Source organism: Solanum pennellii, chromosome 12 (assembly GCF_001406875.1).
Source record: "Solanum pennellii chromosome 12, SPENNV200".
Lineage (NCBI taxonomy): Eukaryota > Viridiplantae > Streptophyta > Magnoliopsida > Solanales > Solanaceae > Solanum > Solanum pennellii.
In genome coordinates, this window is record NC_028648.1 from 82,435,415 (window position 1) to 82,538,439 (window position 103,025).

Genomic DNA, 103,025 nt, shown 5'->3' on the forward strand with positions numbered 1-103,025 from the left:
GGGGGGGGGGGGGGGGGTTTGATAATCAATTACCCTCAAGTTTCTGCTTTGACCAATTCAAATTTAATGAGAAAACAGAAAGCAAAGAAAATATAAGAGAATGACCAACCAAAAAAAAGAAATAGATGAGTCCAGTGATTAAACGAACAAGCAATTATCAGAGCTGACAACATAATGAACAATTAAAAGTCTAAAAAGAAAAAAAGAAACCAACTAATAGCTGCAATGCAACAGAGGCAACCCAAAATAAAGAGGAAACAACAATTTTCTTTACCAAATTTTTCTTTGATTCTGCAGATGTAGAAGGCAACTTCAACTTTCCAAGCAAATCCTGAATGAAGGTGCTATCATCTTTTAAGAGAGATACAACCTATATCAAAAACCAAACAGTCAAGAACTATATTAACCAGAAGAAACAACTTTTCAACTTCAGGAAGAAAATCTTACAATTGCATTGTTTGACTGGATTATGGAATTAAGGTTTGCAACTATTGCATCATCCAACACTCTAGGCAAAATGGCATCCTGAAAGTAAGCCCATATACTGTAAGTAACATTGATAGTATAAGGATGTCATCTAAAAAGTAAAAGAATATAATCACCTTCAGATAGCCAACTCGGTATGTTTGATGTATCTTCGATAGGACTATCGAATCTTTAATAGATATAGCCTAACACACCCACAAATAAATAACAGATATCAACAAATGCAAACTGAACTAACATTGACGACGTTTCAGCAAACATTCCTCAGAGGTACTATTGCAGCAGGAAGAAAAGGTGTACAAAAGAAAGTGTACCTCCTTAAAGACCACATGCTCTTTGAGAAAATTGCGATGATGAACATGAGGAGCATCTGGATCATCTGTTGACCAAAATATGAATCAGGTCGTCAGCACATTCCAAAATGAGATCAATGTCTTCAGAGTAAGAGGTTGGAGTAAGACGTTGGCCATTCAGAATATAATAATTAAACAAAGAGTTCTATTGAAATTAAAAAAAGACATTTTAACTAAAAGTTGAAAGCAATGGGATCAAAACGTACATTCAAGACACCCAATAATATCTATTATCAGCTCATCACCAAATATTTTTTCAAAGATCTGAGTGTTATTGAGCATCACTGCAAGAAACCATTTCATGCTGATTAATTAAATCCCATAAAACAAGCCAAAGCATACCCAAAAGAAAATGGTAGACAAGTAGGAAATACTAACTGATTCCTCTCACTATTTTGAAAACAATGTGAAGATTCTCGATGTTCTCCAGATCTTCGGAAATCCTAAATAAATCCATCAGCTTACGGAAAAAATCTTGCTGCAGAACAAAAGAACCCAACTCAGTACGATTCACCCATTGATCCGGAAAACAAGAAGACAAATGATTAAACAAGTAATTTTTAACATGAACAGAAATCAATAAAAACGTGAAACACAAGCCTTATTTCGCCCTTTTTGGGATAGGAGTAGGGAGGGCTCCTCTCCCTTTTTCTCGTCTTATAGATAGCGTTAGAAACTCCTCGAGAGTTCATCACTAACATGAATAGAATACTGCACTTTGAATAAGGATTTTGCACAAACAGTACAAAAGAATCTGTCATTTCCAGCTATTCTAAGACTTGTAAAAGGAAGAAGGAGATATGCAGGGAGAAAGCAGTGACTGAAGCTCTTTGAGAGTTTTGCCAGTGACAGAAAAATCTTTTACATGACCAGAGCGAGTAGTGGACTCATGTTGAGCTACCAGCTGGCCCACATTGTTTTCACTTTGACAGGAAAAGAGCCAAAGTGGCGAAAACTAGGAAGGGTGAAGAGGGGTGGGGGAAGGGCAATGGCAGCACAGAGTACTAACCAACTTATCTATAACAGATAATCAAGTTCTCAACCAGTTTTTGTTAATGTACTTGATAATTGCTTCAAAAAGGTGAAGACTGGACATCTATGTTTTCAAGATGGGTAATGAATACGACAGCAATTAATTCTGAAGCTGACATGCTAGAAGCAATTTCACAACCATCACTAATCTTCAATTTCATTGTTAGGAGGAAGACATTACTAATGCTAATTTGAGGTCATGAAATCCCTCATTTCAATGACAATTAATTGTCCAAAAAGAAATCAAGCTTATAGAACTGCAAGATCCATGAAGCTCACATCGTTCAATATTAGTTCGGTAACACGCAACTGATCAGCAATGCCACCCTCTACAACCGTCTGCAAGTCAAACAATTAAAAACATTTTCAGAAATCAGTAAACAGGATGAAAAGATTTGCACAACTCAGAAGTGTATTGCCTTCAAACACACAAGCAAACAGAGCTTTTGCTATATTATATACGCTATACCCTTTAATTTAACATGCTTTTTTTTTCGCACCCAAGGGTGTCGCCTGGTGGTCAATGAAGTGGTTGAGAACTAAGGTCTTAAATTCAAAACTCAGCAAAGACAAAAAAAAAACCACTAGGTGATTCTTCCCATTTGTCCTATCTCCTAGCCTTGGTGGCCGGAGTTACCTGGTAATTGTTGCTAGTGGGATATATCCCTTGGTATTAGTAAAGGTGCGCGAAAGCTGGCCCGGACACCACGGTTATCAAAAAAAAAGTTCAATGTTTTTTTGGTTGGTAACTTAGTATTGAGAAAGCAATCCCCACCCCCGCCCCTTTTTTTTACCCTCCCCCCCAAATTACTAAGGCACACCCTCACGTGCAACTTAGAGATTTGGTAATTATCAAGGCAATATAAGAAAAATACATTTCAACTATTTTAAGATAATAAATGTTGAAAAGGATGACAAAGATAAACCTTTAATATCAATGGAAGCGTAGAAAGCTCAACGGGGGGTAACTCCTTCAAATCACTGTTGACACTATGAAATGTCTCATCTGAAAATAGTAAAAGAAAAGAAGAAGAGAAACAAATGAGTCATGCACATAAAACCTTTTTCCAACAGGTCTGAAAAGATTAGTCAACAAAAATATCAACAGTTATTTGTAAGCACAAGAGAGCCCAATGATAGGTGTCCGAGAAGTAGGAGAGAAACTGTGTGGACCTATTTTTGTAAAAGGCAACAATTTATTTTTTCCTTGTCATCATTGTTCTAAATTTTACTCTTCTTTTCCAGAAACACTCAAGACTACACCATGTGTTATCATGTGACCCATGTCTCTCCACTGGAGGATCTCTGCTAAAGGTGGACAACAGAACATACCCTCAAACCCCCCCACCCCCCACCCCACCCTATTGTCAGTTAATTGAAAATGTCGAAAATGAAATGTGAACTTGAGAAACAGACTTAGGAACATCTCTGAAAGCTAATTTCTATATTTTGTGATTAAGGAGTACAATATCAATACATATATAGTTAAAAGTGATCCTTAATAATTAACACTTCGCCAAGAAAACAAGAATAAAGGAAGAACTCTACCAGTCAAACGACAAAATACACATAATAAATCATTACAGATTTATATATCTTAACTTCATGCATAAGCAATAAAGGAGTATATCCATATAGAAGAACACCAGTACACAAGAAAGTAGACAAGCTTATAAAAAGATATGTCTTTCTACGAATGGCACATATTTTTTATTTTCAAGTTTAAATACCGGGGAATCCATCTAGAGCACAGCCCTTGAGACAAACACAACCTTCGAAACTCGGGAGATGATGGGCACACCCCTCCGCCCTTTAAATACTAGGCCTAGTCTTGGCATAAGGCTTGATCCCGTGATATAAGCCACAATCTCCCTCAAACTTTGCCAACTGAACAAAGTCGTGCAGAGAAAATTACACTTAATCTTTTATACCAACAGCAACCTCGTGGGTTCACCAAAAGGAAATAAACAATAAACAGCTATTTCTCAAGTGTACAAAATCCCTCTCTATTCCACCAAAAGCTCTTATATTTTTCTCTCCCCATATAGTACATATAAGAGTTAGTGAAGTAACATCGCATGCCCCGAGTCTTCTCAGTTGTCTAGGACAAGTCTAGCTAAACAATACTTTTTTGAAGGAGAATTGCTATAGCATGCTATTTCTCAATGCATCCAGAGGATTGCGGTGAAGCAACCCAATATAGTCAATAACACATCTCATTTGAGTCTGCCTCAAATCATCAACAATGCGCCTTAGATAAACTAATTCTGGTTCCAGCATCAAAATTTATTCATATCATAAAAATAGCAATTTAAGTGTTTAATAATAGCAACTGAATTATTCATCAGGAAACATTCTCATGCTAAATCACGATAATTGCAATTGAGTTTTAACATTTCCTGTTTGGCTATTGAACCACATAATGCTAACCCAAGTAGATTAATCTCATTTCATTTTGATTAATTGGAGAAAAATAGAGCGAAACTTTTCAATGTACACACTCCATATATCCTCATGGGGCCAGAAATATGACTACCCCCACGTGAGTACTATATTCACAGACAAACTTTTGAAACTCAGCATCATGGAAACTCAATAATGTTCCATTTGTCAAGTGTATGGAAAGATTACTCTATAGACTCACTGTTAAGACTACTGAAGTGCATGTTCCTTTGCACGCTACATATATGGTCCCTACAAAAAAAAAAAAACAAGATGTTATCTGCTGGTGTTTCTAACAGCTTCTATAAAATCTGAGCAACCTTAAAGAAATAGATTAAGGATGGTATTATAACCAAGAAAAGAGGAGATAAAATACAAAATAAAATTCCAAAAACTTGCCATATATAGGAGCAACCAGTCGTCTCTTGAAAGCTAAGAGCTAGTTCAGTTGAATACTCCGGATCCCTCCAAGATATAATTGTATCTGAATAGAAGAATATATTTTCTCATGAAACTGTACACTAACATAACAGAAGTAATAAACCGGAAGAAAGAAGACAAAACTATGGAGCTGGAGGATACCTTCTTGCTTCCGATAGATATCATCTGCACTGATACGGTGCAGAAGCAAAGTTTCATGATCTTCTTCATCAGCTACAAGCAATCCTAGATCTTCTGATCTCTGCATTGACATCAACAATCAGATGCAATAAAAGTTAACCCCTCCCAATCAGTGCAAGTGACACGTTATTTCTCGACACAAACAAAATGGTATAAGCTGAACATCCAATATTCCACAAACACTTACCTCTATATAATCTACAGTAACATGACCCGTTCCTTGATCATCCCATTTTCCATCGTCATTCAGGCGATAGACCTTTACACGCTGTAGTGCAGATGAGACAAAGGTTAATATTACAGAATTGATGTAATACAAGAACAGAATAAAAACCAACAGCTAAGCTACACATGTTAGCAGGTAATCTGCTTAAAGTTCCTCAGCATGTAAAGAAATCATAGTTGAGAGTTGAGACACAGCGAGAAGGTTCTTCTTTCTTAGAGGTTTGTGTGTGTGAAAGGAAGGGGGGGGGAGGGGGGGTCTAATGAAATATACAGAGATAGAGCTAAAAGAATGTAGAAGAAAAATCTACATTGGTCTTCAGAAAGGCGCACAGAACAAAAGATGCTACAAACTACACAAATATTCCAATCCTTCCTGCACACCTGAATTGGAGACAATATTTGCTGGGAATGACGAAACAAACTTAGTTCCGCTCATGTAATGAATTTGCACCTTATAAAAATAAGGGGTAGCCTAACATGCCTTAATTAACTGTAGTATAGCTTTTATTTTTAAATAAAAGAGCCATCACATATCTTTTTATTTCTGCAGAGAACTGGATATGTTAATACCCAAAAAAAAAATCCTTTTGAGAAAAGGTAATTGTAGTTTAATGCCCAATCTCATATCCAACAGAATAACAGAATACAGTTACTCCCTCCACGACAAGTATCAGATGGTCAAGTTACTGGTATAAGAATAGGAAGTGCAATAACCATCTATATTTTCTAAGGACCTAACAAGGTAATATCCTACATCAGCAGCAGGTCACCTCTACTGTCATGTCGACTGATACACACCAAGAAAATTTACCATTCTAACAAACTCTACACTAAATGTGGCTCTAGATATCAATCTGTTGATCAACCAAACATGTCACAATTCCAATACAACTAGAATAAGCTATGAAGATCCACTATATCCATTGGCTCATTCCAATGCTTATTTTATTTAGAAATGTTTTTGGGTTGTAGCAGAAGTTTTTTTCAGAAGCTGAAAAGGTTTTTTTTCCTGAAGCACTTCTGAAACCTTGACCAAGCACAAATTGTAGATCTAATATAGGTCAAAGGATTTGAAAAGACTTCCCAAATGAAATTTCCAGTCACAAACTGCTATCTTTTTATGTAGTAGAGGCTTATAAATAACAAAAGCATTGAGGAAATGTAGGTTACAAAATAAAGGAAGAACAATCTGTAAAAAGACGAGGGAGCTGATAAATTCAGTAAAAGAGTATGGGCTATTCTCACTTCATCAGGAAAAAAAAAAGACAAGGATTCACCAAAAGCTTTTTTACTGCAAAAGCACTTCTTAAAATAAGTAGATTATAGAAGCATTACAAGTCTTCATTAATTCTGAGAGGTTTTAGGCATTTTGAGGGAACTTCCAATGTGTGATTATAGGATTCTTCGCCTCCTATTAATACTTTATTCGCAATAAGTAATGGAGAGTTCTCCTTCATTACCTTCAATCATCTTATTGTTAAACAACTCCTAATCGGTGGATTTGAAAGTTTATGCAAGATAAGACCTAATAATCTCTAGCAATCTTCTCCGATTTCGGCCTCTATATTTGTTCTTTGCATCTTCTACCAGATCTAATCAATTTTCATATTATTTTTTGATAAATAAATAGAGCACAATAATTCATGTCGCTGAAAATGGATCATTTCTAATATGTCCAATCTTGTATTATCGTAAACCATCTCTTCATTATACAGAAGAAAATATTATTAATGTACAAGGACAAGTACTAAGCTAATGTTGGACATTACAAAATGGGAGGCCCATGTATACAAAATACAAATACAAATCATACGACATTCATCGTGTGGACACATGGACACATTAACCCTCGGACCCCCACATTTACACCCATATGTCATTGTTGTTTCCATATAATTGTGTTGGTCTCACAACAGCTTTATAAATTTGCATAAAATGTTGTTAGGTGTCTTCTTTTTTTGAGAATGATATTCTGGTAGGCTTCTCTTGGTCGTATAGTAGTCTTGTAATAATCTTGTAATACTCATTTTTCAACCATATCTTTTCTTAATGACCGTGGTGTCCGCCTAGCTTTCACGCACCTAGACCCATTTCAAACATATTATTCTAATTCAACGTGTTACATCTTCATCTATGATCCATCCCATCATTCTTCCAGAAGACTAAACACCGCACATTTAGGTTGTTAGCATTTAGCCACAAACAATCCCAAATTATCCAATTCACGGTAATCTTCTTATCCTAAAACCCTTACACAATAAAGTGCTTCTCACAACCAAACTTCCAGCCCACTCCCTCACATGTTAAACTTCAAACAATCTATCAAAGCTATACATCTACATAAAAATCAACACTAGCTAGCCAGACTTGTTCAATTTATGCCCTCGTTTATCCCTGACATTGTCTAACCTCACAAAAGGTGGACGATGTTGAATATTGTGTGTCAATACAAACACAAAATAGCTTTGTGATCTATCACATTAAGTTCGTTTTCTTGTTCCCTCAATAACATAACAAAATCCGCAATGAGACTATACACAAATTTCAATTCTTTTTTTCCACAAAAAATCCTGGGAAATGCAAACCAACCATCAATGTCAACAACTCAGAAAGTCCCATGGTATGGGAAAACTTTCTCCTGACGCCTAACAAAAAAGTTGACTTTTAGATTCTAACATACAAATCAATAATGCAGGTCCACTTTCAGTAAGACTGATCAGTACCTAAACAACAAAACTTAGTCTAATATCAACTGCGGAGGGATGAATATTATAGATTACAAAACCCATAAGAATTCAACAGGATACAAAGCAAACATAGAAGACATAACACAAGTACCTTCTGAAATGAAACTGAACCAAAACATAAATGCTACAGTAGCACTGCAAAAAAAACCAGCAAATATGATTTTTTGAGCTAGCTACCTTTAACCAAGCCCAAGGCTTTGACATGTGTCCAAAAGTGAAATACTTTTTGGTAACGCCGTAATATATTCTGAGACAGTTTATGTATTTCTATCTCAAACGGAAAGACAACAACAAAAGCAAATTCCCCTCGGACCCACTTCATAAATACTCATACCTAGAAATCCCCTAAACCAATGACTCACAGTTCGAAATTCACTGTATAATTGGCCTTCTCCACAATAAAAGAACAAAGTAAACTCCAACTCAAAATAAAACAGGTACCAGGTCACAAGTCTCAATAAAGAAGTTCCACAATACCTCAGCAGCCAAAATGCACAATACATAATCAAATTCTACTTAAAAATCCAATTCCAGCTAGTTCGAAATTGAGACACAATCAATTCCATGATAATTGATTTCAAAGGGGGGAAAAGCTAAATCAGTGTGACTTTAGTCCTTGGGGTTACAAAGCAAAGAAACGAATTTTCGACAGCTCAAATGCAAAGACAGCGACAAAAGCAAATCCCCCTCGACCAGTGGCTCACATTCGAAATTCACTGTATAATTGCCCTGCCCCTCACCCCTCTCCCCTTCATAAGCACGTTTATCATACTTCTTACCTCAATCTTCAAACCCAAAAAAAAAAAAAGTAACCTCCAACTCAACCTACAGTTGCAAAACATATCCTGTCCCAATAAAGGAGGTTCACAATACCTTAATAGCTAACATAAAATAGTTAAACTAAAATCACATATACTCAAAATCTAGATAGTTCCGAATTGAGACGTAATCAATTCTATAATAATTAATTTCAAAGAAACAAACAAAAAATGAGCTAAATCAGTGTGAATTCAGTCCTTAGGTTATATAAAGCAAAAGCAACGATTTTTCCAACTGAAAATCAACGAAACTAACCTGCATCGGATTACTAGAGTTTGATGACTTCTCTTGAGCACCCATAGAAACTTCTACAACCCAAATTTCACACTGCCTGCTGTTTTCGGGAGAATGATTAAAATTAGGGTTTTTGAGTTGCAAAAAAAAGGGGGAAAGAGAGGAAGAGATAGAAATGAAGTATTTTAGGTTATTTTGGGTATAAACTTGGGATCAATTCAAAACCCTAACCGCCATTGATGAGTAGTGAATCTTCTCTTCTTTCTCTCTCTTCTTTCTCTCTCTTCGTTTCTTTTTCTTCTGAAGTGTTCGTGCCTGACCTGACCTTTGGGAATACAGAAGCAGTACATTTGTTGATTGTACAAATGACTTTAATGCCCTTAGATTGTGAGAAAAATATTGAAAATTGCCACTGATGAAAAATAATATAAAAAATATTTATATTGAAAAAACTAGAATATGTATAATAATAAAACGACGGGATTCGTAGAGTAATATGTGCAACCTTTTTTTAGAAGTTTTCGACTTAGAAGTTTGTTCGGCCTTCTTTTTGACTCGCCCTTTGTTTTGGGCTTAAGATACATCGCCTTGGGATTTGGTGTGCTCGTTGAGGTTTTTTCACTTTATAGTGAGAGATAGACGACTACAATATCATATTTGTTACGATTCAATCTCGTATCATGTATTGTTTGTTTTGGTTAGATGAATATCGCAAATTCGTATATTAGACAATGCTATAGCCCAAAAATGAGTGTACCTATGAACTTGTGATATGCATTATCAAGCTATGCACTTTTCATCTCTTCTTTTCACTTGAGATTCATCTAAAGTGTGATGTACATTGATTAACCTTCGATATAAGCATATTCCGATAGCAACTTTAGAACTTTTTACATACAAATTTACGATATAACTTACCTATTTGATCAAAGTGTCTTACAATTTAACAGTAATAACATATATATAGTCTCGCAAATGAAGTATGAGGAAGAAAGTGTATTTGTTGTCTTTAATAATTAAGTTCACACTTTAAGTATGAGATATTGTCATTTTGGTCTCTTCCTCATGGGCCAAAAAGATATATTTATAAAAAACAAAATATCTTATATTGCTAAGTTGATTCCTTAAACATAAAAAACATATATGGTCATCCTTAACAACTTAAAATTTGGATGATATACACATGTGAAACAAATAAGGAAAACTAATCTTAACTAACTTTGGGAACATCATAAATTCATCATTATCATAACTCAAAAAAGTAGAGAAAAATATTTTATTAGTTATACAATAATAATGTATGGTACTAACAATCATATAATAAACTACTCCTCTTTGATAGTTTTTGGAAAACAAATCTTAGTTTAGTTGATAGACACTGATGTTCTTGATTAAAGGTTGGAGTTCACCGATAGAAGCTAAGCTAGCATTTGATCATAAAATTTCATATGTACATGATAAATATTATTTGGGTAAAAATTAGGTAAAATTTCACTACGTGTTTGTCCATAGTATTTAGAAAATATATTTCACTTTTTTAGAAAAATATGACTTATATCCATAAGTTTTAAAATATCAAAACTAACCATAAATTTTGTATTACAAATCAGTTGGATCTTCGTTGTAACAAATAACCAGTAGTGTCCATGACACTAGAGCAATATGGTAGTCTGGAGTGAGTGCAACAAGCATCATTCCATACATTGGAAATAGACAAAACACATGACTTTGTTACCATGAATCGATTATTCATCATTTTTATCAACAATCATATCATCTTTTTCATGTTCACTTAATATTTCATCAATACCTTGGTATTCGCGTAAAAAATCATGTAATACAACATAAACAACTATGTACTTTCGTAAAATATAAAAGTTTGGTATAAAATATCAATTTTAAAAGATCCCAAGTAATGAGAATTGACCCAAATACTAGAAAAAACTAGTATTTAAAAATTTGGATATTTGCCAAAAAATGACAAATTGTATGGACAAACACTATTTGACAATTTTTTCCCCAAATATTATTTGGGAAATCTATGACCAAACAGGCCCTTAAGAAAGACAATTCACATATGCAAAAAAACAATTATCTTGAATAAGCAAATCCATAAACCAGATGACATTTCACAAAAGACTATACATCAAGAAATCATATAACACTAATTGGAGTCTGCTATGTGAATCCTCCAAATTGAGCCTTTTTCAATCCCTTTTCAGTCTAACTAAATAATAGTATCCCTTTTCAGTCTAACTAAATAATTGTATCATAAGACAAACTGGAGATTTCTAAATTATAATAATGAACAAGACTGAAACACAGCGACTGTACAAATGACGAATTGCTAAATAAGCATAACAACGCGTAATGGCGTAAAACTGAACTGTTCCCATTGAAAGAGTAATAGATTAATAGTCAAGACAAGGTTGCATACTCACTCTCAAGTATCCTTACAAATACCAAAACATCAAAAAACTCAAAGATTGCCTGTCATAATGAATAGCCCATTATTATAACGATTCATTTACTTCTCAGCAGATTTAACACTCTTCGGGTTGTGCTTCCTAGCATACCTCTGGTTCCTCAAAAACTTGGGATCCATCTGCATTTCAACATAAAAATAAAAAAATCACCAAACTAAAGTATAAGAACAGATCAACTTCTTCTTTGTTACTGTTTTCATAAGCAAATCCATAGTCTTGTATCGGTGGATATAGAATATCACTACACCTACTATTACTCTGTGGCAGTGATAGAACTTAGTATAACCAAGTATTTTGGTTCAAAACTGCTCATATATGGTTTAAATTTTCCCGCGATCTAATAACCTTTACACCTACATATCCAAATAGTTTGAAGTCTAGAGGAGAATCAACCAAGAAAGAGAACAGATATTTTTTTCAATCATAAGAAAATTCATGAATCTATATCAGCAGATACAAATATTTTGACACCTACTATTACTTGTGCACTGCAGTGGTAAAAAATAAAAATAAAAAGGAGAAACGATGTGTGTGGAGGGGATCATAAGCAAATCCGTCAGAGTTTATATCATCAGATACACACCTAATACTACATGTAGCAGTGGTAGAACTAAGCATGACTACATATTATATTTTAAAACTGTTCATAATATATAAAAGATCGACATTCCCCGATTTTAATAACCATAAATCCACATATAAACTAAGGAGAAAAGATAAGATTCTTATCATAAGCAAGTCCGGGATTTCAAATACCTTTGCATCTACTATGGTTGTGTGGCAGTAATATAACTAAGTATAACTACATCGTTTGATTAAGAAACTGTTCATATCATATATATGGTCGAAATAAGCCCAACTAAGTAACCTTACATCTGTGTTTTAGCTCAACAAATGCACTTTCTCTTTCATCACTACTACCATAAGCAAAATAGCAAATCCATGAATATCTATATACTATTAACATATAAGGATATCTTTACACCTACAATTACTTTGACACAGTGATAGAAACTGTCCACACATATTTTGCTTTTAGAACTGCTCATATTATATATAGAGAGTCTACATTCGCCCGATTAAGTTATCTTACATCTGCATTATATTTATACCACTAGACAGAAAAATCACCAAACTTTTGTCTTATTTTTCATCTGCATTGATAGGTTTGAGATCACCTAACTTCAGTATAACAACAAAAGCATTTTTTATTTCATCAATTCTACGTTCTCCATAAGCAAATCCATGAAATATCTTTACACCTACTATTATATTACATCGCGCCAGTGTTAGAGCTTAGAATAACAGCATATTTTGTTTCAGAAACTGTTCACACATACACATTCATCAAACTGACTAACCTTAACATAACATATCCAAATAGTTCAAAAAATCTCACAAAAATAAGCATAGAAAGGAGAAAAGTTGGGTTTTTTAACAGACCCCTTTGGTGGAACTGTGACGATGCTTCCTGGGTTTCTTGATTCCATTCCTGTGTGCTTTGTAGGACTGATTATGAGCTGTGTGATTCTTCGACTTGGCCATTTCTTCTCAAAGTAACTGCTATAACAAAAAAAAAAGCAATAATAAGGAAAAATCCGATGAAAAATCAGCTCAAAAATCTCAATTTTTTCGACGGAAGTTGGGGTACCTGTTGCCGGCGATTAGGGATTTTACCAGTGAGGAAGAAAGTGAAAGAGGAGTATGAATTAGGGTTCTTATGGGTTTGAAACCCTAAAGCTATGTGAAATGACGAAAATAGCCTTTGATTTGGTTTTGGTGTAGTATGGGCCTAGATTCTTTTGTGTAATAGTCAATTTTTTCTCTTTGTGAAGTATTTAAAAACTAACCAAAGTATTTAAAGTTTAATCGCTTTATAATCAACTTTATATTGTATTCAGGAGGTTCAAAATCAATGTATGAACACAAAAGTTATTAAAAATATCTTATATATACAATGTCTGCCACTAGGGTCGATGTTTTAAATGATATCATCATTATCTAAAGCTTTGAAGTGTTAAAAATTCAAACTCGTAGTCGTGGATATGAAGTTTGTTTAAGTAATGTAAATTCTTATCTAGATATGTTGCGGTCAATAATCATTTTTTATAGAAAAAAATAGTAATGATAAATAACCGATAACTAATAAGTTAATATCTTAATGATTCTTCATGATTTAACATGTTTTACAAACTAATGAACTTCAAAACCGAACTGAATCGACTGATACACAAACCTACGACAAACTATTAAATTAATGATCCCTCCATTCCTTCTTAACAACTATTTTGAAATAAGTATTTGATAGTATACATGACAATTAAAAAAAAATGGACGTAGTATATCCTACTTAGGTATTTTGTCGATCTGGTTATCTCTTTTATGTATATGTGTATTTCCTTCATCAGCTTTTTGGTTCTTCGTTTACTCTTGTCTCTTGCTAGAATTTGTTTCCTTTTTGTGCATCTTCGGTATGTTTTCGTAACTGAATTTGGGGGGTTTTGGTTCTTTTGCCTAAACCCACTGCAGCCAAAACAAATGAAATGCTTGTAAATTGTCCTCTTAGTCCATCTCAGTGTCAGGATTGAGAGTCCCTTCGTATTCCAGCTGCAATAAAAAAAATAAAGTTGGTAAAATATAGGTGATAAAAGCACTCAACTTTTGTATCTGATTGTATCTCACAACATAGGGAAACGGTTCAAATATACTATCGAACTTTGAGAAAAGGCTCATTTATCGATGGTATATTTGTGTTTTTTCCCCTCACAATTACCGTTGCTTTATCATGTTCCAACTTCATCCTCCTATATTGTTCTTGTGCTTGCTTTGAACGAAACATGGCTTGAACTCGCACAACAGATCTTTCAATACGCTCTTCAGCTTGTTTCCTACTGGCTTGAAAGAAATCCTCCTCCACATCATCTGGTTTGATTACTTGACTAGACTGGAGTTTAAGCCCGCGGAGACCTTTCCTCTTCAAACGCCATCGAAATAATGCCTTTTCAAGCACTCCTACTGACCAAATTATCTTCCGGTAGTGTCTTCGGACTTGGAAACCCCGGAACACAGCCTGCATTAAACCAGAAGCAGGTTCCACTAATTAAGGCTGTTGTCTACAGTAGTAGACACATATAATAACATAGTTGTTTTCCCAAGAACCTTGAAATCCAGGAGCATCATAATTCACAACAAGGAACCTTTTCAGGTTATCTGTTAGTATTCCATTATTTTCAGGAAAACAAAGATTATAGTTCACGCTTCAAATTGCGGAACATGATGGCCCGCTTCAGTTTGGTGGGCAAAGTTGAAACACACTAATAGATTTAATTTCATGCATGAGAAGGATCATGTTATCCAGTAAATTTTATGGGAAAGTCACAGAATAAAGCGGGACATACTTGAATTTTGATGGCCTGACGGCGCATGTGAAGAAACTCTTTCCTCATCTTCCAAGTTCGAAACCTATACTGTATTCGTGCAGCAGCTGCCAGCTGTTTCTGCATCTCATAGTTGCGGAAAGCATGCTGAATCTTCATTGCTGCAATTATATTACGTGCTTCCATTTCTGGATTTGAAGACTCGACTGCTTTTGTCCGCACTTTCAGAGCACGCTCCCTGAATGCAGCCTGGATACGGGCAGCTGCATCTGCAGCTGTACGATAAGCTGCTAAACTATCTTTCAGATTTAGCTCTTCCTCTGTGAAATTCCCGGGGTTTATTGATTCAGTAGTCGTCTGGAGTGAACCACTGATATTTCCAGCTAATGTCATATCCTTAAATTGTGCAACTAACGCCTTCTCAGCGAGATAAGCCCCCAAACCCTCATGACCATTTTTGGATGCAAGATCGGAAGCAGTACATCCGCCAAGGTTTTCTGAAGTGGGATCTGTGACCAAATTTGGTTTTGCTCCAGCAGATAAAAGAGTTGCAACCATTTTTTCCCTGACAGTCCAAATGCTCAACTATAAACAACCTTAACACTTGAAATGACCAAAACAATCGAAAATATATGTTACATTTTGGTACTACTTTCTTTATCGCTAGTGCGAAGAAATGGGATGAAAGTGGGTCAGATAGGGTGGTGGACAGCAGTTCAACTTCAACACAACCAAAATAGAAAAGAAAGAATTGAATGATAGATAATTGCAACATTCCAGAGCTGTAACTAAGGATACCTTCCATAATAAGCAGCCCAATGGAGAGCTGTCCATCCATATTTGTCTCGATAATCCAATGACAAACCGGACCAGGAAAACGGATATACAGCCCAAGTGTAACCTAGGATAGCACACAAATGGATCACTCCTTGACCTTGCTCGTCATGTTCTGAGATTTTACATCCTTCGACAACTCTTTCCAACAGCCATTCCTGTAGTCTGGTTTTCAAAGAGAGCTCAAACAAGCAGTCTTTTGCACGTGGGACAGAGACTTTCTTGTCTTCAATTGATTTGATCAGACAGGCCCAATCATCAATGATGTGAGAACATTTTCCAGCAAATTTTTTTGCATCTTTCAGCAAATCTTGATGTATTTTACTGGATAGGATATTAAGGCTCTTAGATGTAGAGAACAGCAGATGAGCAAGCCTCATTTGATTTCTAAATTCATCCCAATCAGATTTATTCTCCGGGGGTTCTGTCCAAACATGTACTGAAGGAGCTCGAAACTCAAAGCTCATGACTTGACTAATAGGTTTATTACCATCGAAACTTAAATAAATGTTTACCAGTCCAGGGGTTTGAGGAGAAACTATGCAACGATATACCCCAGGTTGCAGAACTTCTGCAGGAAAACAAGCATCTCCACAAACACAATGCAAGCTAGAACTTTCTAGATGTGATTGTTCTCCATGAAATTGCCCAATGACACAGATCTGTAATCATAGACAAAAGGTAAAACTGCCAGATCATAGCTCAAAATACATGTCTATCTTGACCATGGCAAAGAACTTGGCAAACTATAAGAATAATATCTAAAAGATTAAAGAGGTAAAAAAGATCACTTTAATAATTGTACATATCACACACAAAACAAGTCAATGGCCACAGTATGCTATAACCTTTTTCACCATTTTTTCCTGAAAAAGCTTACTAATCCTAAAACCCAAAATGTTATGTCAGGTCAGGTCTAACAAAGCCCTATTTTCTTCTAAAGCAAAATATATTGGACACATTTTTCTTGTTTCATTAAAAATGGAAAAAGTAACACAAACACATGAAGAGTAATTAAGCTTCCTTTTTTTCTGATATTATCACTAATTTTTCATAGAGTTTACTTAAAGCCAATATCATGACAGACAACATTTTTCTTCTTGCAAGGAGAACTGTTGTATCAACCTAGCATGTGGGTGAAGAAAGGACCTTTGTTTCTTCAGTTGAAGGAGCCCACGCAGGCAATATTTCTGTTATGTTGAATATCTGCTCACTTGCATATGATTGACCTGTTGACACTGAAGATTCGGGAGTTGGATCGTCTATGGATTCTGGAGAATCCTTGATAAGGTAGTTCATCCACCTTCCAAAGCTATCCTGAGTTTGAAGTCTATCCTGGTTCAGACTATCCAAGGAATCGCCTGTGCTCACTGTCATTACTCCGGACTCATTCTTCTCAAAACTTGAAGTCATTTGACCATCCACTGTCTGGAAGGTGATCTCATTTGAATTGTTGAATGTAGAAATTCTCTCAAGAGAAGAGGAGACACCACCCTACAAGTACACCAATATTAGTAGCCAACTAAAAGAAAGGGAAAAAAATAAGATATTACCGAACACCAATCAGTTCAAACAAAAGAAAGATAAAACCAGATGGAAGGTATTTGACAATTGCTAAGAATGGATTTAAAGCAAGAGAAACTTTGGTCCTTAAATGATTCATAGATAGCATACACAACATGATCAGATCACATATACACATGGTGTGTGAATGCATGGAATTAAAAAACAAATGAACACTGCAAGGAATAAGTGGAAGATAATCTTACTCAAGTGTCAAAATTGAAATTAAGAACACCATAACCTCAAAAATTTGTGTTCAAGAGAATAAACATATTTCCGTAAATCATACATGTGAGTTGCTAAGTCGAGGAAGACATCGTTTTACTACTCTTAGTTAGGTGTATCTTATTCCTAGTCACCACACTCATACACCAAGATGATTACTCTAGCTTCTTATAATATATAGTTGATTTTAAACTTCAATAAAACAGGAATTCTATTGGTTTTTTGGTAATAACAATAAGATGGAAGTATTTTTCATGCATGTCGGTGCAAAGCAAGATACTAAGAATTTCAATTCAAGTATCAAAATCAACTTGTCAATTTATTTGATCATAAATACATACAAGTAGTTGTACATAACTCTCTACTTCTGATTTTAAGGTAGACACTATACACTAAGTTATTTAATCTCAGATGAAGAGTATTTATTTTAGGAAATTAAGTAGAAAATCTTTTGAAGAGCTTGCTCTCTGATGAACCAAATTTCCCTAAAATGGCTCGAGGGGAAAGGTTCCTCCCTAAGATACTTTTACAACCAACAATGAAGAACTACAGAATTATCCAAATCAAAGAACACTACTTGTCTTTTCATTGATAGCATAAGATATGTGAAGATATAAATAGATCATAACAGCAAAATTGAGAAGATAAAAATGATGAGAGAAAAATGTGAGTTGGGGACAATTACACCAGTGAAGCAAGCTGCATATATCTACTCACATCGAGGCTGTAACCATTTAATTCACATAGATTGCGTTGCTCATACGACGTGTGCTGTACATATGCAGTTTTACCTCCTGCTGCAAAATTTAGGTAAATACTTAAATAAATAACTATTTATATGAACGTAAATAATAAGTAATGCCTATAAGGTGCATAATAGCATCAAGCATATACCTTGCTGGGTAGCAACCATCTTGTTGGGATCTCCAGGTGCCAACAGATCATCCCATTCAAGTGTGTTAATCTCGAGTAGTCTCTGTTCATGATTTTGGACGGTCATATCCCTGTTAGGTTCTGTCAATCAGTAGAAGACAGGACTTTAATCCAGCCAATTTTGAAAGAGCATAAAATGTTTTGAACATATTCAGAGATTGCAATTAGGTCCAAGCTCTAGTAGCATAAACAGAATAGGAGTACTATACATTTGCATATACGTGAAACAACCTATAAAAAATTTAACTCAATTTTCATGAAGAGAAACTTTTCAACGCTTTTGTTTACAGCTATGGCTTTGACTGAAGATCAATCACCCACTTTTAACATCAATAGGAGGTTCAGTTCAAGCTATCAACACTTTCATTAATATAAAATGCAAAAAGATATCATTTCTACAAAGTTGATTTGATAGTACCTAAATGTGCATGTCGGCTAGCGGAATATTGCTGATCAACAGCTGAATCAAGTTCTCCTGATAAAACCCAAGAAGCAGACAGATCAGCAGGATCAGACAATGCCGAACCAGAACTTACTGGGGCAGCTGGAGAACCCTGTGCAACTGTACTGTTGGAGGAAACCTGTGATTGTACAGTGAACATAGCCAATAACTGTTTGTATTAACGCACTGTTGGAGCAAACCTGTGATTGTACAGTGAACATAGGAAACAAACCTCTTGAGTTTCACGATAATGGACAAGGACTACGTGTTCGAGAGTCCTGTGAAGCAGAGAAATTGACAAAATCATACTTCCATGGGTACATACTTTTTTGTGTAAGTGCTATAGAAGCCATTAAGGTTTAACCAAAGAATAACAAGAAAGTCGGAAATCTTTTTGAGGACCTATGAAATAGAATTATTCATACTTGTCAAGCAGCCAGTAGCATCTTCTAACAAAGGTTGTGTTATCTTCTCCATGTGCATAGTATACGTGTATTCGTTCATCATTACCAACCTGCACTAAGAAACAGATTGAAATTCATCTTTCTGGAAGGATTCCAAACTAGCCCTCAATCAAGAAAACTTCATATAGCATTTAGAAGAGTGCACATCCTGTTTTAGTGGAGAAGAGAACAGAAAAAAACAAGGCAGAAGCAGAAATTTAAACAACAAAAGTTCAGCTTCCTTTTCAAGCTGAGGAACTTATTTCCTGAGCATCAAGAAAAGATTCACAACTCCTATGCACCAAAGTAGAATGACAACAGCAAAAATAACACCAAAAAAAGTACTAACAATAATAATAGAAAAAACAAGAACAACCAGTCTTCCAAAGATCAATCATCCAAAGATTCTGTACAAATGAAAAATCCAGGAAATGAAGTACCGAATGCACAACATCTCGTATAAGTATTGGGGTGCAATGCAGGAAGTTTACCAGTTACATACCTGACCCTATCACTTTGAGTCAAATATAAAAACGGAAGTGATTTAGCAGGAGATACAGTGGAAGTTCAAAATAAGACTGTCTAATTGGAGAACCCAGCGAAGACAAAAAACACTAAATGATATATTTCCATCTGTGTAAGTCTTAATAGGCAGAGTAGGTCTTCAAAATAAGACTATGTAGACTTATTTATAGGTAAAAACAATGAATAGATGGCTTTTGAAATGACTATATGATAAGCAAATAGAACTTCAAGGAACCCTCCTTTAACCAATATATGGTGGATCTATATATGCTATCAGAATTCAGCCATTATACGTCTAGCCTAGTCTATACAGTCATTTTAGATGTTGAGGTGAAAAGAAAATTTGTCTTTTATGCTATAAGCTTCCAACAATGTCCAACCCAATCACAAAATTCTAGTTGGTCCATGCATAGTTTCCATATATTCCATGAAGAAAGCATTCATCCAATATCGGTGCATATTGTCTAACCGCATTGAATTATGCACTAAAGAAGATAAGAATTGACAGACCACCAAAAAAAAATTCCAACATTCACTGGAAAATTTCTGAGGTTTTTCAATATATGTATGACAGCCACATAATTCTCATCCTAGCATAGGAGCTGTGATACAGGGAAAATGCAATTCAAAGGTTCAAATTTTCCTTTTTCCTATTCATTGCCTATGTTTGATCCCACTCATAATAATTTCATTATCGCCAATCAATAACTTCCTCCTATCTTATGTACTAATCATCTCTTCAGTACAGTGTCAAATTTGACGACCAGAGGGTTTGAATGATCATTTGCCTACTTAAGTTTCTGCTACGAAACACTAACGCCAAAACATGTTATAGGCTACAACCTTTACTTAGGGCAAATACTTTCAAATCAGCTATATTATAATCAAATCCATCTAGGATTTATAGCAGAAATGGAAAATAATAAGCATCTATCCATTAGAAAAACACAAAGCTGGTAACCAAACAATCATGCAAGAACAATATATTAAAGGCGGTTAAACCTCACTTTTAAGTGTTCATGAGCTTCTTTGACAGTTTTCCCATCCTTCTTCTTCTTCCAGTTATATCCATCTCTCCGGAAATTTCTGAGCATCTTACGATCAAACAACACAATTGTGCCACCTATGCATTGGAAATCAAAGAATATTAGATGAAATCCATGATACCTTCCGTGTCCTAAAAACTTTTTCTTTTCCATGAAGAATTCATGTTTGGTTTCCTTTAACAATATATGGATTTCCAGAAAAAGATTAAATCATAGCAAGATTAAAACCATAAGAATCTCTTCATGCTCAGAATAAGGTTACTTTTAGGCAAGTTTACAGGCTTGACATTGATGTTGAAATACTTGTGGTTGCAAAGTATTGCATGAATCTCATTTGGTCGGAGCCACCTCATCTTTGATTCCTCCATTATGTTGGGAATATCCAAATCTATACGAGAACCAGAGAATAACAACTGTAGTCAGCTAAGTAGATCCATAATATTAAGTCAAAGAAAATTTGTAATTACAAGCAACAGAGCAAAGAAAATCGAGGCAGTGCTGATCTCAACATAGCATTTTTTGTTGCAGTACATTATAAGCTCACATATACATTATATGCAGTAGGGCTCTTCATGGCTCCAAATTGATTAGATCACTTGTCGAATGTCAAGCTTTCCTCCCTTTTGTGGTATACCAAAAAACAACAAGTACCAATTTAATCCCATTTTATCTTCGAACTGAACATAATCTCTTCTTTTACCATTATCAAGGACGGACTTTGATGGTCTCAAATAAAGAAGACCAAATACCGAAGAAAAATATAACCTTCTAGCCCATCCCTTTTCTATCTGTGCTACTAAACAGCTAGAATTGAGATACGTCACTGGTTACAAGGTTGTTTGAACTTTATCTCGAATACAACATCTTTAATAAAGCACTCTCTTCCTATCAACTTGTTCCTAGCAATTAATCTAAGCATTAAGGTTACATGTTCTATTGTGGGAAGTCTTTTTCGTATCTAATCAGCAGTTACGCCCTAAATCAAGTAACTCAAGCAGCAGTACCTAATCATTGACCTGGTTACCTTCCTATCTAAGTTAAACTAAGATTCAAAAGGATTAAATTTGCAATACAGAAAGAAAAGGAGATAACAATAGCAATGTACAAAACAACTGTAGCAATAACACATGGAAGAAAAAGAAACTATGCTACACCTAAATTATACTATTAGAAGAAGTATGTTCCTATCTAAGTTAAAATAAGCATTTTCCTCGAAAGGATTATATTTGCAATACAGAAAGAAAAAGATATAACAAAACAAGTGTAGCAACAGATATTAATACACATTGGAGAAAAAAGAGTACCTCAATCATACAACTAGAAGTACAACAAATTACTACCTACAAACATTCTATCCTAATCATCAACCTCGCAGTGTACAAAACAAGTGTACCGATAGATATAAATACACATTGGAGGCGAAGAAACTACGCGATACCTAAACCATACTGCTAAAAGTGCGACAACATCAACAACCTACAAACATTCTGTCCTAATCATCAACCTTGCAATGTACAAAACAAGTGTAGCAATAAATATCAATATACATTGAAGAAAAAGAAACTACGCAATACCTCAACCATGCTAACATTCAACTACCTACAAACATTATATCCTAATTCTCAACCTCAATAACTTCATATCTAAGTTCTAAGCATTCTTCTCGAAAAAAATTTAGATTTGCAATAAACAGGAAGGCATATATTTTTCGCTACAGAGATAAGATAGTACCTTGCATAGTGCGGAATCCATGAATTTCACAACCTAACAGTCGTCCTGATACGCTACTTTCCATTGCAAAAACAGAACTTAAAATCGAAGCAAAATTGCGTTATTAATCAATCAAAATCAATCCACCAAACTATGTATAATTTGAAAACCGAATTGTTAGCGTTACTAAACTTGCTGAATAAACCTTTAACGTCTAATTATACATTGATTGAGCTGAAGATCGTCCATTGATATGCACATCAATGGCGTTTTTTTGCTGGTCAAATTTGTAAGCCAATAGAAATAAGCATACATTTTGCATTTTGTAACCTTCTCATTGGTCGGCCGGGTCGGGTCAGTCTATTGAGTTTCTAGTGTGGGTTGGATCGGGTCGATTGGAATTCTAACCCATAACCCATATTTTTGTTGGTGGCTGATGTGGATTTAGCGTATGCGTGTCTGTTCAGGTATCTATATTTTTTTTATAAATATAATAATACATAAACGTGTCCTTGATTTCATTTCAACTTTCAATTGGTATTTATATCATTTGATCTGGTATGCACAAGTAGACACTTGATATTAAATTGAACAAGTAAATACATATGTGTTTTACGTGACATTTTACAGATCAGTTGGCATGTAGGATGAGTACATCTCACTCAAAGTGTCATGTAAAATGTTTATGGCTATTTGTTCACGTGTACGAGCAAAACTAGATAAATGTAAGCTAATGCTACATCTGTCAATACGGCTTAAGTCTTGCCCAACTCATGACTAGATAATAGTGGAATGACACGGGACCTCGAGTCTATCCTCGCTATATTGGGCCGACAGCGTCTCGTCCCCTGCCAAAACATAGCTCTATCTCTCGTTCCTGGCCCAGCCCCTCCAATCTTGGCTCGCCGATTCAATCTTATCCACTTGCTAGTTTTGATTTTGTATTCTATTTTTTTTTTAAACTTAACATTTAAAATTTAGATATATGATGTTATTTAACGATGGAATGACGATGTGTGTTATGTATATGAACATTTATTACTTAATATATTATTTTATCACATTTGGAATTACTTAATCATGCTAAGCTTATTATGGTTTGATGTAATGTAGATTACACATTATTATTTGTTTGATTAAGAATTACGTATAGTAATTAAATGGGATCAAGATAAAGTAAATAATTGCCAAGTGGTGTAACTTGGACCACTTTGTGATATACATAAGACAATTTTGTTTCCTAATTACTCTATTAACATGGTGTTTTTGTTCATAGTCTCTGCCTAATTTCATAATCTCTCATTTTCGTCCATCCTTATCTAATTAATAGTAATAGTTAATAAAATTTAAATTTTTTGTTTTTTGTTTTCATTTCTATCCCACAGGAATATTAGAACTTGTCGCTATGATATATTAATTGACATGATCTTATACTTACAGGTAGAAATTTCATTCCACATTTAGAATTTATTAATATAATTTGTGTTTATATAGCTCGATCACTATTCATATTATGAACATATGGTAACAATAACTGAAATATACTCATAAATTCTACAATAATCCCATTCACAACCCTAATTATATGCAATTGTACATAAATTATTAGTATGAATTAAATTGACTCTGGTTGATCAAAGTGGTAAAAGGAAGCATAAGTTACTGTTTGGAGGTTACTTGAGTCCACCTTGATCTTTACAAGTAGAATTGATGTTGTTTTCTGCATTTTATTTTTGCTTATTGCTCTAAGGTCACTAGGTATCTATGTTTGCTTGTAACTTTATTTGTTTACTCTTTCAAATATAATAACGCTTTAGTATAAAATGACAAAAGTCTCATATTTAAGTTTTCTTATTACCATTATCCCTTATTAGTTTTATAAATATTCAAAATTGTTCATTTTCGCCCATCAGATTAATATATCAGCACATCAGATTAATGTATATTATGCATCAGATTAATGTATCTCGTGCATCAGATTAGTGTATCATGTATAAAATGTACATCACATTAGTGTATCACGTATAAAATGTAATATATCTTACTTAACAATAAATGTATCTCGTGTATCAGATTAATATATCAACGCTTATTTTATTGTATCAGCTTGAGGAATTTCTGTAATTATAAACTTATAAAGGATAAATGGTGATTTTACCTTAAAAGTATGTGAAATCTGTCATTTGCCCATTTTTATTTCCACCTAATAACATAGATTTGGATTATGACGAGAATGCAGAAGGGAGCATGATTGGAGTTCTGCGTGCAACAAATGGAAGGGCAATGGAATCGAAATGGATTGGTCTGGTTCCTCTACGTATAGGACACTAGAATATCGAACTGATTTATTAGTGATACGTTTGAAGTATTTGCGTATATAATCGACTATTGCCCAAAATTATATTATATGTTATGGTTATAATGTTTGTTATAATTTAAGACTTGATTATAACACATGTTTGTAGTAAACAACTCAATTTACTTTTTGTGAAGTCTGTCTTGATCAAAAAGAGAAATTTCTCAGATATTTATAAGGAAGAAGACAATGTGCTATCTTATACAAGAGAAAACATAATATTCTTACTACCCTGTTTCTAAGAATATCACAACTAGTTGGCTATAGACCATATACAAAATGTATTTTGCATATCTAAAAGCCCGAAATTATTTCTATGCATAAGTCATTATTCACTTCCCTCCTACAATTTATTCCTCATCATAATATTAAAGTTATGTAAAATTTAATTTACTATTTACTCGATATTATGTCTCTCATCTTATTATACACTAGGAAATTTGTTATATTCTTCAAATTGTTAGTCATGGTCACGAGAGGGTCTCTTTATCTAAGTTTCGATAACCTATAATTTATACAAGTCACTTTTAAATTTAGGTTTAAGATTTATTTTTAAAGAAAAAACATATTTCTCTTTCTCCCGATGATAGCTATACTAAATCACTATAAAGTGATCGACATAGGTTGTGGTGCACTGATTAGAGTGTTTCACCCTTAACTAGAAGTCTCGGGTTCGAGCCCTGAGTATGGAAGAAATTCTGTTGGAAGTGCCACCCTAAATGGGCCCTGCAGAGCGCTACTCTGACTTCGTCGGAGCTGGAATTTCGACTCCAGACACTGATTGGAAAAAACAATTATAGTGTGAAATTAGCAACGAAATGACAAATGACAATTGTCCGCAACATACTTATTATTATTGTTCATCTATCACTATAAGGAGTTTCAGATTTGAGCTATAGTGAACGAAATCCTCTTTTTTAAAACGAATTTGAATTAGAAAATTACTATGTCTAACGATCTCAAAATAAACGTCAAAAACTTTTGATCCTTATTTTTCCTTTAGATAAATCTTTAAAATCAAAATTTGTTAAACGTAAATTTTTACCAATAGGATTAACGAGGTCAAAAGTTCAAGGTCACGGAACTCTGAAAATCATTTTTTGTAAATCACATGAAAAATTTGAGAAAATGCTCAAAAACGACATCGTTTACTATCCCAAAATAACTATCGGTGACCGTTGATTTAAAAGGCGGGAGTTGATAGAAAAGGCGGGAAAAAATTTAAAAGTTAAATAAAATCCTCTACTAAAATAACCTCTAAAGTCCTTTTAAATTACACTTTCGCCACGCCTTTTCGTCTTCTTTTCCAAAACAACTATCAGCGATCGTTGATTTAAAAGGCGAGAGCTGACAGAAAAGGTGGGAAATATTTTAAAATTTAAATAAAATCCTCTACTAAAATAACCTTCAAAGTCCTTTAAATTACGCTTTCGCCACGCCTTTTCGTCTTCTTTCCTGAAACAACTATCATCGACCGGTGATTTAAAAGGCGAGAATTGACAGAAAAGACGGGAAATATTTAAAAAGTTAAATAAAATCCTCTACTAAAATAATCCCCAAAGTCCTTTAAATTACACTTTCACCACGTCTTTTCATCTTCTTCCCCAAAACAACTATCAGCGCGACCGTTAATTTAAAAAGCGGGAAATATTTTAAAATTTCAATAAAATCCTCTACTAAAATAACTTCTAATGTTCTTTAAATTATACTTTCGTCACGTCTTTTTGTTTTTTTCCCAAAATAACTATCAGCAACATTTGATTTAAACGTCGAGAGTTCATAGAAAAGGCGGGAAATATTTTAAAATAACCCCAAAGTCCCGCCCTCCCCCACCAAACCCCAAACAAGCTCCCCCAAAACTGACAGATCGGTCTTCTTCCTCAACCCCCGAACAAGCTCCCCAAAAGCTCACGGAGAATGAGATTATCGCAAACATGAAGAAAGCAAAACACTTAGAACAACTCATCAAGTCTCGTTTCGATGCTCAAGAGGAATCTTTTGAAGAACTCATCAAATATTGCGAACCTCATCCCGATGCTCAAGAGGAATTACTAAACTGCCCTTTTGTGTATGAGTACGAGGACACTCCGCAATCCTCGCCGTCGGTGGCAGTGCCGCCGCCAGAGCCCACCGGAATACTCATGTTATCTGTTCCCTCTACTGATAAAGATGGACAAAGTTCCCCTGCCGCAAACGAAGTGTTTGAAACCCCGCCGGAGCATATCAAATCCTCTCAGCTCTATTTTTCTGGCTCCGATGATCCGAAACCGAGCACTGCAGGTGTAAATCGTGGTAATACGGAGGTTATAGATTTAGGAAGTGATTCTGATGATCTAGGGTTTCCAAATCAACAGAATAATAACGGAGGTACTGAAGCTGTGAATCGTGATAATACGGAGGTTATAGATTTAGGAAGTGATTCTGATGATCTAGGGTTTCCAAATCGCCGGGATACAGGTAAGTCTGAAGAACAATTGCAGAAGAGGTATAAGGTTTCTGAGGAGGATTTCGATGTGAAGAACTCAGTTCAGAGAGTAGTGAAGAAAGAGCCAATTGTGATTAAAATTAATCAGACTCAAACTCAGGAAGTAGATATGGAGGCGAAAGAAGGTGGAATTGAAAGAAATGCAGATTCTTTTACTGTGAAAATGTCTGAGAGACACAAGGAGGAGGAAGATGGAGGAGAAATGCGCGATCATGGTGAAAGAGGTGATGGAACAAAGGATGGTATTGGTGTAAGAGGTGCGGCGAGTATGAATTTAGACGAGAATGAGAAGTTAAATGGTGCTGGTGTGAATGATGGTGGTGCTGGAAGTGATAAAGGAAAGCGTAAATTGCCATTATGGATGAAGAGAGGATCTTTGGAAGAAGTTGGAAGGAGGAAAACCACGAAAGGGACGTTTGAGGATTTAGTGGAGGGCTTCTCTATGATTTTCGGAGATGTGAGTGGTGATGATAGTAACGATAAGATTGGTGGTGATGATAGTAATGATAAAATTGGTGCTGATTTCCTCGAGACTGCCATGAGACGCGGATTGACTTTACCTCGGCCTAGATGGTGGCCACCGGAGGGATTTACTGATTGATTCATTATCCAGTGAAGTAACCATCTTTTTGAAAGCGTTACCAGTTCACACTAACTGCATATTCGATAGCTAATTGTCTGTTGATGGTTTGGATAGAAGTTGCTATAATCTTTTTGAATCTTTCTCGATCATCTAGGTTGGAGTGACACGTTCAACGTGTTGAAAGAACATTAGATGATGCTCCAAACTAGTACATTGCTATCAAGATGGTGTTATTTTTGCAATGAAATGTATAATATGTAAACTTGCTGACTTTCTGTTGATAATGTTTGATTGTTAGTGTGTCAATCATATGGATGCAGAGATGTTTGAAGTGTTTGATCACCAAAGCCTTTTCTTTTGATTGACACCTATGGAAGAAGTTATGTATTTCTTCTTTTTCTAAAATGAAAATTGTTCCTTCTTTTGTGAATTAGGTGATTCCACAAATGGGGTTTGGGGTATGGTAGAATTAGGTGATTTCTTTCTGTTTGTCTAAGTTTTGATGTTTGATACATATTATGATAGAAGATCGCGACTTTACAATAGCCAAGATGCATACGAGTTGACAAGGTTGGCCTTGAATCCTTAGGCCTTGATAAGAGAACATACTAAGAAAGCAACCCCGACCCCCCACCCTCCACCCATCCATTCATACACATCATTATTTGCCTATACGTGGCAAATCTATCAATCGATGAATGACTCACACATACTGAGAGGGTACGACTTCAAGGGGTGGACTTGACCATTATTAACGTGTAGTAGATGGCCCGACCCCGATCCCCACCCTCCACCCATCCATTCATACACATCATTATTTGCCTATATGTGGCAAATCTATTAATCAATGAATGACTCACACATACTGAGAGGGTACGACTTAAAGGGGTGGACTTGACCTTTATTAAAGTGTAGTAGATGGCCCGACCCCGACACCCCACCCTCCACCCATCCATTCATACATATCATTATTTGCCTATATGTGGCAAATCTATCAATCAATAAATGACTCACACATACCGAGAGGGTATGACTTAAAGAGGTGGACTTGACCATTATTAACGTGTAGTAGATTGGCCCGAGTGGGTAAAAAAAGGTTGGTACTTGGTAGTAACTTTTCATGTGTATATAGGATGGAAATTAGGTGGTGACTAATTAGGTAATACATAATTTTAAGCAACTTCAAGATGAGATGTGTATCTTTTATATATATATATTTTATTGCTTACTTAATATATTTTCACTTAACTAGAGGGATTGCTTAGATATTAGTCATTCATTACTTTCAATTCAAAGATAATAAGTTTAAGTCCAGAAAAGAAAAGAGAAAAAAAAAGAAGGGATACAACGTAATCTCATTTTAATATGATTTAATATCTATAATATATAAAAAGAAATCTTAAATTTTGGTTTTAGGTAAACAAAAAAACTAACATTTGTGGTTAGAAATGAAAAGATTACCAAAAAACTAAAGAAGTATATTATGAGATAAAAGAGAATGTTCTATTTTTCTTGATATAAGTTTTGAATTTAAATTACTAATTTCCCTATTGGGGTAAAAAAAATTTGGTTGATGTGTTTTGCTTGTCATTTTAATCTAAATTAATTGGATCAATAAAATACTAGAGATTTTCTAATATTGAATTATACATTTTGATTTTGAATTATATTCCTTTTTTAGTAAAATATTTATCACTAAATGAGTACTCATATCATTCAAATCTAAATTAATCAAATCAATTAGATAAAGGAGAATCTTCTATATATAACTACGATTTTGAATTAAATTTATGAATTACTCTTTTTGGTAAAATGTGTATTACTTGATGAGTTTTTGTGTCCCAATTTAAATTAATTGTCTCAATGAGAAAAAAGAAGAATCCTTCCATCATTAATTTAAAGTTTTAAATTGAAATTAATGTTGTACCTTTTCGGTGTCAATTTATATAACCAATTTTCCTTTTTAGTTGATTTTTAAAAAATAATATATTTCTATTTAGTAATAGTTTAACTTTAAACATCAATTTCATCATTAATAAAATAATTCTTCTCTCACATATTATAAACAAGAAATTTTTAAATAATTATTTCTTAGATATTATATGAAGTGAATTAAAATGAACAAAGTAATTTCCCCTTTTTATTGGGATAAAATATAACCATCCCTAGATTATAGTTGATATTTCAAAGATACACTTTAAGTAAATTTATGTTCTAAGACCTATGAATATATTTTTTATAATTTTGTACATTTTTTTATTTGCGTGATATTTAAATTTTTTTGCACACATCTTAATTACGTGAGTCATGAAATATATTATGTAGACAAAAAAAATATAAAATTATAGAAAAACGAATAAGTTTGGAATAATAAAATCATAGTTTAGTTGAGATTGTCTATGAGATATCATTAGTGCAAATCATGGCAACGCCAACCTTCTATTACGAGTTTCATCTGAACCCATTTGATTAGAAAATATTATTTTATTTATATACGATTAAAATTATTTTCTATTTATATACCGTAAAAGTTAAATCTTTTATTTTCTTATTAAAAACCCTATCTCCGCCGCTACTGACTAAAATATATATATTACTCCTACATATTTAAGATAAAAAGATAAGAGAAACAAACCTTCTATAATTAGAAGATATATTCTCTATATAAATATAAATAGTGTTGATTTCCCTGGATTTGTGTAGAGTCTCTGTTTTTTTAGAGAGAGAGAGAGAGTGTGTTTTATAGAGAGAGAAATGGCTCCGGAGAGAGATATTGATGATCTTCCCAGGAACAAGGCGAACTACACGGCGTTAACTCCGTTATCGTTTTTAGAGAGGGCGGCGACTGTATTTCCCAATCGGAAATCGTTAATTCACGGCTCCGTTGAGTACACATGGCACCAGACTTACCGGCGTTGCCGTCAATTAGCCTCTGCTTTAACTAAAAACTCCGTCACCTTTGGAAGCACGGTAAATTTTCAGATACTTTTACGTTTCATCGAGTGTTTATATCGAATCAATAGATGTATGTACGTTTATTTATACTTTTTTATTCACATAATCATTACTCCTATCTCATAATCATGAATTTTGATGATCATCAATAATTACACTTGTCTAAAATATGAAAAGACATTTTAAATTTTTTTAATACCAGATCGGTTTATTGTATTTTTTGTTAATTTTTTTTTGTTGTATGTGTGTTTTGGTCTTATTATAGTTTCGATTAGCGCACTAACAAGGTATGTGATGGAATGTTAAGTCGGTCAGTTCTTAGATTCAAATTTTTAGGTATGAAGTCACTTTTATTAGTGTTACTTACATCTCACGTGTGGCTCATTTGTGTGAATCTGAATTTAATCGAATTTTGAATTTGATTTTACTCAAACTTTATATATATCGAACATGAAAGATCAAGCGTGAAACCAAAATAAATAAATAAATAGTTTCATATGACCTTAACAGAATGAACAAGAAATTAAAATTTTACATTTCATGTTTTTGGATCTAGAGGATACTATAATAATAATAATTATTATTTTTATTGTATACACCACCTTTTATTATTTTATTTTTTTTGCAGTTTGTTTTTAACATATTAAATGAACATAGAGAAAATGCAGAAACTCCCAATTAGTTTGTTATGGACATCAATATTTCTTGTTCATTTAGTGAAATGTAATGTTGTTTGTATTCCCATGGATGATCTAGTAAGTTCTTTTGTTGTACTTGATACGAGGGCTCTCGGAAATAATATTTCTATCTTCACGAGGTAGATGCAACATTTACGTAAATTCTATTCCCATATTCCACTAATAATTTGCATCCAAAAAATTAGAATAATAAATCTAAAATAAATACATTTAGGCCTCTGATTAAAATTTAACTTTAGGCGTCCAATTATGTTGAGCCGCCTCTATATATGTTTATGCTCTACTAACTTGCTTCGGTGATAGGTTGCGGTTATTGCCCCAAATGTCCCGGCTATGTATGAAGCTCATTTTGGAATTCCAATGGCTGGAGCTGTTATAAATGCTGTGAATGTTCGTCTAAATGCGGAAACAATTGCTTTTCTTTTGGGACATTGCTCAGCTTCTATTGTCATGGTGGATCAAGAGTATTTTCCGTTGGCTGAGGAAGCGTTGAGAGTATGGGAAAGTAACAGTAAAGGAAACTTTAATGCTCCGCTGTTGATTGTTATTGCTGATAGGAACTGTGATCCAACGCCGGTTCAATATGCTCTTGAGAAAGGCGCAATTGAATATGAGAAATTCTTAGAAACTGGTGATCCAGACTTTACGTGGAAGGCACCAGAGGATGAATGGCAAACCATTGCTTTGGGATATACTTCCGGCACAACAGCTAGTCCTAAAGGAGTGGTGTTGCACCATCGTGGCGCTTATATTATGGCTATGAGTAATGCGGTGGTTTGGAGTATGCCAGAGGGAGCTGTGTATCTATGGACTCTACCATTGTTTCATTGTAATGGTTGGTGCTTCGTCTGGACACTTGCTATGGTTTGTGGGACTAACATATGTCTTAGACAGGTAATTCCTTGTTTCTTTTTCTGTCCGATTGTAACTAGAGTAACATAAACGAATACACGTGTAATTGTTTTATCTTTCACCATATCGCGTAACTCTGACATGTAGAATGGACAGGGGCAATAACATTGGGTACTATTATGAAATCTGACTTCGATTGTGTTGTTTTTAACTTCGATTATCTTGCATGTAGGTAACCGCTAAGGCTGTTTACTCAGCCATAGCGCATCTTGGTGTGACTCATTTTTCAGCTGCACCGGTGGTACTCAACACCATAGTTAACGCCCCAAAAGAGGAGACTATCCTTCCTCTGCCTCGTCTTGTGCACGTAAGCACAGCTGGTGCTTCTCCTCCTCCATCTGTACTTGCTGCAATGTCACAACGTGGCTTCCGTGTCTTACACACTTATGGCCTTTCTGAAACCTATGGTCCATCCACTCTATGCACGTGGAAGCCCGAGTGGGATTTACTTCCTCCAGACATCCAAGCACGTCTACAAGCACGCCAAGGTGTCAGGTACGTTGGTCTAGAGCATTTAGATGTTGTCAGTACAAATGACATGAAACCTGTCCCAGCAGATGGAAAAACAATAGGAGAGATCGTCTTTAGAGGTAATATTGTAATGAAAGGTTACTTGAAGAATCCGAAAGCTAACGAGGAAGCTTTTGCTGGAGGCTGGTATCATTCGGGTGATCTTGCAGTTAAACACCCAGACGGATACATAGAAATCAAAGACAGATCAAAGGACATCATCATATCTGGAGGTGAGAACATAAGTAGTGTAGAAGTCGAAAACATCCTCTACTTACATCCTGCAATACTCGAGGTCTCTGTAGTTGCAAGGCCCGACGAGCAATGGGGTGAGTCACCATGTGCATTCGTGACGTTGAAGCCTGATTTGAAGGATACAGATCAACGGAAGTTGGCTGACGATATCATCAACTTCAGTCGATCGAAAATGCCTAAATTTTGGGTTCCAAAATCAGTTGTTTTTGGACCATTGCCAAAGACTGCTACTGGGAAAATACAAAAGCATTTGTTGAGGGCAAAGGCAAAGGAAATGGGACCAATGAAGAAGAGTAGATTATAATTATAATCTAATGTGTGCAGACTCTTTCACTTTCAACGGCGCCTCGTGTTGGATTTTCTAAAATCCGACACGCATTGCTTGACATTTCGAAGAGTCTGAGCAACATAGATTTATAATGGTCCATAAATAATGTTGAAGTATATATGTTTTCTCATTATTAGTACAATTATATACTTCACTTTATCAAGAAAATAATACAATTCTACATGTTTTATCTTATATCTTTGTTTATATGAATAAACTTAGAATTATTTGTTCTTAATCATTGAATCGGTTATTATCTTGTAAGACCTACGAATCTTTAAATTAGTATCATAACTTAGTTAACGATAAGATACAAAGGGAAAAAATGATGTCTATTAGTCGGAATTAAAATTCCAAACGAAAATTTTCATATTCAATCTGAAGACTTAGATAACGATAAGACACAAAGGGAAAAAATGATGTCTACTAGTCGGAATTAAAATCCCAAATAAAAATTTTCATATTCAATCTGAATCGCCTCGAATTCATACTTCTTAATTGAAAATTGTGTCTCTTTTCTTTGCATTAAACCAATCGAACTAAAAAAATGAGTTGAATTTGTTACTATCAAAATAATATAAAGTCCAATCACGATGTTCAAATATTTGTGATTTATCTTTTAGTTCTTTGTTGTTTTTTTTAATGAAAGAATTAACCTCATCTATTTAGTGACTTAAACTAAAAATAACCTATATATATTTAGTAAATTTAAATTCATACTGTGAGCATGTTAAATAAGTAAGTGTTTTTTTTTTTCGTAATATAAACTCGAGATATATAATTACGGATATGTATTTGCAGGATTGGATAATCCTATTGTTATGTATCCTTCATTTGGATTTCTAACAAATGAAGTTGAGGCAATTAGGATAAAGCTTATCTGTTAATTATGTGGTTGGACTAATTCTACCCCTTAATTAGAGACATTAAATTTTCATATCAAAATTTGTCTCACACTCTCTTACCCACAAAGGTACATTTCATGCTGGTTAGATTTTACGTGAGAGATTATATATTGACTATGTTATTATTTTACACATATCACATTCATATACCTTCGTTCTTTTTTACTTTATGCATTTAATTATCAAAATCTAGTCGTATTAATTTAAAATTTTTATTGAACTGATTTCTCCTTGCTTATCAATAGTATTAACATTATTTTGTATAATATCACTATATAAATAAAGTTTTCAAGACCAATACATATAAATTTGACCCAAAGCTAATGGACTTTGTCAATTCAATATCATAAACGTTATACATTTATAACTTGATCGAAAATATATTATTAAAAATGAAAAAATAGAATCAAAAAGTGAGTTGTTTTTCCTTCTCATAATTATACATAGCAATTTTGGGGGCCTTATCATCTTTGGATTCTCATTTATGAGTGCCACACCTTTATTAATAATGTGTGTATATAAATGTTTCTGTCCCAAATAAGTTGAGACAAACTCATATTAATAATAAATTTGATTATACGTATATATCAAAAATAATTTTCATATATTAAAAAAATGTAGATAAAATTTATACATATTTTATCTTTTTTCAAATTGTACATATGAGAATATACGAAATATGTTATTGTGTATAAGATTATGATAAATGGGTAAGTCTAACAAATCATAAAAAGTTATTTTCCATTAATTATTTAGTTTATTTTGTTCTTTTTTGACCTGTTTATTTCAAGTACCACATAGTTGACATTTTTTGTATACACCTTTCCTCTTCTTTTTTTTCTCTTTTTACTTTTAAGTAGACACTTTTTTTTTTTTACTAAAAAAAAAAAACTTTAGATAGATACCACAAAGTTATAAATTTGTATTTACGTTTACATCTAATTACGTTTAATTTATCTAATTATGCAATATTTGAAACATAAAGTGTGCGTGTTAATTTATTTAAATGCATGATAATAAGTTTTTTACTTTGATTTAAGTGAATATCTATGACTAAATTTTAAAGCACGATTATGTTCTATTATAACTTACTCATGATCATTAGGATAAGACATAAGTATCCTCTAGAATATGATCGAAAGTTCAGAGACATAATTTAACTAAATTAACGATCTATAATAATAATTATTATTATTTTAGATTTTGCACACTTTTTTGGCTTACCACGTAGTTCAGGCGCATGAGAGATGTTCAGATGTCACGTAAATCAAAAAGTATAAAAAATTATCAAAAAAAGTAATTCAATCATAATCAAATCTTAGTTTAGTTAAAATACGTCTTTAAAATTTCAGTTATAATCTAGGAGATATTTGTGACTTATCCCAATAGTCATCCAAGTTGTAAAAATACTAGTACAATAAAATTAGGCCAAAATCTTATTGATGTTTTAAAAGGTATGAAATAAATTAAATAATATTACTTTATATTAATTTGGAGGACACCAACCTTACAAAAAGGTCCATTAAGAGTTGGCTAGAATATTCTCAATTTAAGGTGCTTGTAATAGCACTAGTACTAATAGACAAACATAACAAATTAGGTGTGTTGACTACATGTTTGCATAAATTTTGGAAACTAACTACACTTTTTAATTTGATTTTATTTGCACCTACCCCCAAACTTTTTTTTTCTTCGGAATTTGAATATGAGATCTTTCTAATTAATACCGAAAGACTAGCTGCCTAGTTTCGTATTAATCCGCCTTATTCTTCAATGGTACTATATATCGATAAATACAACCCCCCCCCATCACTACCTCCTTTTACTTTTTTTTTTATAGTTGAGTTATTGAATTTAAAAATGAGTTTCAGTCGTCCTGATAAATATTATAGAATGAGATGGATATTCAAATTCACAAAATTTAATCTCGTAAACTATAAATAAATATCAAATATCATACTTTTAATGTTTGGGGCAATACATTTCTGCTTAATTTCGTAATTCGATTTTCACTGACTTATATTAATCTTTAAACAACGCTATTTTACAGTAATTCTTAATCAGACGTTTTAAATACAATTTTTTTTTTATACGAATTAAATTCATTCGATTCCAAAATGAATACCGAACTAGTGGAAAAAATCCTAGTTTGGAGTTGAGCGGCAAATGTCAAAATTTAAATGGCGCCGTTTCCAATTAAAACTCAATTTATCTTTTTTGGCGGGTAAGAGTGAGTATTAAATCAAAATTTTCATAAAAGGGTATTTTAGTCTTTTCCTCTGCCGATCTTCTAGGGTTTTTCCGTACTCAGTTTCCTTATAAACCCCTCAAATTTTATATTTGTTTCGGCTACAGACTCTTTTTCATTTTTGTCCGTTCATCATTATCTTCTATATCATTCTCGCAGCCTCTGTTTTTTTTTATGTCGGTTAATCTATATCCATGTAGTTTCAGTTTTTATGAAGCTGAACTTCAGTTTACTAAGTATTTTTGTTCATTTTGAGTATTGAAGTTGAGCTTGTTTGTTGAGGTGGAGGTAGTTTTTTTGATTTTTTTCTGCTAATTTGGGGGTAAAAAGTGTTTATTCAGCTAGTTTTTGCTGTTTTGTCATCTGGGTTGTGCTTAGTTTTGTGTAAAAAAACTTGTTTGTGAGTTGTGATCGTTGAGCAGTGGTTGATCAAGGTGTTTTTTTCTTCATTTTACTTGCGTTTTAGCTGGTGTAGAAGGAGTTTCTCTGGGTTTTTTCTGTTAATTTGGGGATAAAAAGTGTTTATTCTGCTGGTTTTGCTGTTTTGTCATCTGGGTCGTGCTTGGTTTTTGGTGTAAAAAACTTGTTTGTGAGTTGTGATCGTTGAGCAGTGGTTGATCAAGGTGTTTTTTTCTTCATTTTGCTTGAGTTTTAGCTGATGTAGAAGGAGTTTCTCTGTTTTTTCTGCTGATTTGGGGATAAACGTTCTTTTTTCAGCTTTTTTTTTTCACTTTATCATCTGGGTTGTGCCTAGTTTCTAGTAAAAAACCCTTGGTTGTGAGTTGCGATCGTTGAACAGTGGTTAATCAAGGTGTTGTTTTCTTCGATTTTCGTGTTTTTTCCTGCTAATTTGGGGATAAACGTTCTTCATTCAGCTGTTTTTTCCGTTTTATCATTTGGGTTTCGTAGATTTAAGCTGTGATTGTTGAGAAGTGGTTAATGCAATGGTGGATACAAGTGACAAAGTGAGTTATTTTGCCATTTGATTGTAATTTATCCCTTTTATTTGTTGATTAGTGTTTGTTATGAATTTGTTCTCTATGGTATTTTTAGGTTCAAGAAACTGGTGAGATGGTTGGGCAAAATCAAACCCCAGAAAGGGTTTCATCAGAGACTAACCAAAAAACTTGTGTTGATTGTGGAACCACAAAAACTCCTCTGTGGAGAGGTGGACCTGCTGGACCTAAGGTCAGTAATTTGGTCTATTTACTTGATCAATTCGATCGTGTAGTTTGGTTTGTTTCATCTTATATGATAGTGTTTGATTGAGCTTGACATGTTGTTTTGACTTGTATAATTGTTATATGAATAGCTAAACAACGATTATTGTCGATAATTAGTTGAAAGTTGTATATATAGAAGGGTTACTTATTGTGGAATTGTGTCAAGATAATTGTGGCATGTTCAATCAAAAGGAAGTTTTGTAAATAGAAATTTGTGCTTGTCGTTTTGGATACGTTGCTTAGACTCCGAAATGTTAGCTCACTGATACCTAAAAATGCATTGCTTTTGGATGATCGAACATGTACTTAAGTGTCTTTTGAAGAGTTTGAGCAATAGGGTTTGGTCTTAGTGGCTTAGCTAAGATTTAAAATATACATAATTGAACCTATGAAGAAGCCATGAGTTTGATGGTGGTGGTTTGGATATAGTACCTAGTGGCTAGTGTTGATCCGCTTCGTCTATAGTCTCAACTCGGCTTGTAAATGTGTTAGGTTTTGAGATTGTGATTGTACGAAAATGATCTTTTACTTGTGAGTTATGACGTGTTTTATCATAGGCTGTCTATGATTTTACGGAAGAACTTGACTCTAATAATTTGATCATAATGGCGAATGCAGTCATTGTGTAATGCATGTGGAATAAGGAGCAGGAAGAAGAGAAGAGCTCTTTTGGGATTGAACAAAGACGACAAGAAATCAAAGAAATCTTCGACTAAGAGCGGTGTTAATCATCATCAACAGAACCAGAGTAGCAACAGCAGTAGCAGTACAAGCAGCAGTGGAGAAAGTACGAGTAATGTAATAGTGAAGAACGAATGCATTCCATATAAGAAACGATTACTGCATTTTGATCGAGAAGTTGGTTTGCAAAGACCAAGATCAAACTCTACACACAGAAGGAAGTTAGGTGAAGAAGAACAAGCAGCATTCTTGTTGATGGCTCTTTCATGTGGTTCTGTTTATGCTTAGCAGAGGAAGATAATGTTGTACTTATTGTTGTGATTGTAGTACCTTTTTTTGGGTTGGTAGAGTAAGAGGGAGGATAGGTGTAAGAGTAGAATGATAAGAAAAAGAGCAAAATCATTTTGAGAGCTCATAAGAATGTAGACTTAATGATTGTGTTGCTAGTTTAAACTCAATTGAATTTATTTCAAGTTAAGTTCATTAACTTCGTGTGATTTATAACGTGTCTTGAGTTGTGGAATCAATTATTAATGTTTGTGAGTCGAATGCTTTGTAAATTGAACTATCTTTTTCGGAATTAATAGTGTATGCGACTCATTTGATCAATGTGTTGGGACAAGAAATGGAACATTTAATAATTAAGATATTAATCTTTGTGAAAAAAATAATAAATTTTAGATATTTTTTACTATGTATTATTATTAATATTATATTATCAGACAACAGACCGATACATGTGAATCATATAGTAAAATTTGTCTCATTTTTGTTGGATGTATTCATCACGTGGTTAAGCAAGCAACAGTAGAGAGCATATTCTTTTTCATGATTGATTATTTTGTGAATATAATTTTCTTATTATTGATTAGAAAAAGAGAAAACGAGATTATCGTTTTCACTAACCATATTTAAATATCAAATGTTATTATATGTGTTGTAACAATCCGTTACTATGAAAATATATTATAATTTTCTTTTGAGGCATAAAAGTAATGATTTCAACTGAACTCACGAAGCTCAATAACAAACTAAGGAAATTCTAAATTCAATTCTGAACACTAAAATCAATCCAGAAATGAGAGAAAAAATCAAAACTAGTCTAGTTTAGAGTGCAAATATTTGCTCAAAAACCAAAATCCAACGTCTAAAAATTAGCTTCAGTGAATGAAAAATGGAGTTTCATTGGTTCACTGAACCTAATTACCAGCTTCACAGCTGAAAATTAGCTTCAGTGGACGAAAAACGGAGTTTCTTCACATCTTACGTTGGAAAATTTCCTAATGCATCCTCATTGTCGTCACCAAACTGAGCATATGCAACCGGTTCATCACTTTCTTGTTGTTGCTGGTACAAAAAAGTTAATCCGAATTAGTAAAACATGAGAGTTATAAGCTCAAGCAAGTCGGGGGACAATTATATGAATCCTCATTGACCATATGGCACCACTAAACCTCATCTTAGACAAGTCTTATAATAGCAACGAATAGATAAGAGTACCAAAATAACAACAACATACTCAGTGTAATCCCCTGGGGAAGGTAGAACATATGCAAACCTTACCTCTGCCTTGGAAGGTAATCAAGTTGTTTCCGATAGACCCTCGATTCAAGGGAAAACGTATCAAAGCAGATACAATGGAAAAATAAGAGTACAAGAAGTTGTCTATAACCTTTGAAAGGACTAAAAGACTTCGAGATAACATAGGAACTAGTAATGAAGCGATGAAAAGATAGCAAATTAAGACCAACCTGCTCGAGCATGGCGCTCATGAGGTCCTGATCAGATGGCTCAGGAAAAGTGGCACTCTGATAGCTTGAGACATGTGGACGAGACACAGGATTAACATGTCCATTTTCTTGCCCGCTACAGAGAACTGCTTCTGCGATGAGAGTATTACTATTTACATTCTGTCCACTCTGCTCCATTGACCAGATTCCGTGGTGTATACTAGAATGATAAGACGTATTCAGGGTTGATCCAACATTTTCCTGATACAGCTCGTTGAAAATATCATCAGAGTTAACATCTTCCTTGGTTGTTGATGTTGCTGAATTACCACTCATAGGAAAGGTGTTTCCTGCAAACGATATGTTTTGATTCAATGAGCAGTCTATCGCTGAAGATGATGCTTGAGGAACCTGATTGTACATACTATCTCGTGGATTGTGAACGAGACCATTCTGAGATAGGAACTTGTTGGATTCTCTTAGCATATTATGAGCTTGTAACTGTGGTTGAGAAATCCATCCTACTGGCGTATTCATACCCAAGTAGGACGGATTTTGTTCCACAGCTGTTGGGATTCCATAAAGCAAGTTCACTTGCTCATTTCGATTGTTCATCTGTTGCTGACCTTGATATCGCAACATGGGATTTTCAAAGCTAAAATGGTTTCTCTGGTCTGCTAATGGAACAAACATCGGAGAATTTGTTGCAGGCCTACCCCATATGGCAAGATTTTGAGCGGGAAATTGACTAATAGGAGCAAGAGGTTGAAAACGATTAGACATTGTCCCAATGGTTGCTTCCGGATCTCCCATGCAAGCATTATTCTGTTCACTCTGATTCTTCCGTTGAATCAGTCTGTGTTTCTGCAGAAAATGGTTGCCACTACATGAGTATTTCAAGCATCAATCGACTACGCCTCTAACAAGTGCTCAATCAATCAATCAAGCAACTAACCAGTGTCACCTATATGGATCATTTGGTTTCATTGTGTTATATTCTAGTTATTTTCACCATTGTTTCGACCTACTAACTAGTGAAGATGTCAGGGACATCTCGACTGACTACATGTTGCAAGATACATGAAATCGTTCACCAAAAAAAGGTTTCGTAAACGTGATGTATGTGTGTACTACATTCTTGAAATGGGGAAAATGTACCTGAAGATGGCTAGCAATTTGTTCTCTTTTTAGCCCCGCAACATTCATCCGTTCCAGAATTTTCTTGGGAACTGCCTCTGTATGTGTAGATAGAGTTAAGACAATAAGGAATACAGAGAAGATAATAAATTGTATAGTAGACATGTTTTTGACAGATCCATCATTTCTAGTATCGTAACAAACAAAGAGACAGAAGCATGGGATTCAGGTACGGACAAGCTCTGCGTTGATGAGGAATCACACTACTCAAATGAGGTCTCTAATCCAAACACATTACCAACAAAATCAGGAAGAAGAGAGAAGACATAAGACAAGACGGAAACTTGGTTATAACGATAACTCAGCTGGTAAGAACTCATTCTATCATTCTCGCGCTAGAAACTAACTAAATAAATCTGGAAACCAATTCTGAGCACGAGATCATGTAAATGCAAAACGGAACAGAAGACATGAAAAGAAGACTACACATCAGGGGTATAGTGTATGATTATTATGGAACTTCTGATGCAAGATAACCAGACAATCGGAAAAACATACATAGATCAGTTACGTTAATAAAGTCAAAGTTTTTGTAAAAATATCAAAAAGAAGGTTGAAGTGGTTCATACTGTTGATTCCATAAAAGTCGACAGCTTCTAAAAACTTTCTATGAAGTTCTGTTGACCAAGTCGTACGTGCCTTCTTCAATGTGGTCGTATCACTCCTTTCTTCCATTTCATATTCCTCTGCCCTTTTCTTCTTTGAGCTTTTCAACCTCACTTCATTAGTTACACATGAATACTCAACTTCTTTCGGTTGTTCCACATTTCCTGATTGATCCAAAATCTGGCACTTCCACTCGTCCTTATTATGTCGAACAATGTGTTGCCAAATGTTCTGTAGTGACTCCATGCTCACCGGTTTGATAAGACAATAATGTGCACCATCAATCACACATTTCATAGCTACACTTCGACTATCATCTGCAGACATCACTATCCAAACACAAATAGTACAAAAAATAAGCATTTCTAAACTTAGGAACGAACGTTAGTTTGTATTACATGAAGCAGGATACTCACTTACAACAGGCAGGTTCATCTCCAGAGCAATATGCTTAAGAAGTTCAAAACCATCCATGTCTGGCATGTGGACATCGATAATAACCAAGTGAAAGTTGTTTTTGTTATCGCGTAGCAATGACAATGCATCCTCTGCTCGATTACACGTGGTGACTAGAAGAAACCATTACATTGAAACCAATTGTGAGGACAAGAAAAGAAGTAAAAAAAAAAAAGTTCTGTTCAGGATCAATCTCTGCATATCCATTTTCGAAATCACCTAAAGAACTTCTACTCCGTTCCATTTTATGTCACGACTCGCGAGGTTCAGAATAAGAGGATCAAGTCTACTTAATATCAGATTCAGAGATAGAACTTCAAGTTTCTGAAACAAAATTTACATATTTAGATACTATATAAAAAGTATTATAAGTTGAAACATATACGAAAATCAAATTGATCAAAAGAATAAACTCTTTAACTCTCAGAATAGTAACAGTACCACATAAAATAGAACAAAATGGATACTTTTTTTTTATGGTAAAACTCCTTTCTAGTGAGCTTCCTCATATTATCGGTCTCGAACCATGAAAAAGTGCATTAGGTTGCGCGATCTACAACTAGCCTAAAATTGGTTAATTTCAAATAAATCCTACTTCATATGCTTTCCCTTGAGTCGAGTGTTACCAAAAACAATCTCTCTACCTCTCAAGGTAAGAGTAAGATCTACGTACACTCTACCTTACCAGACTCCACTTGAATCGAGTGTTACCATAAACAACCTCTCTATCTCCCAAGGCAAGAGTAAGGCCTACGTACACTCTACCTTACCAGACTTCACTTGTGTGATTACAGTAAATATGTTATTTCTGTACAACGAATCCTACTTGATATGTTTTCCATTGAGTCGAGTGTTACTAGAAACAACATGTTTAACTCTAAAGGTAAGAGTAAGGTCTTCGTACACTCTACCTTCACCAAACTCCACTATGTGATTACACTGAGTATATTATCGTCGTACAATACGTCCTACAATTTACTAGTTCGAAATTTCTTGCTCTTCAATTGCTTATACTAGGGCCGGAGCTAGAAGCCCTAGCTCTGACCTTATAACTTTTTGTTCAAACAATGTATTTCTATTAAATAACTCCACTAAATATATACACATATTAAATTAAGACGAAGTAATTAACACTTAAAGTCGTTAATGTTCTAACGTCAAAACTCATAAATTTTCAAATCTTTAACTCCGTCTAAACTAACATATTTCTCCCAAAAAAACCTCAAAACTCAATAAAAAAATTAAAATTGAACTTAATAAAAATATTGCATTAAAATAATAGAGCGAAATATTGAATACCTTCATATTGACACTTCTTAAGTGTTTGTTCCAAGTTATTTAAATAAAACGTATCATCATCCACCACTAGCAACCGGAACGTCGGGAACTCGCCGGAAAACTCGCCGGAGTTCATACATGCACCGGAAGTAGACATCAGATTCTTTCTTCTTCAATTATTAATTATCAAGAAACAAATAGAAATATATAATACATGATGAGTAAAAAAATAACTTTCTTTTGGTGCATGGACTAAATATGAATATTGTTCGTGCTCGACTAAATTTGAATTCGCGCGCGGAAAAATATAGTTTTTTCCTCCAAATCAAGTATTACATCATTAGGGTATGAACCCGATATCTGTGATTTATGTAATATGTGTATTAATTATATCATTGTTTATACAACTTACTTATTTTTTTAGTTTCTTCTATTTTAGGAGTTAGATGTTATTTAGGGTTTTATTATAATATTTTTAAATAAACTATTACGGATTTTAAAATTTGTTGAAAAGTTCTAAGAGTTTTAGTGTTAGTAGAACTCACTTTTTTCGGATTAATAAAATATATTATAATTACAAAATATATAAATATATACTTTAATTTAATTTAATTTCATATTTAATACTTTTCAATTTTGAGTGTACACAAATCAACACTTAAATTTGGATAAAATTAAACAAGTTAACACAAACGTTTTACATAACATCTTACATGTGTGCTATGTATATTGTGACACGTAGGACTCGTGTGTCTATTTTATTTAATTTTATACAAATTTAAATATTTATTTATGCACATTTAAAATTGGAGGACATAAATATAAAACTGAAGCTATATTACAAGGTATATTTATGTATTATGCCTATCCTATTCATTGATTAATTTACAATATGTTAAGTTTTAAGGTATTATTTAATAGTTCGTCAATCAAATATTGTATGAATTTAATACTACTTATTCCACCTTATTCCATATATCAAATAGTCCCTTAATGTCTAGTTTTATTTTATTTTAATGCCTTTTCGATATATATATTTTTACTATATAATAATTGGTTTTCTTTTAGTAGTACAAATTATTCTCTATGTGATATTTTTTGTTTTTTAAAGAGTTATGACTATTTAAGTTTATCTGAAAATATGTGTATTGAATCTTCAATATTTTTGAGATAAATTTGTATGTTTGTGAAGTAATTGATAATTCAAAATAGTTAAAACTATATGAAAAATTTACGATTAAAGATAGAATTTGAATATCAAGATTGGAAAAATGTATAAACTAAGATTGAGGAAGTATCAGTATACACTTTTAATTAATAATCTTCAATTTAACTAAGTAAGGTAAGTAAATATTCTAAACTCTTATTTATGGTGTTTCATACAATACAAAAAAAATTATATTTATAGTTATAAAAGTTTAATAAAATAACATTTTTATTCTTAGTATTTGGATATCCCGATTAGTTTATGGATAGACATTCAAGTTTCGAAAATAGATTGGTATAAACATGGAAAATAAATTTATGTAAAATATAAGTTTTGATAATAACTATAAGTTAATGACAACATGATTATTCTTTAGCTAGTTAATACTATTTAATTACTATTTACTAGTTGATAAATGTGAAAGATTAAAGTAGTTAAATCTAGATTTCACCTTCTGTCTAATTTATGGCAGCGGGCAGGGCTTATTTATTTGTAGTTGATTAAATTTTTAAATTTTAATTATTTTGATTAATATTTGAAACAAATCGGACCACAAAGACTCTTATCAATAGCCTATTGTAATCATCAGTCATCATTATCAATCACGTATGATTAACAATAGTCGCTATCATCAACCGCCACCTTTAGCTACGGTTACTACCATTACCATGCAATACAATTATTAACCTCTGTCATTAACATATGTGTACGATTTTAAGTATTTTATTTTTAAAAAAATATCGTTCTCTAAATTTTTTTCATATAACTTAAATTAAATTGTCAATTATTGTGACTTTTAATACTTTTTAGATAATTTTCAAATAAATAAAAATTCGTGTTTTGACTATCGAACTAATGACGATAGGATGAAAAAAAAATGCTCTCGTTGAGAGTCGAACTCAAGACCTCCCGCTTACTAAACGGGTGCTCTAACCAACTGAGCTACGAGAGCTTTGTGCCATGTGTTTTCTTTGCATGATCATAATATAAACATATGATAAATCCCAAAATGTTTCATAATTTTTTAGTGTTGCTTGAAGGGATTAAGAGAGCACACTTGTTACTTGTTAGTTCCTTATTTTAATGTATAAATAGGTTCCAAAATTTACTTATATACTTATTTTAAAAATCTACCAAAGTCGATTGAAACAGTCTCTTAAACTTTCTAAAAATAGGGATAAAATTTGTGTATATCCTCACTTATGGGATTACACTTATTATATAGTTATTTGTTGATGTTGCAGTTATCGTCTTTATTAGATTACTTTTTGCATCCAAGTTGTAGATATTTAATTACTATGCATAATTTGATTCATTGCATCTAATAGTCATGATAACTTCCTTTTCTTGAACTATTTGTTATATTTTTCTTGAGTCGAAGCTCTATCAATACATATATATTATTGTTTTTCTTAGTTCTCGCTTATGTGATTACATCATATATATATATGTTATTATGTTGGTAATAATCAATGTGGAGATCACATTTAGTTTGTGTTACATTATACATGTTTACTTTCATGAACGCGCGTTCGTTTTATAGAAAACAAAATTAAAATATTAAGAAAATGAAATTTCAATTGCAAATAGTAATATTTGAATTTCAACTTAGAAAGTTCATTTTGATTCTTTTAATGAGCTAATAAATTATCTGGTACATAAACATATATTATGATTTGCTTCTAAGGAAAACTATGATGATTTTTTTTAAATAATCAATTGTTCTTATACTAACACATGTATTTCATTACAATATCAAACATATTTAATAGTGAACATTATATTAGATGAAAACATACCTCGTACAGTGTAGAAAAAAAAGATAGTTTAATGTATAAAATATTTTATATTTATATAAAATTTAAAAAAGAGTTACACCTAAGAGATGTAAAATAGACAATATATCATAATATAAATATTAGTGATTATTATCGATCTGACGCGACTGAATTGTAAAAAAAATTGAATTCTAATACATATACATGATTTTGGTCAAAAATATTAGATTTTGTCAAACCTATATGTTAAGCCTATCATATCATCTTTATTCATGAATTTCAAAAAAGAGATCTCCCACGAAAGAAAGCGTATTTCAAAGTAGATACTTAACAACTACTTCTTTCATCTCAAGTTATTCGATCTACTTTTCTTTATACGTCTTTTAAGAAAGTATGACTTTTTGATTTAAACAATTCGTTCATTCAAACTTTCAACATACATATTTAAAATTATACGATTTAAAAGTATTTCGACATACTTAACCTATCTTGAATTCGACCCTACAAAATTTTTAATTTTTTTTTAAATTCCATGTTAAAATCAAAATATATCAAACAACCTAATTTTCCAACAAAATATACACATCATGATGAGTCAAATTGACACAATTATGTCCTGTCAAGTGGTGTGATGGTTATTTCGTAATTATATCCAAAATTCAAGCCTTAATTAATAACTCAAAATTCTATATAAATTTCCAACACTTGTTACCGGTGATAATTTGGAGGCTCTTTCTGCTAATTTTCTCCTCCCATTTCCACGAAACTTCGCGAAGAATTTCCAAATTTCTCATTAGGGTTTTCAAAAATTTATAATAAAGTTTTGATCTTTGAGAAATTTTAGTATTTGGGAATGCAATTTCTTGAACATTTTCTAAAGATTTAAGCTTTAATTTTGTTGGAAAAAAATTTTGGGATAATTTGATGGATTCTGATTCGTGGATTCGTCTTTCTACTTCTTCACGACGTCACCAATCTCGATCAGGTTAGTGTTATCTCACTTAACTTTCCATTTTCAGTTTGGTTGATTTTAAATTTTTGGGGGTGGAGGATGGGGGATTAGGGGAAGGGGAAATTATTAAGTGGAGAATCGAACACTCATTGATACGGTGAAAGTTTGGATTTTTATTAACTGAGCTACTAAGGTTGACAGTCGTGCTAGTGTGAGGGTCAATTTGTCTTATATGTTTAAGATAATGTATGTGTAAATAGGATTTGAACATAGAAAGTCTTTTTTAGTGTGTGTGGGAGGGGGGGGGGGATTGCAAGGAGGAATTAGTTTGTGCGTTGAGGTTAAGAAAATGAAGGAATGTATAGGGAAACTTTACATTTCTGGGGCTTTTACATTTGGAATTCTGGGTTTTAGTTTATGTTGTTAGGGGTTTAGCAACTGAGCTACTAAGGATGCCCGTTGGGCTAGTGTGAGGGATAATTTTATCTAATCTTTTAGATAATATGTGTAGATACTGGATAGAAATGGAAAATAGTAATTTTTTGTGGGGTTGGGGGGGATTGGAAGGAGAATTAGTTTGCGAGCTGAGGTTGAGACAATGAAAGAACGTGAACGGGAACTTACATTTTCTGGGGAAAAAAAAGGAAAACTTGACATTTACAATCCTGGGTTTTAGTATATGGTGTTAGGGGTTTAATATTTTCTTATCTTTTGGCTTACTCAGTGTTCTTTCCTTGAAAAAATAAAGGGGGTAGAGTATGAGGTCCAAGAAAATCATTGTCAGTTTGAATTAGTTGGAATGAACAACAAACAGCAACGGCATACCTTGTGTAAGATCACAAGTGGGGTTTAGGGATGGTAGTTGTTAGGATCGAATCCACACACACACTTGATGAATGAAGAACACAAGAACTTTCAAGAGAAAAAGATGAGAGATCTAGAGAGAGAAAGAGAGAAATCAATATTTTGTGGTAACACCCCGTGAGTAAACTTCCACGGCGGTGGGTATATATATTAATAATTCAGAGTATTAATCAGGCTCCACAATCTAACATGTATGCCGTCCTTACTCCCGCTAAATTAGAATTTAACAGTTTATTGTAAATATGCTTAAAGATTATTTAACATGAAAAAAATTAAATTATGTTTTGCTGGAAAAATGAATGAATCGAAGAGGAGACTTCACAGTTGCATTTCTGGGTTTTTGTTTCGAATGGAGTTCAGTTAATATATTATTTACTTCCCTTTTTCGCTTGCCCGAACAGCTGGTTCAGAGTATGCGGTCCATGTGTATTATTTTTGGTGGATTTGGGTATTAATTGTTGATTTAATTTAATTCATAGTTTTTCTATAAGTTTCTTTAAGATGTTCAAGACGATAATAGTACTAGTTTGCTCCCAAATAATATTAAAGCTGCCATCTTTCTTGTGACAGAAGGATATTATGTGATTTGAGGTGATATCCAATATGTTACCCGATTAAAAAGAAAAAAGACAAAGGAATTACATTTGTACTGCTTGGTTTTGTGTTTTCTCTTTGTGGTTTGTTTGAATTGTCACAAAGGATTATTTATGGTTTTCGTTATTGAAATTGGGTTGTATTCTGCAGACTTCTATAATATCATAGAAGAGTATGAGGGTGAAGAGGAGTCAAGGCCGGAGTTCCTGTGCCCTTTTTGTGGCGAGGATTTTGATGTTGTTGGCCTTTGCTGTCATATTGATGAAGAGCATGCTATTGAGGCTAAGAATGGGGTATAATATACACACAGCTCTTGACTTATTTCTTCTTTATCTCCTTTTAATCGAGCAATCATATTGGCATTGAGACGTAGCTGAATTCATTGGCTGGGCTATCATCTGAGAAGTTTTTTACTCCCAAGACTGTCTTATATGTAGGAAAATGTTGAAGTATTGGACTTTATTAATCTTCTAACTTCTATGCTGCATTTCTGCTTATCCTTTTCAATGTAGTGTGTATATAGTAGAGGCTTTGAACTTCACTATTCAAAGCTTCAGGATAGTAGTTTTTTATTTCTCTTACTTCTGTAAAGGAAAAGAAGGAAAAGAAGAAAAAGAAGAAGAAGAAGAAGATAGCTTCTTGTTCTGTTGCCTTGTATATTGATTGTGGAGGGAATTAAGCTGTATATGCTTTATTCGAGCATTAGGTGCATCAATGCTTCATGCTTACATCATAGTAGGTTCCCCCCTCCTCTGGCTGTTGCAATTAATATCTCAGTCAATGTTTAATATTCCTAGAACTGTTTATAGTCTCAGTTCTTTTTTCTGGTTATCCAATGGTGGAGGTCGGTAACTCGACTAATGCAGCGGCAGCGGATACCAGCAACCTCCCACCTTTTCTTTTCCTTCTCTGAAAGCATGTAATCTGCCTCATAATTTTCATTGGAAAAAGGAAATGTTTAGGCTCTCGAGTGCTTTGGCTCATTTTTGGAGTTCTCTGATTCATGGCCATAGTGAAGGATAGGAAAGGTTTGAAATGGAGGTCTTTAGCCTAGTGGAGGGGATCCTCCTACCTCCTACCCTAAGGTTGAGTATTCGTGTTACCAAGGGAGCAAAGTAGAAAGGACCACTATTGAGTATTGACTCTTGAGCAGGGGTGGGCATACCATATTAAAAGAAAGAAAGTCAACTGTGACTTAATAGTCACTTTCTCATTCCAATAGGTTGGTGCTTCGGCCAGCTTTGCTAGAAAATGTACACAGGAATATTAAGTTTGTTTTCCTTATCTTATGAGCTATAATCACACTTTATGTTTGTGGTAACACTCTGGTGTTAGAACTCTACTGCCCAAACGAAATAGAAATATAAACAGGAAAATATGGGGAGTAGGGAAGCAATCTGATAATGAAAAGCTAGCCACATCATTCAGGGTATTGAGAGCAATTATCTTAACTTTGCCCATGTCCCAACACGACTTATCCTTGATTCCTTCCATGGCAATTGTTTCCGACTTCTTAGGTGCAAATAGAAAAAGATCATCACAAGTATGATTGATATTTTGTCTCTCGATATATATTTACAGACATTATTATATCTAAATGCTTCAAGCCTGAGTTGCATATGTAGCTAGTGCAAAGGTTGCTGTAAACATGACCCAAAGTGATCCTGTGGCACTTCTCCTATTAAATGTCAGTGAAAATATCTGGTTTATGTGTCTGTGTTATCCGTTGACTTAGACAACGCATATGTACATGCAGATATGCCCCGTTTGTGCTAAAAGGGTCGGGACAAATTTGGTTGGCCATATTACGCAGCAACATGGAAATATACTGAAGGTATCCTTCTGGTGCTTTTTCTTTGTTTGCTTAACTGGGATTTGAATATGAAGCCTTTTCTGTGTTCACAAGCTCTTGCTAGAACTATACAGCATCTCTCTTCTGTCTGTTTTTTGTGCTAGACTCCATATAGTTATTATATTTCATTGACTGTGTAACAGGTTCAGCGCAAGAGACGATTTCGAAGGGGTGGACCTAATTCAACTCTTTCTATTATAAGAAAAGAGCTGAGAGAAGGAAGTCTACAATCCATTCTCAGGGGATCCTCCCATTTGGTTTCTTCCACCAGTGCAGATCCTGATCCCTTGTTATCTTCATTCATTAGCAGCTCAGCTTCGGTTGATGAACCTTCTGAAGTTCGACCTCTGTCTTCGGTTGATGAAGCTTTAGCAGCATGCTCAACACAAGAAAGCGCTGTTGAGAACTTGTCTGACAGGTATGTCAGCATTTTGTTACACTTCTATTATGTCTCCTTTTATCATTGCCTTTGATGCTGGGAAGTGGGAAGTGGATGAGGAAGTAGGGGTAAAAGGGGGAATGGAGTCCCAGCTGACTTAGTGCTCGTAAGAGTACATGAACGACCCTAGTTCGGCTTCTTTCTTTTGTTTCTTTGTCCTCAAGTCATTGGGTTCTTTTTCTCAATGTTTACGTAATGTTTTATTGCCTGTTTCATTGCTTGGCAAGTTACACATAAGTTCTTATTTTCCTTATCGTATTTTTTTGTACTTGGGAAAAAAGTATATTCCTTTGAATGGTAATGATCCTTTTTCATATTACCTGTGGTAGTTCTCATTTTCCAGTAACTGTAGATACTCCTGTTGGAAACTTGCCAATACTTAGAGAAGTTATTAGTCTCGAGTTTTGTGTGTTCATCATTGTATAGTGTACTAAATAGAATTGACATTGTTTAGACAAGGCATTACTGTTGAGTGGCATGCTTAGCAGATTAATAGGTCAATAACTCGTCGGATTTGAAATTGAACTGTTTCAGTTATGTCTTACCATTCATTTTTAACGGCATGTTCTATAGACCACAAGATTCAAAAGACATTTTGGTACATTATACACATCTTTAGTTGAAAACCACCACCACCACCAGCAAACCCAGTGTAGTCCCGTAAGTGGGGTCTGGGGAGGGTAAGTGTGGGTTTACCCCTACCTCGATGGTGTAGAGAGGCTCTTTTAGGAAGAACCCTCGATTTTATCAACGAACATCAGAGCAGCTAAAAGAAAAATACAAGAAAGTACAGAGGACATAAAACACGATAGGCAAAACATAACATAGCATTCAGACCTCAAGATTTAAAAATCTTCCTCTCTTTAGCTCTCTGCCATTCATTCTAAGACAGAACGAATCGAAGTGAGTACATGATATGTCTAATAGGGAAAATCCAGGTTTATCCTTTAAACTTGTTCTTATATGGCTCTTTTGTGGACTTCAAACTTCCACTTAGTCCATTTCCTGTTCACATGTATCTGACATTTTTAATCTTGGTATTATATTGAACAGAAATATTCAGCCAACTCCAATATCTGAAGAAGACCAAGTAGAGAAGGCAAGGAAATGTGAGTTTGTGCAAGGGCTTCTGCTATCGACTTTCCTTGAAGACGACGACTTCTAATTTGAAAAAGAGGATTTGCAATGTAGTAACTATTATATTATGTAACCTGCAATGTTGTAGCTCTGTGAAAGAAAAGAGATACTGCTGCCAAATCTGTAGTAGTTATTAGGCCAATTGGAACTTATGGAATCCTACTGTATGTAGTTCTATCTATATATGTATGTATATAATAATGAACACTCTTTTCTTCTCCCTGTTTGACAGTATGCAATATATTTCTAATTTAACCGTCTAAAGACACAGTTGTGATTCACATTTAGTAGCAAAAAAAGAGGTCATTTCTGATATAAGAAACAACATGATTATTGAATACTGCTACTAGCCATCTTAGTCCTCGCCTTCATACCTTCCTATATAAGATCATATCATATTAAAATTGTGTCATGTTTTGTCTAATAACCTTTCCGGTTTGTCGTTGGCTGTCTATATGCATCTTGTGTACAGTTTATAACCATATATAGTCAAACATCACACGAGTGAAGAAGAATTCAAATCTTCAACTACTAAATAATTTGATTTTCATGTTAGAGATGTAATGTGAACATACAGTGAAATAACTATAAATGAAGCTTAAGTTCATGCAATTTGTATTGCATCAACAACTTATATTAGTAAACATCTAAACCAAAAAAAAGAAAAAGAAAAAAAATAGAATGGGTGTAATCACTTGTGAAACAAACACAATTTCCTCAATTCCACCAGCAAAATTGTTTAAAGCTTCTGTTCTTGATGCTGACATTCTAATCCCTAAAATCCTTCCACAAGCTATCAAGAATGTTGAAATCCTCCATGGTGATGGTGGTGTTGGCATTATCAAGTTGATCACCTTCGGCCATTGGTAAAATAAATAAATATATATATACATTATATCTAAGTTAATTCGTATCGATTTTCATAAATGAATAGATTGGTGTAGTCATAGTATTTCCATTAGTGTGTCTTTTAATTTCTTGTATGAATATGTCTAGTATGGTTTCCACGACTCTACCACTCAGTCAATTTTGTTCTGTTCGCGTATCTAGTTATACTACTATGGTTGGTTAACTAATAAAACTTGTGTTGATTTGGTGTGAGAAAGCTTTTCTACCATTAGGGTACTATATCGTATATTGTATCGAGGTTTTTCCTCAAGTTTATATTACTAGTGTATGAACACGTGTTTTGCATGTGTATCCTGTAATCAATGAGTATTTGAGTTATGAGAATGATGAATGTTGATGTTAGTTCATATCATCAAAAGTTTATAAGCCATCAATTTTCCAAACAAGACTTTTCTTCATTGTGTGCTTAGACAAAACCAAACTAATGTACATTCAGAAAGGCATATGAAATTCCATCATATTCAACATGATATACTTTGATAGACCTATTAGCATAATCGCGCTTTTCGTGTCGAAAACACTCACTTTTGATTGAGAAGAAGTTTGTCAATACATACTACAAGTCAATGCAGTTTATTTGTGATGCCAATCACAAATATTTCTAATATACTACCTGATATGGAGTTAGTCAGCAAAGTTGCTTGATACCTAATGGAATAACTATAAATCGTGCAATGTCATTTGATCAGCATCAGATTCAACCGCCATATCGTTGTTTTAACAACTCTGGAGGCTCTTCTTCCATGATTCCAGAACCAGTTGTTGACAAGTACTCACGTATTGTAGTTCTACGGTCACCAAGGAAGGTATGATCAAGAAAGTTGTCGTAGGCTAGATTACCAAGATTTTGAGCTGCCAGGACACTACAAAATCACAATGTTCAAGCAGGTATGAAATCCAAATGATCACAGGACTAAGAGATTTGAGGAAACAAGTTTCGGAAATGAATATTGTTTACACAAATAAGTACTCAATGGAACTGACCAATGACGGAGATAGACACGACAAGGGAATATATCATCTCGCCATATCTTGTCAATATTGTACCGTCCATACCGCTGGAAGAAGATCTCTTTATCACCTAATGGTAAAATAGAAGATATGAAACAGTAACATACACACAGAAAGGTAACATATGATACATGAAACAACATGAACTTAAGAAAGAAGCATACAAAGAAAAACAAAAGAATGAATCATCAGTTGTTTCATTTTCGGTTGAAGTTTTTCCCATTTTCTTATTGTTAGTGTTATAGCTAGAAAATCAGGCTGTTATAGTGAAACATTGCTATAATGAGGTTTTACTGTATTACTCGCTATCTTTCCAAGTGATAGAAAAATTACCTTCGCATCTATTTTTCAGATATTCCTCATCACTATAACGGGCACAAATAACCTGCATTAAGAGATAACGCAAATATGGATCAGGAAGACAAATTATTGGTTCACCAGAGGTACAAAAGGCTGGGCAGTCTCAGGGTGCTTACAGCTGGATTGACGTAAAACAAATCATTTAGTGTTTCCGGGATTACCTAAACACAGAAAAAATTCTGATATTAGTTACATGAATTGAAGTTACATTTAATTTTATACAGTTAGAGAAAGGCAAGAGAAGGAAGGATTATCGAAGGTCTTACAGCTAAAAACCGAAACTCGTGCTCTCTTTCAATAAATGCTGGAATCTGACCTTTACAGAGAAGAAGTTAGAGATCAGAAGTAATCATGTCAAGATCTCAACTTAAAATGGACAATTATTTTTATTAAGTAGGTAACCAACTTAAAATGGATAATTCGTAAGACGTTACCTCTGATCTCTGAATCTCAAAGATAGTAACTATAAGAGTTTCCCCTTCACAGGGCTCCACGCTCAAGCTTGATATTTCCTAGAAATAGAGAAACATTCCACGCAATCGAAGTCAGTCCTAAACAAATATTTGAGAGCAATTCAAAAGGCAGCAATAGTTTATTCACAATGGTGGTTTCCTGATACCTTAAATGCACAATACTGAAAATCAAGTTAATCTAACTCTTTCATTTCAAAGAGGTTTATAAAGATTTTCAATAAAATGACAACCAGGAGCTGACACTTCTCATTTAAACAGAGAGTTGAGTTGACCATGCTTTCGTTTTTATTTTTGATAAATACGGAGATCGAACCAACTTGCACGTATCTCGACAAATCCACATGGTACCTGATATCTCTCTCCAATACAAGTGTCGGTAACTCTATCCACCACGACATAGACAAGAGATCACCTAACTTTTCCTAATTTCACATGGTCTGCTAGACTTATACCATTCTCTCAGTTTCATCTTTCTCTCCTTCTGAATTTACCAAAGAATTGATCCTCCTTCCCGATTCCAAAAAAGGTGACTTAAAACGACCTCTATAATTCCAGTCTGTTTCACCTTTCCAATGCCGGTAAGTTTCTACTGATAAGTAGTTACATAAAGCCAACAAAAGTTAGTAACTTTACAGAGGTTGTGATTGAGCAATTTCGTTTAATCATAATTTTCTTTCATCTTTCTAATATCCAATTAGTATATCAAGAGTCAAGCATGCAGAACCATTTTGTTGCTTTGTTTCCTTTATTCTCTGCACCTTCTTAGAAAACCAAACAATATTAAAATATGCATTTTTAGTAAATGTAAGGCACCTTGGTTTCAGGTTTAGCTATTCCACGCTCGAAGAAAATAGGTGCCACGTGAGCAAACACTCTCCGAAATCCACTCAATTTCGCCACTCTGAAGTTGATCAGATCCGGAAATGTACTCCGAGCACTCCTCTCTGTTCTACCAACAACAACACAAGATCAAAACAACATCAAAATGACAGATTATACCACTACTCGCTTGCTTTGCACTTACAAGTTAATTTCACTAAGCATGAACCATATTAATTCCCAAAGTAATCCTCACTTTACCCTTCTCAAGAGTCAATTTGACTAATCTTCAAAGCTTAAATAGATTAGATCAATTCAATTGTACGAAAAAGTACTATAAATTACAATTTTCTCATATCAATGCTGTCCTAACAAATTCAATCTTAAAACTGGCCAAAAGTTCATGCAGTTTGATCTCCATAAATGAAACATAGCAAGTATTTTCGGACGGAAGGATTAAAAATTAAGATATTTAAAAAGTACACAATAAGAATAGAGTATAAATTTCAGTTCTGTTATATTCTCCAAAATCAAAAAAATGATATATAGTTGAACTTTGACCTGAGAGGAGAGAACCGAAGCCGCAAATGGTGATAAGTCCATCGGATGATACAATTCGATCAAAATCAGATTCATCGGCAAGTTCCAACGGGAATTTCAGCTCGTCGCCATCGACGGGGAAATCAGCTGCGCCGGCGGAAGGCATGGTGAATTTTCGCGGGAAAAAGTAATCTCTCCGGCGAGATAAAGAGAAGCGGAGTGAACGAGGATGACGAGTGGCGGAGGCGACATAAGTAGGTCGTGAGCGAGTGTAGACACGCGCGTACGGCAGCGATAGAGGACCTACCGATACAGAAGGAGTAGAATGAGTGGTCATGTGTATCACGTGGATGTTGTGAAAAAGATGACTCGGTTTCTTTTTATATCTTCAAAATGTGGTTAAAATGCATAATAAAGTAGGTATTATTTCAACATCTTTTGGACCCGTTCGGACATGATTTGAAATTACGTTGATTGGAAGTCGAAATTCTATTTGTATACAATGTTTTAAGGTGTCACATTAATAAATGTAGAACTTATGTAAATTCATCATATTAGTTTAGAAGTTTATTACTTAAATATATTCTAATTTACAATATTATATATCTTATCAAATTTTGGTGTGTGGAGATAAATCTTGATACATGTATATGAGTCAAAAAAAATTATGTGTAATTTATTATATATACATTGTATTCAAATGGATTTACATGTATATGAAATATATAACAAATCTTGCACGCCTCTTTTTTATCTCTTTTAACACTCTCCTATGTAAATCGGTATCAAAAATACATGTGAATTTAGATACACAAGTGTATATATAGTGTGATTCACATGTAGCTGAGATACACAACGAATTTCGCTTGTCTCCCTTCCTATCTCGCTCACCTTTCTCTCTCTATTTTTGTGTATTTGGTAACACAAACATATGTATCTTAAAGTTTTTTTCTTAATATATGATAGAAACTCTTAATTAATCGTATGTAATATTTTGAAAATATAGATAATGATATTAGGGATGTATGATAAAGAAATATATTTCAAATCACGTATAGTTATTGTGAATTCATTCAACATTTATATCTTTAATTGGGCCTACAAAAGATTGGGCAATGTAGAATAGCCCAATTACATTCAAGAGGAGAAAGGAAAATCTAAAGGGAAAATTATATATAATAGCAAATCAATAACCTAAAATAAATGGAGTAGCTACGGTTTGATTTAGTTGTGCTTCATAGCAAACGTTTGCAAAAAATTGTCAGGCGCCTCTCTCCCAAATATCTCGCTCGCCACTCTCCTCCAATCTCTCGCTCGCTTCCTCACTTTTTATACAAACACAAGTGTATAAAAATTATTTTCAATTGTATAAAACAGAGAAAAATTGTATAAATACATATATTTTTGTTCCCCTCTCTCCCCTCTTCAGATCTCGCTCTCCACTCTCCCAAATCTCGCTCGCCATCTTCGCCTTTCTCACTTATACAAACAGAAGCGAAATCTATAAATTGTGTTTCTGTTTGTATAAAGCGTGAGAAAATTATAAATACACATGCAAGTACATGTATTTTCGTCCTATACACTTATAATTATACAGTAAAAATACTCCCCTGCCCAGTTTCTTTTGCCTTTCTCTCTTTCTCGTTTTATACAATTTTTAAATTGTATCTAATTTCTCTCTTTCTCGTTTTATACAATTCGATCAATTATATATTTCTTGTCAAGTCTCTTTTGTCTTTCTCTCTTTCTCATTCTATACAAATTCAAATTGTATATAATCGTTCTATACACTTATAATAATACAATTCATTTTATACACTTCGTTTTATACAATTTGCTTCAACTGTATATATATAGCGAATTATACAGTTTCTATGTTTGCTATGGAGCGCAATTATGCAAACTTTGCTATAGCATACAAATATGACTTTTTTATTTGCTATATGTGAAAGTTGCCCAAATCTAAATAGAAATATTAAAGTATAAAGTATTTTTAGAGTCGAAAATTAGTATATATCAAACTTATATGAATATAACCATTAGTTAGATTTTGCTAAATACGATTTATAAGTCACACTAATTGAATTCGACTCATCCAACAAATGTGATTGATAAGTTGCATTAGAGATATGTGATTTATAAGTCATATATGATATATACAATTATAAATTACACAATTTATAAATTACACGTGATAGAATGCGATATAAATAAATAATATAGCTTGTGGTTGACATTTTCTTTAATCTAAATAATGATTTTAAGCACTGTCATTTAATAACGAAATACTATAGTCACTAGATAGAAATAAACAACAAATAAATCCCAAAAAAAAAAAGAGGTTAAAAAGTAGTAAATTAGTGGAGTAAATAAATGACAATTAATCAAAAAAATTGAAAAATTCCAACTATTAAGTATTGGTAAACCTGAATTCAATCCTAACCAAATAAACAAACAAATTATTTCCCACAAATTACTTAACAGAATGAACTGATAATTCTCTTATTTCATATCTCTGCATATTATAAATACATACCATATTTATAAATTACGAGTTTAATTTTTGCATAGTGGCAGAGCCCAGGGGAACACAAAAATTCGTTAAATATCCCCATATGCTCTGCTTTGAATTATTGAAGAAAAAAAAAACTATCCATTCTTTATATTAAAATATCTCAAAAAAAATAAATTTTAAAATGGCGGAGGCCGGTAAAAAGAAAATAGTAATTGCTGGAATTGCTTCAATTCTTCTAGTTGCTTGTGTTGTTGGTGCTGCCGTTACGTTTACAAAAAAAAATGATAATTCAACCTCTAACGGAGGTGAAATTTCGAGCTCTAGCAAATCAGTACAAGCCATGTGTCAACCTACTCAATATAAAGAAACATGTGAAAAATCACTTGGATCAACTAAAAATACAACCGATCCAAAAGAGTTGATTAAAACCGCATTTGATAATACTTTGACCGAAATTTCAAATTCAATTAAAAATTCAGCTCCATTTAAAGAAGCTGCAAATGATCCAAGGACTAAGAATGCTTTAAAAGTTTGTGATGAAGTTCTTGACCGTTCGATCGAAGAGATCAAGAGATCATTTTCAAAAATTGATAGTAATGACCTTAATAAATTGATTAAAGAGTATATCTATGATGTTAGGTCATGGCTTAGCTCTGCTGTTACATTGGAAGAGACTTGTATAGATGCATTCGCTAACACGACTGGTGATACTGGTGAGAAAATGAAGAATATCTTGAAGACTGCTAGCGAGTTGTCAAGTGTTGCACTTGATATTGTTAGTAGTTTTGAGGAACAAATGGCTGGGTTGCAAGGCCTAGGCATCACTAACAGACGATTGTTGGTCGCTGAAGCAGGTAACGTTAAGCTAGATTTTTTTTAAAAAGAATGAAAATGGAGGGTTCTTGTTAGGTAGAGTTGGGTGTGAGTCATTATAATTAGCTAGTGTGAGCCTTTCTACACGGGTGGACACGTGGTTTTAGCCTTCTAGACGCTTAAAAGAAAGGTTGAAATAAAAAATTATACTAATTAAAAAATAAAAGTTAATGGAGGGTGCTTTTGAATCAGAGTTGGGTGTGGGGTCCCTATAGTTGCCTACGGTGAACTTGTTTACATGGTTGAACACTCGGTTCTACTCTTCTACCTTAAAAAATTTAAGAAAAAGAAAAATGGACCATCTTAGGTCGTCTAAGGAAAATGGACCATCTATGAGAGAGGTCGTCTTCTCTCAGGCTAGTGGTGTTCTAATTCTAGTTGACTCTCATGATTAACTTCCTTTTTTTTCCGGCTCGACTCACTCATCTACACTTTGAGTCACACGACATATAACCGAAAGAGACTTTTATGTGATTCATGTCTTTCTATTTCTATGACCAAAATATTTTATTGACTAAGAGTCTTAAACAATTGAACTTATGAAATTTAAATTCTGAATCTGTCTTTGCAGGAAACCGAAGGCTTCTCCAAATTGCAACCCTCAAGCCCAATGTTGTGGTGGCTCAAGATGGTAGTGGACAACATAAATCAATCAATGAGGCTCTTAAAACAGTGCCCCCAAACAATGCTCAACCCTATGTCATCTTCATCAAGGCTGGTATTTACAATGAAAATATCGAAGTTGCCAATACAATGACCAATGTTGTTTTCATTGGTGAAGGCTCAAACAAGACCAAAATTACTAGCAACAAAAATTATCTTGATGGTCTCCCAATCTTTCAAACTGCCACTGTTTGTAAGTATTTATCATTTATGTATAACCAAACATCAATCACTTTTTCATTTTTTGATTTTTTTTTAGATCTCGAGCCTATATTAACTCAAAAGTTAGCTCATGATGTAACAATCGCTTAAGACTATATAAGCACAAGTCGAATTAGTAAAAATTGTACATGTCAGGATCCATTTTGGAAAAAAAAATAGTGTTTGAAAATTCATTGAAACAATGTCCTGGATTTCGCACTTAAATAAGTGAGGAATCCAAATTACTGTCATGGATGGATTCAAAAAATAGATATTTCCGTTTTAGGACGGTGATAAAGAGGTTTAATTGAATCTCTTCGTCTAAAAGATACAACTGGAAGAATATGACACCTGAGTCTAACTCAATCCCAAGATTTAGCTCATGAAGGGAGGACACCTCAACTAAAGCATGAACATTTCTAAATGGACCCCAGGTGAATAATAAATTTGGAAATGACACCTGGGCGTAACTCAACCCCAAAAGCTAACTCTTGAGGAGTGTTTGTCCAAGTCCATATAAGAGACTAAATTCTCATCTCTTTATCGATATGGGATATTTTAACGACAACAACCTAGCATTCTTTTTGAATCCTTTGATATAAATTTTTGACTACGCCACTGCATACAATTTTTTGTAGCCATCTCAGGACAAGGATTCGTGGCTAAGGACATTGCATTCGAGAACTCAGCAGGGCCTTTGAAAAAAGAAGCCGTTGCACTACGTGTCTCAGCTGAAATGACAGCATTCCAGAACTGTCAAATTGATGGTTACCAATCAACGCTTATGACTCATATTGGAAGACAATTCTATCGCGATTGTACCATCTCAGGAACAATTGATTTCATCTTTGGAGATGCGGTGGCTGTGTTGCAGAACTGTAAGATAATCGCGAGGAAACCTGAGGAAATGCAGACACAGGCTATCACAATCGCGGCTCAGGGAAGGATGGAGCCATCTGGAACAGGTTAGTGATGTATCTAAGTTCAATGAATTAAATAAACTTCATCGAAAAATTACAATTGTACAAGTATGATAAAAGTAGTATTACTTACAAGTGTAATAAAAGAAGTAGCACTACTTACTATATGACACAATTGTAAGAGTTTGTTGCGATGTGTAGGGGCATATATCATTTTCCTTAAGAGGTGTCACATGATACTGCTTCGCTCAAACTAAATATATATATTTTATATAGATAATGCGAAAAATGAAATTTCGGATATGAATCTAGATAATGAGGCCTTCCATCGTAGTGATATGCTTCTTACCATGTGACTAGGAGGTCACGAGTTCGAGGGGAAATGTATAGTGTAGGCTATCAATCTAATCTACTCTAGTAGCTTTTGGCTTGGATCATGTATATGTGTTTAAGAAATCTACTATATAAATATTAAATTTTGGACCTAGTTAACTCAAACGTTCAATGAGTTTAAAATGTTTTCCTATGTCCATAAAGTTCAAATCTTGTATCAATCGAGTTCAAGTCATAGGTAAAAGTCTCATTGGAAAACACATCATAAATTGTATAAAATAGACACAATGTGATCCATTTTTTCTTAGACATTGTGAAAACTGGGAGCTTAGTGCACTTTGATGTCATTTGTAACCCTTCTAAAAAGGGGCAATTTTTTTTTTTTATAGTTTACAAGTTGAATCATCTGGTTAGAAAATTTGATTCTGTCACTACTACTCAAACAGGTATAATTATCATACAAAACTGCACGATCACAGCTGAGCCAGCTTTGGTTGCCATCAACCCACCACGCAACAAGGCATTCCTCGGACGACCAGCGAAAATGTACTCAAGGACCATAGTGATGCAATCTCAAATTGATGGATTCATTGAACCTGAAGGATGGACTCCATTTGCTGGTACCTTTGGACTTGAGACTTTATATTTTGTTGAGTATCAAAATAGGGGTCCAGGTGCAAATACTGATAAAAGAGTAACTTGGAAGAATTACATTAAGAACCCTCCACAAGATGTTATTGCTAAATTTGCTCCAGGAGTTGTACTTAAAGGTGGTGATAATACTGATGGATGGGTTACAAAAACTGGTGTCCCATATGAACCAGCGATGATGAAGATGTAAATAAGTTTGTATATCTTCAATAAATAATAAAAAAAAAATATTTATCTTCATTTTTGAAGTTCTTGTTGTGTTATCTTACATCTGTGATTACTTCTTGGACATGTACAATGAAAAAAAATTGTATTTTTTTTGGAGTATTGCTTTAAAGTGGTTTCATATTTGAATCTTTAACTATGTTTTGTTAAACACATAAGTTATAAATATACTTATATTCTGTTAAGCGAAACTTTCAAAGCATGTTTGATTTGAAGAAAAAAACTTTTAAAGATAGAAGTGTGTATATTTGATATACAATTTCAAAGATATTTTTGTATGTGTATATATATGAATAAATTTCAAAATAAATACCAAACAATGCACGAGGTGCAAATGCTGAAGATACTATAGGATGGTTTGACACTCCTCACCAACTTTCTTTCTTTTGCCTCTATGCAAGAAAATTATCGTGGCGTTTAAGAGGAAAGTCTCACTTACATACTGTATTATTATCGACCATACAATAATATCACTACAAAATTAGAGTATGTAAATAATTTTTAAAACAAGTTTATAACAACATACTCAGAATAATCTCGTAAAAATGGAATTCGAAGAAACTCAAATATAGAAAAACCTTACCACTACTTTTGGGCCAATGACATGATCCAATAAACTTCAAATGGGCTTTCTTTTGGCCCATCTCATTTCTTCAACATAAAGCCCACATACATATATACCTTGGAGCGGGAAAAACTTCACTCCAAAAGTTTGAAACGCAGCTAAACGACGCCGCACAGTAGTTTTGCTATAAACTCCTTTTCCCCAAAAATTAGGGCTTTCAATTTTGATTCAACAATTCACATTTTGTTGAATTTTGAGTTTTTTTTGGGTTTGTGTAATGAATGGTGAGTTTTGTACTCATAGAAGATGAATAACAGTCGAGAAGAAGCGAATCGCTCCGGCACAGACGAGGAAAACGGGAAGTTTCATACAGTTCAGCCACTTCGGGATTTGGAATCGAATTGGGGTGTTGATTTAGCCAAAAATCTTGAGGATTATTTGCTCAAAATTTGCTCGGGTGAAATCACTAGTGAAAATTATGATGATGGGCATCACCTATCTGTGAATTTTGCTGAAGGTAGGTAAATTTTTCAGCTTTGTGTGTACATTCTCCTTCACCTTGTACAATAATCACGTTTCACTTACTTTTGGGTAGCAGAAATAAGATGTCGTTGGGTTATAGATTTTGAAGTTGGAACTTGAAAATTTGAATTGTTAAAGTTGTGATTTTTGGAACATGAATTCTACCTGGAAATGTTTGTTTGTGAGTGGAAGTGAGATGTCTCCCAAAAACTGGTCTTGTAGAATATATTTAGACATAGAATTTGATCAGAAAAATGTTTTTTTTCTTGTAAAATAATTTTCCCCATGCCAGGTAATTTTTGATGTTTCGAAAAGTTGATTTTGGGTTTGTGTGGTTTGAAAAGGGTATACTTGTAATTCTTTTGATGAGACGTTATTTGGATGTGTAGCTGCTTTGCTGCTTCAGGGGTCAGTTCAGGTGTACAGCAGGAAGGTGGAGTATCTGTATTCTCTTGTAGTTCATGCTTTGGAGTTCATCACCAAGAAGAGGTTTTTTTTTCAGCTTTTGCTGTTTATTTTTGTTTATTCCTTGAGATTTGTAATGGCGTCTCTGGTTGGAGATAAAGTCTAATTATTTGCATAATTAGAGGCTAGGTTACAATTTATTCAACTTTCTCTTGTTCTGTAAATGGATGAAACAATGTTCTGTCTTAGTTATATCTGTTTGTCTTCAACATGTATTATCACGTCAGTAGCTATACATCACAGGCCGTTCACCTGTGATGTACAAGGGTTTGAATATGTGTTTTTCCAGGAAATGACTTCTAAAGCTCCTTTCTTTTCTCGGAAAGCTGTTGATCTTTTTTTTACTCTTGGTTTCTCTCTAAATTTGTTCAGTGCACTAGCCTGTGAAGATGGTTTTGATGTAATTTTGGTCCTCTAGGGAAATGCTGCTGCTAATTAAGTAACTTCTGCAACTTAACATTGGATGAAAGCTTGTATATAAAGGTTGTTAAATGTTGAACTTTGTTGATTGAGTTTTTATCCATTATCAAGCAGTTCTTTGTACAATCTGACCCTGCTTGTCTTTGTCTTCACCTAGTTAAATGGTGTGAATAGTATTCTGGTAATGACAGTTAGAGCTTTTGGATATTGATACTAATTGTTTCTAAGATAGCTACCATTTCCTACTCTGGTGTATGTTGTACTGGAATACCGACTGGGAGATAATCCTTTGGAAAATGTTGTATTGATAGGTGTCAACAATGACATATAGATGTTGACAATGTCATAGAACCACACCACATACTTTTGGTCTAGTTGTGGCTTATTTCTCTTAGGTATTGATCAGAAGTTCATAATTTTTCTACAGACCAGGTTAGTAAAGCCACAAGTAAACAACAATAACATTAAGTACATCCCAGTTCCAGTTTAGTTGGATCAACTATACGAATCCTCCATATCCATACCCATTTCATCCCACTATTCAATAATTTTTGATCAGACAAATAATGGATTCTAGGCTTTGTATATTTCCTACATGATATTCAAATTTCTAGACAAACTAAGGAGGCTCATTACAAACACCAGCCATAGTGTATGTAATAGCCTCTCTCATGAGACTTTGAGGAGCATGGAAATTATGATAATGAAACTTCACACACACCCAATCACCCACTCACTGCTGAAGACACCAACTAAAGATTATAATTTTTTTTGAAGCTTTTCTTCTGCTTGTAAACTTTAGTTATCTAAGCATGGACCATGGAGAGCTAGGGCTTTTACACAGTCAATGATTTCTGATCGACCAAGTTATTTTGTAGAGAGGCTGTTATTCTTTTTCTTTCTGTGAAGAAAGTGGATTGGTCTTGTCATAGCAGTGTTATGGCTAAGGTCAGTAATGTCTACTTCAAGTAATAATGTTATCCCTTGGTCCATTAGAATGAATGAGAGTGTAGAGTGTAGAGTATGGTGCTCTGGTTCACTCTTTCTTCCTTCTTTTGACTTTGTACCAGAGTTAAGTGAGTCTAGTGTGTGCTGCACACACTTGCGCCTTGACAATTTCTGCCTTTGAAGGTGCTGTGTTTTCTGTAGGTGAAGGGAGGAATATTATTGAAAAGAGTCTTGTTATTAGAATATTCTTAAACATATGTTGTTTAGAATAAGGTTAAGCAAGTTACACTCTCTGAGTACTGATTATTCCCAATTTAGAAGTTTTTTTTTCTCATTTTATCCGGGAAAATGAATCTTCTCATGAACATTATATAAGACATGGGATTCTTATTTATGTAGCTACTTATAAAAAGATTTTTTTTTAATGTTGCGTAACTTGATGCTAAAGATTTGTTCATCAGCTAAAAGACTCACATACTTGATTTAAATAGGGAACTGATTCTGTACTTTAAGAGGCCTAGGAGAACAAAAATCCATTTTTTATTTCGCATGTTCTGAATTCTCTAGGAATTTCAACATTTTGACAAAGTTCAAGAAATACTCTTGAGTAAAAGTAACCATGGGTCATTTTGGGAAGTTAGAGTTTCTCAACCTTCCTGATTTGGAGAAGATTGCATTTTCCTTCTTGAGATCATGCTGATTGCTTCTCAACTTTCCTGATCTGGAGAAGATTGCATTTTCCTGCTTGAGACCATGACGATAGGTTCACAAGTATTACGTCAGCAAGAAAAATTCTGGTGGGGCATCCAAGGCAGCAGCTATATGTAATGTAAAAAATGGCAGCGTACTGCTTTTGTTTTGGATTTCTATCATGGTGATTATTGACCCAAAGTAAAATCTGATGAGATACATCTCCATTTCTAACTTTTACTCTTTACATTTCCTTATGTTCTTAACTTAAAAAATATGTTTGGCTAACTTTTTTGCATAAATACTTTTGGGACAAACAAGGAATATATTATTATTTCGCTTTTGGAAAAAGTAATTCACGTTAGTGTTAGAAATATTTATTTTTTGAAAGAAACAAGGATTTGGGTGGAGTGGTAAGTACTACTTCATCCTTAACCATCATCCTTAACCAGAGGTCTCGGATTCGAGTCCCCTTGGGTATGGAGTCGTCTTTGTTAGGGAGCGCTTTACCCACCCCCAATGTGGGACTTCACGGTGGAAATTCGGCTTTAGTCGAACTCCAATGTGGGTGTCGGACACCAAATGGGAAATCAAAAAAAAAAAAGATTTAGTTTTAGGCACTCCGCCAAACACATGAGTGTATGTACATAAATGTTTTTGAGCTTACATCGTAGCTTCTGCTATAAAACGTATGGAAATGCTTGGTGTTCCCGTTGTTGCTTTTCCCACTCGGTTTAAAGCTCATAAGTGTCTACAATAACATACCTAGTGGAATTCCGCGAGTGGGATATGGGGAGGGTTGAGTGGATGCAAACATTACCACTATCTCGTGGTTATAGTGAGATTGTTTCTAAAATACCCTCGACTCAAGTGTAGTAAATCAAAGCACAAAGAGTTAGAAAACACGGGCAAAAATATGGAACTAACAAGGTAAGTAGTGCAAATCCTACTAGAAAGGAACAAGAACAACAAAATAGTTTGACATTTGAAACACAATAAACACCAGACTGTGATAGAAACCAAAAGCATAAAGTTCATAAGTGTCTATTTAGCTGAAGGACAAATTATAGACAAAATGGTTTTTCCACTTGAGTTTCCTTGTTAATATTGATAGTGCAGTCTTGTAATCATCCTTTATAAGTTAATTTAATAGCGTATGACCAACATTCCATTTTAAAAAATCCAATTGATCTGATATATTATACCATGTTTGGCATGGAAATGCCTCATGTTTAGAGATGGGAAAAAGCATCAAATGCACCCTAAAGATGTCTTGGCAAGTCAAATACACACTTCAACTAATCAAGCGACCTAATTCACTCCTAACCTTGTTCAATATTGTAAAGAAATGAATTTTGGGACTTACTCAACCCTAAAAGCTAGCTCATAGGTTGAGGGTTGTCCAAGTTCATATAAGGAGACCATTTGCTCATCCCTTTCCCGATGTGGAACTCTTTAACACTTCCTAACGCGCTTAGACCTTGTTAACGGGAGCATGGACAATATAACATGGCGGCCCAACATTGGTGAACAAAGAGTCTAGCTATGATACCTTGTAAAGAAATATGAGGCTTAACTCAATTGCAAAAGTTAGCTCATAGGGTGAGGATTGTTCAAGTCCACATAAGTAAACCATTTGTTCATCCTTTCTCCAATGTGAGACTTATTAATATATGTGATAATATTACCACCTTAGAAGGTGACATGATAGAGAAAGTGCATTCACCTCCCTTAAAGTGCGTGAGAAGAAAAAAAAGAATCGTAAGATGACAAAATTGCACACGCGACACTCTTTTATTGGTCATTATATAACTAAGTATTCTTAATCTTCTTCTTAATATATAGTAATTTCTAACATATTAATTATATTAGGTTCTCTTTCTTATTTATTCTTTTTATTTGGGGGCCCACTTTCTTTAAAGTTTTCCCTTTTCCTCCCTTTTGATTTCTTCTGCCGCCGTTCATCGGCAGCATCTCCAACCCTCTCCCTTGAAACTTCAAAAGAGGAACTTTAAGGAAGAATTTGGTAGGAATGGAGAAGATGAAGACTTCCATCAGAAATTGCATGATTTCTCTCCATAACGTTCATGATTTTTCTGCTCAAGCTCATCGGAGAACCCACCGGGAAAATTCATCAAGGTACACAACGACTCCTACTGAAACCTCGAGATATCCGTGCTTAAAATCCATGATTTTTTTGTCTAAACTTATTGAAAATCCATCAGAGAAGACGATTACTCTCTCTGTCTGCTCTATTCTCGCCATAGCACCTCCTACAGCCACAAAAATGCCATTCAGTAGCAAGCCACCAATGTCAATTTGATTATACAAAGAATATCAATGAAATGCTTGATTTTCATCTGTAATTTTCCAGATTTTTGAAGAATTTTAGCTGTCGTACAGATCTGAAGATTTCTATGTACTTCACACGCAACAATGGCATTACCCCCGCCTATTGACGCTCCACCGCCAACAACCTCTATAGTCCAGCTGTCTTACTGTTCTTTGTTTTTCTCTTCAGATTTGTTTTTTCCTTCAATCTATCAATGATGGAGATGAAAGAAGAAGGGATTTGAAAGAGGGAAATATGCTATGGTGGAGGAGGAAGTAAAAAAGTGTTTTGAATAAAAAGAAAATATTAAGGGAAATAGGTAATGAAAAATTGAAAATGATATTATACACACGTAAAATCTAAGATTGTCTTAGGAGGGTGGTAATAATATCACATCGCACAAGGTTAGGGGTGTATTAGGTCACCTGTTTAGTTGAAGTGTGTATTCAACATATCCGGTCAACTTTAGGGTGCATTTGATGTCCTCTCCTGTTAGAGATTAAGGCCTTCTTGGACATACACATACATATAAAGTTGAGGTTTGAAGAAATATTTATGCTCGTCAAAATACCTCTTGATATCTTCTTCTAAAATCTAAAAAACTTGAAGTTGTTGATACTTTATCCTTTTAGGTCTGTTGTATTATAGAAAGCGGTTAATTGCCACTCGAGCTTCATACTAATCCTGAAAGGCAGTGCCTTCTTGTAAAATTATGTTTTCTAAATTTTCAGTAGCTTTTTTAACTATGTACAATTTGAAAGCCCACCTGAGTTTCGAGGCCAAGCTACCGTGAAGAAGATGATGATCAACATCTTCACCTGTCTCCTTGCATAAGTAACACCAACTGATACAAACAACCTTCCTTTTCCTAAGGTTATCCGTCGTCAAAATCACCCATCTAGCAACTTACAACTACATGTTGCTTTACCAACTATATTTATTGGCTGGTACTAGCTTCTTAAAAACAAAGCCTATGGGCATTTTGATGCTTACTCTAAGGCGTCACGCAAGCAAGACAAACTTGCCACCATGGGTTTCACCTAGCTTTGGGGCTTAGGAACGCATCAAGGGAGCCTTTAACATCACTGTTTCAACCATTTCTTCCAATATAATACATAAGTTGTTCTTCACTTGAGCTTTCTACTGATGATCTTCTGTTTGCTCGTTCTGATGAAGGGCAGTGAGTAATTCATATTAAGTGGCTGTTGCAACTTTTTTTCATTGCTATCAATTTTGTAGTACACCAAATATGCTAATTCAGTTCTTGTTATTGTAAGTATCATAACCCCAAAATGTGATATATTGAGATTTTCCATTTCCTGTTAAATCAGTGAATCAGATCTACCAGCAAGTGGATCAGCCCAAGCAGATGAAAACGGTTTGCCGGCTGCCAACCATGAAGAGGATGATCCATTCTGGGTTTCAGAGGAAATCCCAGGTAGCATCATCATTACTTGTCTGTTATTTTAGCAAGTGCCCGGACTTCAAACAGCATGATTTATATTGTTCTTTTTGCAGTTGAACCAAAGAATATGTTGGATGATACGGTATGCAGGGATACATTCACCCAGTTTGTGAAGGCCCCTGCAAATCTGGTTGTGCTCGAGGGTGACTGCCTGGATGTTACTGGAGATGCTGGAGAACTGGAGTCTTACTTGGTATGTTAGTGTCTATTTATGTGCAGTTACATTATGTTTCTGTTATTTTGATTTGTTTCTATTATTACTTGCAGCTAGCCACATGTGATCTTTATCGAGATTTTATTCTATTGGACGCACGTGATTCAGTAACAGTGGATGGTTTTCTGGATAGTGAGAATATAGCTGAAAAGGGGCTGAACAATAGTTCAAAGGGCAGTTCCCTAAAATCCAAATACCACAAAAGCTTTTCCTCTCCCACAGGACTTTCTGGGGGAGTTGGCAATAAATCTTCAGCGCGAAAGAACCAGGATGCTAATTTGTATCAGTCTCCGAGGGGTCATGAGTTTGATCCAGGCAATTTAAATAATGATCCATTCTCATCTGATATACCTGATAACATTGATTTTGCACATGGATATTCAGAACCTAGAGATTTAGATGACTCAGATGATGAAGACCCATGGAAACCCTTGAACCCTCATGAACCAGGCAATTTGAAAGTAAAATCGTACAGAAAAGGTATCTTAAGCTTCCTTCTCTTTGTTTCCTTCTGTATCCAAGCACTTTATTCTCTAACGAGGTTTTTTCATACTTTCAAGCAGTTAAATCTAATAGAAGGCAGGGTGTGGTATCCAGTAAACTTGCATCTTTGGCCGCAGAATTTCCTCTTGCAAGATTACATGGTCCCATTAATACCGACCTCAACGAGATGTGGGAGAGGAAATGTTGTGCTAAGCAAGTCGACTCACAGTCTCCACCACTATTTGAGAAGGTTAAAATTATTGATAGTTTATTTGTACCTAACTTTTTATGCCTGAATATTTCATTGTATGAAGTTTCTGTTTGCAGCTCCGGGAATCACTTCTTCATGGGGTGAACATTGACTATGATGATTTCTGTACCCCAAATGAAAAGAATGAAGACAATGACTACGATAGTGCTGATCACGATTTTGGGCCTCCTGATTTTGACATGCCAGAAAATGCAGACATGAACAGCCATGCTACTCCACATGATGAAAAGGTTAGTACTCTAGATAAGGATGTTTCTCAATACAGTAAAGATCATGTTTCTCTGAAGCTAGCTCAATCTGGCACTATCGAGTTAAAGTTGCTAACTATATTTTATTTTTGCAGCATGATAATTGTGGTCCACTTTTTGATAGTGAAGCTCATGAAGATCTGAATGGTCAAGAAAACCTTGAAGATCTTTGTCGCTCCCACTTGGTAAGAATAAAATTCATCATCTTCATAAAATAATGGATTGTAATTTGTATGTATGGGTCTTGATAGTTTATTCATTTTCCCCTTAATGGCATGAGAAGGGGTTCACTAACATGACTCTAGACATTCTTATCCGTTACTTAAATTTTGTTGAATCTTCTGTGATTGTCTTGGTGACCTTCTTTCTATTGTAGGATGCTCTTCTTGCTAACCTTGCTGAAACTGAGAAGCAGACTGAATTGGCTGCTCGGGTTTCAACGTGGAAACAGAGAATTGACCAGAACTTGGAGGAACAAGTGTGTTTGCATTTTCTAAGATCTCCTTTATTTGTCCTATTTTTCTCTGTCCAGTTCAGATATTTTATCCCTCTAGTGTTTTTCCCCAGGAATCACATCCACCCTTTGACATTCATGAATATGGGGCAAGGGTTTTGAACAAGTTATCCCTGGAAGAAAATGATAAAAGCACCATGTCCTTTTCTGATGTTGTCAAGGGTTCGGAGAAGCATGACATTGCTCGAACATTTTCTGCGCTTCTGCAATTGGTAAAACCCTCTTTCAACATTAACTTAAGCGACATTATAGTTATCTACCTTTGAAGATAGAAGTAATATGTTCCTTTTTTTGCTTTTGAAATTTTATCCTATGCCTGAGGCCATTAATAAGAAATGTTCACCTTTTTTCTTTCGCTTTGTTAAAAAAAAATTGTAGGTAAACAATGGAGACGTTGCTTTACAAAGAGGTGAGGTAGGCGAGTCCACTTGTTACACAGCTGCAAATCCCTTCTCTGTTCAGCTCCTTAGGCATGGCAATGATAGGGAGGAAATGCAGTTCCAATCAACAAAAAAGAGAGCAGAATCTCCAATGCACAATCAGAACAGTAGAAAGGAAAAGAACAAAGGTAAAGCCGTTCATGCTGCTGTTGATTCATCACCTCCAGGACCCGATTCAGATAGCAGATTACCCCTGAAGCTGGGAAAGGTTAATGGGACAAGATGCACACCTGATAGCAAGAAAAGAAGGAAGTCCAGAATAGCGTTAGCATCGGATGTGCCTACTGCATTGTAGTAAGTCAGAAGATTCACCCCACCATTGTAATTCACATCGCAAACCAATAACCCGTTGGGTAGCATCTATTTCTTGCTTAACTTATTAGGCCTTAGTGTTATACTTAGCAAGGAAGATGTAACAATATTTGTCATATTCTCTTCATTTGTCTTTGTAGACAAACATGTTCATTAGAGTTACTTGATGTATGGGCTGGTTGGATATAGTAGGCAACCTGTGGATCTTGTCGAGATGCATGCAAACTCGAATGATATACCTGTGGATTTTGTCGAGATGCATGCAAACTTGTATGATATACCTGTGGATTTTGTCGAGATGCATGCAAACTGGTCTGAATATTATGTTGTTATCAAATGCTAGTAATGTTTGAAGTCCATATTTGTTTGTTGGAGCTACTACATCAAACCAGTAAAATGTGATTGTCTTGCTATTATATGCAAGACATTGACATGGGATGGTGATATTGATGAATGGTAAAGCCGAATACACACTTAAGACTTATCGGGCGATTCGATTTATCTGATTAGTACACTGTTAGAAATGTTATTACGAAACTCATATGGTGGAGATGATGACAGGAATAAAAGTGGGACACCTCGTCGATCATGGTTGTGGTAGAGTGTAGTCACATTGTGGAGTCACTTTCTTCTATCCTTGACAACGGTTTTAGGTTCTAGTCTGTTTGAGTATGGAGTCACTCTCGTTAAGGAGAACTTTACCCTCAATGTGAAACTTTCCAATATGAATTCAAATTTGATCAGACTTCGATAAGAGTACTAAAAACTGAGGGAGAAACAAAGGAACAATGTGGCACACCACTTTATCTCTTGATATTTCTTATCTCATAGAACTCTTTTTATTTTGACCACATATTTGCTTTTGATTAGCCTTAAACGTGACTACTCTATAGTAAAAGTGAAGCAAATAGCTTGGAAAATTCTGTCCAACCTTCCCTAGCTACCTATGACAGGATGATAATTTTATTGCTATGAATTATTTGAAATGTTTTTTATTTCATATGTCAATTTGAAACTTTTTTTTATGACAAGAGACCCCAGAATTAATATCTTTTGAATGCGCACAAGGTAAATTTCATCTATGTAATAGCTTGTAAATTATACAAAGAAAAATGAACTAAAGTCTAAACAAATCCCATAAAATAAACTCGATAAAAAATCATGCAAAAGTTTCAAACCCGAGACCCCTTGTTCGAGCATCCTTACGGCAGTCAAATTGAACTTTGTAAAGTAATTATTTCTTGTTATTTTGATGTAATATTTTCATTGGTATATTCTCGTCTATATCAAATATAATTAATTTCTAAAATATAAGTATTGAATTTGAGCAAAATTTATTAGGTTCCGTTAGATCCATAGCCATTATTGTAGCTCCGGGCCTAATATGTATAAATACATTTATGTCATGTCATATTCATTGAGTTAGGCGTAAACATAAAGTTTTAGCCTATGTGAAATATATTCAAGACATTGACATGGGATGGTGATATTGATAAATGGTAAAGTCGAATACACACTCAAACTAATCGGGTGATTCGATGTATCTGATTAGTACACCTGTTGAATTGTTATTATGAAACTCAAATGGTAGAGATGGTGACGGGAATAAAAGTGGGACACCTCATTAGTTATGGTTGTGGTGGAGGGATAAATATTCTTTCAACCTTAACTAAGAGGTCTTAGGTTCGAATATGTCGGAGTATGAAATCACTTTTTTAAAGGTGTACTTTACCCTCGATATAAAATTTTTCGACATAAATTTAAATTTAGTCAAACTTCGATATAAATAATAAACACCGAAGGAGAAACCAAAAGGAAAAAATGTGGGACACCTCTTTTATCTCTTGATGTTTCTTATCTCAAAGAACTCTTTTTATTATGACCACATATTTGCTTTTGATGAGACTTAAATGTGACTCCAGCTCTATAATAAAAGTGAAGCAAATAGCTTGGAAAATTCTGCCAATTTTTCCCAACCTATGTCAACTAAATTCACGAACTCAAATTCTTTGATTAAGAATTCGTATTTATTATTCATCATAAAAGATTTTTTCTTCATTTGATATTCGATATTTTTATTAAAATTTTAAATAATTTAAATATACGTCTTATAAAACCTTTTACAGGGAAAAAAAATCAATTTATAACAATTTTCTGCGTATAAAAAACTCTTCTGTCCTATCACATTATTAGTTCACAAAAGAATTAATGTATTTTCCACAAAAAGAATTATCTTGTCTTTCAATAATATCAATTCCAGTCCCTCCAGGTGTCAATTACTTTCCATCTAACTATACGTGCCAAATTAATGCTCACAGTTCCTTTTAAATGTTTTTTCGATTCGATATTCGATATTTATATTAGAATACGATAATATTGAATTTGAATTATATAAGACTCCATTCATAATGAAAATATTCTCTATCAAGAATTTTCTTATACTAAAAGTTTGAACTCGAAATCTCTAATTAAAGAATAAGCGACCTCATTCGCGATAAAATCTATTCTTATTCAATATTTCTAAGAACATATTTCAATTTTTTTTTTAATTAATTGTATTGCTCGAGTTATTTGAAATACTGTTTTTTTCTTTCAAAAATACTTCCCATCAAAAAAAAAAAAAAAAACTTCTTCATTCTCAGAACTTATTTCTAAATGAAAGTATACCGATCAACTTAAACTATTTACACAATATAGCATAATATATGGTATTATATGAAATTATAACAGAGAAAACACTATATTATTTCAATTTTGTATAATAGTATATAAAAATTCAATCTGAATTTTTTTATGACAAGAGACCCACAATTATTATTTTTAGGATGCGTACAAGATAAATTTCACCCATTGTAATAGCTCATAAATTATAAAAAAAAATTAAAATCTAAACAAATCCCGTGAAATAAACTCGATAAAAATCATGCAAAAGTTTCGAACCCGTGACCCCCTGTTCAACCATCCATACGGGTAGTAAAATTGAATTTTTGCATAATTTTTTCTTATTTTTTGATGTATATTTTTATTGATAGATTCTCTGCCTATATCAAATATAATTTTTTTAAATATAAATATAGAATTTGATCAAAATTTATTAGGTTCCGTTGGATCCATAGCCATTAGTGTAGCTCCGAGCCTAATATGTAAAAACACAATTATGTCATGTCATATTCATTGAATTGACGTAAACATAAAGTTTTAGCCTATGTAAAGTATATAAATATCCCAAAAAATAGCAAAAATTATTGAACACACAAAAATCTCATTTTTTTTCATCAAAAAAGATTCAATTAATTTTATCTGAAATGGAGGAATATGACTTTGATCATAAAATAGTAGAAGTAAATGGGATAAATATGCATGTTGTTGAAAAAGGACAAGGTCCTTTTGTTCTATTTATCCATGGTTTCCCAGAATTATGGTATTCATGGAGGCACCAAATTATATTCATGGCTAAACATGGTTATAGAGCCATGGCTCCTGATCTTCGTGGTTATGGTGATACAACAGGTAATGAAAAATCTACGTCTTATTTTACATGAAATATCTTAATTTTACCCTTCGTTATACTTTGAAATCGTTCATGATCTTTGGTCATTAGCAATATCGTCTCGTAATAGTAATGCTAACATACTACATGTGGCAAGGTCCACGAGGGAACTGCAGTTGCCTGGGTTGGAGTCATGATCGAATATGACTTGTTTGCTTGGTGAACTAATTAGTTAAAGAAATAAAGTTTTGCTTTTTGTTTTTATTAGTTATATATGAGGAGGTTAGGATGTACGTAAACCTTAACCCTTATTTGCGAGAGGTAGATAGTTTTTTTACGATGAAGCCTTCCTTAAAAAAAGCGATTTGGAAATAAGATTGACGAATACAAGAGTAAAAGCTATGATGAAAATGTCATTGAAAAGAAAATACTGACAATAAAATAGATCTAGATGGTAATTCTAAATCTAGATTTTTTTCACAGTATTTTGACACGTAAAATTCATCCCGTTAGTCTAGGTCTCTTCATTAATATCAAGGACAAATATAATACCATTTGGTAACAACAATTGGATCATGTAAATACATAATTTTTAACTCATACCATAGATATGTATATATGAGAAAAAATACGAAAAAGAGTCAAAAATACGAATTAATACATTATTTTACCTTCCATTATACTTCAAAGTCATTTTTACCCATAGTTAGAACTAGAGATGGATAAATATGGAATTTTTTTTCCGAAATATTTTGACACATGAAATCCATCCGATTTGTATCGAAGTTCCATTAAGGTCATGAACAAATATAACACAATTTGTTTCAACAAGGGTATGATTTATGAATGAACCATAGTATAACACAAAATAAAATTTTAAGATATTTCGTATCTTAGTATTATTTTTACTCTATTAACTACTACATACTATGTTGAACGTGTCAAGTTTAAATTCTGAATCCATCTCTTTCTGACAGGAGTACCTAAAGATGATCCAAGCAAGTTTAGCTCTTTAAGAGTTGTGGGTGACTTAGTGGAACTTTTAAATACCATTGTGCCTGAGGAAGATAAAGTGTTTGTTGTTGGCCATGATTGGGGTGCTAAGATTGCTTGGGAACTTTGTTTATTGAGGCCAGACAAAGTTAAGGCTTTGGTTAATATGAGTGTGCCATTTTCTCCTAGGAATCCTAAGAGAAAACCAATTGAGTCATTGAAGGCTATCTATGGTGATGACTATTATGTTGTTAGATTCCAGGTTCACCTCTTTGCTTCCTTCTAATTCTTTGTTCTTGAGAGACAGATTCAAAATTTTAAGTCAACGAGTTTTACGTACTCGATATAGTTCAAGCTAGTTATAAAAACATGTGTTCACATGCCCTAATTACTTTAATTAATATTTGATGAGTTCAGCTTTTACGTTCTCACGATTAGATCTTGCATATTTTTTAAGAATTAATGGAAAAAGTAATTTATTATTTTTTCGCGAGCTTCGTACCTTAACTATCTATTGTTCAATTAATCTACCTAGCTAATTAAACAAATCATTCCCTTTGTATTAAAACACACTTTGATATTGAGTTAACTTACACAAATGTATATAGACCTGTTGTCGAGTGGGAACAATATTTGACCAACTCATCATCGAGGCGCTTGGGTGTGTCCAAGCATACATATATAGGAAGAGTGACAATGATTCAAATATATATATATATACATTTCAAAGTAGTTAACTATTTTCATTTCGTTAAATTCTTATATTGTCAGTCTATATAACATAAATCCCGATGTCTTAATATTGTTTGTTTTTTCTAGGAGCCTGGAGTGATGGAAGCAGAGTTTGCAAAAATAGGCACTAAAAAAGTGTTGGGGAAATTTTTAACTTATAGGAACCCTGGACCATTATACATGCCTAAAGGCAAGCCTTTTGATGATAGTCCAGTAATTTTGCCCTCTTGGCTATCACAAAAAGAAGTTGATTATTTTGCTAGCAAATATGAACAAACTGGCTTTACTGGTGGATTTAATTATTACAGAGCACTTGACTTGTAAGTTTCTGTCCTGTTTTTACTTTTGGATAAAAATAATGTTGTGGCACTTCTCATTTTAGTTGGGAATTAGTATTATTTCGATTCGGAGAATCAAATGATGACATTACCATGGATATTGTGACAAAAGGAGGGTAGCTTTGGCGTAACTGGTAAAGTAGTTGTCATGTAAGGTTGCATATAATAGAGCCATTGTGATTCGGCTTTTCCTCGAATCCTGTGTATAGTGGGAGCTTAGTGCATTACATGAGTTATGTTGATGCCTACCTATAATGTAAATGTTATTTTAAAAGAAGTACTAGTGATATCGATTTTCTAGTATTGAGAACTCCTTTCCTAGAATTAGTTATTAGTTGCTCATTTCACAAAGTTAGTTACATTTCACAAAGTTAGTTACTTACTTTCTGTTTCTATGATTAAGTGGTAGTTAGAAAGGTTGTTACAAAAGCCTAACTGAATTATTCTAGAATCATCTGTTTGTATATATAAATAGCAGTGTAGTTCAGTTACAACACACAATTTTCAATACACAACAAATCAGTTTCTCTCCTTCTTCTTTCTTCTCTAATGGCAGTCATCAATGGTGATTTTTGCTCAAGCTTTGTGAGCTAAATTTGTCATGGTATCAGAGCCTTAAAGGTTACTTTCTGCTCGAGTTCATCTCTGTTAATTGTTCATCTTCAATTTCGTTTTCTTTCCATCTTCAATTCGCACAATGGTTGAAGTTGTGAATCATGTTTCTGGATCTTCATCCTCTGTTCCGTCATCCTCTGTTCCAGCTCCAATTAACTTCGATGCTGGAAGTCCACTATACATTCACCCCTCTGATAGTGCAGGTTCAGTGCTAGTTCCTGTACCTTTTGATGGTGCTGGTTTTCGATCATGGAAGAGAAGTGTGTTACGTTCACTTTCAGTGAAGAACAAATTAGGGTTCATCAATGGAGAATGCATGAAGCCAAGTCCACAGTCTCCTGATTATCGTCAATGGGAGAGGTGTGATGCCATGGTTACCTCCTGGATACTGAATTCCTTGAGCAAGGACATTGCAGATAGTGTAGAATACGTGTTTGATTCATTGGAGTTGTGGAGTGAATTACAGGATCGATATGATCAGACCAATGGAGCTAAGCTGTATCAAATCCAAAAGGAAATTAATGATCTCAATCAAGGTGTTCTGGATATTACTTCATACTACACGAGAATGAAGAAGCTCTGGGAAGAGCTCACCACACTAAGTGCTAAGAATATTTGTAGTTGTACTTGTACATGTGGTGCTAAACAGACAATGCATAAGGCTGAGCAAGACAGACGACTCATTCAGTTTCTCATGGGCCTTAATGAGGTTTATACCATCATTCGAGGAAACATGCTAATGATGAATCCTTTACCTTCTATGGGACAAGCTTTTGCTCTCTTGGTTCAGGAGGAAAAACAAAGAGAGTTCAAACCAAATAATCAGTTTTCTGCAGAATCTTCCTCTTCTTTGAATGTTAGCTCCAGTTCTTCACGAAGTTCTGGAAGTCCTTCAGGTGTGCGAGGTTTTCAAACCAACTATGCCAATAGTAATACAAGAACAAGGCCTTTCTGTGATCATTGTAAAAGAGTTGGACACACAAAGGACAGATGCTACAAGCTCCATGGATATCCTAGCAGACCAAATGGCAATTCAGGACCTAACAATCAGCCTTACAATAACTATCCACCAAGGAGTCAATACAACCAGAATCAAAACTCCAATTCCCAGTATAAAGGACACAAAGGTAAAGGTACTGCAGCAAATGTTCATGGAGATCTGCTAGAGAAGGGTGAATCTAGTAATCAGAGTGGTCCTACAAGTGTTTTGTCTCAAGAGCAGTATCATCATTTGGTCAGTATGTTGCAGCAATTCCAAGGAGAAAACATGGGAGATGGATCTGCATCTAATAATCCAGCATCTGATAATGCATCTGCCAACTTTGCAGGTATAATTGCTTGCAATTCTTCTGTAGATTGTGATAAACTTTCATGTGGATGTTTCAAAGCAAAAACTGACTCTTGGATCTTAGACTCAGGGGCTACTCATCATATAACCTTTGATAAGACCAATCTAACCAAAATAATTACAATACCTTATCCAATACTTGTTAGACTACCTAATGGATATAGAGTCAAGGTGACACAAGTTGGAGAAGTGAGGTTAACTTCTGAGATCACATTGTCAAATGTTCTTTTGATACCTACCTTCAAATATAATTTGATATCCATAAGTTCTTTGAATAAAAATCTTCAATGTAACACTGTCTTCACTAATTCATTTTGTATACTGCAGGCCCCTTCACTGAAGAGGCCTCTGGAAATTGGTAAGGCACATGATGGGCTGTACTTTCTTTGTTCAAAGTGCCTACAGAAGAACAATCCTATTCCTCAGCACAATCACAATTTTCCTTGTTTTTCATCTCATGTACTCAATGCAAATAAACCACAATGTCCATCTAGTTCCTGTTTCTGTTTCCCTAGTGCAAATACAAAGACCTGTTTTGTTGATTCTACTCCTGTTGTAAAGAATGCAATTGTTACCAATAAAAGTGATAATTCTTGTTTCACTTCTTTTACATCTCATGCAAATGCTGCAGACCTGTTATGGCATTATAGACTTGGTCATGTTCCCTTTGTGAAGATGAGAGGATTAACCTCAATACCAGTGAAGTTCTCAACCAAACAACCTTTCTTTTGTCCAATCTGTCCTATGGCTAGGCAAACCAGGTTACCATTTCCCATTAAAACCACTAAGTCCACTAAATGTTTTGATTTGTTACACATTGATTTATGGGGGCCTTACCACACCAAAACACACAACAACTTCAGCTATTTCATCACCTTAGTAGATGATTGCAGTAGAGCTACATGGACCTATCTCTTAAGCAATAAAAGTAATGCATTACCTGTGGTGAAGTCGTTTGTATTGATGATTGAAAATCAGTTTCAAACCTCAATAAAGAAAATAAGATCAGATAATGGATTAGAATTCTCAAACACTGAAGCCAATTTGTTTTTCCAATCTAAAGGTATCCTTCATCAGAAAACTTGCCCACACACACCACAACAAAATGGTGTAGTGGAAAGAAAACACAAGTATCTACTTGAAACAGCTAGAGCACTTCTTTTCCAATCTAACCTACCAATAAAATACTGGGGGGAATGCATTCTAACAGCCACTCACATTATCAACAGACTGCCATCACATGCCTTGGAAAATAAATGTCCTGTTGAAGTATTGCACCAAAGAAAACCATCCTATTCACACATGAAAAGTTTTGGTTGCCTATGTTATCCCACCATACCAAAACCACAAAGAACCAAATTTGATCCTAAAACTAGTCCTCATGTATTCATAGGATATCCTCCTAACACAAAGGGTTACAAAGTACTAAGTCTAACTACTAAAAAGATCCATGTTTCCAGGGATGTGGTGTTTCATGAGACAATATTTCCTTTTTCTTTGACAAAAAATACTACTGTTTTTCCTACATCTCCACTTTTCCATTCTGATATTCCTTCTTTCTCTTCATTATATCCTGATAATGACTCACCTATTCCTAATCCTACACAAAGTCCTCCTATATCATCTCACACTAACCTTGAACAATGTGATCAAAGAACTCATCAACCAACATCACCTATAACATCTAGTTCTGCTGAAACCACTAGTTTAACACAACCTTTTTCTGAACATCCTAAAACTGCACCTGTTCTTAGAAAATCAACCAGAGTACACACAACACCATCTTACCTAAAAGATTACATTCACCTAAAACCCAAAACCACTTCACTCTCACTTTGCACTTCTTTTACACACAATAGTCATATTGCCCCTGAGGATTTGACACCTTCTAGTCAGTCTTTTGTGATGAATATTTCTCATGAATGTGAGCCATCATCTTATGAAGAAGCAGCTATGAATCCTGCATGGCAAACTGCCATGACACAAGAATTCAGTGCACTGCATGAAAACCATACATGGGATCTAGTTACCTTGCCATCTGGGAAGAAACCTATTGGATGCAAATGGGTATACAAGATTAAACATAAAGCAGATGGTTCAATAGAGAGACTGAAAGCCAGGCTAGTTGTGAAGGGTTATACTCAACATGCTGGAGTCGACTACACTGAAACATTTTCCCCAGTTGTGAAAATGACAACTGTTAGAGCTTTGCTTGCTACTGCAGCCAAGAAACATTGGAATATATTCCAGTTAGATGTCAATAATGCTTTTCTTCATGGGGATTTATTGGAGGAAGTTTACATGGACATACCACAAGGATTAGACACTGGGAATCCTAATCTTGTTTGCAAGTTGAATAAATCTTTATATGGCCTGAAACAGGCAAGCAGACAATGGTACGCAAAGTTAACAGATGCTCTCAACTCAAGAGGATACACTCATTCCATGAATGACTATTCTTTATTTCATAAAAAATCAAGTTCATCAATGGTGTTTGTAGCTGTATATGTGGATGATGTAATAATCACTGGTACTGATCTTGTGGAGATACAAGATCTGAAGACTTTTCTGCATGAGACTTTCAAGATAAAAGACTTGGGAAGGCTACACTACTTCCTTGGTTTAGAAGTCTTGTATAAGGAAGATGGCATTCTCATTTCTCAAAGGAAGTTCACCTTGGATCTGCTCAAGGAATATAATTGCAGTCACTTCACACCTTTCTCATCACCCCTCGATCCATTAATCAAGTTGAGAGCTGAAGAAGGTTCCTTACTCTCAGATCCTGCTTACTACAGAAAGCTAATAGGAAAACTCAATTTTCTCACAAATACTAGACTGGACATTGCCTATGGAGTGCAACACTTGAGTCAATTTATGCATGCACCTAGAGAGCCTCATCTACAAGCAGCCTTTCACATGTTAAGATATCTGAAACAAGATCCAACATTAGGTATTTTCATGTCCAATACAGATGATTACACAGTGAGAGCTTTTTGTGATTCAGACTGGGCATCTTGCCCTGATTCTAGAAAATCTGTTACTGGGTATGTAGTTTTGCTTGGTAATAGTCCTGTGAGCTGGAAGTCCAAGAAACAAGAAACTATTTCCTTGTCTTCAGCTGAAGCAGAATACAGGTCACTTAGAAAGGTCGTTGGTGAATTAGTATGGTTGCAAAGACTATTTGAAGAACTGACTGTTCCTATCACTGAACCATTTCATGTGTTCTGTGATAGTCAATCTGCCTTGCATATTGCACGAAATCCTGTTTTTCATGAGCGAACCAAGCACATTGAGATAGATTGTCACTTCGTCCGGACTAAACTTCAAGAGGGCCTCATTACTTTACATCATATTGGCACTGCTCAACAATTAGCTGATATACTCACCAAAGCATTGACTGGAATCAAACACTCAAATATATTGTCCAAGTTGACAGCAATTGCATCACCTTCAACTTGAGGGGGGGTATTGAGAACTCCTTTCCTAGAATTAGTTATTAGTTGCTCATTTCACAAAGTTAGTTACATTTCACAAAGTTAGTTACTTACTTTCTGTTTCTATGATTAAGTGGTAGTTAGAAAGGTTGTTACAAAAGCCTAACTGAATTATTCTAGAATCATCTGTTTGTATATATAAATAGCAGTGTAGTTCAGTTACAACACACAATTTTCAATACACAACAAATCAGTTTCTCTCCTTCTTCTTTCTTCTCTAATGGCAGTCATCAATGGTGATTTTTGCTCAAGCTTTGTGAGCTAAATTTGTCATCTAGCTTTGTGGATCAAGTTCTTCACTTGAGTTGATTCGAGTTTTCCTGTGGAGACTGCTGAGGGTTAAGATACTAACCAATGGAACAATAGAATACGCGGGAAATTGAGAGGGTGGTGTTAGATTCGATGTCATTGGTAATGTTCAATGAAGGTTCACAGTTTCATTAAGCCAATATGATGCTATCATTGGAGGTTTAATGAGTGTCTTATGTTCGATCGCGTAAATGACTTTAACTAGTCCATGGAAGGTGAGTTAGAGTCTGTAAGATTAGGTTGAAAGGCGTATAGCCAATGGACAACAGGTGAATATTCTTGTATTAACCCGTGTTGGTCCACCACAGGACGGAGTAGGTTGGATTAGACTAAAGATATGGTTATATGTTGAAGAACGTAAGGTGTCGTTGCTTTTACAGGATAAGCAGGGATCGAGAAAATGTCTCGAGCAAATGTTTAAACACCAGGATAAACCAAAAGCTCTTGTTGCAATCATCAATTGCAACATTGAATTGAGACTTTGCACTTTGCTAAACCCTTCGCGTTTGTATTAACTTTTGACCTGCATACATTTTATTCTCTCCAGACCTTGCATATGAGATTTTACGAGATATGTTGTTGAAATGCAGAAATTGGGAATTGACAGCAGCATGGAGTGGTGCAAAAGTGAAAGTACCAGTAAAGTTCATTGTGGGAGATTTGGATTTAACTTATAATGCCCCTGGAGTAAAAGACTATATAAACAAAGGTGGAATGAAAAAAGATGTGCCTTTGCTAGAAAAAGTGGTTATATTGGAAAATGTTGGCCATTTTCTACAACAAGAAAAGCCTGATGAAATTAACAAACACATTCATGATTTCTTCAAGGGATTTTCTTCTACTTGAAGGTTTGAAGATTTAGCCCTTTCAAGTTTTTTTTGGGGGGCATAGTAGCTTTTGATGTAATTGAATAAAGTACATGTGAAGAAAGTGGTTATGTTGGAAAGACTTGGCCATTTTCTTCTACTTGAAGTTTTAAAGTTTAGCCCTCCAAATTTATTTTGGAAATATAGTAACTTTTGATGTAATTGAATAAAGTACATGTGAAGAAGTGGTTATATTGGAAATAGTTGGCCATTTTCTTCTACTTGAAAGGTTTAAAGTTTTAGCCCTTTCAAGTTTTGTTTTGGGGACATAGTAGCTTTTGATGTAATTGAATAAAGTACATGTGAAGAAGTGGCTATATTGGAAAGAGTTGGCCCATTTTCTTCTTGAAGGTTTAAAGTTTTAGCCCTATCAAGTTTGTTTGAGGAGATGGTAACTTTTAATGCAATTGAATAAAGTACATGTGAATCAAGTGGCTATATTAGAAAGAGTTGTCCATTTGCTTCTACTTGAAGTTCTAAACTTTAGTCCTTTCAAGTTTGTTTTGGTGATATTGTAACTTTTGATGTAATTGAATAAAGTACATGTGAATCAAGTGGCTATATTAGTAAGAGTTGTCCATTTGCTTCGACTTGAAGTTTTAAACTTTAGCCCTTTCAAGTTTGTTTTGGGGATATTGTAAATTTTGATGTGATTGAAGAAAGTACATGTGAAGAAGTGTTTGTATTGGAAAGATTTGGTCATGTTCTTGGACTTGCAGGTTTAAAGATTATCCTTTCAAATATCTCTAGACTCGGACCTAATATTTACTCATATAATTTCCAACAGATAAAACATTAGATAGTTGTCTAACGTTTGCAATATCGTACAATCTTTTTGAAAATGGTCTAATGTTATTCATTTGCTCAAAGATATACTTAATAACTTAGACGTACACGACATTCATAAAACATAGAACAGATAAAAAGACGATCATTTGCTAAACAACTATCCGAAAAAGGTGAACTTGCGCTTCTGGACTATGTTATTGGGTCAAACAGAGGACTGGGCTGACATTTTTTGGGCTTAGCTTTTACTAAAGTCCAGCCCAGTAATGAATAGAACCACATGGGCCATTTGCACAAATAGCCTTTTATGCCACTATTTAAATTTTGTATCTTTCTTTTAACTTCCTTTTTTTCTCGATTTTATTTACATGTCGCTTTTTTCTTTTGGTTATCATATTATTATTATTGTTATTTTTTTTATCTCTCCCATTATTTTTAGTATTTTTCTTTATACTAATATATGTTTTCTTTTTATACGAATTTGATATGATTTATTTGTCTATTAAAAGCAATTTTTATATTTTCACAAGATAGAAATAAATTTACGTACACATCATTCTCTCCTTTTCAAATTTAATTTTTTATAAATTTTAATAACAATATTTATTGCCAAAAGGGGATCTTATCGTATATTCTTCCAAATTTTTGGTTGTAGGAATACTGATTTTTTTTTTAAAAAAAATAGTTAAATTAAAGGGAATTAATAATTGTCTACAAGTGCCTAGGGATGTGTGAGCTTTGGAAGTATCACCAGTGGGCTCCCATACTCTATCTTCTAATTATCTAATCTATTGTAATCTTTTTGGTTGGACCTTGGACCAAATTATAGTGCATTCGATCTCAAATTATCTATTGTTTATTTATATATAAAAATATATTGATTAAATTAATTTATGTATTATAAATTTTGATTTATCAATCTTTTATTAATGTACATACAAAATTAGTAAAATAGAGAAACTAATTTGTGTTATTATGATCGAATGTATTATTAAAATTTTATAAATAAAATTGATATAATATTAAGCTCACTTTTATATAAATAATATAAATTAAAAAAAGTGATAGTAATTTTCATATAATTTTATTGCGAATTTAACGATACCTAAAATTTTGATATAATCTTTCGTCAACATGGCAATTATAAAACAAGAAAAAAGAACCACTTTGCTTATGTATTATTCCAAGTTAAGTAACTATATCCTTCCTTTAAACTTTTGATACAATATTATTCTCCATTTGGAAATAATCTATATTTTTTTCCTTAGCTCCTAATGGAGCTTTAATTTGGTAATTTTAAAAATTAATTTATAATTAATTGGCAAATATGATTTTTTCCTCCAATAACTAAAAGAATCTATAAATACCATACGATTTCTCAACATTGAGGACTATTTAGTTCAAAGAATCATACAAAATAATTTCATATTTTATATGCATTTAAAGGTTTGATTCCAAGATTATCAATTTTAAAATTAATTAGATCACAAAAATAGTATCTTTTTTAATATGGGATAATCCCTAAATTACTGATCGGATAAGATATCCAAAACCATTTACAAAAATCAAGAGCAAAATAAAAATTAAAAAATTTATTCAATTTTATCTAGTATATAATCAAATACTTATATTATACTCACATATTTTTAAAATTATATATGTATCAAATAATTTAATATCACAATTCAATATATTACTATTTTACGTTAATTTATGCGACATATTTCTTTATTATTATTTGTTCAAAAAAAGAAGTCATATTTATATAATTAGAAACAATTCAACTTTAAAAATTTCTTTTACATTTAGTAAAATAATATAACCACAAAGGAATGATTTAGATCATAATTTTTTAATCTAAGGGTGTGTTTGGTCGCAGAGAACATTAATAAAAAATGTGTACTTATTTTTCTATGTTTGGAAAATGACTTCACTATCAAACGTGTGGAATACAAGTTGCGCAAGTGACATATGAAGCGTATTGTCTTTCAATCCTTTCAATACCCTCGACTCGACGCTTGACCATCTCACCCTCGCCACACCTGAATCCTAGCTATCCATCTCATCTCACCTTCATAGTATTTTGTTAGATAGCATATAAATATTTTCGTGATAACATCTTCTTGCTTACTTATCAAATTCTAAAGTAATTGAAGGCAAACTCTGCTTGACAAATAAATCGATTATTCAAGTTCTGTCATTATCGTGTATCCTTCACTTTCATCATATTGATGTGGATTTCCAAAAGTAAACAAAAAACTACCTTATTTATCAAGAAAATATTTTCTAAAAACACCATTTTCCTTCGTACCAAACACACTTTCAATAACGATTTAATCAATATCACATAAATCAAAACGGAGCGAGTATACGTTTCCGAACTAAACGACCCCTCAATTAAGGTGTAAATGAATTATCTAAGAAAGGAAAAAAAAAATAATCTTCCTTCTTTCTAAATATTGACTGTTACAATCCTTATCTTTTTTTGTTATCATCCAAACACTGCCTTACGTCATTGTTCACGTTTTCTTCACGACACCTCTCTCCCTCATAAATATCACTTCTCTCTCGACAAATTCATCTCTCTTCGATCATATTCCCATTTCCCGACCGTAAATTTCACCGGAATTTTCAATTTCCGAGCAGAAAAATGAGTAAGAGTAGCAATCCAAAAGGAAGAACTACGATTGAAGTTGGAGCTGATGGAGTTGCCGTCATTACAATTATCAATCCTCCAGTCAATTCTCTCGCGTTAGATGGTACGTTAAAAGCGCTTTTGTAGATCTCACTGATCTCATATTATCAATATTTTTCACTCGTATCTGCAAATTATTGATGGATTTGTTAAAGTAGTTGAACTATTAATCAATCCTCTGAATGATGCGAGGTAAAATTACGAAGTTATATTTTCTGTCGGTGGATAGAGTTGTTAGGTATTGGTGGAATTAGTTGAGGTACGCACAGACTGGCTTGGACATCACTCTTACAGAAAAATAGGATCAATTCTTAAAATGTTAATTGGCTTTAGTAGGTCAAATGGAAACATATCATTTATTATGTCATAGTTTAGCTTAGTTTGCGATGAGGCGTGATTGAATGCTTCAAATGTCTATTTGTAGTTCTCTTTGTTCAAATGATCATGAATATATATGATTTATAGGTGTGTAATTCTACCGGTTGGGTTTGAGGATAGTAGAGTTTTATGCAGACCTTACTCCTATCTTAATGTGAGAAACTGTTTGAGTAACGCATATCAAAGCCAGTAGAAAAGAAAAATACAGAATCAAAGAGGATATAGTAAATCATAAGAAAAATATCACCTAACCTTTGTAGGAAAAGAACAGTAACAACATCCAAATAACGGAATGGCTGAAGCAATAGAAACAATAGGTAGTAACATGAATCGATAACTATGAGAAAAATGCTACTATTCTTGGTAAGGAAGGAGAAACATGTATAGTGTACCAAACTACCATCAAACCTAGCCCGGATAAAAGTTAGATAACACTCAATTACCTAATAACCTTCTCCTCTAATCCGCGACCTCCATGCACAGACATATTACAAGAATTATGCAATGTTTTCATCCATATGCTATACGATGTGCCTTGCACTTGGTAGTTTCCTTTAAGCTTGGCTGCCAGTTCTTCTGCTTAGTGTTGATTGAGGGAGTTCTTTGTATGGAAGCATGTGCGAAGATCTATTAATGATCTATTGCTAGTGTTATAAGATATGTGTTTTAGAATGGAATGACTATATATGATTTTTATAGTTGATCTAACTAATTTTGGATTAGCGGAGTTGATTAACATTTGCGTTATACAACATATTATAAATTGTTGATATTGGTAGATGTAACTATTTGAAAGTTACTAAAGCTGCCACTTCTTGTGTTTAATTTTGGAAAAGAGGTCAGCATAACTGTATAAGAAAAGCTTGTCTTTTCCTTAAAATGTAGCTCCGTGATTTTCCAAATTTGATGCTCAATACTTTGATCAATAATTCATTTTGATACTATTGCAATTTCTTTTCAGTGCTGTATAGCTTGAAAGAGAACTACGATCAGGCCTTAAGAAGGGATGATGTGAAAGCAATTGTTGTGATAGGTAAATGCCAAGAGATCACAGTCTCTTCATATATCCAATTTGGTGAAATATTAACCTTGAATGTGTAAACATTTACAGGCGCAAATGGCAAGTTCTCTGGTGGTTTTGATATCAGTGCCTTTGGTAAACTGCAGGGAGGAACAGGTATACATTTCTGTTTTGCTTATTTTCTATTATATGGTGCTGCAAGAGTTTTCTTAGCTAACTTCAGTATGCTCACAGTAGAATCACCAAAGCCTGGGTTTATATCAGTGGAGATCCTGACAGACACCGTTGAAGGTGAGCCTTTAGGGTTTTGATCTTCTTACTTAAAGCTTTTGGTGCAGTTGAAAACGTGTCTATATTTGCTGATTTATATTTGATGTTAGCTGCAAGAAAACCTTCTGTGGCGGCAATTGATGGTCTGGCTCTAGGTGGAGGACTAGAAGTTGCAATGGTATATACAAGTTATATTTCTCTACATCTTATCCTGTTAATCAGTTGCTGACTCCTTATATGTTAAAATCAGGCTTGTCATGCACGAATTTCTACTCCCAATGCACAACTTGGATTGCCAGAACTTCAACTTGGTATACTTCCAGGGTTTGGAGGTAAGCAAGCTTGTCTGTATGCTTAAATTGTTATTTTCTCTTTATTTATTTTTTCTGAATTTACCATCAGCTTTGGGTGACCGGTTTTTTCACTTCCTATCAATCAAAGCTTGTATATCGTTGTTTATGAGTGAGAGCATTGTGCCTTATATGAGTTTCACTCTTAATTTCTAATAAAACTATGGGGAATAATATAAACATGTATGACCTTTTTCCAATTAAAACTTCGTGACCGTTTTTTTCACTTCCTATCAATCAAAGCTTGTATATCGTTGTTTATGAGTGAGAGCATTGTGCCTTATATGAGTTTCACTCTTAATTTCTAATAAAACTTTGGGGAATAATATAAACATGTATGACCTTTTTCCAATTAAAACTTCTTCATAGGCTAAAAAGGTATGTATGACCTTTTTCATTAGGCTAAAAAAGTAATATTGCGAGAAGCACTTATAAATCATCATTACAAAAATATTGAAAAAGAACATGAATGCTATCAGCTTTTACCAAATCCTATTTTATGAATCGTGAATTTCTGTTTTCTTTTCAAAGGAAGTTGTAAAAGCTGAAATTCAGTATGTTCAAGCGCATTACCTAACCTTAATGTCCAACTCCAGTTATCTTTACATAAATGGTAATTTAAACATCTAAGTGCTACGTAAAGGATGTTTTTTATTAAAATATTTCCCTGATAAAAAAACACGTAAACCGTTGCTTCAACCCCTTGATCATTATTAGTTTATGGAGAATACACCTTGGAATGTGTAATTTCTAAACCTTCTCCTTTTAAAAGTTTAATCATCTCCAATGTTTGTTGTGTTCATTAAAAGAAGTCCATCCTCTGAGACCCAATTTATCCATTTAAAAAGGTTTATTCATTTAAAAATTCATACCCAATTTATCCAAGCATACTTATATCAGATACTAGTAAGGCATGAATACATGGTCACACCCAGGGTGTAGCCTAGTGGTTAATGGAGTCAGAGGAGAACCATGGCGTCTAGAGTCAAACTACACTAGGTCAGTTCTTCTCATTCGCCTAATCCTTTGTGGGTAGTATTACCTGGTACATGTGCTAATAGGAGGTAGCTGGTACCTCGTGGAATAGCCAAGGCGCGAGCAAGCTGTTCTGGAGACCATCATTATCTAAAGGGAGAAAATGAAACACGTGAGTAATTGGCCTTGAATTTGGTGTGTTTTCTTCATAGACTGGTGCAAGACACGTTCTCATAGTCAACACTAGTAAAGTCTTAGTTTTGTAAGACTAGTAAATATCATAACCTGGTTCACCATCCTTGAGGAGCATATAAATTTATTGGGGTCTGTGAAGATAATCAAATTTTTTTTGTAGAGATAGTCTAAGAAGTTAATAAATATGAAAACAGTGTCTCCTACTACGAAACTGTGCGCATGCTGCATGGTTTCATGGAAAAAACTGGTTATCATCACAGGACATGCAGAAATCTAATGAACCATGTACTGAAGCTAATTGCTCATGTGCTTAAAACAAGCTCACTTATGTCTTAAATTAATATATAAGGGAACATTTTATATTTTAGGTACCTTATGTCTAGATTAAGCGGTATTCAAATTATTAAAAGTCCGATGTAATCGCTAGCAAAACTTTAATAAATCCTGGAACTCCCTTTTTAAAAAGTTTATTTATTTATTTTGTTGGTAATCCTTGGATCCAAAGCATATGATCCTTATCATAAGCAGTACTCATACCACTTTGCTCTAAAATCCAATACCATATTTCTTCCTTTATCTCATTTTATCTGCACTATTCAGGTACTCAGCGCCTCCCCCGCCTCGTAGGTCTTGCTAAGTCCCTTGAAATGATGCTAGTAAGCTGCCATTTGCTTTAAGTTATGAGTCCATATTTTTGGCGCTATGGTTGCTTCTGACCCTCTTGCTCTAATATATCAATCTAGACATCAAAGCCTGTTAAAGGAGAGGAAGCTGTTAATCTGGGCCTTGTTGACGCTGTAGTTCCATCAAACCAATTATTGGATACTGCTCGTAAGTGGGCTCTTGATATTTTGGAGTGCAGAAAGCCTTGGGTTGCCAGTCTTCACAAAACTGACAAGATAGAACCTCTTGGTGAGGCTAGGGAAATATTAAAGTTTGCAAGAGTTCAAACTCGCAGACAGGCTCCTAACCTCCAGCATCCCTTAGTTGTCATTGATGTTGTTGAAGAGGGTATAGCGTCTGGCCCACGTGCAGGGCTTTGGAAGGTTTAGTTCTGGCTCTATTCCTCTTGTGCTTTGGGGTTAATTTTGTAACTTGTATTGTCTAAAATATTGTTGGTATTTGCAGGAGGCTGAAGTATTCCAAAGTCTTCTACATTCCGACACCTGCAAGGCCTTGGTCAACGTTTTCTTTGCTCAGCGTGCAACCACAAAGGTTAATGAGTTAAATACTTTACTTAGAAATTATTGTCGTATATTTCAACCTGATTGTAAATAGCATTTCAAAAATTTTAGTTTGTTTTCATATTCCTTTTAATAAAACTCGGTGTTTATTTTGAGTTCATATTGATCTGAGGAGAACCTCTAGTCTTTGTAATGCTATAATGGACCCAATTCCTGGAAACTGTAAACTTATTCAACATAGATAACTTTGTATGTTTGCTATACCAAACATAATCAAAGCTATGTTTTATTCCAGAAATTAGTTCAGACTTCGCAATTTCATTGTCTGTATATGTACACCAGTTGTATTCTTAATTGAATATGTGAGGCTATGATGATTGATTATTGCATAAGTTGATACTTATTAATATTAAACAATGAAATCTGAACGATTTGCGTGTCAAACAGTTTGTGATATTGTTCATCCTTGTCAGTCTTCAACTCTAACCTCTTGATTCTTCCTACTCCTTTCATCACACAAGCAGGTTCCAGGGGTGACTGACTTAGGATTAAAACCGCGACGCATAAAAAAGGTCGCAATTCTTGGAGGAGGTTTAATGGGTTCTGGAATTGCGACTGCACTGCTTCTTAGTAACTACCCGGTGATCTTGAAAGAAGTTAATGACAAATTCCTACAGGCTGGGTTGGGTAGAGTAAAAGGTAAAACCATTGTCTTGCTTTGATATGATCGGCTTATACTTGTTATGGCTCTCGACTAATACAATAATTTAATTTCTCAGCCAATTTGCAAAGTAGTGTCAAGAAAGGGAAAATGAGTCCAGAGAAGTTTGAAAAAACTCTCTCCCTACTCAAGGGTGCTCTGGATTATGAAGATTTTAGAGACGTGGACATGGTCATTGAGGTCAGTATTCTCATTATAGGATAAACTCTCTGATTTTCCTTGGTATCTTACTTTGCCTTGCTCTTAATATGTGTGACAGGCTGTCATCGAGAATGTATCTCTAAAGCAGCAAATATTTGCAGATCTTGAGAAGTACTGCCCTCCACATTGCATTCTAGGAAGTAACACTTCTACGATTGACTTGAATTTGATTGGGGAAAAGACCAAATCTCAAGATCGTATTATTGGAGCTCACTTTTTCAGGTAATATTTTCTGGAACTGTGAATTTTTTTTGTTGCACTTCTCTTGATAGTTCTGTCGAATTGATCGATTGGTGGGTGGTGCAGTCCGGCTCATGTGATGCCATTGTTGGAAATCGTCCGCACCCAGAAGACATCGCCCCAAGTAATTGTTGACTTGCTTGATGTTGGCAAGAAGATAAGGAAAACCCCTGTAGTGGTTGGGAACTGCACTGGTTTTGCTGTGAACAGAATGTTCTTTCCTTACACCCAAGCTGCCCTTTTGCTAGTTGAACGTGGAGCGGACGTCTTTCGCATAGATAGGGTCATTACGAAATTTGGCATGCCAATGGGCCCCTTCAGGTAAAAAGAAAACAGTGCTGTTGGGTTAGATATGCATGGCTGTTAAGTTGCCCTGGCTTTAAAGGTTTGGTTTACCATGTGCAGATTATGTGATCTTGTTGGTTTTGGTGTTGCAATTGCCACTGGTGGGCAATTTGTGATGAATTTCCCGGAGAGAACTTACAAATCAATGTTGATACCGCTCATGCAAGAAGATAAAAGGGCTGGTATGTTTCCTATATTTTGAAATGCCGGTCAGATTGTTTAGTGAAAAACACAATTTGAAACATTTATGAATGGACATTTGATACACTTTCTGTAGGTGAAACTACTCGGAGAGGGTTTTATGTGTATGACGACAGACGTAAAGCGAGCCCAGATACAGAAATAAAGAAATATATTGAGAAGGCAAGAGAGATGTCTGGTGTTACCATTGACCCTAAGGTTTCTCTCTCTCCCTCCTCATTGTTGACTAATACTACTCTTGAGACTATTTTCAGTAATTCACTCTGCTTTTACTCAATTGTTTTGAACTCGACAGATGGAAAAACTCTCGGACAAGGATATCATAGAAATGATTTTCTTCCCTGTGGTAAATGAAGCATGCAGAGTGCTTGCAGAAGGCATAGCGGTCAAATCTTCAGATCTTGACATTTCCGCTATTATGGGCATGGGATTCCCTCCTTACAGGTTTCTTTCAGAAACATTTTTCTGTTTGTCAATAAAACAAATCTCCCCAAAGTGAACTCTGTCCCAGGAACATGTAAAAAGAGACTTGATTCTACTAAGAAAAGTTTTCTTGTTTAATAAGAAAGATTTGTCTACTTTCTTTGCCAGAGGAGGGATCATATTCTGGGCAGACACTCTTGGATCCAAATACATCTGTTCACGATTGGATGAGTGGTCAAGAATGTATGGAGACTTTTTCAAGCCTTGTTCCTACCTAGCTGAAAGAGCTTCCAAGGGGGCTCCTCTGGTGAGTGTTTTGAGTTCTATTATTGTTATATGTTCCGGGATTCATGTGGGTTTTGAAATGTTTGAGCCAATCTCATAGACCTCTTTGTAGTGTTTCGTTTAGATCTCCTACTTAATTCTGTCACAGCAGCTGTAAGTATCAACCCTTTGTTCTATTATTCTACAACCGAGTGGATGTGTCTTGTTTCCTTTGTTGGCTTAGTGGACTAGGTTACCGTTTGCTGTCTGCAGCACATACTAGACTGCAGCTCAGATCAGCCATGAGGCCATCATTTTCATTGACACACATCCTTCGCTGTTGAATACAAGGTCACATTAGTAGTCACGTAAAAGCACTAATATGTTATCACTAGATGATCCTGAATACTGTGGGGACTAGCGAGTGTTATAATCATTAGCAACTGGACGTCAGTCACATTAGTAGTCACGTAAAAGCACTATATGTTATCACTAGATGATCCTGAATACTGTGGGGACTAGCGAGTGATAATCATTAGCAACTGGACGTCAGTAACCAGATGTATCAAATGCGGTGTACCAAAAGAAGAACATCTCATCATTAGACTATAGAGATAGCTTAGTGGTAAAGACCCTAATCTATAAACACTAGGTTCGGAGTTCGGGTTATTAGTGTAATGAAGTGGAACGAACCACGTTTGAGTTTCTGGGTAACGGGGTTTGGGTGTAAAACTTTCCATATAAAGAAGGCGAAATGGTCTGGTGATTTATTAAATTTGTATCAGTTTGTATTATGAACTCTTCTACTTACTCATTTGTCATTTGGATCCTTAAACTCAACTAAAATGTGATTTTAAAGCTCCTTCAACCATGTGTGTACCTCATTCTCCATTATATAATTGACATGTCGTATTCACGTCAGATATATCAACCCTTCTCTCACTCATCTGCTCGAAAATATTTACTGATATATTCATTTTTGTTGTGGTCATTGCAGAATGCTGCAACAGATTCAGCCAAGTCGCGCTTGTAAGATGAGCAATGCTAGTGAGCTTCTTCCACTTCGAAGCTTCGTTATTTCCTTACTCTGGTCAGCTAATAGGATTTGGCAAGGAAGAGTCAATAAGCATATATCATTACAAGTTTGGATCACAAAGTTGAATTATTATTTTGCTCCCCTACTAAATTAATAAATGAGAACATTTATATTGCTTTTAATCGTAATCATAAATTTCATAATGGAAGAATTTGATAAATTATGATATGGAATGTCATTCATCACTTTAATGTAAAAATCATACTAACTTTTAATCGTAATTATAAATCTCATAATGGAAGAATTTGAAAAGTCATGATATGAAAAATCATTCATTACTTTAAGGTAGAAGTCAACTTCAGAATTTAAATTTAAATTTAAAGGGTCATTTTTTAATGCTATTTAAGAATCAACTTATAAAGGTGAAAATTCACAATCGGAAATCGAAGTAGGAAATTGAATAAGAAAATAAGAGAATTAGAAATTGCAAGTGAGGAATGTTTATTATTAAATGTGTTAGAATAAATGATGTTTGTCAAGGAGAACATGGTGAGTATTGACAACCATACTATTTTCGTTCGATCCATCAAATTTCAAGTTAATCATCATATTCTAAAAAATTAATGAAAAATAATCAAATATATTAATACAGAATTCACTACCTCAAAAAGCCCAAATAAACTATGTTTATCACGGTGAGTATTGGTGAGTGTACCATTTCCAATGGATTCACTAAATTTCAAGTTAATCAGAATCTGTTAATTAGATTTTAAAAAAATTTGCATGTACATCAATTAATAGACACAAAATAATCAAATTCATGATCCTAAAACATCAAATTGACATTTGTTATAACAAATCTGGTGAGTCATGAGATTATTTTCGAAAAGCTCACTGAGTTTCAAATCATTCGTATTTATCAATCAAATTCAAAAAAATTATCATGTACATCAAGAAAAAAAAAACCAAATCCTAATTTTATAACTCTAAAACATCAATAATAATAATAATAATAATAATAATAAAGCATTGATCATTAGGTCTCTCTCCATATAAATAAAATAATATTGAGTGGTGATAACAAGTCAACAACATTTTACAAATCTTGCATCGTGTGGAAGCAAGATGGTCCATGCTATATGAAACAGCTGTTGGTTTTGAGTGTCAGATTCATCATGTACATCTTAATATTATACTAAAACACAAAAGACAAACGAATTAAAGATTGAAAATATTTTGAAAAATATACATGTTATTAACTTACTCAAACTTCGATAAATCATATTTTTATGAATTAATTTTACTGTCGAAACACATGCATACGTTAAGAAACAGATCATATAATCTTTCAATCAGGAATATCATGAGACAGCATTCACACGAGGAATTTGAACCCAAAATTTTGATTTTGTATCAAAAATATTAGATTTAAATAATTTCAATATTACTACTCTAGGTCCACTGATGGACATATACACTACATAGCCTTTTTTTACTGTATAATATATTTTAACACGTTAAAAAAATATTATTTTCTAATAATCATCTCAAAATATTTTTACTCGTATATTATATTTGATATAATATGATATATGGACTATATTATATTCATTTAACTCCCTAACTCATCCAAAACACTTCTAAACGTTGGATATGTCTCTTTGATGTATAACAAGACTGACAATTTAATAAAAATAACTAGGGTATCCTATGTTTTCATATTGTTTATGGTAATATTAATATATTTTTTCTTGAACTATCTTATTATTTTGTTACAATTATAATTTTATTTATGTATGTTATGCATATATTTTGTATTCGCTTCTTTATTTTTGTTATTTTTAAAAAAATATTTTACAATATTTTTATCTAAATCGAAGATTTATCAAAAATAATTACGATATTATATTGAATATTTTAAATTATAGAGCCTAGTCAGGATTCCATGTGCTTTTGGGGAGTAACATTTTCTCCTTGCTTCAATGCCACAACTCTTCTATTTTTGCACTCACTTTACACCACCTTTGTCCGTTTGACCATATTTGTGCTTCTCCAGTTTCTCTCCATATTTCTCTTTTTTTATTTATACTATAATATACAAGCTTAATCCTGTGTAAATATAGATCAATCCATTGAAGTTGAGCTCTAGAAGTGGTTTTCAACATTATATGCATCAAAAATAGAAACTAAAGCATATAACAGAGTGTGTGTGTGTGTGTTTTGTCAGCTGGGGTTTATCAAGATTCAGTTTTTGCCCCCATTTTCACTGTGTGTGTATGTTTTGTTAAGTGGGGTCTATCAAGATTCAATATTTCCCCCATTTTCATAGTCAACTAGGCTTTATCAAGATTCAATATTTTTTATTATTTTCACAGTGTGTGCATTTGTGTGTGTTTTGTCAGCTGGGATTTATCAAGATTCAATCTTGTTGCTTCATTCTAATAGTGTGTGCATTGTCAACTGGGGTTTATCAAGATACAATTTTTCCCCATTTCATAGTGTGTGTGTGTGTTTTGTCAGGTGAGGTTTATCAAGATTCAATCTTTTCCCCTTTTCATAGGTGTGTTTTGTCAACTAGGCTTTAAAAAGATTCAATCTTTTCCCCCTTTTCATAGGTGTGTTTTGTCATCTAGGTTTTGACAAGTTTCAATCTTTTTTCCATTTTCACAGTGTGTGCATTTGTGTGTGTTTCATCAACTGGGTTCTATCAATATTTAATCTTTTCCCCCTTTTCATAGTGTGTCTGTTTTGTCAACTGGTGCTTATCAAGATTCAGTTTTTTTTTTTTACTTCATTTTGACAGTAGGTGTGTGTTTTGTCATCTGGGGTTTATCAAGATTCAATTTTTTCCCCATTTTTTGCTGTGAAAATGGTAATGGAAGGGATTAAAGAAGATATAGGTGATGGGAATATGCAATGTATGAATCATCCTTATAAAAACAGTTCCCCAGGTGGGATCTGTGCTTTTTGCCTTCAAGAAAAACTTGGAAAGTTGGTTTCTTCCTCTTTTTCTTCTTCCATTTTCCCTTCTTCTTCCTCCTCTAGTTCAAGATCTGATTCTGTAGCTACTTCTTCCACTACTACGACAACCCTACAAGTCCCAACAACTATAAAAAACACCACTGATTGTGTGAACTATCATCCTTATGAAAACAATATTAGGAAATCAAAAATGCATTTTTTGAAGAAGGGTAGTAATAGTAATGTTAATGATAATATGGCAAGTTCTGGTTCAGATTCTGGCATTGTTTTTAAGAGAAGTAAGTCAACTACAACCCCAAGAAATCATTTGCATTTCTTGGAAGCTAATGAAAGTGAAGATTATGGTCCTCACAGAAAAGGGTTCTGGTCTTTTCTTCATTACTCATCCTCAAAGCATTATTCTTCCACAGGTAAAAAAGCTTCGTCTCGTTTAAAAGTTTAAGTTGTTTGATAGAAGTATTATGTTTATTTACTTAATCATATCCTTAACACGCCCCTTATGTACTGGTCTTATTCTTTTTCATGGACTAAGCATGTGGAAATTATCTGACTCTTACCTCTTGTTAGAACATAGATTTTGAAGTTGAAATTTGAAACTTTTAAGTTTTTGAAACTTGAAGTTGTGTTTGAACATTCATTTTGCTTGGAGAAAAATTGAACACTAGCTTTATATAATGTCTCCTGTTAGTTGAGTGAGCTAAATCTTGCCTTTAGAAGTAGTTGGAATGATTCTTTTGGGACAAACTTAGACTAGTGACTAAATGGGGATATAATTTAAAGAATGGACTAAAAAATGGTCATTTAAGGAAATGTCCTTGGAAATTCATTTTGACAAAATGGTGGTTGATGAGCTTTGGTCATAAGAGTTTGGTCTGCTTTGTTATCAGGTTGAAGTGTGTAATACTTTTATCTGATCGTTTAAGTTGATAAAGAAATGTAAATTCTTTTCAATAAGTCGATGACAATGAGACTCAAAAACCGGACTTCTTTCTTTTCCTCTCTATTAGTATTGTGTAACCAACCATCTTATCAGTTATCATTTATAACATTTTTATTTACTTAATTACGTCTTCAACAGGATCATCTATGAATAGTTCTAAAACATCAAGGGAGAAGAAGAAAGAAGAGGTTGTTGTAGTGGAAGAGAATGAGAGTCCTAATGAGACTTCATTTAACAATAAAGTAGCAAGATCAAGATCTGTTGGTTGTGGAAGTAGGAGTTTCTCAGGTGATTTATTTGAAAAAATCTCGACAGGTTTTGGAGATTGCACATTAAGAAGAATCGAGTCACAAAGAGAAAGCAAACCAAGATTTTCATCTGTTCATCATAAAGAAAGAGTCAACTGTGGTGGCATATTATCATATTTGGTTTCTTCTGAAGTAAATAATCTGAACGGAAAATCCCATCATATTGCTAATGGAAGAAGCAAGAATTGGGGATGGGCATTAGCAAGTCCAATGAGAGCTTTTAGCAAAACATCATCAAGTGTGAAAAGAGAAGATTCAAATTCAAATGATAACAAGAATGCTACTCCAAACTTGGATGCAATTCCTTCTCTGTTGACAGTTAGCAGCTAGAAAGAAACTTCTTTTAATCTAATTTAAGTGAAAGACGCTAACGTTTTGAGCAGGCGGGGATTGGAGCTATTGATCCAGAAAGAATGAGGCGTTGAAGCCGTAAGATTGATTTGATTCCTCCAAGCTACTACTACTACTGATACTACTACACAGATTTGGATTATAATCTTGTGTAGAAACTATGTTTATGTTTTGTCAACTAATTTCTCTGATTCATCACTGTTTATTAGAGCTCTTCCTTCTTTTTTTTGGTCATGTTGTAAGGTGGATGTTGATTTCTCATAATTATCACTTTTGTATGGCAATGTAGAATGATGATGATTGAGTTGAATTCAAATCTTTTGTAGTTTTTGGGCATAGAGATGATTAAAGAATGGGTTCTCTTCTTTTTGTTTGATCAATTGTTTGTAATGATTTTCAATTAGAGCAATTCCAATCAAATCATGTATTTCCTTCTTTGTTGTACATGAAGACATAATTTTGTACAACTCTTATAACAATTCGTGTATGGTCAGCTTGTGTTCATCTCGATTGTTTTGTTGAGTACTTTATCTCACAAAATACTTGCTATCATAGGCAAATTCATGATTTAACTACAACTCATTCTATTTATTGGTTTCAAAATTTAGTATTATATTTACTTAGTATGAACTTGTAGGCTATATTTTGCCTCTGCTTATTATCTCGCGCTAACAAAGATATCGAATAACTCTTTTAACCGAAGTATCCAACAATTTTTTTGTTTGAATAGGAATTGAAGTTCTGATCTCTATATTTTTTCGTTCCATTTATTGATCAATAAGCCACACCTATAAATTCTTTTCCATACCAAACTTCCAAATCTTGATTGACAATGATGTGAGTAAAGGGAATCATAATAATTAAAGTATATTTTTGTTATGAAATTTTGGAACCCTTTTTACATCTAAATGTCTCTATCTAGGAGTCTCATGACTAGTTTATATGCCTACTTTTCTAGTTGGCCAAAAAGCTAGAAGCCAAAAAGCCAATAGATCTATAAAGAACAAGTTACTCACTCATGTGCAAGAATTGGTGGACACAACTAATCATGTTTTAAAAAAGGTTTATTTTAGAATAATCTTCAAGTCTTTAAGATCCAAGTCAAAATAGTATCACATGTTTGGTAGATGGAAAACACATGCCAAAAAGGTTTTAAATCAAGGGGGCATATGACAATTGACACCTAACACTAACTTAACTAAGCATACATGCTAGAATTTCATGTGTAACTTAGTGTTGGTTAGGATATTTTATCACATAAAAGTCATTTTTCTATAATTATTTTAACTAGGTTTTCTGTTCACACTCAATTTTTGATTTAGCCTTTGTCACATAAAATGACTTCACGAAATAATTTTCAATCATTATGTTATATTGTTCGAATCCTTTAGAAATATCGTGATATGTACACAACAACAATATATCAATATAGTTTCATAAATGAGATTCGAGAAAAGTAATATGTACACAAACGTTATCTTAAGATAGAGAGATTGTCTCTCATATATCCGAAACGTAATAATAGAGTGACCATTTGGACAATGAACTTGATCTAAAATGGTAGGGTAAAAGTCTGACTTTTTGGCTTACTGTTATGTCTACCTCATATATTGATTATTATTTGTTTGCTTATATAGCAAACCATTTTTTGGGTGATCCGGATTCCGACGTCAAAAATGCCAAATTTTTTCGTGGACGTCCGTCAAGAGCTTGTCTATGCATCCGGTTGGCCATCACGGCCCGTCCGACCCATTTGGAAGGTCAAACGAGCCCCGAAGCGAGCACACCCCTCATTTCGACGATTTTCGTGTGCTATAGCA

At 34.1% G+C, this 103,025-nt stretch overlaps 13 protein-coding genes and 1 non-coding gene across 19 annotated transcripts in view; 8 read left to right on the forward strand and 6 right to left on the reverse strand.

Annotated features, from left to right (window-relative positions):
- LOC107007336 (serine/threonine-protein phosphatase 4 regulatory subunit 3) overlaps positions 1-9,305 on the reverse strand; it is a 16,996-nt gene extending 7,691 nt beyond the window's left edge. The window contains exons 1-14 of the mRNA XM_015205919.2: positions 9,191-9,305; positions 8,981-9,056; positions 5,122-5,202; positions 4,896-4,995; positions 4,713-4,797; positions 4,516-4,565; positions 2,798-2,877; positions 2,151-2,210; positions 1,218-1,317; positions 1,046-1,123; positions 801-865; positions 603-671; positions 448-525; positions 275-370 (exon numbers count right to left, since the gene is read on the reverse strand). Of these exons, the coding sequence (XP_015061405.1) occupies positions 275-370; positions 448-525; positions 603-671; positions 801-865; positions 1,046-1,123; positions 1,218-1,317; positions 2,151-2,210; positions 2,798-2,877; positions 4,516-4,565; positions 4,713-4,797; positions 4,896-4,995; positions 5,122-5,202; positions 8,981-9,025 (987 nt within the window). The 5' untranslated portion in view covers positions 9,026-9,056; positions 9,191-9,305. The remainder of the gene's footprint in view (positions 1-274; positions 371-447; positions 526-602; positions 672-800; positions 866-1,045; positions 1,124-1,217; positions 1,318-2,150; positions 2,211-2,797; positions 2,878-4,515; positions 4,566-4,712; positions 4,798-4,895; positions 4,996-5,121; positions 5,203-8,980; positions 9,057-9,190) is intronic.
- Positions 9,306-11,290: 1,985 nt separating this feature from the next.
- On the reverse strand, positions 11,291-13,239 carry LOC107005381 (60S ribosomal protein L29-2-like). Of its 2 annotated transcripts, none has more exons than XM_015203966.2 (3): positions 13,097-13,239; positions 12,889-13,008; positions 11,291-11,564 (listed from the first exon to the last, which is right to left on the reverse strand). In XM_015203966.2, the coding sequence occupies exons 2-3, from the start codon at positions 12,988-12,990 to the stop codon at positions 11,487-11,489; spliced, it is 180 nt and encodes a 59-aa protein (XP_015059452.1). In that variant the 5' UTR covers positions 12,991-13,008; positions 13,097-13,239; the 3' UTR covers positions 11,291-11,486. The 2 variants fall into 2 exon arrangements, with proteins under 2 accessions (XP_015059452.1, XP_015059453.1); XM_015203967.2 differs by having other exon boundaries at positions 12,889-13,005; positions 13,097-13,227.
- A 338-nt stretch (positions 13,240-13,577) lies between these two features.
- On the reverse strand, positions 13,578-22,827 carry LOC107005341 (calmodulin-binding transcription activator 6). 4 transcript variants are annotated; one of them, XM_015203908.2, is made up of 13 exons: positions 22,565-22,827; positions 21,096-21,221; positions 20,795-20,910; positions 19,245-19,333; positions 19,052-19,097; positions 18,796-18,958; positions 18,339-18,458; positions 18,162-18,238; positions 16,806-17,150; positions 15,621-16,318; positions 14,844-15,387; positions 14,219-14,515; positions 13,578-14,052 (listed from the first exon to the last, which is right to left on the reverse strand). In XM_015203908.2, exons 1-13 carry the CDS (start codon positions 22,626-22,628, stop codon positions 14,008-14,010), a joined length of 2,730 nt encoding a protein of 909 aa, XP_015059394.1. In that variant the 5' UTR covers positions 22,629-22,827; the 3' UTR covers positions 13,578-14,007. The 4 variants fall into 4 exon arrangements, with proteins under 4 accessions (XP_015059394.1, XP_015059393.1, XP_027769528.1 ...); XM_015203907.2 differs by having other exon boundaries at positions 18,162-18,241; XM_027913727.1 differs by lacking the exon at positions 22,565-22,827 and having other exon boundaries at positions 18,162-18,241; positions 21,112-21,221.
- A 7,814-nt stretch (positions 22,828-30,641) lies between these two features.
- Positions 30,642-33,820, forward strand: LOC107005763 (acetate/butyrate--CoA ligase AAE7, peroxisomal). The gene is made up of 3 exons (XM_015204421.2): positions 30,642-30,937; positions 31,924-32,514; positions 32,705-33,820. The coding sequence occupies exons 1-3, from the start codon at positions 30,722-30,724 to the stop codon at positions 33,599-33,601; spliced, it is 1,704 nt and encodes a 567-aa protein (XP_015059907.1). The 5' UTR covers positions 30,642-30,721; the 3' UTR covers positions 33,602-33,820.
- A 3,063-nt stretch (positions 33,821-36,883) lies between these two features.
- LOC107005243 (GATA transcription factor 16-like) lies at positions 36,884-39,231 on the forward strand. The gene is made up of 3 exons (XM_015203783.2): positions 36,884-37,743; positions 37,832-37,966; positions 38,620-39,231. The coding sequence occupies exons 1-3, from the start codon at positions 37,723-37,725 to the stop codon at positions 38,968-38,970; spliced, it is 507 nt and encodes a 168-aa protein (XP_015059269.1). The 5' UTR covers positions 36,884-37,722; the 3' UTR covers positions 38,971-39,231.
- A 714-nt stretch (positions 39,232-39,945) lies between these two features.
- On the reverse strand, positions 39,946-44,106 carry LOC107006592 (two-component response regulator ARR2). Its single transcript, XM_027913842.1, has 6 exons — positions 43,971-44,106; positions 42,632-42,784; positions 42,179-42,544; positions 41,571-41,647; positions 40,434-41,276; positions 39,946-40,029 (listed from the first exon to the last, which is right to left on the reverse strand). The coding sequence occupies exons 1-6, from the start codon at positions 44,104-44,106 to the stop codon at positions 39,946-39,948; spliced, it is 1,659 nt and encodes a 552-aa protein (XP_027769643.1).
- A 1,928-nt stretch (positions 44,107-46,034) lies between these two features.
- On the reverse strand, positions 46,035-46,108 carry TRNAT-AGU. The gene has a single exon. It is a non-coding gene; the product is annotated as a tRNA-Thr (tRNA).
- Positions 46,109-47,649: 1,541 nt separating this feature from the next.
- On the forward strand, positions 47,650-53,036 carry LOC107005364 (protein DEHYDRATION-INDUCED 19 homolog 4-like). The gene is made up of 5 exons (XM_015203942.2): positions 47,650-47,919; positions 49,495-49,637; positions 51,101-51,178; positions 51,340-51,614; positions 52,689-53,036. The coding sequence occupies exons 1-5, from the start codon at positions 47,859-47,861 to the stop codon at positions 52,798-52,800; spliced, it is 669 nt and encodes a 222-aa protein (XP_015059428.1). The 5' UTR covers positions 47,650-47,858; the 3' UTR covers positions 52,801-53,036.
- A 1,019-nt stretch (positions 53,037-54,055) lies between these two features.
- LOC107005448 lies at positions 54,056-57,255 on the reverse strand. The gene is made up of 8 exons (XM_015204047.1): positions 56,906-57,255; positions 56,339-56,469; positions 55,487-55,564; positions 55,319-55,363; positions 55,169-55,213; positions 55,026-55,077; positions 54,666-54,762; positions 54,056-54,544 (listed from the first exon to the last, which is right to left on the reverse strand). Exons 1-8 carry the CDS (start codon positions 57,219-57,221, stop codon positions 54,379-54,381), a joined length of 930 nt encoding a protein of 309 aa, XP_015059533.1. The 5' UTR covers positions 57,222-57,255; the 3' UTR covers positions 54,056-54,378.
- Positions 57,256-59,437: 2,182 nt separating this feature from the next.
- Positions 59,438-63,394, forward strand: LOC107005861 (pectinesterase-like). The gene is made up of 4 exons (XM_015204514.2): positions 59,438-60,253; positions 60,844-61,128; positions 61,775-62,101; positions 62,836-63,394. The coding sequence occupies exons 1-4, from the start codon at positions 59,581-59,583 to the stop codon at positions 63,228-63,230; spliced, it is 1,680 nt and encodes a 559-aa protein (XP_015060000.1). The 5' UTR covers positions 59,438-59,580; the 3' UTR covers positions 63,231-63,394.
- A 586-nt stretch (positions 63,395-63,980) lies between these two features.
- On the forward strand, positions 63,981-73,491 carry LOC107005178 (condensin-2 complex subunit H2). The gene is made up of 11 exons (XM_015203702.2): positions 63,981-64,347; positions 64,742-64,841; positions 70,539-70,645; positions 70,726-70,865; positions 70,940-71,366; positions 71,450-71,619; positions 71,697-71,870; positions 71,984-72,073; positions 72,265-72,366; positions 72,456-72,614; positions 72,781-73,491. Exons 1-11 carry the CDS (start codon positions 64,137-64,139, stop codon positions 73,135-73,137), a joined length of 2,037 nt encoding a protein of 678 aa, XP_015059188.1. The 5' UTR covers positions 63,981-64,136; the 3' UTR covers positions 73,138-73,491.
- A 2,892-nt stretch (positions 73,492-76,383) lies between these two features.
- On the forward strand, positions 76,384-85,929 carry LOC114075189 (epoxide hydrolase A-like). Its single transcript, XM_027913497.1, has 4 exons — positions 76,384-76,664; positions 77,622-77,899; positions 78,457-78,689; positions 85,064-85,929. The coding sequence occupies exons 1-4, from the start codon at positions 76,460-76,462 to the stop codon at positions 85,317-85,319; spliced, it is 972 nt and encodes a 323-aa protein (XP_027769298.1). The 5' UTR covers positions 76,384-76,459; the 3' UTR covers positions 85,320-85,929.
- Positions 85,930-88,663: 2,734 nt separating this feature from the next.
- On the forward strand, positions 88,664-96,925 carry LOC107007290 (glyoxysomal fatty acid beta-oxidation multifunctional protein MFP-a). 2 transcript variants are annotated; one of them, XM_015205847.2, is made up of 18 exons: positions 88,664-88,884; positions 90,160-90,231; positions 90,310-90,375; positions 90,454-90,510; positions 90,600-90,667; positions 90,740-90,821; positions 92,610-92,665; positions 92,753-93,055; positions 93,138-93,224; positions 93,718-93,892; positions 93,973-94,094; positions 94,174-94,337; positions 94,422-94,676; positions 94,761-94,882; positions 94,978-95,099; positions 95,197-95,345; positions 95,493-95,631; positions 96,586-96,925. In XM_015205847.2, the coding sequence occupies exons 1-18, from the start codon at positions 88,776-88,778 to the stop codon at positions 96,619-96,621; spliced, it is 2,184 nt and encodes a 727-aa protein (XP_015061333.1). In that variant the 5' UTR covers positions 88,664-88,775; the 3' UTR covers positions 96,622-96,925. The 2 variants fall into 2 exon arrangements, with proteins under 2 accessions (XP_015061333.1, XP_015061334.1); XM_015205848.2 differs by having other exon boundaries at positions 90,457-90,510.
- A 1,627-nt stretch (positions 96,926-98,552) lies between these two features.
- LOC107005719 (uncharacterized protein DDB_G0271670-like) lies at positions 98,553-101,581 on the forward strand. The gene is made up of 2 exons (XM_015204366.2): positions 98,553-100,016; positions 100,685-101,581. Exons 1-2 carry the CDS (start codon positions 99,494-99,496, stop codon positions 101,182-101,184), a joined length of 1,023 nt encoding a protein of 340 aa, XP_015059852.1. The 5' UTR covers positions 98,553-99,493; the 3' UTR covers positions 101,185-101,581.
- Positions 101,582-103,025: the final 1,444 nt, after the last annotated feature.

Coding starts and splice junctions, on each gene's coding strand:
- LOC107005341 (XM_015203907.2), bottom strand. CDS start 22,628: ATGGAAAGTAGCGTATCAGGACGACTGTTAGGTTGTGAAATTCATGGA. Junction 18,459..18,795: donor TAGCCGACATGCACATTTAG/GTACTATCAAAT, acceptor ACTGATTGACAG/AACCTAACAGGGATATGACC. Junction 14,053..14,218: donor TGGAACATGATAAAGCAACG/GTAATTGTGAGG, acceptor TTTTTATTGCAG/CTGGAATACGAAGGGACTCT.
- LOC107005381 (XM_015203966.2), bottom strand. CDS start 12,990: ATGGCCAAGTCGAAGAATCACACAGCTCATAATCAGTCCTACAAAGCA. Junction 11,565..12,888: donor GTCACAGTTCCACCAAAGGG/GTCTGTTAAAAA, acceptor GTTGAAATGCAG/ATGGATCCCAAGTTTTTGAG.
- LOC107005364 (XM_015203942.2), top strand. CDS start 47,859: ATGGATTCTGATTCGTGGATTCGTCTTTCTACTTCTTCACGACGTCAC. Junction 47,920..49,494: donor ACGTCACCAATCTCGATCAG/GTTAGTGTTATC, acceptor TGTATTCTGCAG/ACTTCTATAATATCATAGAA. Junction 51,179..51,339: donor AACATGGAAATATACTGAAG/GTATCCTTCTGG, acceptor ACTGTGTAACAG/GTTCAGCGCAAGAGACGATT.
- LOC107005719 (XM_015204366.2), top strand. CDS start 99,494: ATGGTAATGGAAGGGATTAAAGAAGATATAGGTGATGGGAATATGCAA. Junction 100,017..100,684: donor AAAGCATTATTCTTCCACAG/GTAAAAAAGCTT, acceptor CGTCTTCAACAG/GATCATCTATGAATAGTTCT.
- LOC107005178 (XM_015203702.2), top strand. CDS start 64,137: ATGAATAACAGTCGAGAAGAAGCGAATCGCTCCGGCACAGACGAGGAA. Junction 70,866..70,939: donor GAGAACTGGAGTCTTACTTG/GTATGTTAGTGT, acceptor TATTACTTGCAG/CTAGCCACATGTGATCTTTA. Junction 72,074..72,264: donor ATCTTTGTCGCTCCCACTTG/GTAAGAATAAAA, acceptor TTTCTATTGTAG/GATGCTCTTCTTGCTAACCT.
- LOC107005861 (XM_015204514.2), top strand. CDS start 59,581: ATGGCGGAGGCCGGTAAAAAGAAAATAGTAATTGCTGGAATTGCTTCA. Junction 61,129..61,774: donor CTTTCAAACTGCCACTGTTT/GTAAGTATTTAT, acceptor AATTTTTTGTAG/CCATCTCAGGACAAGGATTC. Junction 62,102..62,835: donor GATGGAGCCATCTGGAACAG/GTTAGTGATGTA, acceptor CTACTCAAACAG/GTATAATTATCATACAAAAC.
- LOC107006592 (XM_027913842.1), bottom strand. CDS start 44,106: ATGTCTACTTCCGGTGCATGTATGAACTCCGGCGAGTTTTCCGGCGAG. Junction 41,648..42,178: donor CGACTTTTATGGAATCAACA/GTATGAACCACT, acceptor CTACACATACAG/AGGCAGTTCCCAAGAAAATT. Junction 41,277..41,570: donor AAATTGCTAGCCATCTTCAG/GTACATTTTCCC, acceptor CATTTTCTGCAG/AAACACAGACTGATTCAACG.
- LOC114075189 (XM_027913497.1), top strand. CDS start 76,460: ATGGAGGAATATGACTTTGATCATAAAATAGTAGAAGTAAATGGGATA. Junction 76,665..77,621: donor TGGTTATGGTGATACAACAG/GTAATGAAAAAT, acceptor TCTTTCTGACAG/GAGTACCTAAAGATGATCCA. Junction 78,690..85,063: donor TATTACAGAGCACTTGACTT/GTAAGTTTCTGT, acceptor GTTGAAATGCAG/AAATTGGGAATTGACAGCAG.
- LOC107005448 (XM_015204047.1), bottom strand. CDS start 57,221: ATGACCACTCATTCTACTCCTTCTGTATCGGTAGGTCCTCTATCGCTG. Junction 56,470..56,905: donor CTTCGGTTCTCTCCTCTCAG/GTCAAAGTTCAA, acceptor TTGGTAGAACAG/AGAGGAGTGCTCGGAGTACA. Junction 54,545..54,665: donor CGTGTCTATCTCCGTCATTG/GTCAGTTCCATT, acceptor GTGATTTTGTAG/TGTCCTGGCAGCTCAAAATC.
- LOC107005243 (XM_015203783.2), top strand. CDS start 37,723: ATGGTGGATACAAGTGACAAA. Junction 37,744..37,831: donor TGGTGGATACAAGTGACAAA/GTGAGTTATTTT, acceptor TGGTATTTTTAG/GTTCAAGAAACTGGTGAGAT. Junction 37,967..38,619: donor GTGGACCTGCTGGACCTAAG/GTCAGTAATTTG, acceptor TGGCGAATGCAG/TCATTGTGTAATGCATGTGG.
- LOC107007290 (XM_015205847.2), top strand. CDS start 88,776: ATGAGTAAGAGTAGCAATCCAAAAGGAAGAACTACGATTGAAGTTGGA. Junction 90,376..90,453: donor TAAACTGCAGGGAGGAACAG/GTATACATTTCT, acceptor GTATGCTCACAG/TAGAATCACCAAAGCCTGGG. Junction 90,822..92,609: donor TATACTTCCAGGGTTTGGAG/GTAAGCAAGCTT, acceptor TGCACTATTCAG/GTACTCAGCGCCTCCCCCGC.
- LOC107005763 (XM_015204421.2), top strand. CDS start 30,722: ATGGCTCCGGAGAGAGATATTGATGATCTTCCCAGGAACAAGGCGAAC. Junction 30,938..31,923: donor CCGTCACCTTTGGAAGCACG/GTAAATTTTCAG, acceptor CTTCGGTGATAG/GTTGCGGTTATTGCCCCAAA. Junction 32,515..32,704: donor CTAACATATGTCTTAGACAG/GTAATTCCTTGT, acceptor TCTTGCATGTAG/GTAACCGCTAAGGCTGTTTA.